Genomic DNA, 144,179 nt, shown 5'->3' with positions numbered 1-144,179 from the left:
TCACATACTCAAGTTCTTTCAAACTACATTATTTTTATTCATTTTACTCTTTATTGTTACCTATCTTTAGGAATTTGTTTTTTAGCATACTCTTTTACATTTATAACATTTGAGTAGCATAGAGACAACAAGTGATACAGGACAAATTTGGTTTTGCTCTGGCCCATTCTTGCTCTTATCCTTTCCAAGAGGAAAACTATACAGTGTGCTTTGATATGCAGGGCAATTGATGGAGAACCCAAGGTTTCACCATTAAAACTCCAAAAAAATTCTCATTCATTGGGTATTTCTAGGCACTGAAAAAAATATCATGAAGATAAATAACTCATCCCTAATGTAGCTAATATTTTTGGAAAGAAAGAGATTCAAAACAAATAAAGAATAAATATAGAAGCTAATATAATACAATAAATGTTGATAAGCGCAAGAAAAAAAAGTAAAGCCATATTATCTGTATTAAATTAATACTTGTATTAAAATTGGTGTGTTCTGGGTAGGCCTTAATGGAAAAATGACACAGTGACCTTTCAGTAAAAACTAAAGATGAAAAGATAAACCATACATTTATCTGAAGAATCATCATTACAAGCAAAGGCGAGAGGCTGTCTGGATTTTGGAGCAATACCAGTCCTGATATGTTAGCAACAACTGGTAAACCAGAGTGATTGCCATAGAGTTAGTCTGTTAAGGTAGTCATGGGATTAGTAGTAGAAGACATAACAGATGAAAGTGTGAACCAGTTCATATGGGGCCTTATAGAACAATGTAAGCACATGAGTAATAATGGAACCAGGATTTTTTCATAGGCTTTGGAATTTTTGTTCATGGCCGCTGGTTGAAAGCATGCATTTACCACATTTCTAAATTAACTTCCCATTGGAAAGAAAGAATGTACACATAAATTATAAAATTGCCAAAATAACACTAGAATAAAACAATTAGGACTTATTTAACTGATAATCTCCCCTTGAGAAGGAAGCCCATTAATAATCTATGCCAAAAACATAAGTGTTTTTTTTTAATCTTATTCTATATGAGGTAGAAGAAAGATGAAAGATTGAATGTGGGAAGTCGGCAAGATTTATAAAAAACGGTAGCTTAGGGGTGTAGCTCAATGTTAGAGTGCTTGCCTGACATGTGTGAGTCTGTGGATTGGATGCCCAGAATCCTTCCTGCCAAAAAAAGGTGATTAAATATTCATTTTATTTAAAGAACTAAAATGTTTATATACTTGTGGAGTAAAAGCTAGAACACTAGCTCAGAGAAGTGTGACATGCCCAGAGTGTTGTATTTCAGGCTATGCACCATTTAAATACCCAAAGGATGAGAGGACAGGAGAGGTTATATAGAGTAGTTATGATAGTGACCGGAGAGGTATGTGGGGTTTACTTAGGATAACTGAAATAAAATTAATAGTTATTTTACCAAAAAACCTAAGTCCTGGCATAATTTATTTAAAATAGGAAAAGTCCTCAATAAAGGTCTATATACCTTACTGTCATAATGAATAAAGATAAATATATGCATATGTAATATAAATCTAGAATATATAAATCTATATATATATATATATCGCACAGTCAGTGAACAGTTTTCTTGGTGCAGGCGGTGGGTGGACTGGGAAAATAAGAAATTATTTGAAATAAAGACTCAATTATAGGTGAAAAGTGGGACTTGGTGGGTGGATCAACCCTGGTGGGGTCTGATCCAACAGGAGTGAGGCTCCACCTTCATATTATATAGGTTTTTAACATCAAAGGGATTCACTGTGAAAAGGCTTCTTGAGGTAAACAAGAGGAAGTTATGAGCAAACTAGCTTAGTTGGGGCTCATTGGTTTCTGCCCATCTCTTCTACCTCATGGCAGTTAGTATTTAAATCCAAGGCTTTTGAAATAGTAAAGTTCATAACAAGCGTGGAATTCTCCCTATCAACAGTAGTCACCTGCAAATGGCCATTCCCTTGGCACCCTCACACCAAAGAAGGATTTCCAGCAGAGATGTTTCACTGTCCAGAATTACATAGTTCAAGGCAATGATTCCTTTGACATACGCTCACGCAAACACACACACACAGGTTTGAAAATTTATCAAACCAAAATGCACTCTTTTCAAATATAAATAGAACACATTTAAATAATGTATATATAAGAAAGTATAAAGAAGAATCCAATTCAATGCATTTTAAATAGATCAATTTTGGGCATAATAAAATAAATGTATAAAATGAGTATTTTTAATTTTCTTGTATCTTATAAAAATTTGTTATCATAAAATATATACTTACTAAATGATAGTGAATGCAAAATCATACATCATGAAATTTTTACAAAATCAGAAATAAAGTACAATGATATTGTTGGTTAGAAAAATATATGGATTTTTATACATATATAAACATTTGTAGATAAAATATTATGTAGAAACCTTTAAAATAAATAACTTAATATTTCAGCAATAGTAAATTGAAATATATGGCCAACCTGAGCACAGTGGCACATGCTTGTAATTCCAGCAGCTCAGGAGGCTAAGGCCAGATGATCACTAATTCAAAACCAGCTTAAGCAACTTAGTGAGACTCTATCTCTAAATAAAATACAAAAAGGGCTGGAGATGATGCTCAGTGGTTAAGCACCCCTGATTTCAATAGGAAGAAAGAAATGTATGGCCAAAATAAAATTAGGGTAATAGAATATTTAACCAATTTGAGTAATTATTTTTAAAATTAAAAACAAAACAGGGATGAAACTTGAACTGAGAGGAGACAAAAGGAATGATAATGTTTTTAGAAATAGTGTTTTGTTTTGAGTTTTCCCACAGGCTTCACATAAGGTATATTATTTTATACCACTGTTGCTGTTTTTTTTTTTTTTGTTTGTTTGTTTGTTTGTTTTGTTTTTGTTTTTTTTTTTTTTTTTACTTCGTATCTTGTTAAAGGGCAGTAATGGGCTATTCATTTTTTTCATTACTAATATTTCCCCAGAGATATGTTTAGTATGAACCTGTTTATCATATTACACTTACCATAATATCTCAATAGGTAAATTGAAAAATAAATAAGCATAAATACTTAGCCTAAAGTAAAATGGAATACCCTGCATTCAATGATGACAGCTTTCCTTTTCTTAAGGATAGGATTATGCTCACCATGTAAGACAAGATAAAGCCAACTATTTTCAACAGGTTTAAAATGTGGGCCATCTTCAAAGTCCAATCTAGTTGTGAGAATTTTTAGTCAAATTAACAATCAATTGTGTGAAATTATGTAAATTGTTCCTGGCTATTTTCCATCTAACATTTCCTAAATGCATGTTTAAAGTCCTCATGTTCATTTAGCACAACATGCTGAGTGTTAGTCTCTGTGATCAGTGCTTGGCATTATTCAGTTGTGTGGAAGACAGAAAAAAAGATCTATCACAGATGACTTGTAAGTGTTTTGCTTGAGCAATTTGGTTGGTTATGCTGGGTTGGTGCCTGCTGGAAAAAGAGTTTAATTTAAATTAAATTTAGGAGGCAAACCAGACTTCCAAATCTTCATGAGGTTAACAGGAATCATCAAATGAAATAATCATTACCTTTTGGTTTTATTTATCTATATATCTATAATTGTGGTTTTCATTAATGAAGGAAATGTAATCTATTTTATCTGGCTATGTTATTAAATTGCAATATTGGGATCTTATTAAGATAAACTCTTTAAATTTCTTATCTAGTGTCTCATTCTCTATTAGGAGAGGATAATTATTGAAAGTAACACAAAGATCTGTTTCCATAACTGAGTCACATGAGTCTTAAAAAAGACACACATAGATTGTATAATATTAAGATGCAAGTTATTTCTCTTAGTAATTCTTATAAAATCTATTCAGAAAAGAATATTTAAAAGTAATTATGTAACCATGCTGTGATATTACATTTATTTCAGCTAAAAATACAAGTAGTGATTATTGTGTTTTTATGATCTTTCCTCCCTTTAATATGTGTTTAAATGTTTGTTAGAAGATGACTATGTAGACTACTAAACATTTCAGCGTGAAAGTTATACATTTTAAATTTTATAATTCATTATGGATTTACCAGAGTATTTTTATCTTCACAAGATTAAAAATATTAGCTTAAATTGTAAAGCACAATCTTCATTTTTATTTGTGAGAGATTCTTAAAGTCCTAAGAGGAAAACAATCATCATTAAAAAAAAAAAAAAAAAAAAAAAAGATATTCAGTGATTTTTTAAAGTTATTTTTAAGTTAAAAATCACCACCAATTTTGTATGTTTAAAGAAGTAATAAATTATGTAACAGTGTGTGAAAAAGAAAATATAAAAACAGATACACTACTTAAAAGTGAAAAAGGTTACTTCAAATGTGAATTATAACATACAGCTTCCAGTAAGTTTGTGATATCTTATATTTTTACTTACACTTTTTATGATAAACCCAACAGTTCCTTTTTAAATGTGTTTTGAACATACAGGTGCAGCCTATATTACCATATTTGATGTAAAATGCAAATTTACTATTTAAATAACTTTATTCCTGTTTGATTGAAATTTTAATTATGACAAGATGATTTCTTTCTTCACATGCATTTATAAACTTAAATAAATAATCTAATTTGAAACTTTTGAGCTTAATTGTACACACACACACACACACACACACACACACACACACACACATATATATATATATATATATATATATATATATATATATATATATATATATATATCTTTGTGACTTAATATAATTTTATTTTTTCCAAATAATTTGTAACAACCCAGAAGGAAAAGTTCTGTTGATATAGAAAAAGGACAGAATAAAATTTAAATAATCTATGAATCTATTTCCCATACATAACCGCTGCTATTTAACTATATATGTATATAATATATATAATATATATATATATATATATATATATATATATATATATATATATATATGCCTGTATACACATGTAGTTGTTTTTTATTATGACAAAGTCAAATCATAAATCATTTGCTTTTTTGCGATGTCATCTTTATTTAATACTGTATGGACGTCACTGTGGCTTAACATATGTCTTCATCATTCTTTAGCTATGTCACAAAGGATTTATTTATAAATCAATTGTCACAAATCATTAGTGCTTATATTCCTATATTTTACTTTTCACTTTCACTCTGATAAAATAACAAGTGAAAATTAGAAATAGCTTAAAATATATGATAGTTTTTGAAGGAAACAAATATGTACTGATGTAACAAAAGTGATTCTTTTAACTATCTCTCATCTACTTAGCAATTTGACTTCATTCAAGCATATATGATGACATGAAAGATGGAATAAAGAACTGCCACAGATGATTTGTAGTTGTTTTGCTTGGGCAATTTAATTGGTTATGCTGGGTGGGTGCCTAATGGAAGAATGAAGAGTTTCACTTAAATTTAGGAGGCAAACCAGATTTCCAAATCTTTATGAGGTTAACAGAAATCATCAAATCAAATAATCATAGCTTTGTGGTTTTATTTATCTATCAATTGTGGTTTACATTAATGAAGAAAATGTAATATATTTTAACTGGTTATATTATTTTCTTTGAGGATCCAATAGCATTGCATTGAGGGTCAAGCAATGAAAATAGCCCAGATGGGTGCACAGAGGCCTGTTAACCATCTCTTTATCCATACTACATGGTTCTCCATCTTGATATATAACAAAACTATATGGTTTGGTTGATCAAGGACTTCAAATGAAGGCTGATGACAACTGAGACCTAGAATTGTTATGGGTCAGAAAGGGGCCAGTGGTAGAGATAACCCTTTAAAAAACGATTTGTGGATTCCCAACAATTTAGAAAATGGAATATTGCAAGGGTTAGAAGACCTGAATTGGTTGACGAAAACCTAAGTTGTCAAGAACGGTCCATGGGATGCATGTGGGTCAATGCACATGGAAGTCTCCTGGATAGAGACATCTGGGGTCTGGGAATGGCCAATGGACATTTACTCTGGTTAACTGCCCAGGGACAATGTCTATTTCCTGCTCTGTTGTGGCCCATACTGTACCTGAGATGGGTGTGACCTGCCAAGATGTTGATCAATCTGCTGACTGCAAAACACCACAAAGCAAGACTCTGCCCTTGAAATCTTATCCCTGCCTATGATGTCCCCAATATAAATAAAGCAAGACCAGGTCCATTTTGCCAGAGTATAGAAACTCAATCTGTATTATAAGCTAGCCTGTCCTGCCCCTGCTTTCTGAAATTGTTTTCTGTGTCCTGTGGTTTTTTGATCATTCTATTTTTCCTAGCTTTTATTTCTTAACCAGCAAAATCCACCGAGGGGAAACCCATTTCTGTTGCCTGTGCAGGACGTGGGCAAAAATAAGTGATTAATATTAGCATGAGTAAACCTTAAAATGTTAGCAATTATGGATTTGCAAGATCTCAGATACATAGGGATAATGAGCATTGTCTCTAGATAATCATTAGTGGAATTGAATTTGGATGGAAGGAATTATGCCACACAAGAACTATTCCATTGTTTTTCAAAATCTCAGTAAACCTTTTCTCAACAAAAATGCCATGCTTGTCTGCAAGCACAATTTGATCTGCAGTTTCCAGACCTGCCTCAACAAACAATCATATGCTCTTGCACTCAAACACTCACATACCATGTCTTAATTTTACATTTAAATTAAATTTATTTTTTAAATGAAACAACAACCCAACAATTATTAACATGATGTTAATATGAAGTTTCAATGCATACATAATAGAGTGTTGTTTCAAAGTAAACATTTATTTCTCCTCAAATATTTTTTTAATTTCATTATGGAGAAAATTTGAAATATTTTCCTTTTTTGATATATTAAATATAATTATCTGTAGTCCTGCTACTATTAAGTATCACACCAGATCAACCTTTTCCTCTCCCTCCCTCATTTTCCCTAGACTTGTGCACCCATCATTCTTTTTTTAATTTATTTTATTAATTTTTTTTGGTTTCACAAAGCATTCTTTTATTTAGTTTTCTCTTGATGCTTTTTATTTTCCTAAATATAGACTTACTGAAAACATTCTTTTCTCTTTTTTTTAATGTTAATGGCTTTTTATTTTTTTTTATTGGTTGTTCAAAACATTACAAAGCTCATGATATATCATCTTTCATACATTTGACTCAATTGGGTTATGAACTCCCATTTTTACCCCAAATACAAATTGCAGAATCACATCGGTTACACACTCGCATTTTTACATAATGGCATATTAGTGACTGTTGTATTCTGCTACCTTTCCTTTCCCCTACTATCCCCCCTCCACTCCCCTCCCATCATCCCTCTCTACTTCATCTGCTGTTGTTCAATTCTCTCCCTTGCCCCCCCCCCTTTCCCCTCACATCCTCTTCTATGTAATTTTGTGTAACATTGAGGGTCTCCTACAACAGTGGGATGCATTAGAATCCTTATTACACATATAGAGCACAATTTTTCATATCTCTGTATATAAAGTATGTTCATGGCAATTTATACCATTATACATGTACTTTTTTTGCATTGCAATTCTTAATACACATATATACCACATTTTTCATATCTCTATTTGTATATAAGGTATGTTGATACCCAATTTAAGTTCATTCATGTATTTTGTATAACGTTGACCATCATATTCTACTACCCTTGCTAATCCCCTTCCCTCCCACCCCTCTTCCCTATTCAGAATTAATCTAATCTTCCCATGCTCTCCCTCCCTAGCCCACTATGAGTCATCCCCCTTTTCTTAACTTCTTTGAGATCACATTTTTGGATAAATGTGTGAGAGCATGTAGTATTTATCTTTCTGTATTTCTCTTATTTTGCTTAACATAATGATTTCCAGGTCAGGTGCAGTGAGGCACACCTATAATCTCTATGGCTCCCAAGGTTGAGGCAGGAGGTTCAGGACTTCAAAGCCAGCCTCAGTAAAGGGAGATGCTAAGCAACTCAGTGAGACCCTGTCTGCAAATAAAATACAAAGTAGGGCTGGGGATATGGCATAGTAGTTGAATGCCCCTTAGTGCAATCTCCAGTACCCCAAATAAAAAATAAAAAACATAATGACTTCCAGTTCCATCCATGGTATCCCAAATTTCAAGATTTCTTTCTTTGTAATGGCTGAATGTGTACCACTTCTTAATTTAAAAAGGCAAAAGATTTAAATGATACTTATTTGGAGGACATTATCCTCCAAAGAGGTATTGTCTCTATGATCATAGAAAAGGCTTTCATAGAAAAAAATGGTGCAAGTACTATTTATAATATTATATCAATAACTACCAATTTTCATATACCTACCATAAAATGTTATTGGCATTAAAATCCACCTATAGGAGCTGTCATGATATTTAAGCAATGCGTTTAAGTTAGACTAACATTCCAGGAGCATTTAAAACAAGCAAGACACAATTTTAAGCACCTTATGTATAAATTACTTTAATACTCATTGCAAATTTAAGCATTAATAATAATTATATGTAGAGTCATAACAATGAAAATAGCAGACCTCACAAAATGCTCACATATAGGCCAGAAACTATTCTATGTAATTAACTAAATTTTATAGAAAAAAAAAAAGAGCCTGAAACATGGCAGAAGTAAATCAATAATCTGGAAGTTCCTAGGTGTTTATGGAAGAACCAGGATTCTCAAGGTGGAAGGCAGGTTCTTGATGCAAATTTAATGAGTACTTGACAGTGCCTTGGAAAAAAAATGCTGCAAAAACTTTGAGTTTTTTATTGTTACTATGATTATTAATATTATTGTATTATTGCTATCATGTTTCAGACTCTTTTTCCACCCTACTGATAATACACTCTTTTACAAAAAAGAAAATCCATTCCATAAATTGTTTATGTCTGGGTTTCACAGCACAAAAATATCAGCTCTGGTATTTGCAACTATTATGCAAGCACCAATATCAGCTTGTGTGATGATCTGCAACCTAAACAAACAAAACAAACAAACAAACAAACAAAACCTTTATAGTAGGAGACCACTTTACAAAATATTGGGTAGTAGGAGCTGGTGATGGATTGGAGTGATGCAGTATTTATTCTTCCTTTCTGTTCTAACTAATGCAAGTATTTGATGCATGTATGTTTTTGATGTACTTCAAAAGTAAGCATTTGGGGAAAAATGTTTCTCCTAATAAAAAGACACTTTCTCACCAGATCAATGTCGTCTACTTTGTCCATATGAACTAAATTTCTAATTTATTTTCTTCATCAAAATCTAATGTTTGTCCTTCTCATTCAGCTCCAATTTCTACTCTAAAGGTTAAGATTTTCAGATTCATTTGGCAGGATGCTACTTATGTTAATGATCTGTCTTTCCACTCCCCTCTTCAATTATTTTTTATCTTCCACAAAAGAGTGAGAATATGTGGTATCTTTCTTTCTGTGCCTGGATTATTTCTCATAGTATGATGTTCCCCCTAGGGTCATCAATATTATCATAAATGGCAATATTTCCATTTTTCATGGCTGAGTGTCATTCCACTGTGTTTATACATCTCATTTCCTCCATCTATTTACATATCAATGGATATCTTAGATAATTTTATGTTTTGGCTATTATAAATAGGGCTTTAATAAATATGAAAGTTTAGATATCTCTTTAATATAAAATTTTATTTTCTTTAAATATATACACAATAGTGATATTGTTTTCCATAGTGAATCTACTAACTTACATTAACACCATTAATATTAGCACTTCTTATTTTTTTGTATTTTTTAAAATAGCCATGTAACTACGGTAAGATAATACCTCATTATGGTGTTGGTTTGCATTTCCCTGAATTTTAATTTTATTGATTTTTTTTTCATAAGCTTGTTGAACATAGATGTCTTATTTTGAGAAAGGTTTATTAAGTTCACATGACTATTTTTAGATTGGTCTATTTATTTTCTTCAGTTATAACCACTATGGTCACTGCCTTAGATAAGGCAATCTGTCAAGCAAGTAGTTAGGTTGGTAGGTGAAGTGTGTAGGTACATATACATATAATAAAAAGTTACCTCATTTAGTGTTATAAACTCATAATAAAATATAGTTACTATAAAAAATCACTAATTGTTTGAAAATTATATTGTTGCCAGATATTAGTAAGAATGATTCCTAATTCTTAAAATATTGAATGTATTTATACATATTTATATGTATAATATTATTTATACACATATCATTTATTATATGTATATAAAATATATTAAATATGTGCATATATATAAAATGATAAAACTCAGTTGAATTAAATCTACTTAAATGTTTAATTTTTTATTAGCTGTTATGTTGCATAATAATAATAAAAGGAAGACCTATTATTAAATAATGATTGATTGAAGACATACCTTGTAAACATATGGCAACACACATTTATGGTAAATCACTTCAAAGCAAAAGTACAGAGAATGCCAAAATGATAAAATTCCAGTTCTATTTACAAAGCTTAGGTAAGAACCTGGAAACTTCCTTCCCATTTTTAGTGAATGGCCATCACTGAGGTCTTCATTAATTTTTACAGATTGAGCCTTTTCATAGATAGTTCCATAAACTTGTTAATATGACAGTTTTCTGATTAAATATATTTGGCTTGCTAAATAATCAGGAAATAAAAGTTGAATATGTGAAACAACTTACCTACCAAATCTGCAACAAGAAGATATTATAGGATTTATATTTATTTCCTATTACTATGCTTCCTCTTACCTTGCATAAAATCTTCCAGGGTCAATATACCAAGTTTCATTAAGATGATCATCCAACTATACAAAATTATAACCCTTTAATCAAAGGCTAGTGATCTATCTCCTCTACAGGCCTTAGTATGAGTATTACTGAGTTATGTGTTATAAAATTAGATGACTCCTTGAATGTGATTTATGCAAATGTATTCAGTGTTGAAGTTTCAGGTGTTTCTATGTTTGGATGTCTTCTCAAATATTCTGATTAACTTAAAATCTAACATTCTGACTCAAAGAGTTGTCAGAGTTTTAATCTCTGGCAAACTACTATCTTTCCTATAACCCATCTGTTATAATAAAAAACATTATCCTTCAAAGACCTTTCTATATCTGTACTTGCACACTTATTATGCAGAACACTTCCCTAAAGCCCTTGATATTATCAATAAGAAGCTCTCAGAACTACTAGATAATGGTTATTTGAAATATTTATCAACCCAATTCTGTCTGTGTTCCTCTAGAGATTATGTCAGAGGGAATACAGTGAATGTTAGTCCGTTACTGGTATTGTACCTGTTCAATCAACTGTGGTCTCTGGGTCTCACTTTTTGTATCATTTGGCCTCAGGATCCCATGACAAAAATAATGACAAAAATATTATTTGTGATAGAATCATTGCTTTCTGATGTGATATAATCAACAGCCCTAGTCTGTACCTTATACTTTTCAAAATACACCATACTGTCATAAAACAACACTTTCTTTACTAAAAATAGTTGCTATTCCCATGGATACCATTTTTTTTTAGAATATTTGTTTTTAGCTGACACAGAAGGAAAGAGTGAAATGAAGATTATTGAGTGTTATCTTGGTATAGACTTCTTAATAACTGAAATATTTATGTTATGCTTCATAATTCTGGGTAAGATTTAAAATTTTTAGAGATGAACATCTATGATTATATTTGATATAAAAAATAAGATTGAAAGTCATTTTCAAACATGATTTTTCCTTCCATATCTGCTTATATATTAATAGAGAGAAGAGACTTATCACAATATTAATGTTTTCACACCTTTGTATCCCTAATTAGTGCCAATCAAATCTGATTTATACAGTGACTAAACTAATGTTTCAATTGACAGGAAGATCTTCATACTGAGGAAAAATAATTTTAATTCAGAAAGTTAAGGTATTCTTCATCATCAAAAATACCCTAAGGATGAAATTATATGCATATAAATTAATATATTATCAGGAGTATATATTTGTTTACTCCTATACACATTCCATCCCTCTTATTTTACTCTACATTGTATAATAAAAAGAGAAATAAAACACTTTAAAGAAATGATAAACGTTTGTGGAGATACCTATGTTTAATGTAACTTATACACTACACAATGAATACATGTATCAAAAATCACATTGTTCCTCATAAATATGTACCTTTATGTTTCATTTTTGTTAGTTTAACATTAACTTAAATTTTAAAAATACTTCAAACAGAAACAAATAATAAAAACACAAAAATACTTAAAATACAAACAGGTTTTCAGAGGGCAGCCCAGATTCCAGTACTTGTGCCTGTGTATCAATGGGTAAACACATATACCTGAAATGCATATGTTAGAGATACATTTAAATGATGAAAAATGCCCAAGGGATTACAAATTAAGGTAATATCCTATGACTAGGAAAGCCTTTGGTTTATTAACAACAAAGTAAAATTATAATTTGGCTTTAAGGAACTCTTAGGCATGTAATAAAACAACTAAAAATAGGTTAATTGTGATAAATGAAAAAAATCAGTCCTTTATATCAATATTACCAATTAAATAGTATGACTGGTAGGATAACTTTCTAAAAGTAGCATTTTTCAATTGGACAATCATACATACAATCTTATATATTACAGTGACTGTAACTATATATAATAACTAATGTTTCAATTGACAGTGAGATCTTCATACTAAGGAAAAATAATTTTAACTCAGAAAATTAAGGTCTTTTTCATCATCACATATACCCTATATTATATATTTTATATTTACTGAGGCAGTCTTAACTTGTGTTTACTGACACTACAATGTCATGTCCTGAAATTTTAGATACTCATTTCCTTTTTTGAAAGTTGTTTTTTAAGAAAAATTTAGAAAGCCTAATTTCAAATTGAAGGAAAAATAAACCATTAGTTTGCTTTCCATCATTATATAAACTGAAATTCTACCTCTCAAAAAATGAATCAGAAGATGATAGCATTGCACAAGCTGTTTAAAAAGAAAACATTCCAAAATTGTATTTTTCGAATTTTATTTTTTTTAGTTTTTAGGCAATTTTTTTCTTGACTTATATTGCTTATAGAGGGACTGGATTTTTTAAATAGCAGAGATATTTTATTTATGGGAACAAACAAATGTAATACACATACACATACATAACTTTGAAAATTTTCTCATTGGAAAAGTTCTAGTCAAAGCTTTCTATTTCTCAAAGAAAATAAAGTCTTCCATGACAATAGAGGAAGGAAAGTCTCAAATATTTTAAAATATATTTCATCAGATAGAAACTTAATGGATGATAATAGCTGGGTTTCTATGTGAAGTAGAATTTTGTGGACTTGACTATGAATGGCCCATCGTAAACTTAGTTTTCTTACCTTCTTTGGCAACTTCAGAATATGTGATTCAGAGAGGGCAAAGGTGGATATCAAAACTCAAGTAGAAAGTTAGTGATATGGAAGACCATAGAATGGAAGAAGGAAGAAAACATGGGTTGAGGATATTTGCCAGAAAAATTATCAATAAAGACAGGAAATTGCTTCTCACCTGTACTGGGATGGTATTAAATATTAAGATAAGGTTGATAGAATAAAAAAAAAATTACTGAGTTCATTGAATTGAAATTTCTTCATTGGAACTTTAATACTTGACACAGACTAAGTTAATGATTTTATGTGACTTCAACCATATAGTTAGTTTCTAATATTTCCCTTCCCACATCCAAAGACAATGGGTCAAAAACCCATTGACCAAGCTAGGTTAACTTTATTGACATATCAACTGGATTTACTACTGACCCAAGAAAGGAGTGTTAGAAAAGCATTTGTAAAAAAAAAATTGGAGTCTGCTGATGATAGAATTTCAAGTAGAAGTTAATAATTTTAATCTGGGCAAGGATTACTCTGAATTTTGTGAAAATGCAAAATATATGAACAATCAAACGTATTCCTGTGTTTGAAAGATACAAATTTATGTAAAATTATAGCATTTTAGTTTAATCTGTGGAAAAAAAAAAACACTACTATAAGTTCATTTGAGCTTTAATAATGTGTTTTTATCCAGAACATCATCTTTTAAATAAAAAAAATCAATTTCTGTTATATCTGACAACATTACAAATGTGCCTTCTCTAATATTTTTCATTATGTATCATTATTGGTTACATTCTATACTACTGTCAAGATACTTAAAGAGGATACTGTTTTATAGTAGAAGTTTTCAAAGTGCTCATGATCAGTGACAGCAATTAGAAATAATTAAAGAATGGAAAAAGCTCTTTTCTACAAGTCTTCATTACTTAACTTTATCATAAATATTATTGGATATTAAATAATAATATTTAAAATAATTAACGTGGTTCAAAACCTATTTTCATAATTCAAAAGTCTAAAATTTAAGCAACAGACATCATTTTTAAGGATTTGTATATAAATGATTCTGTGTTTCAATACTGTAACTATGAAAAAGCACAATTAAACATATATATATATAATATCAAAAGTTTTGAAGTCATTGGATTGTTATGGCAACTCAAGTTCCAAAGCCAATTTTACTTATAGTGAATCATAATTGATACAGATATTCAAATGACCTATATTCTAGTTATCACAAGATACACAGTAATTCATATCTTTAAAAGCTAATCCAATAACTAAAAATCTGACAAAGGATAAAAACCAAAGACTTGATTTTAAAAGTGCAGCTATTCTCAGATTAAGAGTTAGCTAATTCATCATATGACTAATCATGCAGTTCTTCTGTATAATAGACCTTGAAATATTTTTTCTTTGAAACATATTTACAAACATGTTGTCTTTTAAAAAAGTAATCACAAACCTAATGTTAGAGATTTAATGGCTCAGTGAGATATATAAGCAAAAATCTTATTAATTGGGTGGGGGTGGAGAAAGAGGCAGAAAAACAGAAAAGGAGAGGAGAAGAGGGAAGGGGAGGAGAGGAAACAGATGCTTTCCTTTCAAGCAATTTGATGTGATGTAGATGATTAAGCCTCAATTGACCTGGACATGAAAAAAATAAACATATAGGAAATCCTAGAAAGTATTCAGATAAAATTCTATGTTTTTCTGACAGGAAAGAAGTTCATCAATGTAGAAAACATTTTAACTATTTCCTTAAATTCATCACAATTACTCTTTAAAAGCAAGATAGACCTGTACTTCAAAGACCAAACTACCAAAATTAAGCAAACACTTTATAAATTTATTTTAATTTACCTAAATTGTACTTTGAGCAAATCGATAAGACTACAAGACTGATAACATAAAAATGACTATTTTAAAGTATAAGTAAAAGTACTTGACATTTTGATCAATGTTGGGAACTTTTACAAGTACTTACATGTGAGAGAGCAAATTCTATTAAAAATCTCTAAAAACAGTGTTGTTTATGCTTTCCTTAGTGGCATTGGATATACCTGTAGCCAGTGGTTTTCAACTGTAGTTTTCAGTTTCTCTTTTGTAAGATATTGAAAATACAGCCACAGGGATTCTGACAACATGCCCTGAGTTTTTCTTCCTCATGTTGTGTTCTCAGTGCTGGGTACAATACATATTATATGAGAGACTCAATAAATAACCATTGAAGGAATAAATAAATAAATGAAGCAATCAATCAACCAATGAGAAAGAACTTGCAAAGTTATGGTCTGGACACAATATCAATTTATAACCCTTGACTAATTTAACAATCTCATTTCCTACTTAACTGTGACATGCATCCTCTACCCTAGTCACATCATTTTACTTAGAGTTTCCTGGGTGAATTATATATCAGCATTTACATAGCATATTTGACAATCCAAGTAAATCATTTGACATTCCTCTCTTCTAAACAACAAGATTAATATAGATAGTAATTTAATAATTATTGGCATTTCATTATTCTTGATTTGTTCTTTTGAAACAATTAGAATTGTAAATGAAAATTTTACACACAGAGTTTTTTCAAATTCATCCAAATACTTCATGAGTAAACTAAATTTGCACTTAGAAAACAAAAATATTAAAAATACACCTTGGGTTCTTTTTCAGTATTTACTGCATATGTAATTATTATTATTGTTAATTTTTTGAGAAAGAATGACTTCAATAAAATTAGTTATGTGTTTTTTTCCAGGGAAGTACATTACAACCAACTGAAATAACCAACTATAATTGTAAGGACGTTTATCAAATGTTAATACCTCATTAACTCTTAAAGAACATACATAAATATATTTTGTTCATTTTGTAACTGTTGTAAGGTACAAAATCCCATGGCTTATGCAGTCCTTTTGAATTTCTTTCAGTTATGTGTTATTTATTCCATGGATTGCTATTGGAAGAAGTGAATGTGAAAAGAAAGATTTGAAAACTAACCTCACATTCAACAGTTCCAGTTTCTTAAGAGGGCATAAAATAAGACAAGTAGGAATTTATTGGCAAAAATAAAGTGCACTAAACTTCATTGACCTCATGGGAAGCAGTGGTGCTTTTCCAATCTTCTACTTTCAAGATTCTAAGAAATCATGTCCAATTTAATTATGGGAAAGAGATAAAAAAACATTAAGGTTGGAAGTTGCATTGAAGGGAACGATCATTAAAAAAAAATCCAGATTAATGTGAAAATAATTCACCAATTCAATTACCTGTGAAAATGAAGATGGGAGTTTCTAGTGTTATTGATGACAATAATGGAAAGGAGAAAGAACCAAGCATTTAATTGAGTGTATGTGAGGAGACAAAGTTATGCTTAAATGAAAGGAAAGGTCAGATGCCCTGTCTCCCCCAAAGACATAGAGATCTTCTAAAGTATTTCCTGAAAAAGGAAGTCAACCCAGAAGGGTAAACTAACATCTTTCAAGGAAATGGAGCAACTATTAATCTAAGATTGTGCAACTCAATAAAACATGTCCCAATAGTGCAGATAGTAGTACATTTTTCTTGGTATTTGTGAGTTAATAAACTGCAACAAACTTATTTTAACTACATTTTATGCCCATTTATCAAGTTTGTCATTTACTCGGGGAACTATTATATGTGAGATGTACTACTGTGATCATTTTAACCCAAAAGTTAGAAATAATGGCAGTAACAAGTACAAGCAAAAAAAAATCATGAGTATTTCTTCTTAATGAGAAACAAATGTTCATAGTGTCTATGTCCAAAAGTCCATTCTATGAGAATAAAGTAACCAAATTTTAAATTATGACCCATTGATTTCACAAGTAGTGCATGTTAACTGGAAAAAAAAAATCTTTAAATTTAAAATTAACGGTTTTTTTGACTGATCGCAGCTCATTCAGCCATAGAAGTGGTGATTTCAGGCTGCCATTTGCCTGCGGCTTGCAGACAAATTACTCAGGCTCAGTGCTAAATAACCCGCGGAAACTGCTTCTTGGAGCCTGCTCTTATCAGAGCATACAACGAGCACGGAGCAGCCGAGTTCTGGCTCCCGGAACAGCTCTGGCCCAAGGCTAAGGAGCCCGTGGAAACTGCTTCTTGGTCCGGGTCCTACTGAGTACTGTGGAGGTAAATACCAAACGAGCCTTCATGGGCAGTGGCAACAGGACTGAGACGGGCCTGTGAAGGCCGGTCAGGACTCACCCGTTGCTTTGGTCAACCGGCAAAGGGAACGAAATGCTGCCATTCGCATAGGATACCAACATGGCAGAGATCTGATGTCATCAGAAAGCGGCGGAGGAGAGAAACAGTTGGTCTCCTGGTATGGAGGGTGAGTCACAGACACCGGAGTCTCTCTTGCTTTGTCCTCAAGCCAGAGGGGAGGAGCGGGGCCGCCGCCAGCACCAGGAGCAGGCCCAGCGGCTAGCCGGAGTGGTGGTCGCGTGACCCCAATTGGAGAGGGGGTGGAGCGGAGCCGCCACCCGCGCCCCCAAGGTGGGCAGACCTGTGACCAACCTGAAGGTCAGGCCCAGCGGTCCGCGGGTGTGGTAGGAGGGGCAGGGCAGAGCCACCACCAGCGCCTGCAAGGTAAGCAGACCTGCGACAGACTGGCGGGTCAGGCCCAGCGGCCTGCCAGCGTGGTACACACATCACCCCAACTGGAGTAGGGGCAGAGCAGAGTCTTAGTCCGCGCCCGGATCAGGCCCAGCGGCCCACCTGTGTGGTGGTCACGTGACCCCAATTGGAGTGGGGGTGGAGCGGAACCGCCACCTGTGCCCGCAGGGTGGGCAGACCTGTACCAACCAGCAGATCAGGCCCAGCGGTCCGCGGGCGTGGTAGGAGGGGCAGGGCAGAGCCGCCGCCTGCGCCTGCAAGGTAGGCAGACCTAGGACAGACGCACGGATCAGGCCCAGCGGCCTGCTGGCGTGGTACACACGTCACCCCAATTGGAGTAGGGGCAGAGCAGAGCTGCTGCCCGCACCAGGAACAGGCCCAGCGACCTGCCGGTGTGGTAGTCACGACACCCCAATTGGAGTAGGGGCAGAGCAGAGCCGCCACCCGTGCCCAAAAGGTGGGCAGACCTGCGACGGATCAGCGGGACAGGCTCAGTGGCCTGCCGGTGTGACAGACGCGTCACCCCATTTGGAGTAGGAGCAGAGCAGAGCCTTTGTCCGCGCCCGGACCAGGCCCAGCAGTCCGCGGGTGTGGTAGAAAAGTCACACCAATTAGAGGGGGGGCAGAACAGATCCGCCGCCCGCGCCTGCAGGGTAGGCAGACCTGCGACCGACCGGCGGATCACGCCCGGTGGCCTGCCGGCGTGATGCACCCATTACCACAATTGGAGTAAGGGCAGAGCAGAGCCGCCGCCTGTGCCTGCAAGGTAGGCAGACGTGTGACAGACCACCAGAACAGGCCCAGGGGTCCGCGGGCATGGTAGACACCTCACACCAATTGGAGGAGGGGCAGAGCAGAGCCGCTGCCCGTGCCTGCAAGGTAGGCAGACCGCTGCTTGACCCTGCAAGGGAGACTTTTCAATTATACAAGAGCAACATAAATATATAGGGGGAAAAATTTTCAAAAACACAACAGTTTCACCAAGCAGAAAGAAATGCAAGCAGTATGAAAAGACAAGGAAAGAAAGGACCACAAGCAATGCAGGTCAACTCAACTTTAGAAGAGGTAACAGCTGCAGCAGATGGAATGTCAGATAAAGAATTCAGCAAAGGATCAACTATACAGGGAGATAGAGGTTATAAAAAACAAACAAACAGAAATCCTAGAAATGCAGGAAGCAATAAACCAACTTAAAAACTCAATTGAGAATACTACCAGCAGAGTAGAACACTTAGAAGATAGAACATCAGACAATGAAGACAAAGTATTTCAACTTCAAAAGAACATAGACAGCTCAGCAAGACTGTTAAGAAACCATGAGCAGAACATCCAAGAAATATGGGATAACACAAAGAGACCAAACTTAAGAGTCATTGGGATACAGGAAGGTATAGAGCTCCAAACCAAAGGAATGAGCACTCTATTCAATGAAATAATATGAGAAAACTTCCCAGACTTGAAGAATGAGACAGAATCCCAAATCCTAGAAGCCTACAGGACGCCAAATGTGCAAAATCATAAGAGATCCACACCTAGACACATTATAATGAAGATGCCCAACATACAGAATAAGGAGAGAATTTTAAAAGCTACAGGAGAAAGGAAGCAGATTACATTTAGGGGTAAGCCAATCAGGATAACAGCTGATCTTTCAACACAGACTCTGAAAGCTAGAAGATCCTGGAATAACATATTTCAAACACTGAAAGAAAATGGGTTCCAACCAAGAATTGTGTATCCAGCGAAATTAAGCTTCAGGATGGAAGATGAAATTAAAACCTTCCACGATAAACAAAAGTTAAAAGAATTTGCAGCTAGAAAACCATCTCTTCAAAACATCCTCGGCAAAACATTACAGGAAGAGGAAATGGAAAATAACAATGAAAACCAACAGTGGGAGGTAGGACAGTAAAGGAGGGGGGATAATCAAAGAGGAAAACAAACCATGTTTAGTAACAGAAATAAACAAATATGGCTGGAAGAACAACCCATATCTCAATAATAACCCTAAATGTTAATGGCTTAAACTCACCAATTAAGAGACACAGGCTAGTAGAATGGATCACAAAACAAGACCCAACAATATGCTGCCTACAGGAGACGCATTTGATAGGAAAAGACATACATAGGCTGAAGGTGAAAGGTTGGGAAAAATCATATCACTCATATGGACTTCGGAAACAAGCAGGAGTGTCCATACTCATATCAAATAAAATAGATTTCAAGCCAAAGTTAATCAAAAGGGATAAAGAGGGACACTACATACTGCTCAAGGGAACCATACACCAACAAGACATAACAATCATAAATATATATGCCCCAAACAATGGTGCAGCTATGTTCATCAAACAAACTCTTCTCAAGTTCAAGAGTCTAATAGACCACCATACCATAATCATGGGAGACTTCAACACACCTCTCTCGCCACTGGACAGATCTTCCAAACAAAAGTTGAATAAGGAAACTATACAACTGAATAACACAATTAATAACCTAGACTTAATTGACATATATAGAGTATACCACCCAACATCAAGCAATTATACTTTTTTCTCAGCAGCACATGGATCCTTCTCAAAAATAGATCATATATTATGTCACAGGGCAACTCTTAGACAATATAAAGGAGTAGAGATAATACCATGCATCTTATCTGATCATAATGGAATGAAACAGAAAATCAAGGATAAAAGAAGGAAGGAAAAATCATGCATCACTTGGAGAATGAACAATAGGTTACTGAATGATCAATGGGTTATAGAAGACATCAAGGAGGAAATTAAAAAATTCATAGAGATAAATGAAAACACAGACACAACATATCGGAATCCATGGGACACATTGAAAGCAGTTCTAAGAGCAAAATTCATTGCTTGGAGTTCATTCCTTAAAAAAAGAAAAAAAAACAATAAATAAATGATCTCATACTTCATCTCAAAATCCTAGAAAAAGAAGAGCAAAACAACAGCAAAAAAGTAGAAGGCAAGAAATAATTAAAATCAGAGCTGAAATTAATGAAATCGAAACAAAAGAAACAATTGAAAAAATTGACAAAACTAAAAGTTGGTTCTTTGAAAAAATAAATAAAATTGACAGACCCTTAGCTGTGCTAACGAAGAGAAGAAGAGAAAGAACTCAAATTACTAGCATACGGGATGAAAAAGGCAATATCACAACAGACACTTCAGAAATACAGAAGATAATCAGAAATTATTTTGAATCCTTATACTCCAATAAATTAGAAGATAGTGAAGGCATAGATAAATTTCTTAAGTCATATGATCTGCCCAGATTGAGTCAGGAGGATATAGACAACCTAAACAGACCAATATCAATTGAGGAAATAGAAGAAACCATAAAAAGAGTACCAACTAAGAAAAGCCCAGGACCAGATGGGTATACAGCAGAGTTTTACAAAACCTTTAAAGAGGAAATAATACCAATACTTTTCAAGCTACTTCAGGAAATAGAAAAAGAGGGAGAACTTCCAAATTCATTCTACGAGGCCAACATCACCCTGATTCATAAACCACACAAAGACACTTCAAAGAAAGAAAACTACAGACCAATATCTCTAATGAACCTAGATGCAAATATCCTCAATAAAATTCAGGTGAATCGGATACAAACATATATCAAAAAAATTGTGCACCATGATCAAGTAAGATTCATCCCTGGGATGCAAGGCTGGTTCAATATATGGAAATCAATAAATGTTATTCACCACATCAATCAACTTAAAAATAAGAACCATATGATCATCTCAATAGATGCGGAAAAAGCATTCGACAAAGTACAGCATCCCTTTATGTTCCAAACTCTAGAAAAACTAGGGATAACAGGAACATACCTCAATATTGTAAAAGCAATCTATGCTAAGCCTCAGGCTAGCATCATTCTGAATGGAGAAAAATTGAAGGCATTCCCTCTAAAATCTGGAACAAGACAGGGATGCCCTCTCTCACCACTTCTGTTCAACATAGTTCTGGAAACACTGGCCAGAGCAATTAGACAGATGAAAGAAATTAAAGCCATAAAAATAGGAAAAGAAGAACTTAAATTATCACTATTTGCAGTTGGCATGATTCTATACCTAGCAGACCCAAAAGGGTCTACAAAGAAACTATTAGAGCTAATAAATGAATTCAGCAAAGTGGCAGGATATAAAATCAACACTCATAAATCAAAGGCATTCCTGTATATCAGCGAAACATCCTCTGGAATGGAAATGAGGACAACCACTCCATTCACAATATCCTCAAAAAAAAAAATAAAATAAAATAAAATACTTGGGAACCAACCTAACAAAAGAGGTGAAAGACTTATACAATGAAAACTACAGAACCCTAAAGAGAGAAATAGAAGAAGATCTTAGAAGATGGAAAAATATACCCTGTTCATGGATAGGCAGAACTAACATCATCAAAATGGCGATATTACCAAAAGTTCTCTATAGGTTTAATGCAATGCCAATCAAAATCCCAACGGCATTTCTTGTAGAAATAGAGAAAGCAATCATGAAATTCATATGGAAAAATAAAAGACCCAGAATAGCAAAAACAATGCTAAGCAGGAAGTGTGAATCAGGCGGTATAGCGATACCAGACTTCAAACTATACTACAGAGCAATAGTAACAAAAACAGCATGGTACTGGTACCAAAACAGGCGGGTGGACCAATGGTACAGAATAGAGGACACAGAATCCAATCCACAAAACTACAACTATCTTATATTTGATAAAGGGGCTAAAAGCATGCAATGGAGGAAGGATAGCATCTTCAACAAATGGTGCTGGGAAACCTGGAAATCCATATGCAACAAAATGAAACTGGATCCCTTTCTCTTGCCATGCACAAAAGTTAATTCAAAATGGATCAAGGAGCTTGATATCAAATCAGAGACACGCCGTCTGATAGAAGAAAAATTTGGCTACGATCTACATACTGTGGGGTGGTGCTATAAATTCCTCAATAGGACACCCATAGCACAAAAGTTAATAACTAGAATCAACAAATGGGACTTACTCAAACTAAAAAGTTTTTTCTCAGCAAAAGAAACAATAAGAGAGGTAAATAGGGAGCCTACATCCTGGGAACAAATCTTTACTCCTCACACTTCAGATAGAGCCCTAATATCCAGAGTATACAAAGAACTCAAAAAATTAGACAATAAGATAACAAATAACCCAATCAAGAAATGGGCCAAGGACCTGAACAGACACTTCTCAGAGGAGGACATACAATCAATCAACAAGTACATGAAAAAATGCTCACCATCTCTAGCTGTTGGGTGCAGAGCAGGCTGAACTGTGTTGTCTGCAGGGCAGGCTGAACAGATGTTGGCTGCAAGATAGCCCACGCACTCAAACCCCCCTCTATCTGGTCCTTTATCACCTGTTTGCCTCAAGTCTGAACATTCAACCCTGCTTAAGACTGAACACTTAACCCCCCCTTGGGCCAACAAGGCAGCTTGCCGACCCAGAGGCCCCATTAGATTTGGGCTATAAAAACTCCCTCCTGCCAGGCCCCCCTCTCTCTTGCTCTTTCTTTCTTGCTCTCTCTCTCTCTTCTTCTCTCTCTCTCTCTCTCTCTCTCTCTCTCTCTCTCTCTCTCTCTCTCTCTCTCTCCTTCTTTCTTTTCTCTTTGTTGCACTGCTGCAATAAAGATCTCTTGGTCACTCCGAGTGTTGTGGTCACTTTCCTTTCATTGGTGCCGAAACCCGGAAGAGGGTTAAAACCCACTTTTGGGTCCCTCTTCCTTCGGAAGTGCCACTCACCGGATGGCCTGAACGCAGGCCTGAACCCATTTTCTCGACTGCCAGAACTCCATCCACCACCAGCCTTCGATTGGTGAGTTTCCCCTTCCTGGAGTCCTAAACCCAATGGTGGTGTCAGGAGCATTTGACCGTTGATTGTCCGGCAAACCTCTTTGCCCACCTGCGGGGAGGAAAACACCCCACCACAGCCTTTAAGGCTACGGTGGCCCTCAGGGACTCCTTCCTAGGGCAGAATAGACTCCTGGGTTCAAAATTATTCCCTTCCCTTCCCAGCTGTTAGTTACCAGCATAGGCTTTGTAGGTCTCCCTCAAAGGACTGTGTAACCTCCAGGGACACATAACAGAGAACTGAACATCACAGTCCACCCAGACCTTCACCATCTTGGTGGCTCTCCTAAAATCCAAGTCCTCACACCTTCAAGACTCGGCTGCTAGAGATAACCTTACCCTCCCCTTCCTCCCTCTTCCCCTGTCTCTCTCTTTCCCCTCTTTCTGGCCCTGCAAGTCTCCGGCCTCTCCAGGAGGGGTCCCGAAAAGAAAAGCCTTGGCCAAGGTCTCTCCAGCTCCGTCCAGGATGAGAGCTTTGACTGTCAGGATTCGGTGATGACCAATCTCTGCAGCTCGAACCTGCCACTAAGGCACTCCTGATTTTTGGCTCTAGCGGGGACGCCCCTTTTGCCAATAAATCAGTTTCCTCCTTCTCTCTTATACTACGGTTGTGTCCTCTTCCTTCTCCTCTAAACTGTTTGCGTCTCCTTCCCTCCTCCTTATACTACTTTGCGACTTGGGTAATGTGTCCTCTCTGCCGGTCAACTCTCCCCTACAATGCCTCTTGGATAACCTCAAAACCCTCTCCTTGACACCAGACATCAAACCCCCAAAATTGATCAAATATAGCACCCAGGCCTGGCCCACTTATCCCTTAGACAACCAAAGCAGATGGCCCCCCTTTTGGGTCCCTGGATCCCTCCATTCTAAGGGATCTCTACAATTACTGTGAGCATTCGAAAAAATGGGTAAAAAGCTGCTATATCAAAGCTTTCTTCTTGCTTGTGCTCTCTGCATCTCTTGCAGACCTCTGCAAATTCTTCTAGCTTGCAAACCAACACCCACAACCACTGATCCCCAATCTCCTCCTCCTCCGGACTCATCCACTACTTTTGACCCTACTGATGAATTTCCACCCTATCGCCCAGCTCAAATAGGTCCTCACCCTCAACCTTCTGCCCCAGCCCCTCCACTGTCTCCCCCACCTGAACAACCTGACTTCTCCTCTCCACTCACTAGATCAAAAACCTAAACAACTGTCTTTCCTCAAACCATTGCCTCTTTTCTGAGGTAGCAAGTACTGAAGGAATCCCTCTACCCACTCACTCCTCTCTTCTTCTGTCAGCGCCCATACCAGGTGTCACCAGGTCAGCTGAGGAGAGCCCTTGGACCCCTATCAGAGATCTGGTGAAAATGGCCTTTAAAGTTGCTTTGTCATCACTGAAAACAGGTTACTAAGAATTGTCCCTTACAAGCTTTTTGTGATATTCACTCCCATCCTCCCCTCTGCTCTACCTGTTCTACTGCTCAAGTTTTCCTTGCTAGGGAAAATCCTATTCCTTTACATCACTCCTTCCTCATTCTCAGATCCACCTAGCTGCTCTCAGCCCCGCCTTCCCATCTTCCCCTCCTTACCCAGGTCCACAGAAAAGGCTTAACTGACCTTCTCCAGAAATCTTCACCATGGCTGATTTTATGACTTTCAGCAAAAGAATCTCTACAAAAAGTTCAATGTAGATAAACTTCCTATTTTCCTGTTGCCCTGTTTTACTTGGTCACTGGCTGGAAAAATCAGCACTCAAAAAGTTAGACAACCCCTTACTAGTTTTTTCACAAAATATGTAAAACAAGGCCTCTGGCTTTGAGCTGGGGCTTCACAGAGAAGGCTACATGTCTAAGATAAGGAGGTTACCAACTGGGCTCCATGATAACAGCTGGCAGGGGTGGGGAGGGTGGGGGGAAGAGGAGAGAAAGGGAAGAAAAAGCTCTCCCCCTCCCAAGTGTCCTTGAAGGGTTAACTTGCCCAGAACAGAGGGAAAAAAAAAAAAAAAAAAAACTGCTTTTTGTGAACTTCTGCGGACTGTGAACTTCTGAGCCCCTACCCTTACATGTTGGGTACAAAATTCTGAAAGATATGAGGACATGTCTGCAAGCCATGAGGAGCACCACTAGCACAAGAGCTCTCATATCCCATCCTGACCCCCAAACCTGGATTGGAGCTTGTGTGGTTAAAGGCTATAGAACCTTCCCTATGTTCTTTCAGGAGCCTGGTGCACACACGTGTTCACATTTATTCCACAGTATATATGAACACCATGTGGGCCAGGGTAGGAGAGAGCCCTCACCATGGAGCCCGAAGACCCCATATGTCCACACAGTCATGCAGACAGCGCTTAGCCCACAACCAAGCTATCTTAGCATAAATGTTTCTGACCCTCCTGGTCAGCCCATCTCCTGAGTAGCTCCTGACTGCCCTGCAGGGAGACTTGCCCCTGGTCTCCTGGCTTCTGTGAGGGATGATCATTCCTGGAATGCCCATCTCAGGATGGAGAGAGGGGACTATATTCCATTCACTGACATTCAGACATGGATCCTGGGCACTGTTGCATCCTGAGTTTTCTGAGATTTGCATTGTATGTGCAGTGATGTTCTTTTGGAGAGTGGAATGAGACCATGGAAAGCGGGCACCTGGGGCTGCTCTTTGTGGTGTGAGAAGTGCACTGTCCACACTAACAGAGCTATTGTGTATCTTTGCCAGCTGTGCCAATCACACCTGTCTTGTGTGTGTCAATGCCATTGCTCTGCCATGTGTAGAACCAATGCACTGAGCAGAGAAGACATGGTGGCTCTTCTGCTCAGCTATTATGGGTGTGTGCACATGTGTGTGCATGGATGATTACAAATCATACTATAACTAGATTTTGTGCAATAGAAAAATTTATATGAAGATTTTTGAGAGCTTTCTGGAGCTGGGAGGAGGTAGGATGTGGAGCAATCAGCCTTGTTCTTGCCGGGTGCTTCCCATCTGAGCCAATCTCAAACCAAGTGTGGGGAACTCCAGTGCCCTTCGTCTCAAGACTTGCAGTGTGTGACCCTCACTCTGGGGCTGTAGTGCCCATCACAGAAGAAACAAGGCTCCCTGGAGATGCACAGAGTCTGGACTCCACAGCCCAGTTCCTCCAGGAGGTAATGTTTTGGGTAGGGAAAATGTTGCACTCCTTCTTGGACTACATCACTGAGCTGTGCAAAGCAGAGTTCACCTTCCCTCTCACACAGGATGGCAGAAGAACCCATAGTGGTGAGAAGAGCCCAAGTGCATTAGTGAGATACTAATTGTTGGATGAAACAGGACAAGGTGAACTCACCATGGCCCATGGCTCCATCATCTTTCCTCTAGATGTGCTTGGAGGCCCCAGAGCTTGGTCTTCAGTAGAGCAGCTGCTAGAGGCCTATTGAGAAGAGTTTCATGGGCTACAATGCTGATGCACCATGATCTATGAAGCCTTTCTTTCACCTGGGCCTTCTTGCTTTTAGTCTTGAGTCGAAAAATTAAGAAAGGCCTTCCCCAGACTTTATCACTGTTCCCAGGGGCTGCTTGAATGCATTTTGATAAGACCCAAAATATTGAGGTGTATGAAGCACAGGGAATGGGTACTCTTCAAATGTCTCATGTCATTTTCTAAATTTTTTGGCTTTCTTTGCAGTTATTAGAGGTCATGTGACTAGTCCTGACCAGTGAACTATTTTTTTTTTAATTTTTTATTGTTGGTTGTTCAAAACATTACATAGTTCTTGATATATCATATTTCACACTGTCATTCAAGTGGGTTATGAACTTCCATTTTTTACCCCATATACAGATTGCAGAATCACATCAGTTACACATCCATTGATTTACATATTGCCATACTAGTGACTGTTGTATTCTGCTGCCTTTCCTATCCTCTACTATCCCCCCTCCCCTCCCCTCTCCTCCCCTCTTCTCTCTCTACCCCCTCTACTGTCATTCATTTCTCCCCCTTGTATTATTTTCCCCTTTCCCATCACTTCCTCTTGTATGTAATTTTGTATAACCCTGAGGGTCTCCTTCCATTTCCATTCAATTTCCCTTCTATCTCCCTTTCCCTCACACCTCTCATCCTAGTTTAATGTTAATCTTCTTCTCATGCTCTTCGTCCCTACTCTGTTCTTAGTTACTCTCCTTATATCAAAGAAGAAAATTGGCATTTGTTTTTTAAGGATTGGCTAGCTTCACTTAGCATAATCTGCTCTAATGCCATCCATTTCCCTGCAAATTCCATGATTTTGTCATTTTTTAATGCAGAGTAATACTCCATTGTGTATAAATGCCACATTTTTTTTATCCATTCGTCTATTGAAGGGCATCTAGGTTGGTTCCACAGTCTTGCTATTGTGAATTGTGCTGCTATGAACATCGATGTAGCAGTGTCCCTGTAGCATGCTCTTTTTAGGTCTTTAGGGAATAGACCGAGAAGGGGAATAGCTGGGTCAAATGGTGGTTCCATTCCCAGCTTTCCAAGAAATCTCCATACTGCTTTCCAAATTGGCTGCACCAATTTTCAGTCCCACCAGCAATGTACAAGTGTACCATTTTCCCCACATCCTCACCAGCACTTGTTGTTGTTTGACTTCATAATGGCTGCCAATCTTACTGGAGTGAGATGGTATCTTAGGGTGGTTTTGATTTGTATTTCTCTGACTGCTAGTGAAAGGAAAGTGACCACAACACTCGGAGTGACCAAGAGATCTTTATTGCAGCAGTGCAACAAAGAGGAAAGAAAGAAGGAGAGAGAGAGAGAGAGAGAGAGAGAGAGAGAGAGAGAGAGAGGAAGTGCACGCAGGAGAGAGACAGAGAAAGCAAGAGAGATGGCAAGAGAGAGGGAGCAAGAGAGAGAGAGAGCAAGAGAGAGAGAGAGAGCAAGAGAGAGAGAGAGAGCAAGAGAGAGAGAGAGAGCAAGAGAGAAAGAGCAAGAGAGAGGGGGGCCTGGCAGGAGGGAGTTTTTATAGCCCAAATCTAATGGGGCCTCTGGGTCGGCAAGCTGCCTTGTTGGCCCAAGGGGGGATTAAGTGTTCAGTCTTAAGCAGGGTTGAATGTTCAGACTTGAGGCAAACAGGTGATAAAGGACCAGATAGAGGGGGGTTTGAGTGTGTGGGCTATCTTGCAGCCAACATCTGTTCAGCCTGCCCTGCAGACAACACAGTTCAGCCTGCTCTGCACCCAACATTCCTCCCTTTTTGTTTTTCTAAGTGACACGGGGGACAGCGTAAAGTCCTCTGGCTTCTTCCTGCTTAATGGTGGGCGGCGTTAGACCTAGAAGGGGAAGTGGAGGAATGTTCGGGGGACAGGTCTGAGAACACCAGGGCAGCCAGAAATAACACTCAGTGGCTACAGACAACTACTGTTGAAGGGGTAAAGTCCATAAAAGTTCCTTGAAGCCACAAGTCCTCGATGGCATCAAACCAGTCCTAGATGGAAGAGATTCTTGGTACCAGCCACTGGTCCTGTAGCAGGGACTCTAGGAAGTATTGGAGGTGGCTTGGTTGAATCCAGTAATGTTAAGGGTGACAGACCGCTTGCAGCCAGTGGAAGTGCAATCGCCTTGACCCATAAACTGAGAGTTGGTGGTGTCATCCTGGTGTTATGTCACTTGGATGTAGAAGCCAAGCCGTATCTGTGGTTTGAGATAAAAACTTGAGAGAGAATAATGATTAGTAAAAGAAGAAGAGGGTTGGAGAGAAATTTTGAGTTTGATGGGCATGGTGGAAGTCCAGGACTGGACATTTGGAACAAGTGCCTTTTTAAGGTGGGAGACATGGTGGTACCAGGGGGAGTTTAGGTTTGATGCTTCCTTGTATGGATACTGTAGCGCAAACAGAATAAGCAGAGTGGACGTGCTGGAGAGTAGTTATCATTCCTAGGAAGTGAAAGAGGTGTTGTGAAAATTGGAAAAAGGGGTTAGAAAGGGTTTTAGATGGGCACAGAGTCTCTGGAGCCAGAGGAGTTGGTCATGAGTCGTAGGTGTCCATCTTGGGCATCAGGGATGGTAGTCTTAAAGAAGTAGTTGATTGAACAGCTTGTTGATGAATTTGTGTATCTGATCTTGCATGAACCTCTGTAGTCAATTTAATAGACATGGTTCTATTAGGAGAAACATAGAGAGAACTAATAGGGGTCCTGTGAGGGGGAGGAGCCAAGGCCATACTTGAGTGAACATTCCCCATGGAGCTTGTTGGCTTAGTTGCTGCCTCCTCTTTTCTAGCTGTTCTTGTCCTTCATTACTCTCAGGAATGACTGGTTTTGGCTTAACTGGTTTTGGCAGGTGTTTAAGATCAAGTTGGTCAAAATTGACTTTGTTTCTATCTATTGTTAAGAGTCAGCTGAGTTCCCATAGGGGTCGCTCATGGGGGAACCTGAGAGCAGCTTCTTAGTTCTGCTAGTGCCATTTGCGCTAGGATGGGTCCAGGTCTTGCTTGACCATGTGGCTTCCCTTGGAAGCATCAGGGATGTCTCCTGTCTCCAATGACACTCCTATTCACAGCAAATGCACTGATTGGCTTTTAATTCTCCAGTGGTCTCATTAATCTCCCTGATCAGGAGGTTATGTGGCCCAGAGTTGCAAAGCTCTTTAGAGAAGTTCCTTGTTTCCTGGATTCAGACTGACTCAGAGGGCCAGAGCCAAATATTGGTTTTCTTGGCCAATTTAGTTTAACTTTAAGTCTTGATCATAAACATCCAGCAAAGTCAGTTTCACCCTAAATTAAGAGTATTGGGCTTTAGCTGAAGTCTGGCCTACTTTGGAGTCATTCTTACATGTAGTAAGATGGGAAGCACAGCCTTATCTCAGGTAAGGCTAAGATTTATAAATCTTAGGTAAAGTGTTCTAGTATTGAAGCTGATCTCTTTTTTTTAATATTATTTTATAAAGTTTACATATATTGTTGCTTGATGTCACATGAATACTAGGTAATACAGTATATTACATTTAAATTGTACCCAGTGTATAGAACTTTATATTAATCTTATTGATAACGGGTCCAGTTATAAAACATTAAATGATATAAATAAATCTCCAATATGTTATTTTTATAAGCCTAAAATAACCATGCAACCTTTTGGAGAACACTAGCTTGATATACTTTTTTTAAAGCTTCTATCTTAATGACATATACCTGGAAAATACGAAAATATGAACACATTTAATATACAAAGAAGAGTAATAGTACCACAATTATTATTGATGTTTTTATATTAGTCAAGTTTAGCTTTTAGAGAAATAACATATTACAATATTGCAAAATAACAGTTGTTGTTTAACCATAGTTGTATATACAGACCTTCTTTAGCACTTACTTAAACCCTCTTATTTACTTAACAGACTCTCTTATCCAGAAACACATTTTCCTTCTATTAAATCCATACCTAGAACCTTCTAATTTCTCTTTCCTATTTGTTAACTCTTTGTTTTTTTTTTTTACATTTTTAAATAATTCCTGTAAATTTCTGAATTGAGGCAAATTATTTCATTTTAATAAGATATATTTTGTTATTTGCAGTACACAATTAATCACATCTGTTGAACATTTCATGAAAACATGAACAATGTTTAAGTATATACAATTATACCGTTGTAGGAACAGACAAGGCAAGGCACCTAAGATAGCACTGAAGATAGGGAAACAGTTTTATTTGGTTGCAGCCGGATTTAGAGGGCACATCTTCTGCTATAATCAATTAATCCCTGAACCCCGAGTTTAGGTTGTTTCAGAATTTTGTACCCAACATGTAAGGGTAGGGGCTCAGAAGTTCACAGTCCGCAGAAGTTCACAAAAAGCAGTTTTTTTTTTTTTTTTTTTTTTTTTTTCCCTCTGTTCTGGGCAAGTTAACCCTTCAAGGACACTTGGGAGGGGGAGAGCTTTTTCTTCCCTTTCTCTCCTCTTCCCCCCACCCTCCCCACCCCTGCCAGCTGTTATCATGGAGCCCAGTTGGTAACCTCCTTATCTTAGACATGTAGCCTTCTCTGTGAAGCCCCAGCTCAAAGCCAGAGGCCTTGTTTTACATATTTTGTGAAAAAACTAGTAAGGGGTTGTCTAACTTTTTGAGTGCTGATTTTTCCAGCCAGTGACCAAGTAAAACAGGGCAACAGGAAAATAGGAAGTTTATCTACATTGAACTTTTTGTAGAGATTCTTTTGCTGAAAGTCATAAAATCAGCCATGGTGAAGATTTCTGGAGAAGGTCAGTTAAGCCTTTTCTGTGGACCTGGGTAAGGAGGGGAAGATGGGAAGGCGGGGCTGAGAGCAGCTAGGTGGATCTGAGAATGAGGAAGGAGTGATGTAAAGGAATAGGATTTTCCCTAGCAAGGAAAACTTGAGCAGTAGAACAGGTAGAGCAGAGGGGAGGATGGGAGTGAATATCACAAAAAGCTTGTAAGGGACAATTCTTAGTAACCTGTTTTCAGTGATGACAAAGCAACTTTAAAGGCCATTTTCACCAGATCTCTGATAGGGGTCCAAGGGCTCTCCTCAGCTGACCTGGTGACACCTGGTATGGGCGCTGACAGAAGAAGAGAGGAGTGAGTGGGTAGAGGGATTCCTTCAGTACTTGCTACCTCAGAAAAGAGGCAATGGTTTGAGGAAAGACAGTTGTTTAGGTTTTTGATCTAGTGAGTGGAGAGGAGAAGTCAGGTTGTTCAGGTGGGGGAGACAGTGGAGGGGCTGGGGCAGAAGGTTGAGGGTGAGGACCTATTTGAGCTGGGCGATAGGGTGGAAATTCATCAGTAGGGTCAAAAGTAGTGGATGAGTCCGGAGGAGGAGGAGATTGGGGATCAGTGGTTGTGGGTGTTGGTTTGCAAGCTAGAAGAATTTGCAGAGGTCTGCAAGAGATGCAGAGAGCACAAGCAAGAAGAAAGCTTTGATATAGCAGCTTTTTACCCATTTTTTCGAATGCTCACAGTAATTGTAGAGATCCCTTAGAATGGAGGGATCCAGGGACCCAAAAGGGGGGCCATCTGCTTTGGTTGTCTAAGGGATAAGTGGGCCAGGCCTGGGTGCTATATTTGATCAATTTTGGGGGTTTGATGTCTGGTGTCAAGGAGAGGGTTTTGAGGTTATCCAAGAGGCATTGTAGGGGAGAGTTGACCGGCAGAGAGGACACATTACCCAAGTCGCAAAGTAGTATAAGGAGGAGGGAAGGAGACGCAAACAGTTTAGAGGAGAAGGAAGAGGACACAACCGTAGTATAAGAGAGAAGGAGGAAACTGATTTATTGGCAAAAGGGGCGTCCCCGCTAGAGCCAAAAATCAGGAGTGCCTTAGTGGCAGGTTCGAGCTGCAGAGATTGGTCATCACCGAATCCTGACAGTCAAAGCTCTCATCCTGGACGGAGCTGGAGAGACCTTGGCCAAGGCTTTTCTTTTCGGGACCCCTCCTGGAGAGGCCGGAGACTTGCAGGGCCAGAAAGAGGGGAAAGAGAGAGACAGGGGAAGAGGGAGGAAGGGGAGGGTAAGGTTATCTCTAGCAGCCGAGTCTTGAAGGTGTGAGGACTTGGATTTTAGGAGAGCCACCAAGATGGTGAAGGTCTGGGTGGACTGTGATGTTCAGTTCTCTGTTATGTGTCCCTGGAGGTTACACAGTCCTTTGAGGGAGACCTACAAAGCCTATGCTGGTAACTAACAGCTGGGAAGGGAAGGGAATAATTTTGAACCCAGGAGTCTATTCTGCCCTAGGAAGGAGTCCCTGAGGGCCACCGTAGCCTTAAAGGCTGTGGTGGGGTGTTTTCCTCCCCGCAGGTGGGCAAAGAGGTTTGCCGGACAATCAACGGTCAAATGCTCCTGACACCACCATTGGGTTTAGGACTCCAGGAAGGGGAAACTCACCAATCGAAGGCTGGTGGTGGATGGAGTTCTGGCAGTCGAGAAAATGGGTTCAGGCCTGCGTTCAGGCCATCCGGTGAGTGGCACTTCCGAAGGAAGAGGGACCCAAAAGTGGGTTTTAACCCTCTTCCGGGTTTCGGCACCAATGAAAGGAAAGTGACCACAACACTCGGAGTGACCAAGAGATCTTTATTGCAGCAGTGCAACAAAGAGAAAAGAAAGAAGGAGAGAGAGAGAGAGAGAGAGAGAGAGAGAGAGAGAGAGAGAGAGAGAGAGAGAAGAAGAGAGAGAGAGAGCAAGAAAGAAAGAGCAAGAGAGAGGGGGGCCTGGCAGGAGGGAGTTTTTATAGCCCAAATCTAATGGGGCCTCTGGGTCGGCAAGCTGCCTTGTTGGCCCAAGGGGGGGTTAAGTGTTCAGTCTTAAGCAGGGTTGAATGTTCAGACTTGAGGCAAACAGGTGATAAAGGACCAGATAGAGGGGGGTTTGAGTGCGTGGGCTATCTTGCAGCCAACATCTGTTCAGCCTGCCCTGCAGACAACACAGTTCAGCCTGCTCTGCACCCAACAGCTAGAGATGGTGAGCATTTTTTCATGTACTTGTTGATTGATTGTATGTCCTCCTCTGAGAAGTGTCTGTTCAGGTCCTTGGCCCATTTCTTGATTGGGTTATTTGTTATCTTATTGTCTAATTTTTTGAGTTCTTTGTATACTCTGGATATTAGGGCTCTATCTGAAGTGTGAGGAGTAAAGATTTGTTCCCAGGATGTAGGCTCCCTATTTACCTCTCTTATTGTTTCTTTTGCTGAGAAAAAACTTTTTAGTTTGAGTAAGTCCCATTTGTTGATTCTAGTTATTAACTTTTGTGCTATGGGTGTCCTATTGAGGAATTTATAGCACCACCCCACAGTATGTAGATCGTAGCCAAATTTTTCTTCTATCAGACGGCGCGTCTCTGATTTGATATCAAGCTCCTTGATCCATTTTGAATTAACTTTTGTGCATGGCAAGAGAAAGGGATCCAGTTTCATTTTGTTGCATATGGATTTCCAGGTTTCCCAGCACCATTTGTTGAAGATGCTATCCTTCCTCCATTGCATGCTTTTAGCCCCTTTATCAAATATAAGATAGTTGTAGTTTTGTGGATTGGATTCTGTGTCCTCTATTCTGTACCATTGGTCCACCCGCCTGTTTTGGTACCAGTACCATGCTGTTTTTGTTACTATTGCTCTGTAGTATAGTTTGAAGTCTGGTATCGCTATACCGCCTGATTCACACTTCCTGCTTAGCATTGTTTTTGCTATTCTGGGTCTTTTATTTTTCCATATGAATTTCATGATTGCTTTCTCTATTTCTACAAGAAATGCCGTTGGGATTTTGATTGGCATTGCATTAAACCTATAGAGAACTTTTGGTAATATCGCCATTTTGATGATGTTAGTTCTGCCTATCCATGAACAGGGTATATTTTTCCATCTTCTAAGATCTTCTTCTATTTCTCTCTTTAGGGTTCTGTAGTTTTCATTGTATAAGTCTTTCACCTCTTTTGTTAGGTTGGTTCCCAAGTATTTTATTTTATTTTATTTTTTTTTTTGAGGATATTGTGAATGGAGTGGTTGTCCTCATTTCCATTCCAGAGGATGTTTCGCTGATATACAGGAATGCCTTTGATTTATGAGTGTTGATTTTATATCCTGCCACTTTGCTGAATTCATTTATTAGCTCTAATAGTTTCTTTGTAGACCCTTTTGGGTCTGCTAGGTATAGAATCATGCCAACTGCAAATAGTGATAATTTAAGTTCTTCTTTTCCTATTTTTATGGCTTTAATTTCTTTCATCTGTCTAATTGCTCTGGCCAGTGTTTCCAGAACTATGTTGAACAGAAGTGGTGAGAGAGGGCATCCCTGTCTTGTTCCAGATTTTAGAGGGAATGCCTTCAATTTTTCTCCATTCAGAATGATGCTAGCCTGAGGCTTAGCATAGATTGCTTTTACAATATTGAGGTATGTTCCTGTTATCCCTAGTTTTTCTAGAGTTTGGAACATAAAGGGATGCTGTACTTTGTCGAATGCTTTTTCCGCATCTATTGAGATGATCATATGGTTCTTATTTTTAAGTTGATTGATGTGGTGAATAACATTTATTGATTTCCATATATTGAACCAGCCTTGCATCCCAGGGATGAATCTTACTTGATCATGGTGCACAATTTTTTTGATATATGTTTGTATCCGATTCACCTGAATTTTATTGAGGATATTTGCATCTAGGTTCATTAGAGATATTGGTCTGTAGTTTTCTTTCTTTGAAGTGTCTTTGTGTGGTTTATGAATCAGGGTGATGTTGGCCTCGTAGAATGAATTTGGAAGTTCTCCCTCTTTTTCTATTTCCTGAAGTAGCTTGAAAAGTATTGGTATTATTTCCTCTTTAAAGGTTTTGTAAAACTCTGCTGTATACCCATCTGGTCCTGGGCTTTTCTTAGTTGGTACTCTTTTTATGGTTTCTTCTATTTCCTCAATTGATATTGGTCTGTTTAGGTTGTCTATATCCTCCTGACTCAATCTGGGCAGATCATATGACTTAAGAAATTTATCTATGCCTTCACTATCTTCTAATTTATTGGAGTATAAGGATTCAAAATAATTTCTGATTATCTTCTGTATTTCTGAAGTGTCTGTTGTGATATTGCCTTTTTCATCCCGTATGCTAGTAATTTGAGTCCTTTCTCTTCTTCTCTTCGTTAGCACAGCTAAGGGTCTGTCGATTTTATTTATTTTTTCAAAGAACCAACTTTTAGTTTTGTCAATTTTTTCAATTGTTTCTTTTGTTTCGATTTCATTAATTTCAGCTCTGATTTTAATTATTTCTTGCCTTCTACTTTTTTGCTGTTGTTTTGCTCTTCTTTTTCTAGGATTTTGAGATGAAGTATGAGATCATTTATTTATTGTTTTTTTTTCTTTTTTTAAGGAATGAACTCCAAGCAATGAATTTTGCTCTTAGAACTGCTTTCAATGTGTCCCATGGATTCCGATATGTTGTGTCTGTGTTTTCATTTATCTCTATGAATTTTTTAATTTCCTCCTTGATGTCTTCTATAACCCATTGATCATTCAGTAACCTATTGTTCATTCTCCAAGTGATGCATGATTTTTCCTTCCTTCTTTTATCCTTGATTTTCTGTTTCATTCCATTATGATCAGATAAGATGCATGGTATTATCTCTACTCCTTTATATTGTCTAAGAGTTGCCCTGTGACATAATATATGATCTATTTTTGAGAAGGATCCATGTGCTGCTGAGAAAAAAGTATAATTGCTTGATGTTGGGTGGTATACTCTATATATGTCAATTAAGTCTAGGTTATTAATTGTGTTATTCAGTTGTATAGTTTCCTTATTCAACTTTTGTTTGGAAGATCTGTCCAGTGGCGAGAGAGGTGTGTTGAAGTCTCCCATGATTATGGTATGGTGGTCTATTAGACTCTTGAACTTGAGAAGAGTTTGTTTGATGAACATAGCTGCACCATTGTTTGGGGCATATATATTTATGATTGTTATGTCTTGTTGGTGTATGGTTCCCTTGAGCAGTATGTAGTGTCCCTCTTTATCCCTTTTGATTAACTTTGGCTTGAAATCTATTTTATTTGATATGAGTATGGACACTCCTGCTTGTTTCCGAAGTCCATATGAGTGATATGATTTTTCCCAACCTTTCACCTTCAGCCTATGTATGTCTTTTCCTATCAAATGCGTCTCCTGTAGGCAGCATATTGTTGGGTCTTGTTTTGTGATCCATTCTACTAGCCTGTGTCTCTTAATTGGTGAGTTTAAGCCATTAACATTTAGGGTTATTATTGAGATATGGGTTGTTCTTCCAGCCATATTTGTTTATTTCTGTTACTAAACATGGTTTGTTTTCCTCTTTGATTATCCCCCCTCCTTTACTGTCCTACCTCCCACTGTTGGTTTTCATTGTTATTTTCCATTTCCTCTTCCTGTAATGTTTTGCCGAGGATGTTTTGAAGAGATGGTTTTCTAGCTGCAAATTCTTTTAACTTTTGTTTATCGTGGAAGGTTTTAATTTCATCTTCCATCCTGAAGCTTAATTTCGCTGGATACACAATTCTTGGTTGGAACCCATTTTCTTTCAGTGTTTGAAATATGTTATTCCAGGATCTTCTAGCTTTCAGAGTCTGTGTTGAAAGATCAGCTGTTATCCTGATTGGCTTACCCCTAAATGTAATCTGCTTCCTTTCTCCTGTAGCTTTTAAAATTCTCTCCTTATTCTGTATGTTGGGCATCTTCATTATAATGTGTCTAGGTGTGGATCTCTTATGATTTTGCACATTTGGCGTCCTGTAGGCTTCTAGGATTTGGGATTCTGTCTCATTCTTCAAGTCTGGGAAGTTTTCTCATATTATTTCATTGAATAGAGTGCTCATTCCTTTGGTTTGGAGCTCTATACCTTCCTGTATCCCAATGACTCTTAAGTTTGGTCTCTTTGTGTTATCCCATATTTCTTGGATGTTCTGCTCATGGTTTCTTAACAGTCTTGCTGAGCTGTCTATGTTCTTTTGAAGTTGAAATACTTTGTCTTCATTGTCTGATGTTCTATCTTCTAAGTGTTCTACTCTTCTGGTAGTATTCTCAATTGAGTTTTTAAGTTGGTTTATTGCTTCCTGCATTTCTAGGATTTCTGTTTGTTTGTTTTTTATAAGCTCCATCTCCCTGTATTGTTGATCTTTTGCTTCCTGGATTTGTTTGTGTAATTCATTGTCAAAGTGATCTTTCATTGTCTGATTTTGCTGTCTAATGTCTTCCTTTAGACTCCAGATCATCTGAAGCATGTATATCCTGAATTCTTTATCTGACATTCCATCTGCTGCAGCTGTTATCTCTTCTAAAGTTGAGTTGACCTGCATTGCTTGTGGTCCTTTCTTTCCTTGTCTTTTCATACTGCTTGTGTTTCTTTCTGCTTGGTGAAACTGTTGTGTTTTTGAAAAAAATTTTCCCCCTATATATTTATATTGCTCTTGTATAGTTGAAAAGTCTCTCTTGCAGGGTCAGGCGGCGGTCTGCCTACCTTGCAGGCATGGGCGGCGGCTCTGCTCTGCCCCTCCTCCAATTGGTTTGACATGTCTACCACGCCCATGGACCCCTGGGCCTGTTCTGCTGGTCGGTCGCAGTTCTGCCTACCTTGCAGGTGCGGGCAGCGGCTCTGCTCTGCCCTTACTGCAATTGGGGTGACGTGTCTACCACGCTGGCAGGTCGCTGGGCTTGTTCCGGGCGCGGGAGGCTGCTCTGCTCTGCCTCTACTCCAATTGGGGTGATGTGACTACCGTGCCGGCAGGCCGCTGGGCCTGTTCCGGGCACGGGCGAAAGCTCTGCTCTGCCCCTACTCCAATTGGGGTGACTTGTGTACCATGCCGGCAGGCCACTTGGCCTGATCCGCCGGTCGGTTGCAGGTCTGCCTACCTCGCAGGCGCCGGTGGCGGCTCTGCTCTGCCCCTCCTCCAATTGGTGTTACTTGTCTACCACACCCATGGACCGCTGGGCCTGTTTCCAGCGCAGGCGAAGGCTCTGCTCTGCTCCTACTCCAATTGGGGTGATGTGCCTACCACCCCGGCCGGCCGCTGGGCCTGTTCCACCGGTTGGTCGCAGGTCTGCCTACCTTGCGGGCACAGGCGGCGGCTCTGCTCTGCTCCTACTCCAAATGGGGTGACATGTCTGTCGCGGCGGCAGGCCACTGGGCCTGTTTTGCTGGTCGGTCGCAGGTCTGCCTACCTTTTTGGCCCGGGCGGCGGCTCTGCTCTGCCCTTACTCCAATTGGGGTGAAGTGTGTACCACGCCGGCAGGGTGTATATTCATGCTATGTTTCTCACTGAGTACAGAAAATTATAAAAACTGAGAAGGGACTGAAAGGCAGGTTGACCGTGAAGGGCTTTTGTGGTCACAGAGGGCCAGGTGGTCTTTCCATGGTAACATCTTCTTTAGGGGAGAGAAAGTTTTTGGTGTGACTGAGTGAGTTTATAAAAGAGGATAGTGTGCATTCAAAATTCAGTTTAGATTAGGTTTGGCTTTCTCAATGTGTGTTCCAGAATTGTTCTAAGATGAACCTTTCTCAGAAATTCCTGATGAAATACTAGCCACAGACAATCTTTTGTAAATAGCTGATTGGTTATAAAGAAGACTGCATTCAGACCTGAATGTCCATTCTAAAGTTCACAGCTAGGCTCTGCCTTCAGTTGAGACTTGTAGCAGCACAGAACAGAAAGAATATATTCCAAGGAATAGCAGCTGTGCTCAAGGTTAGGAGCATTCTCAGAACTTCCTCACAAACCTGTGGGATGAAGGCAAGCAATGGGTCTTACTTATGAGTCATATAACTATGTACCTATATAATCTATATAGCCATATGACACAGTGCTAAAGAGCTTCCTAGCCTTTGTGATAAAACTTTAATTTTTGTTCTGGTTTTGCCAATTTGTATCTTGGTGATCTGGTGAATATTCCCAATGCTTCTAAGCCTCAGTCTGATGTTTACAAAATGGGGATGATAAATGGACCCTTGCCTTTGAGTTCTGTGGGGGATTAAATGTGAAGATTATGGAGAAGAAAATATGCCCTCTGAGCAGGATCTGAGATGCTCCGTTTGAGGAGCACATCTCTGTGGCAGTGACTCCTTGGATAGTGGTTCCTGAACATGTAACCCCTTTTCCCTGGTCACAGAGCTAGGTAACATTCCTCAGCTTCTATGACAGTTGGATGAGGCTATGTGCCCGAATATTAGCTAATGAGATAAGAGTACAATCAAGGTAGGCCCCATCCAGCCCTGTCCCTCAAAACCCCACCCACACTTTTCTGTCACTTCTCCTGTACTGTGTGCCTCAGCTGAGCCTGGCAGACATGTAGCTGCTTGAAGGCAGTGGGTCAGTGACCGGGAAAGAGACTGCATAAGTGACCTGGAAGAGAGACCTTGTAAGACTAAAGCATCAATTCTAATTCTACAAGAATTATAACTACATCTTATCTTGTTTTAGCCAGGACACCAGTCTCCATGCATTTGGAGCAACATCTCACTTTATAATACAGCACCCATTGCTCTGATGAGGAGGGCAGGTGATGGATCTTTTCACTGCTGAGTGGAGCCTTCCCCACATGTCCAGTTGTGTCTGTTTATGATGAGGCCTGTGTTATGAAAGTTCTCTGGCTCTAACTCAAAATTCAATATCAACACCTCAGGGCAAGTGCAAGCCTCATCCCCAGTAGAAGCTGGAGACTACTGACTACAGTGGTAGATGTTTAGGAGGCAAAGCACCAGCCATATGACTGAACTTTGAACAGAGACAGTGATGTGATCTACCTCAGATACACCTCTTGTAAATCATCATCATCCTCATCATCATCATCACCATCACTGTCATTGTTATGTAACATTCATCTTCCTCATATTCATCATCACCACCATGATCATCATCACCATCATTACCACTACCAGCAGCAGCAGCAGCAGCAGCAGCATCATCATCATCATCATCATCATCATCATGACTAAATCTATACACTTGTGTGTTCACTCAGTAAACAGATTTTGAACAGCTACCAGGAACAAGAACATGGTTCATGCTCTGGGGGAACCTATATTAGGGAAGGGAAATATCAATAAACACATAATCCAGGGAATGTGAGATGAAGGTTTTTGTTGTAAAAGTGATATAAAGAAATAAAGCAGAATAAGGGTATTATGGAGGATTCCATTATTTTAAATAGGGTGGCAGGAGGGGATCTCTGAGCACAGATCTGGAGTCAAGGTAAAGTGCAGCTCTAGCATGATGGACAAGCATTTTGACATCAGTACTGTCAAGGTGTGGGCCATTTCTGTCACCACTGTTGGCAGTGATCATGCTTTTATCTTATACCTAGGGTAGAAGTAGGTTTATTCATTTTTACGCTCACCCCATTGTAGTGATTCCATCAGTGTGTCTGGTTTTACATAATCATCTATCCACACAACTCCACATATGTTAAGTTTATGGTCTAACCCAATGGTATTATGCATGATTGGTTGTCTGTAAGTCTAATGTGTTTTTCATGTGTATTGCAGGTATTTGGTCACACATAAAGAATACAGATAACCTGGATTGCATTTTTTTGTCACCTATACTATGGGTTGTATCCAATCCATAAGTTTTTTTTAACTTTTATTAGTTCTTTTAAAGACATGACCAACAGTGTGTTGTATGTTTGGGTTTATATTTGGGGATCATATTGTAGGCTATATGGTGTTATGAATAATGCATTAGGAAGTGCTGTATAGTCCAAGAATGTCACTATACTCTTTTCTAGAAGCATGGAATGTGGCTTAGGTGAGTCTCAATGTGTAACATTGTGTGCCCAATTCCAAAAAACTTTATAAGTTAAGTGTTCTCCTGTTGTATAGTTTATTTAAAGTTGAGTTTTATTCATGCTGATTCTAGTGTATAGTTTTTTCTTCTTATCCTTGCAAAGATATGATTTATTAGCATAATGCATGAAATTATTGAAATGTGTGAAGGTGTATCTTGTGCTATTTTCTTGAGAAATTATATTTGGTGTCTATTGCTTCAAGCACATCTCCAAAGTTGTTTGTTTTTATGTTCCTAGACATTGTTAAATTTTAATGATTGTAATTAAAGCAAGAGTTTCCTAAGAATGCTTGTGAGGTTCCTCTTGTATAAGGCTGTACACCAGTGGTGCCTGAGGGTAGAAACTGTGCAGTGTACCTGTCAATTAACACTGTTTTGAAGCAGAGGTAATCCCAATGTAGAACTCCCTATTTTGAAGATGGCCAAATTTGTTTCACCATTTTATAAGGCTGAGGAATGGAATCTGTAATAATTATAGAAAATTTATATGTTTGTGTACCTTATGGTAATTGGATCTGACCATGTCTCAGCTTTTGGAAATAAATCATTATCTCTCTAAAAATCTCATGTTACATGTACTAAGTCAAATTTACCATATTATAGGATGTTAAAAATATCTATTACACACCATACTGTGGTGTTTTCATTATAACCCCCTGGAATGAAGTTCCATACATCTTCAGGAAATGAGAACATAAACGCTGAATGATGGTAATGATGAAATTTTGCCTCAGGATAATAGGGTTTGATTATGTAATTGGTTTGTATAGGAGGTTCTTGGAGATTTTCCCCACTGAGGTATGTGTATGTTAAAATACATTGCTTATTAGTGATGTCTATGCATGAGGTTTGTGGAAACATGGGTGAAAAGAAGAGTGATAGAAATTTTAATTTTGTAGCCCTTTTGTATTTTAATTCTGAAGGCCTTTTCCCCCAGTTTCCAGGGTGCCGGGCCAAAGCTCTCCTAGGAGTAAAGCTGGTTATTTCTCAGGGTTTGCTTGGTCCATTCCTTGGCCTGGTGTGGGGGCAGAAGTCTGCCTCCTTGTTGCCCCTCTCCACATGTCTTCACAAAAAATGAGTCATATGACTGCCAACAGGACTTATTAGGGGGCTATACTGTGCTACCTGTGGCAGAAATTGGTGGTGACACAACCCTAGTGGCCCTTGTCCCTGGGCAATGGAGAGCGCACCACCTTCATACTTCAGCAGGAGATGGGGAATGGCAAGGGGCACATGGATGGTTGTGCTCTGTGCCAGACTGGGCTTAGCTAGGTGCCAATGTGTGTTTTAGCTTCCTTGAAGTGAACCAGGCTTCTATGTAATGCTGAAAGTAGTGGAAAGTGGGCACCAGGAGGTGAGCCATAGGACTGAATAGACCCAGAGATCCTGGGAGCTCAAGGCAGAGTTGTTTATAGCAGGGTGGCTCTCCATATTATGGCAGTAGAGGGGCTGTGGTTTATCTGAGAAGGCCAGGGTCATGGCCACTTCCTAAGCCACAGGGTGGGGTGGGATGAGGGAAAGGAAAGTAGATGTTATGGTGCTCAAAAAAATTATGTGTTGTAGGAGGGCTTAACATAATCTTCAATTATGTAAATGTACATGAAAATTTTATCAGGATTTCATCTCACTCAAAAAAGAAGTGGTATTATGCAAACCAACTTATATAATGTTGGTGGTTATATAAATATTTTTAGTCAGAGTGGAGAATATATATATTCCAGATATATATCTATGTATATATCTTTGGGGAAAAAGTCATCATACAAATGAGATACCTTTATAAACATGTTTATTCTGGTACTATTCACAATAAGAAACACAATCAACATAGGTGCCTTTCAAAAGATAAATGTAGAAAAATTGGGGCATATACAAAGGTTGGCCTATATTTTGTCATAAGGAAGAAAGAAACATCTCATTTGCAGGACAATAAATGGAATTGGATATTACTGTGTAACATAAAATTAGTCATGGGAACATTTGTACCATACAAATTTTCTCACTTGTGGAATCTAAAGAAAAAGCAATAAGGAGAAGAAGGATGAGACAAATTATTTGTAAAATATAATGGGATGCGTGTGTGTGTGTGTGTATGTGTGTGTGTGTGTGTGTGTGTGAGAGAGAGAGAGAGAGAGAGAGAGAGAAAGAGAGAGAGAGAGAGGGAGAGAGAGAGAGAGAGAGAGAGAGAGAGAGAGAGAGAGAGAGAATGAAAGTATCAGAAGAAGTGTAATCATTCAAAGCTTGATATATGCATGTGTGCAAATAGAATAGTCAAACCCACTAATCTAGAATTGATGTAATTGAAACATTAATGTAGAAATATAAATAAAATGCAGATTCAGAAACTTTAAGAAAAAAACTTATATGCAAGAACTGAAACTAAAACTGGTACAAAAAAACATACTTGAATATTTTAATAGTAATTATATTGATAATGATTTCTGGGAAATGACATACATTAGTTAGTTGCACATTCTACCATAAAATACCTAAAGAAACCATTTTATAAAGAAAAAGGACTCAGGTACCTCAGTTGTTTGCATTGAATTCCATGGTGCCTTTCTTGCTCAGTTCTAGAGAGGGCTCTGAACTGTGAAACACCCTGGCAGGAAAATGTGTGCAAAAAAATGGTCACACCTCAAACCAGGAAGCAAATAGAGAGCACAGTTAGGTTACACAATCTAATGGGCATGCCCACCGACCTATGGGCCTATACATGAGCCCATCCAAGGGTCTCACCATCATCCATTTGCACCACTGGGAGATCAGACATTTAATAAATAGGCCTTTAAGGGAAATTCAACATTTGGTATTTAACATTATACCAAAATCATGAGCCATAATACAGAAATAGACAAGCAGGACTATGTCATAACTTCAAGGTCCTGTTCAGCAAAGAATACAAGAGTGAAAAGTCAAAAGAGTGAGGGAATAAATTCCCAAACCCGATATATGACAAGGAATTAATAACTAAAATACATGATAGGCAGTTCCAACTCAAGAGAAAGTAATAAATAAAAACCCAATTGAAAATGGTCAAATAATCTTAGTAGATATTTCTCCCCAAAAGCATAGAAATGGAAAAATTGTATAAAAAGATGTTCAGTATTAAGAATCATCATGATAATAAGTATCAAAATGCCAAAGACAGTAAGTAAAATCTGGTAGGAAGGCTATCATTGTAAAACAAGTGTTTCAGGTTTTGGGGAAGATTGGACACTTCTTTACTGGACTTTCAGTTTTGACCAGGAAGGTATTTACATATTTATGTCACATATACTTTTTAAGAGGACAGATCTCATTAAAATAACTTTACAACGATGAAAAATTACAATCAATAATGTAAAGTTAAGGGAATATATCCTCAGGAGATAGATCAGATTGTGATTATTGTACAATTTTAAATATTTACAAAACATGATTTTTTGGGGCTGGGGATGTGGCTCAAGTGGTAGCGCTCTCGCCTGGCATGTGTATGGCCTGGGTTCGATCCTCAGCACTACATACAAACAAAGATTTCGTGTCCGCGGAAAACAAATAAATAAATAAATAAATAAATATTAAAAATTCTCTCTCTCTCTCTCTCTCTCTCTCTCTCTCTCTCTCTCTCTCTCTCTTTAAAAAATACATGATTTTTTAGATTGTGTAAATATTGGGATGTGTAAATTTCAACTCAATAATCTGTTTTAAAATATTTAAAACAACTTACTCAACATTCCTACTTCCAGTGGAAATAAAAACATGTTTGTAAAAGAACATATATATGTACAAATATTCATAATTATTTAAATATTTTAATTTTAATTGACACATGCATTTCTTTTTAAATTTATTTTTTAGTTGTTGATAAATACAATACCTTTATTTATTTCATGTGGTGCTGAGGATTGCACACAGTGCTTTACACATGGAAGGCAAGAACTCCGCCATGGAGCCATCACCCCAGTCTGACACATGTACATTGTTATGGTACAATATAATAATTCAATACATATATTGATAAAAATGGACTAATTAGTATTTTACCTCCTCAAGTACTTATAATTTCTAATTGTTGACAATATTTACTTTTTTCCAGTAAACTTGAAGCATATCATAAATTGTTTTAGATATACAACAGAATACCAGAACTAGTCACTCCCACCTGTGTTTGTGCTCATTTTAAAATTTGCCTAAAACTGAAGTTTCCAAATGTTTAACACATTTTTTATATATATTCATAAAAAGTCAATTTATTAAGACATAAAAAAGTGATGCTTGTAATCTTAGCAGCTTGGGAGGTTGAGGCAGGAGGATCATCATTCAAATCCAGCCCCAGCAATTTAGCAAGGTCCTAAGCAAATTAGAGAGACTCTGTCTTAAATAAATAAATAAATAAATAAATAAATAAATAAATAAATAGTCTAGTAATGTGGCTCAGTATTAAGCGCCCTGGGATTCCATCCCTGGTGCAATGAAAACTAATTATTTAATTAATTAAATAAAATAAGTAAATGGCTTTTCCACAGAAAAATGAAAAAATATCAAAACACTATTCTAAACAAAAAAGTAGACATCAAAGTGTATATCATGAGGGGCTGGGTTTGTGCCTAAGTGATAGAGTTCTCACCAGGCACATGTGAGGCACTGGGTTAAAACCTCAGTGCCACATATAAATAAAATAAATATATTATATCCACCTACATCTAGAAAATAAATATTTCAAAAAATGTATATCATGATTTTTTCTAGTCTGTTTCATAAGTAATTAAATTAATATGTTGATCAAAATCAAAGCAAAGCTGCCTATGGTCAAGGCAGGTGTGAATTATACAAGATTTTTTTTTTCATTAATGAATATGACTCTTATGGTGAGGATGTTGAATCCTGCAGAAGAAGAAGAGTTACTGATTGGGTTAGGTTCAAGGTGGAATGCTGGAATGTTCGCTTGGATTTATGTTGTAGCTAGTGGATCCATGGTTAATTTGCAGAGTCCTGTGGTGAATAGATGCCTTAGAGGAGCTAAAATTTTCTGTGAAGATTGAATTTAGGCTAAAGTATGACAAGCTTAGTAATGTGGGGCTGGAGTTATTTTTTCCCAATAACCTGAGGCCACAACTCAGTTTTTACAAACTTCATAGAAGATGTAGGTAGACCTACCTATCATCACTTTGTTGGTAAGTGTTTTATTTTCACTCAAAACTGCTCCATCAGTTAGAAGTTGACTTGTAGGTAAGATGTGAAAAGCATTGTGAAGAAAAGTAAAAACCTCTGCATAGATAAAGAAAAATGCCAATTCATCGACAAGCTGAATGCTGCTTAAAAGAGTGTGAAGGGGCTGTCATCTTGAAGAATGGCAGGATAGAGGAAGTGCTTTTCAATATCCCCAGTCTTACAAATGCTTATAGAAAAGTGAAGATCATCAAGTCAATGCTCATGGAGGAATAGCCTTTCCTGGTACAAGGACTAAGTGAACAAATATCGAAATATAAAAGATGTGGTGATGAAGATGTTAAACATACTGACATTCATTAGAGGTCAGGAAAGTTTGAGGTTTCTTCAAACTTTCAAAAAATACAAGTGCTATGCACCGATGGTTGTGTGGGCCCTCTCTCATCAAGCAAGAAGGTCCATGGAACAGTTTAGAAGAGACTGTAGTTGTGAATTTGCTAATAGAGACCTCCGGAGGGAGACCGAGCAGAAAGCAGGTCTGATTTTATTGTGCAGTTACCATGTATGTATACTCAGGCACCAGCTAAGCAGATTACAGGCAGCCACCAATACAATTTCTGGCCAACTATCGATGCAGTGACCAATTGAGGTGTGGGCCATGGAGAAATAGCAGAGACTGCAACACATAGATTTATGCTCAGAGCTGTGCCTACAAGTAAGTGGTTTGCCACTCACACACCTAGCATGGGGGAGTTGTTTGCCACACAGATGCCCTTAACATATGCCATGTATGCAGTACTCCAAGTACTTGTCCTCACAGATGGTCTCTAAGACATCACTGTGGCCTTACCTCTACTAAGGTTTCTTTAGGTGCCAGGCTGTGCCCCTACCTCTGGTCTCCTTCAGATGAGATAATTGTGGTCAGGTGATGCAGGAGTGCATCAACCTCATGAACAGGAGATTTGCTACCTTCACATGAGGACACATAATTGATGCTTGAATTCTCCTTTGACTTGTATTCTTTATCATAGAGCATAGAGTTATCACTCGCTGGCAGTAAAATCTCATCTTTCTGGCAGTAAGATAAATATGGTGTATTAAAGTGTTAAACATTTTCATTCAAAATTAAATTTAATTAAACTATGTTCAAGACAGCATTTTGTAATTATTAGTTGTATTAGATGTATAAATTGGTAATTTATGATATATGTTTTTTTCAGTCACAGAACAGCTGGTCCAATGACCTCATGGGCCTTCTTTGCCTCAGGAGGATCCAAGTTCTGTGCAGTTCTGACTTGAGAACATGTTCAGCAGGAGGAAAACTCATGTCTGTTCTTGAAGTCTGTGGGGGCTCTTTGCTACAGCGTCATTAAAAGTTTATCTTAGTAATCTAGCAAAAATATGCTCACATTCTGGACTGTTTCCATGTGTGTTGCTCTTTACTTCCTCACAAAATATTTCAGAAAATCTTCTTTTATAAATATATTTATCCTTTAAGATAAATGGGTAAAAGCCATATGGTGATGTGATAATTTTTACAAATTCAGGGTCATTTTCATGGAGAAATCCCCATATAGATGCATATGGTAAAACACATATAATATGGAACAATATACTAATACCAAGATTGTTATTTCAATGAACTGGAAACAGGCCAGTGCCACCTGAGCCATGTTGGGGTATAATATGAATGGCAAAAATATAAATATTTTGTAAATAATATGGTATAAATTTTAAATGAATGATTTATAATTTATTTTCTCTATATATTACAATTATAAGATGCATGATTTCATCAGTAGTTTTAGTAGCCAAGGACAAAATTGTTTTTCTAGAGTTGTTTTCTCAATGGTCACAACTCCTAAGTTAAAGCAACACTTTTCTATAAGAATATATGATTGAAGAAAAGGGGGGCAATAGATGTTCTTTAAAATGAGGTTTAATATTTCTTAAAGGTCAGTCATTTCTCTCTTAATATACTAGTGGATAATATTAAGACATAACAATATGTGCATTTATTGGTGGTGGATTTGTTTTACTACATGATTACTGCAGGGAGATATTTCTGCTCAAAGGAAACTGCAGAACATCACATCACTTTGCCTCATTCCACTGTCTCAGCACCTGACACCTCTCACAGTTAGTGAATGGTCTCTGAAAGTTTCTCTCACACACTCATAATATTATTTGCAGAATTGACATGTTTAGGCTTAATGGTGTCTCCTATTTGGGGAATGAGCAACTGGTGGTTATTATCATGATGAAAGGGCACAGCAGTTGTGAGTGCCTGAATGATAGGTGGCACAGTGATGGAAGAGGAGTGTATTGGAATGGGGAAGTTGAATGCAATTTTAAGGGAGGAGACTTGAGAGAGCAACAATTTAACTGGAGTTTAAACACTAAGTGTGGTGGAGATCATAAAGATCTGCAGTTGAGGGCAAGCAGGGCTTTAGCTAAAAATGGACTGGGTCTTCGAGGGGTAAGGTTATTGTCACAGAGCTTTCCAACAAGTTGTTAATTTCACACAAAAATACACTGGGCCCAATAATGGAAAGAGCACTCAAGATGCATTCTCAACCATACCAAAAAACTCTTCCATGGTGACATACCTAATTCTATCCTCACATATTGTGACTTTCATTGTGCAGAATCTCCATGATACTGTTTTTATAAACATGGACAAGAATACCTCAGATGGCCCCTGACAGAGCTGAGGGGTTTGATCATAATTTCCTCAATATCACAATGCAGGTTGGAGTGTTCCTGTCCTTGACTCTGGGAAGATAAAGTCAACAATTATTTGACCTGAAGACTGGCACTGCAATTGAGTATTTAATTCTGCAGTCTGTTTAATGCATCTTATGTTCCTCACTATTGGAATACCTTGAGACAATTAAATATTTCATTAAAGCAAAGGCTTCTGCGGTTCTTTCTCAAAGTCATCATCTTAGAAACCACTGACTTCAAGATCCAACATGGGAATCAACCCTGGTGACTCCCTCCCTGGTCATCAAGCTCACCTTCCAAGATGTGAAATGTGTCAGATACAAAGTCTTTCCAATGCTTGCATCTCCCCCAAATTCATGCATTGACACCAAACCCCAGTGAGGTGGCCTTGGAGGTTTGGCTCTTTATGAAGATAATTAGGTTTAGATGAGGTCAGGAGAGTGGGGCCTTCATAACAGGCTTAGTTCCCACACAAGAGACAGCAGGGATCTGGCTTTCTCTCTCCCCCAATGTGAGGACAGCAGAAAGGTGGCCATCTGAAACCCAGGAAGAGCACCCTCACTGGGCATCAAGCAGCCATCACCTTTATCCTGGACCTCCAGGCTCCAGAACTATGAGAAATTAACGTCTGCTCTGTGACCACTCGGTCTCCGGTGTCTCCTCACAGCAACCTGAGCTAGATAAGGTGCGAACCAGCTCAAAGTTGAACATGGCCTGTGACCTGCTGGGGCCTGTGAAAGGAGAGTAGAAGAAACACATCACCCATGGCAAGAAGCATCCAAAGTCGGTGGTTGCTCCGCAGATCTGTCTCCACCCAGCAACACTGTTCAGCTATATGCCCACTGACAGTTCATCCTCAGCCTGGGACCTGGAGTGAAGGCAGGCATAAAAAAATCCCCAGTCCATTATATTCTAAAATTAAAATACTTTACATATATTTTCTTTGCAAATATAAAATATGACAGATGTGGTGAGTTTGCAAGTTAATACTTCCAATTCCCCAGTGAAGGCATGTAGGCAAAGAGCTCAGCAATGGCCTCAGGCTTTGGAGTGCCCTGGCCATAAGTACCAGCCCAGTTAGTTTCCACTGCTTCCCTCTGTGACAGGACTTTTTGGTACCCTCATTTTGCAGAACAAGAAATGAAGATTCAGACAAATTAAGTCAGCACAAAATGTCACAAAATTGATCCATGGCAGAGCTGTAAATCCTACCCACATCTTGTAGAAATCTGTAACCTAACATCTTTATCCTCTTTTGCTCCTACCAGAGAGCTAAAGCCACTCAAGGTCCTGCCTGCACATTCTTGGCAGTGGCCAAATATCTTAGTCCATTCAGGTTGCTTAGAAGAAAATAACAGTTCTGTAGGACATAAAGTCTGACATGGAGGGGATAGAAGATTGGAGTTTAGTGGGAACCCACTTCCTGTTTCCTAGGTGTCTTTCTGTTGTGTCCTCACATGCTGGAAGGAGCAAGGAAAATCTCCAGTGTGTCATTTATAAAGGTACTAAACCCAACCATGTGGACATCACACTTATGTCACAATCACCTCCAAAGACCACATTTCTTGACACCATCACACTGTGGGGAGGGGGGGGAAGATTTCAACATATGACTATGGGGGCTCCACATTCAGATGACAGCCTCACATCAGACCTCAATTTTACCATCTATGAAAGGTGAAAGGATACGTGATACTAAGCCTGGATAACCTCATCATGTGTAATGGTCACCATGGCAACCAGGTTGGACCCCTCCTCCAGACTTCAGCCCTGGGGTTTCTGGAACCATTTGTGGACATGCTGATGGAGGCAGAGTAATTGAAGGACAGTGGCCAGGGGCTGATGATGGCATGGCTACTTCTTTCCTGGCACAGACTCAGGATGTCTCCCTTCCAGGACTAAAGAGCCAGGCAGCATTGCACTGACCCTTTTGGGCCCCATGTGGCAATGTGGTAGAAAGAATAGCCTGCAGAGCCAGAGATGGGCCCTGGTGCTCTCATTTCCACCTATGAAAAGCAGGTGGGAAACTAAATCTGTCTTCTTGTCTGTAAATGGGGTGCCCACAGTATCTACCCCAAATGCTTAAGAATAAGAAACTAAACATGGGTGTTCCAAAGCACCTGGCACCATGTAAGGGCTTATTACCACAATCAGCTTTTCCTGGTGGCCACAGGCCCATTATGAACCTCAGCTCTTCCTCTGGACAAATGGCCAATTCCCTCTTTGGCTTTCCAGTTACACACTCAACATGGGGCAGCTGCCATCATGTCAATTCTAAACCAGCATTAATTAATGGGTACATGGAGACACTGGTCCACTCACCAAAGTCCATGTGAAAGGATGGAAGTGATAACAATTTGTTGGCATCTTGTCCTCTCTCCCTCTTTCCACTAAACGCTCCCCGCACTCTAGTCCTGATGCTTGGCTCCATGCACTTTGTGCTGCCTGTATTTCTCTCCCACCAGACTCTCCAAAGATCACTGCCTCCCACACATCCTCAGTGATCTTACTGACCTTAAATAATTTTTTTTCAGTCCTCATATTTGTCTCTGAAACTAACCCACCAGGATATCATCAAAGTGTGCTTGAATGGGAATGGGGTTTAGAAAGCATCAGCCACACAGTGAAATTCAAGAGTGGCCCTCCAGGGTGGAGCAAACCACAGGCATGGTTTTGATACTGTGCTGCAGCAAAGAACTTGGTTGGTTTTGCTGCCATTTGTGGCTATTTCCACACATGATTCACAGAGCAGGTGGGAGTCTCAGACTACAAGTTCAGAAGTGTGCCGGGCACACCGCTATATTCATCTGCCACAAAACCTTTCCCCGCTCCTCACTCAAACGTGAAATACCTCTCCTTATTGGGCTACCAGAATTGTTTTTGAAGTGGTGAAATATAGCCCTCACACAGAGAAGAGCGATCACGGGCTCCCTCACCCAACACCCAACACCAAGTTCCTGTGCGGCACATCCCCAGCGGCTGAGCACATATTCAGTAATACAAATGTTTTCTACAGCCTTTGTGGTGAGCTTATTGGCTTAAGAAAACTTGGTTTTAATTCTCTTCCAATGCTCCCCTCATAACTGGAAACACTCTGTGTGGCTTACTAGTTAAATGTCACCATAAGGTAATAAGAATGAGGGAGGAGGATAAGTCAAGAATTACTTGAAAATAACAAATTCTTAAAAAATTCATCCTGTTATCTACAATTCCCCTCTCCAAGTTTGCAGCCCAGCTAGGATGCTCAGCTCAGCTGCAGTGGCTGCTACTAGGAATGATGGTAACAATTTGCTCTCAAAGGGAAATCTCAAGGAAGATTCAAATACCTTAATGAACCTTTCTGGACTCTACCAAAGGGCTCTTTGTCCCACCACCCCACAGTCTGCCCTGCTTACCAGATGGCCTGTCGACCAGCCCCTAGCCCATTACTGCTCCTGTGTAGGGGGCCCACCAGGCCCCACCCCGCCCTTCGTGCCCTCCCATTGCGAGCACAGCCTCTGACATGAGCTAAGCAGGCCTCAGCTGAGTGGTGCCCTTGTTGTTCTGGCCACAGACGCCATGCCCAGGCAGCACCAGGTCCTCAGGGGACCCAGCATGACTCCAGAGAGACAGGGGCAGGACGTCTTTACTCCCAGGCCTGAGGCCCCTAGGAGTGGGGCAGGTGGACACCGAAGGACACACATGGATGCACATGGGCTGCCGATGCCTGGAGACTCTGTGGACCCATGTGGACCAGCGGGTGGCCGTTGTGGCCCAAACTGGACCAAGCATGAGTGGTGTGAAAACCGGGAACCTGGAAGCCCACTGCAAGCATCAGGCATTCCTGATGGGGAACAGGCCGATGACCCTGGTGCTCTGCACTCCCAGGGGCCACCAGGTGCACATAGTGTCTGACACTATGCATCTCTGCCAGAGGGCTCTAAGGTCGAGGCCACCTCCTGGGCTGCTGCAGGGGCCTGGCTCCCACTCTTCCCAGAACCCAGCTGCAGAGCCTGAGGGTTCCCAAGTAGAGGCTGGGTGAGAGCATCGCTGGCGAGAGGAGGTGGACACAGGTTAACCCCCATGCAGTGGGAACACTGAGGCAGCCTGGCCTTCCACCAACTAAATTGCTAGGGCTCCCAATGTGAGGATGATTGCCAGGTCCTCCTCTCCATTGGCTCTGAGACTCTCCAAGTGTAAAACAGGAAAACAACTGATTCACAAACAGGAGATCACACTGTGGGACCACACAGCACTGCCCAAGAGTTTCAATGAAAATGGTGCCGAGTTCTAAACTCTTCCTCCTGCTCTTAGGCCTGACTGACTCCTGTGCACTTACTCATCAGGCCTCAAGCTCCCCAGCTCCATCAGAACAGCCCTTAGTGCATTCTCCATCATGTGCTGGAAAATACTGGATGAGGAAAAGATCGTCCAGTATTTTCCAGCACATGATGGAGATCCAAGAATATGGAATTATTATTTTTAAATGTCGGTTTCTCTGCTCCTCATGTGATAGGCAGGCTTGAGTGCAGGGCAGACCTCTACACAACTCACTTCATGCTGAGTGTAGAAAGACCCAGAATGGTATAGCCCGGAGCCTCACAAGCAAATTGAGGGTGCCTTGACCAACCAGAACCATTAATCCACTTTGAGAGAAGGAGGCATATGAAGGTACATAGGATGACAAGGTGACTTGGAGAGAAGAAGACTTAGGGAACACAGAGGTCAGAACATAGCAATTTCACCTCTGCTCTCCTTCATCCCTCTGCCCGTCTGTGAGGTGAGAAGTGGAGCCTTAAACATGATGATCATGGTATCAGGCAAAGTGCAAATTGTGATAAATTGCCTTCTACAATAAATGGACTCATCTAACTTTAACTTTGCTTCATTAAAAACTAATAATTGTAGGCTTTTATGCCTAGTTAATTTTCAGTTCACTAGAACATGCTGTTCTCTGAGCATTTCAGTTGATTAAATTTAACTGAAATGTTCACATAATTGTCTCCTCCATTTTTATACTTATGAAAAAATAAACCTGGTGTCCTTCCAACTCAAACATGTGGTGAAGCAGAATCAACATTTCACTAGGAGACTGAATAACAGAACTTGAAGTCCTCTGGTATCTACCATCAATAACAATCAGCAATGTTTTCATTTCTCTGAACTTCCATATCTACAACTATAACATGAGTTTAGACCCTCCCTATGGCTAAAATCATCATAATAAATGGTTTTACACTGCAAATGAATTAATGTACATGAGAGTCCTTGAAACTAGTTATTTAAATCTGCCACTTATTAGTTGTGTGTGCTTAATGTGACAACAATAATAGTCAATAATTATGGGGTTATGAAGTACCATGTTCCACACAGGTTTTGAACATAGAAACTCATCTAACTTCAAATGAATGACAACAAAGTGCTATGAGATGGATGTTGTCTAATTGTACCGATCAAGAAACTGAGACATGGGTTAAGTGACTTACCTTGACAAGGACATGTAATTTACTTAATGGTGGACATGGAAACCAAGCTGGGTAATCTTATTTCAGCATGTATAAAGCAAGGTCTATAAAATATTGAAGTGTGCTATCATTAAATGATTGCCAATTATAGATGAAACACTTTGGATGTGGTATTTTATCCTATGTGAATTTTTACACAATTAACCCAATTATGAAGCAGACTGTGTTTTGGTCAACGTATGTCCTGTTTTACATACAGCTCTCTCATCAGTGTGCAAGAGAAAGCTCACCCAATGATCAGATCAACATTTTAATTAAAGTGCCCTGTCATAAGCAGTCAACTTAACAGAAAGCATTCAGTACCTGTGGATTGAGGGTCTCTGGCAACAGGATTCCATAGATCCAGATTTCAAAGCAGATGGACCAACACATTTGGAAAGAACCCATGGGATGTACTGAGGGGGGAGACTCAAGTTGAAGAGGGTACCTCAGAAGTTCATCACTTGGTGACCTGTTTTGTTGGTGAGGAACAAACTTTGCTTGGCCTTCTGTGGCAAGTAGGGAATTCACTTGGAAGACACACGAGTGGACCACACACTCTAAAACTTAAAGAGCACCTCAATATCCCACAGCCTGGGTTCAGAAAGTAGTGTTCACAGTGATCATGATGGCTCCTCACTCCCCGGTTCTGTGGGTTCCTAGTCTCTGTGCTCCACTTCCCTCTGGCTCCAGTCCCTGTTCTTACCTTTCTGTGCATGTATGCTGTCTTTGAGCCAGTGATTCTGACCCAATCATGGCCATCCCCAAACCTAACTTTGTGATACTTTTATTTGTGACTATCCAACAGAGGCTGGACGAAAAATCTGAGTCCTCATTCATATTCCAGGAACGAGCTTGGGCCTAGCCCAACTCTAGCCCAAGTGTTCACTTTGATCTGATCACCTCAAAACAAAACCAGAATCACTGCACAGCAGCAATCAGCAAAGCAGGTGGTGAGTGACTGTGCGCAGACCACTAGGCCTCAGAGGCAAATGGCTAAAGCTAGAGTGGCACAGCGGGGCACAGTGGCCCATGCCTATAGCCTGTACTCTCAGCAATTGGGGGCTGAGGCAAGAGTATTGCAAGTTTGAGGCCAGCCTCAGCAATTTTGCAAGACCCTGTCTCAAAATAAAAATTTAAAAAGGACTGGAGGCATGGTGCAGAGGAAACATACTCCAGGGTTCACTTACCAGTATCCTACCACCCCCAAAATAGAGCAGCACAAATATCAAAGCACCTGTCCATCAATGTTTCTACCTGTGGAGGGGTGTCATGAAACTCCTGATGAGCAAGAGTCATGATTGGGGCCAGTGAAGCTCTACACCAATCCATGTTGGTTCAGTCACTTGAATCCCCAGCCAGATACCTGACAGGATAGTTTATCCACAGCCTGGCTGCCAGCCAGTCATCTAGAGATTGTGTCATGCACAGAAGGGAAGGGGCAAGTCATAGCTTTTAGGAATGTGTGCTTATTTTTTTCACATATTCTTCAAGTAAGGGGGCAATAGAAGACTTGCTGGGTTGATAGTTATTATGCTTCCCTTACACTCAGAAATTGAAATGATTTGATGTGTATGGAAATACCCATTTTTGGTGACTTTAAGATGACAAGCATTTATTATTTTTCTGCTATATCTATTCACAATATCTCCTGAACAAAAATGTCAAATCCACATCTAATAATAAAATTAAAGAAATATTAGGGCTAGAGGCAGATCTCAGTGAGAGAATATGGCATTTGCAAGGTCCAATCTCCAGGACCACAAAAAAATTAACATCATTATTTTCTACTTATTCCTCAAAACCCCAAGAGATTTAGACTCCAATACAAAATGTTGACTGAGAATCTACTCTGTGCTAAAAAGAGCTGAGTTCAGTTGCAAGGAAACATGTGCAGCAACAAGCAGTGTCTCCTAGTGCCAGGACCTGGGGGGATGGAAGCATCAGGGGACCAAGGGAATCCCAGGGCAGAGCTTAGTGTGGAGGAGTAGAAGAATCCAACAGTGGACAAAGGAGAGAGCGCAATGGTGATTTGTTTCTCCAAAGACCTCATCTATCCATTCACCAAGTCAGCAGCAGCTTCTGGGCTCCACTCAACATAAACAGAGACCCTGTCATCCCTGGGTGGGAGTGAGAAGCCTGGGGAACTAGGCTTGTTTTATATATATATATATATATATATATATATATATATATATATATATATATATATATATATATATATAGAGAGAGAGAGAGAGAGAGAGAGAGAGAGAGAGAGAGAGATAGATATAGATATAGATAGTGAGGACACCTCCATTCTGGCACCAGCTGAGAAGTCCTTGCTTGCAGGCAGATTCTGGACCCTGCAGTAATTTAAGTTTCTTAACCCAGGCTCTGCGTGTACACTGCAGGTACTTAGACTGATGCCCCTCCCAAACAATGGGTATTACATTTCTCTCCAGAATTTAAATAGAACCTGAGAAGCTTCTCCTGAGTTTGCAAAGAGTAAGTTTCTGTCACTGGTTGAAGAAGGGGCTCAAGAGAGAAGTAAAGAAAATAGTTCCTCCACACCTGAGATTGTGGCCTGTGCCTGAGAGCTGACTAAGCATGGTTCACAAACTCGGGATTAGGACCTCAGTTAAGGAATCTGGTGGCAGTTTCCTTTGAGTGAGAGTGATCATACGGCAGATTGCCTAGCCAAATGTGGATAGCTACCCTGAGCAAGTCCCTTTTGTGAGTCTCAGTGTAAAACTGGACAGGAAAATTAGAGCTGACTTCCTGGTCATTTTATGTGAAATATGTGTGATAATATATGTAAATGCCTAGAGTCGCAGAAAATATGCAGGAAGAGCAGTGAGTGCCGTTATCACTATCACTACCAATGTGTCATCATCTCTCCATGGGATTAAGAAGGGCTGGTGATCAAGTGTATTGGTTTCCTATTGCCACTGTCAAAAATAGCTCCTGACTTGCTGGATTAAAACAAAATAAACTTACTATTTTATAGTTCTAGAGGACTGAGTCTGAAATAGGGCTTGCTGGGAATTACAGACTGAATGTGTGTTTCCTCCCCAAATGCGTAGGTTAAAACCCTGACCCCAGTGTAATGGTTCCAGATGGCAGGGACCTTGGGATGTGATTGGGTCATGAATGAGAAAAATACCATGCAATCAAAGCTTGCCCGCCCCCCTTTCTGCCATGCAGGAACCAGAGGAACTGAAAGCCACCTCACAGACCAACAGCATGACCTCCATCCTGCCCCAAGATGAGAAGCCAGCTTCTTTTGTTAACATGTCCCCTCTCTGTGTTCCTGGGGCTAGCAGCCTGAACCTAGTCATTGGTGAGGCTGTGTTCCTTCCAGAGGCTGTGGGACAAGAGTGTTTCTTGCCTTGGCAGTTCCTAAGGCATAGCTGCTTCGTTGTTTCCTAGCCAGTCCTCTTACTCCCACCTTAAAAGCCAGGATCTCAGCAGTCACCAATTCTCCCTCTCCTTTGTCACATTGCTCTGCCTCTGATGCTCCCATTTGTAGGGACCTTGTGATGACCCTGGGCCATGCAGCTAATGCAGGGTGACCCCACCTCAATAGTCTTGCTTAGTCATATCAGCAAAGCACCTTCCATGGTGTGAGGCAGCATTCCCTGGGTTCCAGAGCCAGAACACCCTCATCTGTCTACCACAGAACAGCAGACATAAAATTAACCAAGACCAGAAAAGAACTGCAAACAATGTTCATTGTGGCTCCTTCACCCTGACTCTTCAGTCAGCCCACATCCTGGTGACTCTCCAAGATGTGCACCAGGAGAGGCTCCAATCTGTCACTACTTGGGGCCTTGTGCTGAGGCACCATGGGAAGACACTTATTGTCTTTCACACCAGTCCAGCTTTCTCTTTTAAATAAATAAATATCCATATGGCACCTGAGGGTGCATTGCACAAAGTTGGTAACAATGGTCTCCCTGTTGGGTTGGTGGAATAAAACAGCAGGTGAGGAGTAACAGGGATCAGCCTCTGGGGGTGGAGTTATTGGCAGAAAATAAAAACATGGGGGCAGAGGTGTTTCTAAAGTTCTGAACAGACCAATAGAGAGTAAGAAAATTGGGTTAGTAATCAAATATGTCTCAACAAAGACAATCTTAGGACCAAAGGGATCCACTGGTAACTATAGATATGTTCATAAGAACTAACATGGTACTTCTCAAATGCTTTCAAAGAATCAAGGAGACAATTCTTGCAGATTTTTTTTTTTTTTTTTTTGAGGCCACCCCTGGGTTGAAAACACAAAAATATCAGGTAATGTGATAAGCCACATAAACAATGAGGGTGAACTTCACACAATCACCTCAAAAAAAAAAAAAAAAAGGCAGGAAATATATTTGATAAAAATGAACACATTTCATGAAAATAAATAAAAAAAAAAAAAAACACTTAGCAAAATATGTATTGCTGGGTGAGGTGGCACATGCCTTTAATCCCAGTGGCTCAGGAGGCTGAGGCAAGAGGATTGCAAGTTCAAAGACAGCCTCAGCAAAAGTGAGATCCTGTCTCTAAATAAAACACAAAATAGGGCTGGGGAGATAGCTCAGTGGTTGAATGCCCCTGAGGTCAATCTCTGGTGCACCCCCCCCCACAAAATAATATGTATAGAAGGAATTTACCTGAACATAATGAGAATTTCAGAGGAAAATTCCAAGCAAACACACTTACTTGTGGAGAACAAACTTTTTTCCCTAAGTTCCAGAACAAGGCAAGAATACCTGTTCTCAACACCCACCCTTACCAGTCAAGGAGATTAGTAAAGGAAAAAAAAAAAAAAGACATCCAAATTAGATAGAAAGAACTAAAGCAGTCTCTCTTGACAAATGACATGTTCTTATGTATAGAAGATCCTAAATGTGCCATTCAAAAAATTTGTTGTGATTAATAAATTCAGTAAAGTTGGATAGCAGACTTTTATTATCATTATCAATGCCAAACAAGGATTTAAATCAATTAAAATCTTTCATTAAGCATAAAGTTACTTTCACATTTGCTACAATTACAGTAAATATGTTTCTTTGTATAAAGGGACAGTCTTTGGAATTTAAAATATCCCCAACTGCAAGATTACATATTTAAAACACTGTTTGTTGTTCATATAATAGTGGATTACTCAAATTACATGTTATATTCTCTTGAATAAGATAAAACAGAAATAATTCACTCGTAAGATTCATAAACCATCTTTATTTATAAAATACTATCCTAAGAATTATAATTTCATTAAGCTTCAATTGGAGCAAAAGTCTAATCACTTAAGTAAAAGCACTTATGTAAACTAAAATTGAGAGCTACATTATTTTTGAAGGCAGATAAAAAGTATAGTCAGGTTTCTTGTTGTGCTTCTTGATGTTCAGTAGCAGACTCTTTTGAAGGTGGAATCAACCCTGAAGGGAACTTACTTCTACTTTCAGAATACAGGGGAGGGAGGAAATCCAGCTCTTGGGGGGAGATAATGAGGAAAACACCATGGTTCCATTGAGAATGGAGTGGGTGGTGGGCCCAGTGGAAAATATTCTTGAGATGCTCCATACATGTTTCCTGGAGGAGGTGGAAGGAAGAAAAAAAGTTCTTCTCATGAACTCACTCCTTTGATCCACTGGAAACAGTGGACCTCTGATTGGAGGGAAAGGTAAGAAAGAAAATCCAGAGCCAGTTGCTTGGTTTTTCAGAATGGAGAGATGAATCAGTTACATTGGAATCACCAAGATTGACTTTGGTATCACTTCTACTGGTTTTAATTTCTGAAGATGAGGCCCGTCCAATTTATCCAAAGGCGTGGAACTTCTGAGTTCTGCTGATCCGGATGGTCTACAACCATAATTAGAATAATGTCCATCTTGCCTTTCTAGAGGAAGATGTATATCAGAATAATATGGTTGGCCTGGTGGAAGGATCATTATCCTATGGCCCTGTTCCCATGGAGGTGCCAGGGTCCCAGCACCAGAAGGTGCTCTCTGCTTTCACTTAATCTATCACAGCTTGATTCTCTTCTTGCACTTCTGGTTGGATGGTCCAGAGGATTCTCTGGGCCCCTTGAGCCTCTTTCTCCTCCCACTGGCACCAAAGGTGAGAGTATGACTGGATCCTTCTTTTCCGCATGAGAAGGTCTTATTTCACATGAAGGTTGACCAATGGTGAGGAACCATTTGGGAAATTCTGTCTGCCAAGGCTGTGTTTGAAATACCAAGCACAGAAGGATCAGTTTAAATTTGAAATCCATTTCTGTTAGAGTCTGTAAACAAGTCAAAATAACACCTGGCATTTTGCCAGGGGAATGTTAGAGTTCGTAAACAAGTCTGGATGGTGCCTGGCAAAATGCCAGAGGGAGTGGTTTGAGAAGTAACAAAAGCAAGCCATTAAGTGTGGAGATTTCTTATTGGTTCAGTGCTGTATCGAGTTTATGCTAATTAGATAAGCTATGTGGAATGTATAAATACTGCTCCTGTCCTGCAATAAACGGCTCCTACTCCTGCTGTATCAATCAACACAAGTCGTTCGTCACCCCCCGGTTATTTTGCCCAGCCAGCCGGGCTGCGGCAGATGGTGGCCCGTACGGGGAGCCCCGGGACACTCGGGGGTAAGTGACGAAAAAAAGCTGCCCGTCCAAAGATAGGACGGGAGCAAATCTGCTCGTCCCTAGGCAGATAGGGCGAGAGGAAAAATGGCCATTTTGAGAAAATGGAGAAGATTGATACAGTATGTTTGTGTCTTGTTTTGTCTCAGTGTATTGTATTGTCTTTGTGATGAAAATATGGAAGGGGTGAGAAGTAAATTACTAAGGGAAGGAGGCACCCCAGTGGAACCAAGAATAGTTAGGGCATGTGTTGATGGAAGCCCAGGAACTCTAGTCAGAAAGAAAAAGAAAGTTCAGAAGAAGAAGGATTATCAGGAAAAAAGTTGCAGCAAAAGGCTATTACTAAATACTTTTCGTTACCGGAGGGTGCGTGAAGCGGAGAGGCGGCTGCCAAGTGTGCAAGCCGGTCACAGCACAGCAAGGATTTTCCAAGAGGCAGCGGCGACTGGCCCTTCCCCGCCTCCTGGCCGGGGAGCTGGCTCTTCCACTGCCGCGAGCCCAAATCTAGACCTGACCTGGAGGCACAGTCTCGCAGGCTCTTGCTCCCTGTGCCCAGTAGCAGTTTGAGTCCGGGACACTCCCCAGGGCCATCTGGGGCTGCCCAGGCACTACAGCCAGCAGAAGACGCTACTGATGTCCCTGATGTTTGGTCATTTTCAATGCCAATAACTAAACTACAATGTTTCTCCCACACCTGGAAGCTAATGAGTAATGAGCACTATTAAGGCTTATTTCAAATGTAAAAAACCTTGAGATAATGTACTAAATTGTTCAGAAGGTTGTTTTCTTAGTAGAATGCTACAGGATTTTCTTTAGCCATCCGGAGTTCCTGCCTTCGTCCCAGTGCCGGTAAAGACCAAGGTGGAAGAATTTCCAGTGTTGCTGAAAACCGGAGGAGACTTTGGCTGAGAAACAGACGAAACTTCGGATCAAGCTAGCTGCCTGCAGAACTTACCTGGACTGTGATTTAAGCTAGCTGCCTGCAGAACTTACCTGGACTGTGATTTAAGCTAACTGCCTGCAGAACTTACCTGGACTGTGATTTACCTGGACTGTGAGTTGATCTGTTGAGACACTGCTTTACCTGGACTGAGACAACAAACTGTAATCTATAACAAATTGTAACTCGGTATCTTTGCTAACAGTGTCATTGCTGGTATAATTTTTCCAAGGGCTTCTTGCATGGAGCCATCAATTGGCTTGGTATTGTGGCATTTTGTATCCTCCCTGTTTGTAGCAGGTTATTTATGGTGTTTCTGTAAAAACCACTATGGTCGTTATTTAAATTAAACAAAAGGGGGAAATGTTAGAGTCTGTAAACAAGTCAAAATAACACCTGGCATTTTGCCAGGGGAATGTTAGAGTTCGTAAACAAGTCTGGATGGTGCCTGGCAAAATGCCAGAGGGAGTGGTTTGAGAAGTAACAAAAGCAAGCCATTAAGTGTGGAGATTTCTTATTGGTTCAGTGCTGTATCGAGTTTATGCTAATTAGATAAGCTATGTGGAATGTATAAATACTGCTCCTGTCCTGCAATAAACGGCTCCTACTCCTGCTGTATCAATCAACACAAGTCGTTCGTCACCCCCCGGTTATTTTGCCCAGCCAGCCGGGCTGCGGCACATTTCAGTTTATTTTTGTATATTGTGAGCATTTTTTTCCTTAAATCATTAAGGTATGTTTCAACACTCCGAGCTGCCAACTCATTATCATGTGCTTTTTTCTCATAGTAAATAATGTGTCCCTGATGAGAACAAATGGTTCTTTCCAATTCTTCAAGATCTTTGGCTCACTTTTTTAGTTCTTCAGTGGTTTAGTTATATGACTGATCTTTTCTTCCACTTTGGAACATTTCCCCTCTTACACTACATGGTAATTTTCCTCTCATTAATTTTCTTTGGAGTTTCATTACATTTTCTTGATATAGTTTCATCACGACTTTGAGTTTATGCTAAAGATTCTGATTCTCACTTTCAAACTGTATTTTCTGCTTGCAAAGATGTTTGTTCTGTATTAAGATCTTTAATATATTTTATAAGGTCTTCCTTTGTTTTACCTTCCTCAGATAATAAAGTAAATTTTTTACTTCTTTCTCTTTATAAGCTTTTAAAAGAGGCATTTAACTAAGCATCATGAACCATTTCTTTCAAAGCTCCTTTTGGCTGATCTAAGTGAGCACAAATGTCTGATTCACTTTCCATCTCCAATTCCAAGTTACCACCATCTGTTAGGACTTCTCCAAGTACAGGAGCCCAATCTTATCTGCAGCAAGTGTTCAGTCAGAGACATAATGTGATTTTCTTTATCTCTTAGAACTTGTTCTGCATGTACTTTAGAGTGTTCAAATGTCATTTTCTGCTTATTAAGGCCATTCAATTTTTCTTTTCATACTTCAACTTCTTGTAAAAGCTATTTCTGACTTTCCTGAAGTTGGGAATTTTCATTCAAAGCCTCTTTTATTGCTACCATAACTCTTTCTTTATTTATTTGACATATAATCAAGTTTTTTTTTTACTTTCAGGTATTTGTGATTTGAGGAATTTTTATTCATCTACTAGGGACTTAATTATTTTTTATATATCCCCCTATCAAATCATCCTGTTGAGAATATTTAGTTTTCTCTTCTTGTAGCTCTTTTTCTAGAAAGATTATTTCATCCTCATGTTTAGATACAGACCTATCCAGGTTTTCATATATTGCCTCCAAGTTTTCTGCTTCTATTGACCCTTTCTCCAAAATGGCATCCTTTAAAGACGACTCTAAGCCTTCATACTTTTTTAAACATGGATAACTTTTTCAAGTAGTTCACATTTTTCTTCAATTCATCCAGAAAGTTTTAGAGCAAGCTTTTCTTCTCTTCTAGTGTAACACCTGCTTCTCACAGATTGATAACTTCTCCACAAAAAAAAAAAAAAGAGAAGAACAAAAAGTCCAATAGTTGTACATATCACCAACTCCCATGGACAGCCATAAGGACTAGAATGTGTTTCCATGTCTTCAGACAATGCAAACAACAATCCTGCTTACTGCTTCCTCAAGTATGGCTGAGGGGCAGCTGTTGCTCCACCATCATAATAAGGCTACTTTAGCTATTTCCTCCACAACCAACCCATGCCTAGCCATGCCCAAACAGGCTGTGAACACTCAGGCCTTGTTCAGGAACAAACCTGCACCAGTCAATGAAGCAGACCATTGTGAACCAGCAGGTAGGGGTGCCTGCATACATGGGCATAGGGAGCCACAGTTATGGCCTCCCAGGGGCCTAGCACACTCATGCTGCCTGTCAGAGAAGTCTTGGCCCCTTCCCTATGCCTTGAATCCTGAACCAGTGCAGGTTCAAGCCTGTCCCAATCAAGCCAGAGAGAAGTCCTCTCCAGGTCACCCACACATTGGTTTGGTTTAGGCGAAGCCAAGGCAGAACTTATTATGTACCATTTTATACAGTCATAATATTAAGCTGTTATACAATCACAATAAGCAAAGTTGGTCATTATAAATATATAGCAAAGAAAAGGATAAGATAAGTGAGAACTTTTCTCAAATAAAACAAAATTAAATTTTTCATGGGATTCCTCACACAGAGACAGGAGACACCAGGGTATTCAATAGGAAGCAGTGTTTATTTGTGTGAATCCAGCCTCAGTGGACTCATATCCAAAGGCTGGACATTTAGTGTAGGGATTGATCCCTTATATATTCTGGTTATTTTCCTTTTATATACTAGCATTTGTCTTCATATAAGGTAATTAATACACATTCCTGTTTGGCATTCTATTTCTATATTACAAAGTAGGAAGAATGTTCAAAGCTGGTTTCTGGAAGGCTCACAATGATACAGATGGCATCATGTTCTCTTTCCTTTGTTCTGAGAAATCTCTACCACAAAATATAGCTCAGTGGTAAAGCACACCTGGCTTCTATTCCCAGTGCCAAACCAAACAAATGTCAGATGCACTTCATTTAGGGCAGAGAATTAGCATTATAATTAGTTAGGGTGAGCAAAATTTACCCTGGGTCACTTAGAAGAGGAGCTGTGTATCTTTGGCTGGTTTACGCTTGTTCTTCCAGGCCTTTTCTAAAGAGATATTTCTGAAACAAAGAAACAATTTCAAGTGCTGTTATTGGTGAGCAGCTCTCTTCCTGCAATTACAGGTGTTCCTAATTTCCTGCATGGCAGTTCACCACATTGCAAATTGTTTCCTGGTGGGGAGAAAAGTCAGAAGGGGGGCAGAGCTTGACTTCTTGGGGGATCCCTTTCCTCTTAGCCTATTCTAATCAACTTCATGGCAGCACCTCCAGTATCTGAGATGCAGAGAGTTTAAGTGGCCTCCAAATCTAGATATTTTGTTAGGTGCAGGGCAGGATCTCTCTCCCTGAGGTAGTAGTTACTCTTTGAGGGAGACTGAAATCTATCTGAGTGCCAGCCACTCACTTATCTCACTTCTTCTACCCACTGGTATCAGAATCAGCTTTCTCTCTCATAGCCCATTGCCCAAGGCCCAGGTGACCCAGGAGGCCTTAAAGGCTAGTTCTGTGGGAGTGGTGGAGTCACTCTGCATTCTGGAAAGGGACACCTTTGTTCTGAGAGGCTGCAGTGATAGGAATAACCTGCATGTTTTGTTCTAGACAATCTTGACAGTGGGTTTGTGATGGATGCAGTCAGGAATTCCTTTAAAGCAGCTGTTATTTGAGGCTAGAGACAGACCCAGAATCCTGTAGTCCTGGACTAGAGAGGAGAAAGCATATTTGGGCACATTGTAGAGAAATTGCTGGTTATGGGTACAAACAGAGTCGGGAAGCTTGAAAATGCCTTTGAAGATCTTCCTGGGACACTTGGTGAGAGGTTCCAAGAGGAGAGACAGGACTCCTGACCCACCAGCTAATGAGCCATCACTGCTCAAATGCCATAGATTCAAAGCCTATATTCAAAGTAAAATATGCTCAATCTACCTACTTCCTTTGGAACCAGAACACATAGCTGGTGTTGTGATCCAAATGAATGTGCCCACAGGAAACTGGACAGTCCCTGAATGCACAAATACAGCCATCTAGGAGTTTTCTGTTATTTCAAGAGCAGGGATTCTCTAGATCTTGCTGAGCCCTCAGACCAACTCTGAGCAATTAATTGGAACTCATCAGATACAATATTGAATCAGAAATGTTTTAATAGGTAGAAATGTGGGTGGGAATTATCTCTTTGCAAGCCAGAAGAAACTAACTAGGGTTAATCTGAACAAGAGGTGATTAGACAGAGATCAAAGCAGGAGTGGGAAGCTCTGTTTTTGCCCAGGATTGGAAGTCCAGACAGCCATCAAGACAGGAAGGGGCCTCACTCAGGACCACTGTCATGACATATAGGGATGAGAACCAGGATCTTCTGCATGAAGCACAACATAAGCTCTTTCCAGTGATTTGTCCCTCCATTAAAAAGGGAAAAGTTAACTAGCCTGGTGTGGCTTTTACAAGCAACAGAATGGACTATGTCTAGTGTGGAAGAGTATTTCTAATTTAGGTAAAGAAGTAGAGTGCTAATAGATAAGAGTAACTGTGCTAGGAACTTCAGGGAGGCAGACAACCAAAAAAAGGCTATATACTATATATATATATATATATATATATATATATATATATATATATATAGAGAGAGAGAGAGAGAGAGAGAGAGAGATGTGTTCTCTACCACTGGTATCAGAATCAGCTTTCTCTCTCATAGCCCATTGCCCAAGGCCCAGGTGACCAAGGAGGCCTTGAAGGCTAGTTCTGAGTTCATTTTGATGTATTCATAAAGGCATATAACATAATTCACTCTATTTCAATCTCCAGAACTTTTTCTTCTTTCCCCTCCTCCTTCTCTAGACCTCCTTCCTCTACTGTATAGGTCTTCCTTCTATTTATACATTGTTTCTAATTATGAACTATAGTTCACAATTAGAATTTATTGTGATATGTCTGCACATGCACATAGCATAATCAGAAAATTTCATTCTGCACTTTCTCCTCTTTCCCTTTCCTCCTTTCTTCCAATACACTCCATTCACTCCATTGTTCTCTCTTTTATTTTTATGAGATCCTTTATATATTAATTCCCTTTCTCTCTTTAGCTTCTGCATATGAGATAAATCATTCAATCCTCCATTTTCTGGGTCTTGCTTATTTCACTTAAGGTGATGTTCTCTAGTTTCATGCATTTACCAGCAAATGACACAATTTCATTCTTCTTTATGGCTGAGTAAAACTCTGTTGTGTATATCTACCACATTTTCTTTATGCATTCATCTGTTGACAAACATCTGGGATAGTTCCATCACTTGGCTATTGTGAATTGCACTGCTATAAACATTGATGCAGCTGTATCACTATAGTATAGTAATTTTAGTTCTTTTAGATTAATACTGAGGAGTGGGATAGCTGGGCCATATGGTCGTTCCATTCCTAGATCATTGAGGAATCTCCATACTGCTTTCCAGAGAGGTTGTTAATTTGACGTTCCAGCCACAATGGATGAGTGCACCTTTATTCCTACATCCTCTCCAGTATTTACTGCTGTATGTATTCTCGATGCCTGGCAATCTAAGCAGAGTGAGGTGAAGTCTCAATGCAATTTTGATTTGCATGTCCCTGATTGAAAAGGATGTTGAATATTTTTTTTTTCATGTATCTGTAATCCATTTGCATTTCTTCTTTTGAGAAATGCCTATTTATCTGCTTTGTATACTTATTCATTGCGTTCCTTTTTTTTTTTTTTTTTTTTTTTTTTTTTGTTCTGGTGTTAAGTTCGAGTTCTTTATATAGTTTGGATATTAATCCTCTGTCAGAGGAGCAGGTGGCAGAGATCTCCCATTCTGTAGGCTTTCTCTTCACACTCTTGTTTGCTTTGATGTGCAGAAGCTTTTTAATTTGATGCTGTCCAGCTTATTTATTCTTGGTTTTGTCTCTTGAGTTTAGGAGTCTTATTAAAGAAGCCATTGCCTGCCTCAAGATGTTGGAGTGTTGAGCTTCTAGAAGTTGTGAAGTTTCTAGTCTAATTTCCTGGTCTTTGATGCACCCTGAATTGACTTTTGGGCAGGGTGAGAGATAGAGAACTAGTTTCATTCTTCTACATATGGATACCCAGTTTTCCCAGCACTGTTTGTTAAAAGGCTATCTTTCATCCACTGTATGTTTTTGACATTTTTGTCAATGATAAGAAGACTCCATATGGGTTTGCTGCTGGGTATTCTCTGCTATTCCATGTGTCTTCATGTCTGTTTTTATGCCCAGTATGCAGTCCTTGTTCCTGTGGCTCTGTAGTAAAATTTGAGATTAGGTAAGGTATTGTGATGCTATCAGCTTGGAAATTATTGTTCAAGAGTGCACATTTCAATGTATGTGGTTCTAGCTTCTATCTTCCTCTCCCTATCCCTCCCCCTCTCACTGAATGCAAATGCTGATGAAGATGCTAAGAACCTGGATCACTCAAACATGGCAAATTTAAATGGTACAGCCATTCTGTAAAAATGTTATGTAGTTCCTTTTAAAACTAAAAATAAACTTACCATACAACATAGCCATTGCATTCTTGGGCATTAATTCCATATAAATGCAAGCTGATTTATCTGCAAAAACTTGTCCATTAATGTTCTTAGCAGCTTTAGTCCTAATGGCCCTAAACTGAAAACTACCCAGACAAACTTTATTGGGTAAATAGTTAACCTGTGTTGTAGCCATAGGGTAGAATATTAGTCAGACATAACAAAATGAAGTCTTGACACATTCAACAGTTGTTTAACTATTTAAAAAAATATCTTGAGTGGAAAAACCGTCTTCAGGGATTCCAGACTGCTTATGATATAGCATTTGTGAGATAACATTGCACAGATGTGGACAGGTAATAAAGATGACAACCATGGCTGGAAGAGGTAATGAAGGAAGGAAGGAAGAGAGGGTGAGGAGATTTAGCCTAGGTACAGTTTCCTGCCTTGACTGTGCTGGTAGCTACTCCAAAGAACACACATGATAAGCATGCAGACACCTGCAAACACACAGAGAAACACATGGGACATGGCAGAACATGCATATAAAATGTACAGTGTCATTTTCCTGATTTTGATGCTCTCTTGAGTTATGCAAAGTCAACTTATCAGGACAAATAGACTGAAGAGTTACCAACCCCCTCCATGCTTCTTTGCAATTTTTTAAAGCATCTATAATGACTTTAAAATATATTTTAAGAAGAAAGTACCCTTGCTCTGCTAAGACACAGCACATGCTTGTAGGAATCCCTTTTTCTAAAACCATCATGCTGCTCAAGTAGAACCTTAAGGTCAAGGTAAGAACATGATGTTTGAAGGGCCATCTCTATATCACTCAGAAACATGAATGTGGCTGTAGATATTTAAGGCACGCTGTGCAGCACGCCTTAATATTAACTCTTCAACTGTCTTTTCCCCCATGTCACTACACACATTTCTGTGTTATTTCTTAAAGTCCTCTCCATTTCCCCCATACTGGTAAACTGACTGCTCTCCTATCCTGTCACTGGACATTCAGCTGTCTCATCTGCATTCCTGTCCATACTACTGTGATAAGCCTCCTTTGGGATATGAAGATTAATGACTTTTCTAATTATTGTTCAGGATAATTTCCTAGAAGCAGAATTTATGGCTCAAAACTTTGCCCGATGCATACTATTTCTAGTGGATATTTACCATTTTCCTCTCCGGAGGCTGTAGGGCTTCCTATCCAGGTCAGCTCTTCCTCTTGGCCCAGAACTTCCCCAACTGAATTTTCCCTCCCCAGGTGCCTCCTGCTTGTAGTTGAATAGCAATTGAAAATCCACAGGCTGAAATCCCCAAATCTGGATGACCTTCAACAAGGAGGACCCCCAATTGGCACTGGCCAGAAGTGGGCCCCATCCCCAGCTGCAGCCTGGAGACCTGGTGTTCCTGCTTAGGTGATGAGGCCCCTGGGATACCCTGAGCCAGACAGGACACAGGAGCAAATTCAGATGATCATCGATCACCACAGCAAAATCCATTTTTTAAGGAAGAAGATGAGAAAATAAATTAAAAGTACTATTTTTGATATCACTGAATTTTCAAAAAAAGAAAACAGAAAAAATGAATAGTAAACACACTTGAAGGCTACTGTGGGCTCAGGACCAGGCAGAGACAAACACGATGGAACCTGGATTTGATCCTGTGCTCCAGCAGTGGCCACTGACATGAAAGAAGGGGTCATGAGCTCCTGCAGATTGGATTTCGATCCATCTGTGTGTCCTCACCTGAAACCCTGGTTGCAACAAAAGATTAACTGCACAAACAATGAGAAAATCAATAAAGTTTACCATATTGGGGGAGCAGGGGTTTAATCTACAGCCAAGGTCATGGCACTAACACCTGCTTTCCTGAGCTTGGGTTGCTGGCCTCAGCCTGAGGAGTTCACAATCTGCCTTCCTCTCCTGTGGCTCAGAGTTGGCTCAGGATTGTAGGTCATACTCAAGGTCCCTTTCCTTCTAAAGTACTTTTAGAGTCAAGACAGAATTCTGCTGCATTGAGAGTCAAGACAGAATTCTGCTGCCTTCATTTAGTTTTAGAAACTAAAAACTAAAAATTAAACTTCATTTAATTTTTAGAAAAAAATAAAATGAAAATGACAACCAAGACACTAAGTCTTACCATGTGCATTCCTAAGAAGCTTTTGCTTTGAGGATGATTTATAAAGGTACTTTTCCCAAAAGTTGATTCTGCAGAATCATCCCAGGCAAAGCAGACGTGTCTTGCCTGCTGGGCCATTGTCTGCTGGGCCATTGTCTGCCTTGAGCTTGCTGCACTCTGTTCCAGGTCTCCTGGCATCAGCTGCCTTATGGCTTCTGTTGCCTGGGAATTTGTTCTGATAGCTCTTCTTGCATATTTATTTCTTATTTTGCATTTTTGATTGCCTTGACCAACATGCTACATTTCAATGCCTGGCTTACTCTACATGTACATCATTCTAATGTTTAATTTATAGGGGATGCTTATTTTCTGGATTGGTTTCTGTCTGAATTAATAGAGTAGTAATCTAGTGGGATAAGAAAAGTTACTTTGCTCTGTGGGGTGAGGGAAGCCTATGATGACTGTCTATGGGCATCTTCTGCCACTCACTCATTAGACTTGAGGGATGTGGTTCCATCTATACATGCCAAGTTGTTTGGATGCATAAGAACTGCCATTGTGGAAATTCCTCACCTGCTGACATCTGCAGTGTATATCAAAGCTTGAGGGCCCTTTTCTCTTCTCCTGCAATGCCTAATGCTCACCTTCCCAGTGATTCAGTTAAGCTTCTCATGCTCCAGACCATAGGCAAATCATCTCTAGCTGCCCTATCTATTCTGGTCAATTGATTTATCTGCACAGGGTGAATTCTGAAACTTTACAGTCTCCATGTGCATGTGAAAAGTGGTCAATCATGCATGCTCTCTACATCAGTGGAAAACCACAGGGGAATCTTCCAGAACTACAGGCAGAGGGAAGCACCCCCAGGGGTGTTTTGGCATAAGCCTTCATATGGATTCAGGGCACCCGGATCCCCTCCTTCCCTGCACTTCCCATGGCCATAGATCAGCAGATGCTGTGCTCTTCTCTGTGGCTACACACTTCCACTGCATAGCTGTCCTGGAGTTGTCCATCTTCTGTCCCCCAGAACCTGTGGGAGCTCACAGGTGATATCAAGTGTAGGACTGTGAGAGGGGAGAGATAGCCCCAGATGGATGCAGTCTCTGCTCTCAGCATCAGTGTTATACAGCAGGAACAGGTCTTTTTTGTTGTTTGGTTAGTAAGACCTACAGTTATGGCTTCTTAACATGTTTTCAGCCAAAGTGGATTCATTTTGCCCTTTGTTCGTTGATTCAATTCATATGTATGACACCTATGTGGGTCCAAACACTGCCCTTGGCCATCAGTTTGCAGAAGTTAATGAGAAAGGCCCCAACAGCCCTCAGGGAACTTAGAAGCAAGAGGAATGTATGAGTGTTTAGTAGGTGCTATAACAAATTAATGGAAGTGCAATGGCTTACAACATGGATTTATTATCTCATATCTCTGGGAGTCAGCATTGAAACAGATAAGGGTGTAGCCAGGCTGGTTCCCTCTGGAGTGAGAATTACCTCCCTTGCTTTGTGCAGGTTTTTGGATGTAGCTATGTCCCTTGGCTGTTAGCCAAATCAGTCAACCTCCTTATCAGTTATTGCAGTGTCCTCTCACCTGATCTCTCTTGACAGGAGTCCCTCTGTGGTTATGTTCTTCCTACCTGAACTCTCTGGGGCCATCTCTCCCCTCTCACAGTCCTACACTTGCTATCACCTGTGAGCTCCCACAGGTTCTGGGGGACAGAAGATGGACAACTCCAGGACAGCTATGCAGTGGAAGTGTGTAGCCACAGAGAAGAGCACAGCATCTGCTGATCTATGGCCATGGGAAGTGCAGGGAAGGAGGGGATCCGGGTGCCCTGAATCCACATGAAATCTTATGCCAAAACACCCCTTACAACATGGGTTTTGGTTTGAGCTGACACTCTAAGCCCATTTACTTCTTAGCCTTCAATTTAATCTCACTTTTCCTATGAATGGTACCTATTCCTCACCACTTTTGTTGAATTTATGATGCATTTTTATCCTGGGTATAAATATGTAAAAGTGCTGATAAACTTCATTAGGGAATTTTTAATGGCTATTATGTGGTTCTTTCTGGCTAGGGACATGATGTCCCACCCATCTTCATTTGATGATATTAATAATATCCCGATACAATAAATCAAAGGAAAACTTCTACAAACAGCAAATATAGAGCTGAAATAAAAATTAAAAAAAAAAAACTGGCCTTTTGGTTTGTATGGAAGAGGCCAAGGGTTTCCCTTAAGGCTTCTCTTGCCTTGTGGGTCATGGGAAAGTGGGGAACATCTCCATGGCACAGTGGGAAAAACCCAGCCTCTGAGCCTGTATATTTGGGGCCTCAAGGTGACTCCTTCCATTCTACCTAGCTCCACATTGATGTACCTGAATGGGCTTCCACCAGAAGCTGAAGTATCATGAAGAAATAATACTATGTCAGTGGCCACATCCAAGGCACAGGTATACACATGGTAACCATCACAGAGGTGACAGCAAGGTTGGGAAAGTTAGGGATGCAGGCCTTGGTCTCCCAGTTTTAATTTGCCCCTTACATGCTGTGAGAAGCTGAGAAAGTTACTTAACCTCTCTATGCTTATTTACTCAGAGCTACTGTGAGAACAAGGGTACTCACTGTGTCAACCTCATGTACTGTTCTCCTGAGACAGCATTTATTCTCTGGAACAGAGTGGGTGCTGCATAAAGGTAAGCAATCATATAACAGGAATGCTAGTCAAGGTCTAAAAGAAGGATTAAAACAGCCAAAGGTATCTCACCCTTGTAGACTCCCACAAGGATCCTGAGGCAATTTGGGGGAGAAGCATCCTCTGAAAGTCACTTGGGCAGGTAGAACAGTGGCTGTAGCTCCTACAGTCCCAAATCCATTCTCTGTGGCTCCCAATCTGATGCTCCCTTCCAGGGCCTGAGCCTCTGCAGCAGAGAACCCTGAACCACAGAAACCCATGAGAGGTGGCAGCAGAGCCCCTGCAGCCCTGGAGAGCCCAGCTGGACCTGGGAAGTGGAAACCAGGTGCCCATCTTCCCCACATGCAGCAAACAGAAGAGCATGGTTAGGAATCAGAGACTGTGCACACTCACTCCCAGGAACATAGCAAGCTGGATTACCTTTGGCCCTTCACAAAAAACACCCTTTTTCTAATTAAAACATTTCAACAAAAAAAGTGTATGTGCATATGCACACACAGACATGTGGAGTGCACATACATATGCATATATGGCTCCTTTGACATTAGGTAAATCACACTTTGCAGGACCCTGGAGATCCACTCAGAAAGAGCATTTGAAGCTGTCATGGCCCACGTGCACATATGGGAAAGGATCACCAACTGGGGGAAAGTGTGCGGAGTTCTGTGAGTGAATCTGGGGTTCCAGCAAGGCAGCAGACACCAAGCCACACACTCAGTGCAGAAGAAGCAGATGAGACTCCTTGGAAGGGGGCTGAGGAACACGGGAAAGTCAGAGGTGTCCATCTCACATTGGGAAGTAACACTCTCGTAATATCAGTGATGACATCTATCCATTAGCCACTGTCTCGCCACAGTGTGCTGGCACCCACTCAGCTACAATGTGGGCTAGAGTTTTTGAATATGTCCACATCTGGGCAAGAGAAATTCCATCTTTGGCTCTGATCTTGCTGAAGAGCTGAGCACGAAGTTTCTAGACTCTGCTGCAATCATACCCCTGCTGCTGGTTTCCTTTCATTTATGTAAGAAAATGCAGGTAAATCTTTGTCCCCAACAGAGCGCAGATCTCCTGGCAGCCTTCACTGTTCAGATGAGGCTGTTGGTACCCACTACAGGTGCAATTTCCCTCCCAAGGCACAGTGGCCACACTGGTGTAGGAGCCCATCAGGGGTGTTGTTCTGTCCAGTGTTTCCCTCTCCAACCAGGACCCCTGTGCCTGGGTACTTATGTCCTCTTTCTCACTTCTGGTTGCTGTCTTCAACAAGTCACATTGTATCACCTTGCTAAGGTTATATGTTCCAAATACTTATGTTTAATGGAAGGCAATTATTTTCCGGATGGTTTTTATTTGAGTCAATAAAGATGTAATACTTGAGATGAGATGTATTCTCTTCTATTCTAGTTACAGAATCAGTCACATTGACAACACTGGGCCCCCTTTGAGCTGCATCCCCAGCTTTCTAGGGAACTGCTATGTAGTTTGTGCAATGACAAAATCAACTTGCCTTTTAACTTTTGAAGCACAACAAAGAAGCCCAGAGCCCTTCTCTTTTCTTCCCACTTGCCTAATAATCATGGTCCTAAAGCTCCATCTCTGCATGGAGCCTCTGCAGAGGGCTGGAGCAGCATCCCTCTGCCCCATTGACTGTCAGACAAGGGTGTCTATGTAGGCTGTGCAGCTCACAGGGGTTTTGAGGCCTGGTCCTACCTCAGTGGTGGCTGTGTGATCCATCAGATGTCTGTCTTGGGGACAGGGGATAGAAGGGAAAGTGATGTAAGCAATCCCAAAGCTCATCAGATGTAGTCTCAGTGTTCAGACTGATTCCCAATACCCATGGTCCTAACAAAGGCCTGAAGCTAAAACACATCTACAGGTTCCTTTATGAGCAATGTTCAAAACAACCACTGTGATCACATCTCCATCTATGTATCCACAGGTCTTATTACTTCAGCAAGCCTTTCTGATGCCTCTGAGATTCCAAATGCTATCTTGGCTGGGAGAGCACAGAAAGGGGCAGAGATGTAGCCATACCCCACAGGACTGCAGTCCATCAGGGACAGTGCACAATCCCTGCTCACAGCTGGGATTGGGCTCAGAGCAGCCAGCAGGGGGCTCCATGCCCATGTCACAAGGCACCTCCTCACACTGGGGGATGGCTTCACTAGAAAGAGGTGTATTCCCTCTCAGGTCTACATTTCAATGCTTTTGTGAAAATATGCTGTGATCATGGAGTTCTCAGTCCCTCTGTTCTGGGAGATTCAATGCTCTTAATCCACATTACTAAAAATGAAAGGGGGCTGTTAGACATCTTTATGGAAGTTTTAATGAACAGCAAGCTAGATGCAGTGGGTCTTTTGTAGGCTGGATGAATGCCACTTGCCAAACACAATGGAGAATATTAATACCCACTGGCAGAGTAATTAAAAGAATATTTCTGAATGTACCAACCAGAAATTTTAAAAAGTAGAGGGGTGGGGAAATGCATGGGAGGCGGGGTATCCAAGAGGCTAATGGTGATATTTTACTCTCTGAGCACCTCCAAATAACAAAGATGTTCAGAGCCTGAGAAGGGAGGCAGTGCTGCAGGTAGTCACAGATGAGCCCAGCTCTGTAGCTGGAGGTCCTGGATTTAAATCTGCCTCCACCATTAAGGATTACTTGGGATCTGCAAGTTGCTCCACCCTCTGTGTCTAAGTGACCTCTGAAAGGGGGATGAGAGCAACACACACAGGGATTCACGGAGGTCTCTATATGTCTGCACGGGTCTCTACATGTCTGCAAGATATGAATTACACATATTTCATTTGTATGGGAGTACATTACACACATGTTACATGGGCAATGCATCTACTTTTTTAGTGTGTGTGTGTGTGTATGTGTGTGTGTGTATGTGGGTGTGTGTGTGCTGAACAAGTATGTCTGGAACATTGTGTCTATTTTCTAAGGTGTATCTATGATCATCATCATTGTCCACCTTTTGGAAGAAGCAAAATTTAGTGACTTCAGGCAGCCATCTTTGGCCAGGTTGAATACTTTGCAAACTAACCCCTGGAGACCATGGGTCCTTCCAGTGGGAGCTCTGACTCTGCCTGGGCCTCGCCCAGTCTTGCATGTCCCTCCCTTCAGACATAGACCTTCACAATGGGCATAGTTAGAGCTTTCCTGGTGGAACATTAAGTCAGAGCCAGTGACTTCAAGGGACCACACAAAAGTTGTTCTGAGATCTGGCAGCTATGTACAGAGGCTGCACCAAAGGTGGTGTCATCCATGACACCAAATTCCCTTTCCAAGCTTGCACCCATCTCTGCCTCACACTAACTGCAAGGGCTTGGGGGCCAGTGGCTTTACCTCTGCCACAGTTCTCTCCCCTGTAAGTGGCATGATAACTGAGCCTCCTACTTAGAAGCCCACAGGGATGGAGTGGTACACTGGGAGAAAGGCACTCAGGCAGTTTCTGGACCAGAACAAGCATGAGGCCCTGTTTTTATAAACCCAGAAAGACCCGGCAGGAACCAAGGAAGGCTGGAAGGGCACCCTAGACTTGATACTCATTCTGCACAATGTTTTGCAAGAGAGTTTGAGCCCTGAAGCTCCTTAGTCCTGTCAACAAATGACAATGGGTTCTTCAAGCCATATCCTGGGGCTCCAGCACTTGGTCCTGCCTCCTTCACAGGTCCAGCTGGCTCTCGCTGCATGCAACCCCAGGAGTCTAGAAAGTCACTGAAAACATCTATCCACCTGAACTTGTCTAGAACCCAGATTGTGTCAACAGAGTTTGTACACAGCAAAAATAAAAAATATATATATAAACACCAACACCTCCTCAGAACTTACCAGATAGAAAAGCATTGGTGGAAAAAAATAGAGATGACTTGAACTTGTCCCTCCAAAATAAAACAAACTGCATTGTCTAAAGTTCTCTCCAATAATCAGAAAATTTCCAAATGCAGAAAAAGGACTTCTGAATTTCCTGTCTTGATACATTAAATTACACACACACACACACACACACACACACACACACACACACACACAGTAGAAACACAGCAGAGATGAAATGTTGCTATGTTATTTTTCAGGAGTTGCATTGATCTCAAGTGAAGATCATACCACCTCCAGTAGATCATTTCCAGGAACATCTGTGAACCAGTCTCCTCACTCGTGGCTGATGTATGTGCCTAGAAGCCCTTGGTTTCACTGTTTCAGGACACTAGCCTATTACATTGGGTGATGGCTATCGTGATTTCAAGTCTCATTCACCGTGGTACTAAAAGCCAACAGTGTTACAGTGAAATCCAGCCCCATCAGAAAACTGTGCTGTAGCAATGGTGGCCACAGATTTGGGAACAAAGAGCCTTGCTATCATCAAATATGAAGACTGGATGCAGTGGCTCACACTTGTAATCCCAGTGGCTCAGGAGGCTGAGACAGGAGGATCTCAAGTTTAAAGCCAGCCTCAGCAACAGTGAGGTGCTAAGCAACTCAGTGAGACCCTGTCTCTAAAAACTACAAATCAGGCCTGGGGATATGGTTCAGTGGCTATGTGTCCCTGAGTTGAACCCCCTATACCAAATAAATAAATACATAAAGAGTTTATATCCTTGCCATAACCAAACACTGAAACAGAACTGCCAGCCTGTCCTTGACCCTCACCTGCTGGACACCCAAGAATGGGAGCCAATTCTGCTGGCATCAGAAGACTGCATGAGCCCTACACCCTGAGGGGTGGGCAACTTGCAGCTCAGGTCCCAGGGATCGGGCATTTGCACCATCCTGTCCACTTCATAAGCTGGAAATCAGGGGAGTCCCAGACATCCAGGCAAGGTTCTGAAGATGCTAGGTCAGGGATCCACAGAAGACCCTATTGCTATTTCAGGGAGTGATCATGATGATGCCAGTGGCTTCCACTTCAGTTTGGGAGGGAGTACGTCCCCTCTGGTCTGCGAGAAATAATGTCAGTCACCACCTGGCTGCGACAGGCTATAGCGCTCCCACTGTGTGGTTGGGCAAAATGAGAGCATAGAGGCTTTGTGCCATTCCCAAGTTAGCACAGTTCAAGAGGGTGACATTCTGCCAGGTCTCTTCACTGCCAGCTGAGGCTTTATCCACCAACCACAGAAATAATGAGGAGTAATTACTGGATAGAACTAACAGCAATAACCAGGCTGACTGATATTGATTATAAATATCCCCACAACAGCCCTGTGGCAGCTGCATGCCAGGCTTACCTGGCTGCTATTGGATCCCACGTGGTATGCATGAGACAGGAGAAACCCTGCAGATTTCTTGCAGGGCACAAGAAGAGACATGTTCAGTCACTTGCACCATAACTAGCCAAAGTAAAATGAGCAAAATTTAACTGATCATTGTGTTAATCTAATGCAAGTTCCATACCCAAGTCAGTACACTAATTAAATGCATTTGTTGAAAAGCACAGAATCAGCCACTGAAGAAGGTATCCTCTTAATTATGGAAGTAAAATGAGTGATGGGCAAAGGCTGAGTCTGAAAAACATAGAATCATGCCATTGTGCAGCCTTGATTGGTCACTCAAATTCCCTGAGCAAGCCTTTGCTCTCCATGGCAAAAAAAAAAAAAAAAAAAAAAAGGCTTCACAGGCGGGGCCATGGGAAGTGAGTGCATGATCTGCAAGTGACTGTCAGATGTTGGTGGGCTGAATTCTGGGACACAGAGAGGCTCAGGTCTATGGGCTTCACCTGGGCACCCTTGATGTGGTGGAAGGAAGGGTCTCAACTTTATGAAAATGCCCAACCTGTCCCAGGCTCTCCAGCATCACTTGGTTCCCAGAAACTGAATGTCAGGACACCTTCCATTTGTTGTGACAACTAGAATTGTTCCTGCACACTTACAAGTGCTCTCTGGGATTCTGGCCCTCTGTAGTTGAGAATTGCTGTAGTCTGTATGGCATTCTGTAATGGACAGTCCTCCTGGGTGGCAGGAGAACATGCAGGTGAGGGCAGACACTGGTGCAGGTGATTCGTGGTGCTCCTGGAATGGAAAATGTCTGTTAGGTGCCAAGTTAGCTCCAGCTTTTCCTCCATCTAATGGTGAGTGGTCCCCATCTGGACAGAGCTTGGAGCACTCCCTAAAATAAAAGCTCATGCTCTCTGTGATGGCCCACTCGCTCCTTCAATTTATAGAAACTAACATTTTTATCCAGTATGGGGAAGGGAGACTAAAATGACCCCAGATGCCACATCTTCTGGAAGGTTCTATCTTATTCTTTGACTAAGTAAAGCACTTGATATTTCAGTAGGGAGTTTGCTGTCTTTGTTCTCTGAATCCACAATGACTGGCACCTTTAGACATTGTGTAGGTTTGAGAGGGAAGCTCCCCAAGCTGCTCCCAGGAGTGGGCAGAAGCCCCTCTGTGAACTCTGCTATGACATTTTTCCAAGTCTTTCCTGTGTCCTAGGTTTTTGGGCCTTGAACATGAAGAAGTTATGTATATAAAATATCAGATTGAGCAGGATTTCTGCAGATATCTGAAATTATTGAGTAAAGACTGCCAAACGAACGTTCTGAGTAAAAGTGGAAAGATGTATGGCCTTCTTGCCGAGGCTGAGATGTGGTACCATGATCTGCAAGGGACAATGAGGAGGCCAGTACTGGAGGGTAGGGGAATGGAGGGGGAGAGGTCAATGCTTCCCAACAGAAATAAATGATAAATTTTGAGGAGATGGATATGAATGCCCTGATCTGACCATTATAAACTGGGCATATGAAATAGGTACAGGAACCCCAAAGTATATACAATTATTGTGGGTCAATTAAAAATGAAAACATGTTTTAGGAAAGATTGTCTCTTATGATAATGACACTCTCCACCCTGAAAAAAATGCTAATAAATACAATTGAATGTTATTCAACCTATGAAAAAAAGAAATCCCTCCATAGGCAACAACATGAATGCACCTAGAGGTCACTATGCTGATAATCCAGTCACTGTCCACTCACATGGGGCATCTCAACTGGTCAGGTTCCTAGATAAGTAATGTGTAACCGATGGTACTAGTGACCTCCACTTCAGTTTGGGAGGGAGTACGTCCCCTCTGACCTGTGAGAAACAGATATCAGTCACCACCCGGCTGGAATAGCCTGCAGTGCTCCCACTGTGTGGCTGGGCAAAATGAGGGTGGAGAGGCTTTGTGCCATTCCCAAGTCAGCAGGGCTGGGGTGGGGTGGACATAAAGTTGCTGTCCAGCAGGTGTAAAGTCTCAGTTACACAAGATGAGCAAGCTGGGGACAAGTTTGACACTATGACTGCAGTTAGCAATATGTGTGGTGATCTTAAGGTTGTGAAAGGAGAGTAGATCAGGGGTGAAGTTGTCTCACCACAATGAAAGAATAAGCTAATGAGCAAAGGTGCTTGTGTGAGACTTACATTTCCAAATGGAATACTTGGAATTTGGGTCTTTGAAGGAATTAAATAACTGCTAGATGAGAGCATTGATTTACTTTAACTTTTACTCTAAACTGAAAGAGCAATAGTGAATAGTAATGAGTAAAAACAGTCTAAAATTTATAACAATTGTCATCTGAGGTCACAAAGTCATTGCATGAAGTATATCACACACAAATCATACCCATACACAATGCTTACTCATGTGACATTGTCATTACACAGGTAAAAATGACAGGTCAGCAATCAATAGGGCCCCTCTAGTAAGAAGCATCGAATAAGGCACACAGACCTCAACTAAGATCCTCATTAATCCATCATCTGTAGGCCATCTTCAAGTCAGATCCCAGGCCTCTTCATCTTTATATATCCACCTGCCACCTGCTTCTGTGCAAGAGATGGGCCTCCAGGTCCCTTGAGCTACCAGCTAACCCAGGGAACCCCTCCCATTCAATAACCTCATTACCTCCATTTAGAAACATCTGAAGCCCCAGGGGATATGACCATGATGTTAATTTAAAAGAGTGCTTATCTTTTAAGTATTTTATTTTTTGGCTTTAAATATGCATTCAGCAGTGCTGATATTCCAGCAAGTCCTGGTACTTCCTGTAGGTAAGTCATGAACTCACATCATTCCACAGCAAACACAGCCAGCTGCAGGGCTCGAACCTGTGCCTCTGTCAAAATTATGCATTTTCTTCTGGCTGCATTTGAACTATTTAAGTAGGTGGCAAGGTATACCTAGAAGAACACCTCTAATGAAATAGTAGCAAGAGATTGTAACATGAAATGCCAGACGGGTTTAACACCAGAATAGATGTAGGGTTGTTCTCTCTCTCTCTCTCTCTCTCTCTCTCTCTCTCTCTCTCTCTCTCTCTTCCTGTCCCTCTCTCTATCTCTTTCTCCCTCCCCCTATTTTCTCCCTCCCTCCATCCCCCCAAACCTACACATAAGGCCCAAGGGCTCATGTTTTCATCTCTAAAAATCTTCCAAAGCTGCCACATTAAAATTAACAAGACCTGCACAGATATGAAGAAGTTCATTTCACTTCTGCCCCCTTCTGAAGCCCTCTCTATTTCCCTCCCATCTGTCAGCCACCCCTCATAGACTTTCACTGTTGAGATCCTTTTGAGCTTCATGGACTGTCCTCACAAAGGCTCAGGCTGGCACTACATCCTATGTGGGAAGGTTGGTCATATGCCCATCTGCCCAGGGCCGTCTTGACCTATCAATTAGCAGTAACAGTTCTGCTTGTAAAAGTGTCCCTGTTGAAAAGTAAGCTACCTGGCTGCTCTAAGTCTTCCCACACCTGGTCACAGGGACAAAAGATGCCTTAGCTTCTATACACTATGGACATGTTAGACCTGGCTCATAGAGGACCTCAGCAGCTCTGCCACCAGGGCAGGCAGCCAGGCCCATCTGAGACCTGCACACTTCCTGAGTGAGTTCATGCCATCATGCAGGGTCTGGTGATGAGCATCTTGGTGGGGACGTATTAGGGTAAGATTTATGCTTTAAAATTCTACCCACCTGCTCTAGGGAGAAGGGATGGGTGGCAGGAGACACACAGGAGTGAGCAGAGAGTAGTGGAAGCTGAGAGATGAGGTGGGTGGGCTTTATCCAAGTTCCCTGGAGTCATAGACCATCTCCACTGCCCTCAGAAGCCATCACAGCAGGCCCTGATATAGGTGGAGCCTCAATGAATCCAAGTGTGCCAGGTGACAAGTGGGGTGTGACATCTTGTCTCCTCAGAAAGGATTCCAGGATACCTTTCCTGTTCTCCAGGCTCTCACTCACAGCCAATGAGCCTACTTTCTCAGGAACAAAGAATGAAACCTGCCAGCTCATCCCCAAACTCATGACTTGCATGGAAACATGTGTGAAAAGACTTTAATAGAGTAGTGAAACACCCTGGTCCCATCCACCATCCGTTGGTTAGAAAGGGAGTCTCCTTGAAACTGAAATCCAAAAATATGTTTTGCTATTATTTTTCTCTTTACATAAGCCAGTAAATGAAGATTCAGAATTCACGGTAATTCTATGAAGAAAATGTATAGAGTAATCTCAAGCTAGGGCGTGGTGGCAATTTATTAAATTAGATGTGGACGTAAGCCCCAAATATTCGGGAAACTCACTATCATAGGTGTTTTGGGTGGCCAGGACAAAGATTGGTAGACTTTGTGTCTTAAAAAAAAAAAGACATTTGTTTATCTCTCACATTCCTGGAGGCTGGATGTCTGAGGTCAGGTGCAGCAAGGTTGGGGTCTGATGAGGGCCCTCTTCTGAGTCCCCACACTGTAGGAAGAACGTAAGAGAGTTCTCTCAGGTCCCTTTCAGAATTGTACCCATCCCACGTCTGTGGATCTGGCACCTCCACAAAGGCCCCACCCCTGGGATGGGGCCTTCAACATGGGAATCCAGGGTTGCAAACATTCAGCCCCGATCTGACCATTATAAACTGGGCATATGGTATAGGTACATGAGCCCCACAGTATATACAATTATTGTGGGTCAATTAAAAATGAAAAAAATGTTGAAGGAAAGATTGTCTCTTATGATAATGACACTTTCCACCCTGAAAAAATGCTAATAAATACAATCGAATGTTATTCAACCTAAGAAAGAAAGAAATCCCTCCATAGGCCACACCATGAATATACCTAGAGGTCACTATGCTGATGAGCCAGTCACAGAGGTGCGATTACTGTCCTCTCACATGGGGCATCTCAAGTGGTCATGTTCCTAGATAAGTAAGGTGTAACCAATGGTGCCAGTGGCCTTGACTTCAGTTTGGGAGGGTGAATATCTCCTCTGGCCTGCCAGAAACAGATGTCAGTCACCACCTGACTGGGACAGCCTGCAGTGCTCCCACTGTGTGGCTGGGAAAATGAGGGTGGAGAGGCTTTGTGCCATTCCCAAGTCAGCAGGGCTGGGGTGGGGTGGACATAAAGTTGCTGTCCAGCAGGTGTAAAGTTTCAGTTACACAAGATGAGCAAGCTGGGGACAAGTTTGACACTATGACTGCAGTTAGCAATATGTGTGGTGATCTTAAGGTTGTGTAAGGAGAGTAGATCAGGGGTGAAGTTGTCTCACCACAATGAAAGAATAAGCTAATGAGCAAAGGTGCTTGTGTGAGACTTACATTTCCAAATGGAATACTTGGAATTTGGGTCTTTGAAGGAATTAAATAACTGCTAGATGAGAGCATTGATTTACTTTAACTTTTACTCTAAACTGAAAGAGCAATAGTGAATAGTAATGAGTAAAAACAGTCTAAAATTTATAACAATTGTCATCTGAGGTCACAAAGTCATTACATGAAGTATATCACACACAAATCATACCCATACACAATGCTTACTCATGTGACATTGTCATTACACAGGTAAAAATGACAGGTCAGCAATCAATAGGGCCCCTCTAGTAAGAAGCATCGAATAAGGCACACAGACCTCAACTAAGATCCTCATTAATCCATCATCTGTAGGCCATCTTCAAGTCAGATCCCAGGCCTCTTCATCTTTATATATCCACCTGCCACCTGCTTCTGTGCAAGAGATGGGCCTCCAGGTCCCTTGAGCTACCAGCTAACCCAGGGAACCCCTCCCATTCAATAACCTCATTACCTCCATTTAGAAACATCTGAAGCCCCAGGGGATATGACCATGATGTTAATTTAAAAGAGTGCTTATCTTTTAAGTATTTTATTTTTTGGCTTTAAATATGCATTCAGCAGTGCTGATATTCCAGCAAGTCCTGGTACTTCCTGTAGGTAAGTCATGAACTCACATCATTCCACAGCAAACACAGCCAGCTGCAGGGCTCGAACCTGTGCCTCTGTCAAAATTATGCATTTTCTTCTGGCTGCATTTGAACTATTTAAGTAGGTGGCAAGGTATACCTAGAAGAACACCTCTAATGAAATAGTAGCAAGAGATTGTAACATGAAATGCCAGACGGGTTTAACACCAGAATAGATGTAGGGTTGTTCTCTCTCTCTCTCTCTCTCTCTCTCTCTCTCTCTCTCTCTCTCTCTCTCTCTCTCTTCCTGTCCCTCTCGCTATCTCTTTCTCCCTCCCCCTATTTTCTCCCTCCCTCCATCCCCCCAAACCTACACATAAGGCCCAAGGGCTCATGTTTTCATCTCTAAAAATCTTCCAAAGCTGCCACATTAAAATTAACAAGACCTGCACAGATATGAAGAAGTTCATTTCACTTCTGCCCCCTTCTGAAGCCCTCTCTATTTCCCTCCCATCTGTCAGCCACCCCTCATAGACTTTCACTGTTGAGATCCTTTTGAGCTTCATGGACTGTCCTCACAAAGGCTCAGGCTGGCACTACATCCTATGTGGGAAGGTTGGTCATATGCCCATCTGCCCAGGGCCGTCTTGACCTATCAATTAGCAGTAACAGTTCTGCTTGTAAAAGTGTCCCTGTTGAAAAGTAAGCTACCTGGCTGCTCTAAGTCTTCCCACACCTGGTCACAGGGACAAAAGATGCCTTAGCTTCTATACACTATGGACATGTTAGACCTGGCTCATAGAGGACCTCAGCAGCTCTGCCACCAGGGCAGGCAGCCAGGCCCATCTGAGACCTGCACACTTCCTGAGTGAGTTCATGCCATCATGCAGGGTCTGGTGATGAGCATCTTGGTGGGGACGTATTAGGGTAAGATTTATGCTTTAAAATTCTACCCACCTGCTCTAGGGAGAAGGGATGGGTGGCAGGAGACACACAGGAGTGAGCAGAGAGTAGTGGAAGCTGAGAGATGAGGTGGGTGGGCTTTATCCAAGTTCCCTGGAGTCATAGACCATCTCCACTGCCCTCAGAAGCCATCACAGCAGGCCCTGATATAGGTGGAGCCTCAATGAATCCAAGTGTGCCAGGTGACAAGTGGGGTGTGACATCTTGTCTCCTCAGAAAGGATTCCAGGATACCTTTCCTGTTCTCCAGGCTCTCACTCACAGCCAATGAGCCTACTTTCTCAGGAACAAAGAATGAAACCTGCCAGCTCATCCCCAAACTCATGACTTGCATGGAAACATGTGTGAAAAGACTTTAATAGAGTAGTGAAACACCCTGGTCCCATCCACCATCCGTTGGTTAGAAAGGGAGTCTCCTTGAAACTGAAATCCAAAAATATGTTTTGCTATTATTTTTCTCTTTACATAAGCCAGTAAATGAAGATTCAGAATTCACGGTAATTCTATGAAGAAAATGTATAGAGTAATCTCAAGCTAGGGCGTGGTGGCAATTTATTAAATTAGATGTGGACGTAAGCCCCAAATATTCGGGAAACTCACTATCATAGGTGTTTTGGGTGGCCAGGACAAAGATTGGTAGACTTTGTGTCTTAAAAAAAAAAAGACATTTGTTTATCTCTCACATTCCTGGAGGCTGGATGTCTGAGGTCAGGTGCAGCAAGGTTGGGGTCTGATGAGGGCCCTCTTCTGAGTCCCCACACTGTAGGAAGAACGTAAGAGAGTTCTCTCAGGTCCCTTTCAGAATTGTACCCATCCCACGTCTGTGGATCTGGCACCTCCACAAAGGCCCCACCCCTGGGATGGGGCCTTCAACATGGGAATCCAGGGTTGCAAACATTCAGCCCCGATCTGACCATTATAAACTGGGCATATGGTATAGGTACATGAGCCCCACAGTATATACAATTATTGTGGGTCAATTAAAAATGAAAAAAATGTTGAAGGAAAGATTGTCTCTTATGATAATGACACTTTCCACCCTGAAAAAATGCTAATAAATACAATCGAATGTTATTCAACCTAAGAAAGAAAGAAATCCCTCCATAGGCCACACCATGAATATACCTAGAGGTCACTATGCTGATGAGCCAGTCACAGAGGTGCGATTACTGTCCTCTCACATGGGGCATCTCAAGTGGTCATGTTCCTAGATAAGTAAGGTGTAACCAATGGTGCCAGTGGCCTTGACTTCAGTTTGGGAGGGTGAATATCTCCTCTGGCCTGCCAGAAACAGATGTCAGTCACCACCTGACTGGGACAGCCTGCAGTGCTCCCACTGTGTGGCTGGGAAAATGAGGGTGGAGAGGCTTTGTGCCATTCCCAAGTCAGCAGGGCTGGGGTGGGGTGGACATAAAGTTGCTGTCCAGCAGGTGTAAAGTTTCAGTTACACAAGATGAGCAAGCTGGGGACAAGTTTGACACTATGACTGCAGTTAGCAATATGTGTGGTGATCTTAAGGTTGTGTAAGGAGAGTAGATCAGGGGTGAAGTTGTCTCACCACAATGAAAGAATAAGCTAATGAGCAAAGGTGCTTGTGTGAGACTTACATTTCCAAATGGAATACTTGGAATTTGGGTCTTTGAAGGAATTAAATAACTGCTAGATGAGAGCATTGATTTACTTTAACTTTTACTCTAAACTGAAAGAGCAATAGTGAATAGTAATGAGTAAAAACAGTCTAAAATTTATAACAATTGTCATCTGAGGTCACAAAGTCATTGCATGAAGTATATCACACACAAATCATACCCATACACAATGCTTACTCATGTGACATTGTCATTACACAGGTAAAAATGACAGGTCAGCAATCAATAGGGCCCCTCTAGTAAGAAGCATCGAATAAGGCACACAGACCTCAACTAAGATCCTCATTAATCCATCATCTGTAGGCCATCTTCAAGTCAGATCCCAGGCCTCTTCATCTTTATATATCCACCTGCCACCTGCTTCTGTGCAAGAGATGGGCCTCCAGGTCCCTTGAGCTACCAGCTAACCCAGGGAACCCCTCCCATTCAATAACCTCATTACCTCCATTTAGAAACATCTGAAGCCCCAGGGGATATGACCATGATGTTAATTTAAAAGAGTGCTTATCTTTTAAGTATTTTATTTTTTGGCTTTAAATATGCATTCAGCAGTGCTGATATTCCAGCAAGTCCTGGTACTTCCTGTAGGTAAGTCATGAACTCACATCATTCCACAGCAAATACAGCCAGCTGCAGGGCTCGAACCTGTGCCTCTGTCAAAATTATGCATTTTCTTCTGGCTGCATTTGAACTATTTAAGTAGGTGGCAAGGTATACCTAGAAGAACACCTCTAATGAAATAGTAGCAAGAGATTGTAACATGAAATGCCAGACGGGTTTAACACCAGAATAGATGTAGGGTTGTTCTCTCTCTCTCTCTCTCTCTCTCTCTCTCTCTCTCTCTCTCTCTCTCTCTTCCTGTCCCTCTCGCTATCTCTTTCTCCCTCCCCCTATTTTCTCCCTCCCTCCATCCCCCCAAACCTACACATAAGGCCCAAGGGCTCATGTTTTCATCTCTAAAAATCTTCCAAAGCTGCCACATTAAAATTAACAAGACCTGCACAGATATGAAGAAGTTCATTTCACTTCTGCCCCCTTCTGAAGCCCTCTCTATTTCCCTCCCATCTGTCAGCCACCCCTCATAGACTTTCACTGTTTGGGCATTGTTGCTCATAGACATTTATATATAAAACAAACACAAAGAAATGCGAGGAATCCTATATGATTCCAGGGAGAGGCAACAAGGAGGAAGAGATGGAAATGTCAGAAGTCCATGGTGCTCCATGTGCTGTCTGCCTGAGGAAAGACAATGACATACTAATCAGACGGAAAACCCCAGCCCTCTCTAGTTACAGCCTGCCCAGGTTTCACTTAGACCATGGATACAGTGGGAGTAATTTGCATCTAAATTAAAATTGAAGTTCAAAGCAATTGGATGAGGTGAGCACTTCTATGGAGAGAAAAAAATGTGACAGACAGGTTAGTAATTACCAGGGAGCTCTACACCATGGGCAGAAGAGCAGAAAAAGAAATGATAATGAAAATAAAACAGGGGAGGGTGCCCTTGGCCTGAAGGAGGAAACTCCAGCTCAAGGCCAGAAGCTGACCTTGGAACACTTGCTATTCTGTGCCACACTTGTGAGCGTGGGTGCTACAGATGCGTGTGTTACTATGTAGTGTGGTTTTTACATTATTATTGTTAAATATGTATGTAAATATTTAATATATATAATAAAATAAAATGTATATATAATAAAATGAACAATATTATTATAGTATAAAGGGAGTTAGGGATGTGCCTCAGTGACTGAGCACTTGCCTATGATGTGCAAGGGCCTGGGTTCAGTCCCACCACCAAGAAGAAACAAAAAATAACTCATTTCCCTAGAAAGGGTCTGAGTTTGACCTCAGCAGCTGCATGGCTCTGGTGTGGGCCCCCTTTGATGCTTGCTTTGGTCTCCTAAATTTCTATGGAGTCATTAACAAATGCCTGTGTCCTCACCATCATTGTGACAGGTCAGGGCATGATGTAAGGCACAGAACTGACTCAGTTTTAGGACTCTGTTTTCTGTGTATTAAATTAAATTTGGCCTGAGGATGCTTCCACACTCAAGTCTGTAAAGAATAAACTTCAACCTAACTTGGTGGACCAAGCAGCTGAAGCATCCCTAGAGCTTTACTCTCCAAACACTGGCATCTCACCCAATTGCAGCAGTAGGAGCTGGTGGGTCCCAGGAACTGCTGGTCAGAGTGAGGGAGAGCGCAACCTAGGGCCAGTTAAACTATCCATGCCTCTCTTCTGTTGTGTGTACATAATGCAGCCTGACCACCCTTGCTCAAATAAACTCTGTTAAATATAGCCTACCTAAAGTTTTTTTTTTTTTTTTTTTTTTTTTTTTTTTTCTAATTGTTATTTCTCTAGATTAAAAGGTGCAAAGTTGTCTGAGTGACTTCAGAACCATTTGGCCATGAGGCAATGCTGACCATCAGATTCATATTCCTTCCAATGGGAAGCCTGGAGTCAGGTACCTGGCTTCTTCAGAGGGCTCAGATTCTGTTCACCTGCAAGCCATGATCACACCTGCAGAATGTGTAGGAGTGAGGACCCACCCAATGGCAGCAATGCTCCTGGGAAGGATGATCAGCCAGGCCTTTCCTTTTCAGCCAGCACACCCTTTCTCTTCTACTTGACTTAAACATAGGGAATCACAGGCATGGAAGGACACCTGGCATGCTACCCCTGTCTGTCTCCTCCTCCTGAGTTCCTGAACTTGGTTTGTCCAATTTCTCCAATCTGAGGACAGCCAAAGACAGTATTTATGGCTTATCTGGAAAGCTGCTTTAGCAAGTATAATGATAACACCCTCACCCTGCCCACCAGGACAGTCTCACATGTGAACACCGAGGAGGTGGCTGTCCAAAATTGATGTCTGTTTCTTTTAGTAGATTTTTGGTTAATGAAAGATGCTTCCCTCCATCTATAAAAGCTGGATTCTTCACCATACATCAGATAGATTTCTAAAAGATACATTGTGTGCATGCCCAGTGTACAATGCCACACGATCTTGAAAAAGCAAGTAGTAGGACCAGATCTGACCATATGCAGGCCTTACACTTACCTCAAGGTTGCTGCTAAGTACCTATGGCTCTCTTGAATTTTCTTGATCCTCAACTCCCTTGGTAAGAGATGGCTGGAATAATTGTCCAGGAGCCCAATATCTGGGAGATAGAAAAGGATCCCAGGTTCCAGATGATCTTGGGAGGAGCTTTTTGCCTGTGACATGCTCTACACATGCTTGGGGAGTTCTGCTGGAGAAAAATCCAGCTGCTGTATCTGCATTCCTGACTGTATCTCCATGTTGAACAGACCCCGTGACCCCTCCTCACCTCTGCCTCAGGTTGCCCTGACCAGGGAAAGACTATGCACACTCTACTGGCCCCTGCTTTATGTCAGAGATGACCATGGCTGCTCCCCATCCACGGGCTCCCCAGAGATGCAGGCTCACCTCCTGGAGGGGGTCTGCTCCCTTTTTATGCCCATGCTCTCAAGGATGGCAGAATCTTTCAGAACCTTCATTCCAACAGTTCTGCCACTTGCAGGTACCAGAGAACCCACACAAACCAGATCCATCCAAACTTAGCTCAATATAATTAGATGCAAAAAAAAAATCTTGCAATTCAGGGGCCCAAGTGAGCCATCGACATCATCTGTGTCTCAGCCTTTGGCAAGCCTAGCTCCTACCATGGTCTCAGGTCTTTATCATCTCTACATTCCCATCTATAAAGTCAAAATATAAAACATTTTCTAATAATTTCTTCAAGAGACCTGAAATCCATGCAGTTTTCACCAATTTGTATCCCCAGCTCTGTGGTCCTAGAGCTTGGTTCTACTGTTTTCCCAAGAGGGTTCAGTGTTATGAGCAACCAAAGCCAGAGGTAAAGGCACAGGCCCACACCAAGCACATGAGCACCCTGCTCAGGGATGCACTCCCAGAAGTGTTCACCATCTTGATCAGGATTTGAGGGGCCTGGGTGTGGGTCGTGTGGTACATGAGTGTAGGTTGGGTGGGAAAACAGTCATCAACAAAACAAAAAACAAACAAACAAACAAATAAAAACCCTTGGTAAAAATCATTGTCTGTGACCAGACTTTTCTCCCACCCTTCCTCCCTAATAAATCCAGGGGAGGCTCTTGTGGAAGGAACAGTTACTTACACAGCCTTTGCAGGCAGAGGAGGGCCTCAGAGCTGCAGGAATGAGAATCTGGGCCAGGAGAGGAGAGCAATGTTCCCCCTGCTGTGGGCATGTGCCCCCTGCTGCAGAGCACCCTCCTGGGCTTGGCACAGGTGAGATCTGAGGACAGGCAGCATGGAAGGACTGGCTTGGCTCCTCTCAACTTCCCAGGGGGAAACTGGGTCAGCTGGACTCCTGGCTGGGCCACCCCTGACTTCAGTGTCCTCATCCATTCCTATCTATGTGCTATATGTCCCCACCATCTACATCTACCTTGACCACAGAAGACCAGGCAGAACTTGTTCATCTGGCCAGGCTACCTCCACCTCCAGTGACAGCCATCCCTGGCTGCCAAGTGCTTCTTTGGTTCCAGACAGAACCCTCTTCTAGGTTAGCTGTGACCTGTGGAGGCCCTAGCAAACAACCAGCATCCAGAGGCCAAGATGCAGGGTCCCTAAGGGCTGACCTCCAATCCCACCTCTTCCAACCTGTCTTGAGAAACTGAGCAGGTCTTCGGTGAACTTTCCTGAAGACAGCACCCAAGGCCCAGGTCACTGCTGTGTCCTGGGAGAGGAAGGCAAGCAATGACTTGGTCAATATACGGTCCACCCAGAAGAGGCCAGGAAGAGCACTGGCCAGAGGTTTTCTACTTGAGTGAAAGAAAATGATCAAACTAATGACAAGCTCAGCCTGATTCCCAAAGCCCATAGGCATCACAAGCCACCTTCCACAGAAGCCAGCTCTTTGAATGTGTTCTATGCTGTAAGTTCAGCAGCAGGAATTAATATCTGGCCAGGCCCACCTCTTTTTGTGAGCCTAGAAGAGGCCATCTCAAAGAAAAACCAGAAAGAGGGGCCTGAGCTTTCATTTGGAACGTGGTATAGGCTCACCTTTAAAGATGAATGTCAAAAACAAGAAAAATCCAAAGCCTTCTGACACCAAGTGCTTAAACAAAAATGCTTAAATTCCTCTCCAGAAGAAGAAAGATCAACTTAGCAAAGCTAATGCATAATATGGATGAAAATGCTGATATCCAGGAAAGGTCTGACAAAATCCTGCTCTCCCTAGAAGCTGAATGGTGGAAGGAAAGGGAGGGGGACATGAATGAACAGCAAAACCATTCTTGGTGTCTCTAACAAAGGCACAGTCCAAGTCCCAAATGATAAAGGTGAGTTCATTCATTTAATCCTCTAATGGAAACATGCAGAAAATAGCATGTGTCACACTGTCCTTCCAGAGGATGGGGGAGTGGTGACAGGGCAATGGGTAGAGAGTAAGTTGTAATGCAGAGACACCCAACCAATGATGTAAGGTATTTTGTAACAACTGAATGCTGCTGCTAAGCTGCCCACTTCTGTAAATACCCCATAAGAAGAAGGACAGGAGATGCACAAGGAAATATCTAAAGAGAAGCACATCATCAAAGCAATGTGTGTTCAAATTAAAATTTCCAAATTGAGCCCACATCTCTGCCATCAGAAAATGAAATTTGAAAACTGCAGCATCTGAAATCCAATAGGAAAATTAAAAAAAAAAAAAAAAGAAACACTTCAAAGAGATTCTAGAGTAAGACTTTACAACTTAGAGAATCAAAAGACATTTTCTAAAGTACATAAAAACATCAGCTAGACCCCTAAGTACTTCTCAGTGACCAAAGGCTGGCCAAAGTCCGGCCAAAGTCCTTGAAGATAAATTTAAATGGTCCACTTATTTCAACACTGTCAGATGACCCCCTATGGAGAAGAAGCTTGAGAAAAGTGGCAGAGAGCAATGTCCCCTGATAGAAAGGGCAGGCACCTAAGGAGAGGAGATGAGAAGGACTGTCACTCATTAGCTAAGTGAGGCTTTGCATCCAAGCTTTGTGCAGGTGCCAGGAAAAGGGATCCCCTGGAGGACCAGGGCCTCATATTCATCAGAAAGGACCTCCTTGCTGGAGAATTCTTGGGGATATCTAATTTTGTATTTTTTTTAATTTTGTTGATGGGAAAGGAAAAGCAAGACATTGTAATGAGAACCCTGGGTGCACTTAACACATAAAGAATCAAACCTCCCATTTTCTCTTTCACAGATTTTGAAAGGAAAAGAAAGAGTAAGAGAGAGATTGAGAGACAAGAAAAGAGAGAGTGAAAAAAGGGAGAGATGGAGGTGGGAGAGGAGAGAGAAAGGGAAAAAGAAGGAAAGGAAGAAGGCAGTGAGGAGGTGGGCAGGCAGGCCAAGCAATGCAAAGAAACTGGCAGGCAGCAAAACTTGAAATTACAACAATTTGAGGGACACTGTCTTGATTATGGCTCAACCCAAAAGCTGGTAGCTGCCTCCTCCTAACATCCAGAGAGTTACCAGAAGCTACATGGTATGGCTGGAGAAGCTGGGCCCAATTGCCATTGTAGAACTTGGTGCTTGCTGACTGAAGAAAGGAAGAAGGGTTGCAAGTGTCTGAAACTCAACTTAATCACTGAAGGAAATTGAATTTATTGGATCCTGACGGTAAAAATTCAAAATTTGGTTTCAGGGGTATCTTGCTCTAGGCATCCAATCTAAGTCCATAGAAGCCCTTGTTTTTGTGTTGGATTTATAAATTTATAAGTGGACTCTCCATATGTCATGGCAAATTTTTTCACCCAGCTTCTCCAGTCATACCATCCAGTATGTGGGTAATATCTGGTCAGACCTCACAGTGCGCACACTCAGAAGAGACACTATTTCCAGTGATTCCATGCAAAATCCTAGGATAGCTTTCAATGACTTGTGTTTGGTCACATACCAATCAGGAAAAGGATATTTGGTTATCAAGGTCAATATGATGGTGTGGATGGACATCAATGTGAACCCAAAACTACAGATAATAAAATTGAGGTTTCCTCAAAGAAAAAGTGAGGAAAAGGGAGAATAAATGCTAAGCAAACAAAAACTCTAGGGGATGACTGTAAAGGTCCTTTAAAAACAGCATCCAGTGTTCTGGCTCATATTTAAACTACAGTCACTGCTTAAATAAACATTGTCATGTTTTGGATATAATGTGTCCCCTAAAAGTTCCCATGTTTATACAAGAAGTAAAATAATTAAATTCTGAGAGTTATAAACTAATCAGTGGATTAAAGTCATTTAAGGGATTAATAATTTGAATGAACTGACTGGGTTGTAACTGTAGACAGGTACCATGAGACCACAGGAATCGAATCACTGGGGACATACTCCTAGAGATTCTATCTCCTCTCTTTCCCTTTCTCTCTTTCCTGGCTGTCATGAACTTATCAGTCTTCCTCTGCCCAACCCTCTGCCATGATGCTCCATCCACCCGGGGTCTGGAGCAATGCAGCCAGCCAACTGTGGACTAAACCTCTACAACAGAAAATGCACTATAAAAAATCTCTCCTCTGAGTTGTTCTGGTCAGGGATTTTGGTCAAAGCAATTAAAACTTAACTAATACAGAAATTGATACAAGATGTGGGGTTGCTGTAGTGACTAACCTCACCATGTGGTTCAGAAGCCTTTGAAGCTGTTTTGTGGGAGGAGTTGGAGAGCCAGGAGCTAAACACTGGGGGAGCCTCAGGCTGTTGTCTGCAGAGCTTGATGGGCAATTCTGGTGGGAGCTTAGAAGACCCAGACAACAGAGTTTTCTCAGGATGCAGGTCCATGTCCCATCCTTATTCACACTTTGTGGGAAACAGTGGCCATGACCATGGACCACCCATGACCATCAGTAAATATCTTCAAAAGGGCCCAGCTACTGCACACTTCCACAGGGGAGACTAACTCAATAAAAAGGAAGCACCTTGGCTCAGGGAAACAAGAGCTGAGCCAAGTGTTTTAGTCAGTTTGTTGATGCTTAGAGTTTCAGAGGTTTTAGTTCAAAGAAGGCTGGCTCCATTCCTTAAGGCTCAAGGTGAGGCTGAACATCAAGGTGGGAGAGGGTGGCAGAAGGAAGAAGTCACATCATGGTGACCATGAAGTAGAGAGACTCCACTTGCCAGATACAAATATATACACAAAGCCGAACCCTAATGCTCACCTTCCCCAGACACACCCCACCACTTCAGTTGCCACTCAGTTAATCCCTATCAGGGAATTAATTCACTGATTGAGTTAAGACTCTCACAACAAAGTTATTTCCCCCTTGAATCATCTTGCATTGTCTCACATGTGAGCTCATGGGGGACACCTCGCATCCAAACCATTACACCAAGGATGCAGGAGGGCAATGTCACTGGTGATGGCCTCTTATGGCTTTGACTTCTCATCAGGGCTACCAGCTTGCCATACAGATCTTGGCATGATGGTAGGAACAAACTTGTCTCCACCACTGAGTGTACCCTGTGCTCACATGTCCCTGGGCCCTGCTGGCCTTTCACGCCTAACCTCCCTCTACCCTTTGTTTGCCATACCCAGTGACAAACTTGTCCCCTCCCACAGTGCATCTCCTTCTTTTCTGCCTTAGGTCTTTTCAGAAATTTTCTCCCTGGCCTGGGAAGCTCCATTTCTGCTCTTTGCATGTCTGGTTTCTCCCTGGCATTCGGGTCTATGTTCAAAACTCATGTTCAGAGCTGTCTTTCCTAAAAACCTGTTTGCAGTGGCACCCCGGCTGTAGTCCCTGAAACCACTCAGTTTTGCTTTCTTCACAGAACACACCAGCAGGGCCTTTCCTGGTTGTTAGCTTGGCTGTCATCTTTGTCTCATTGTTGGAATACAGTCCTGCTACGCAAGGCTGTCTGTCCCACTCGATGCTGCTCTCTGGGACCTAGGCAGGGCAGAAAGACTGGCCCTTTGGGTCAACGGCATGCCCTTGATCTTACCTGAATTCCCACCATGAAACCATGGAAAAAGATGCACAGCATGGATGTGGGGTGCACATGGCACCCTTGGAGAAAATGACAGAGATGGAGTTGAAGCCAAATGTAGTTTTCCACATCACTAGAACCATATGTCTGAGCATTTGATGCTATATTCCATCCAGTTTCAGGAGAGGCATCTTCTATGGCAAACCAACCTCATTGTTTTGATCAATTCTAATAAGGTACATTTTACAGCAGTGCCGGGCATGGCCTCCCTATGCCTGTCTTTTCTCTCTGACTCCTGCACATGGGCCTCCACATCTGCCTTTGGCATTCCTTTTGAGTGTTAATGGGAAAGATTGGGAGAGCCTTGCTGAGCATTCCCCATCACTGTGTGCTCAGTGCAATGGCCTCCTAGGTCCCTGACATGGCAGCACCTTGCCTTCCCCATCCCATGGTGACTCTTCCCCACTTGCAGGTGAGGGGCACAGTCCATCTACTTCCCCACATGCCTATCACACCCCATGAATCCCAGTGGAAGGAAGTGACTTGTCCAAACTCAGACTAAACTGAAAATTAAAGGAAATGGCCAACACTTTGGGCTCTGATTTTCAGGCACTCGTAAAAATAACAGGACACTTTGTTTTCAGAGAAAAGCCACTCACAGTGTTCTTACTGTCTTCTTGGGGGAGGACAGTATGCCCACACTCTTCACTATGGGGTCGTGTTGCCCTGCAGAGTCGACCTGGGATATTTTCTTATACATGTTGTTTCCTACCTCACAGAATTAAGGTGGCAGCAGGTGTGAAGATCACAGCCTTGAGAACCAGCAATGGAGACCAGTGGGCAGTGGACCACAGCAGCACCTAGATGATGGCCATCCTGGCCTGCGTGGGCCACCAGACACCCAGGGCAGGTGAATGCTGAGAGGCCCAAGGCCCAAGGCACTCGAGGGACTGGGTACTGTGTGGGAACCCAGGACTGGATGTGGTGTCTAGACAGATCTAGCTCTTCTAGCCCAGTGGCACAGCTTCTGAAAGGCTGTGGTGCAGGACACATAGGGCAGAGCTTGGTCCTTCTGCTCTTCATGCACAAAGGCCTAATGAGGTGGACAGTGTCCAGAGCTGCTTAGTTCACATTTATCACAGTGCAGGGTTTAATATCTAGTTTCAGATCATCTTTATTATTGTTGCTATTATTGTTTTTAAATAAGGGTTGATGAAGGTAGTGGGAAAAGCAGAACTGACATAAGAGGTGAGAGGAAAGAGAATATTTTATGGCAGACAGAGGGAAGCTCCGGCTTTGGGTCATTGTTCCTTTCCACCTAAATAGTCATTGTTCTGATGTCACACCTGGGGATTGGTGCATTTCTTTGGTCTTAAGCTAGGTCCCTGGTGCTGCTGGCTGGCTGCCTCTCTTCTCCAGCTGGGGCTTGAGCCTCTGGTATGTGGGCTGTGCTCAGCTGTGCCACAGAGAGAGGTCCTCACTGATGATGTTGCATCAGGACACCTGGTGGGTGACAGGATCCCTTGCCTGAAGTCTCGGCCCCTGTACCCTCCCATGTGTGGAGCAAGCATCTTCAGTGGTTATTCAGGTTAATGACTGTGACAGCTGTGCAGCCACCATCACAGCTCAGGCCTCACCCTGGGTGAGGCACCAGCTTCTCATCTGGACACAGGAGCCCCTTGGGCAACTGCTCTGTCACCCTGCATTGTCATAGTCTTTTCTCTTTCCTTTCTTCTCTGTTAGACTCTTTCAGGACCACAGGCATAGGAGCTTTTGTGGGTTTGTGGGTGGTGGGAACAGCCTGTTCTCTGTAGTGGCATGGTGTGGCTGCCTCTTCCTGGTGACCCTGACAGCATCAGCTGGAGTTTCCCTCTGCCTGCTCTTTCAGGGGCAAGAGGGGCTCAGATGAGTACTGGTCAGAAGCCTGTTAGGAACAACTTTCTGGGTGACCTGGACACCTCTCCCTTCAAACTCATTCCACAGCCTCAGGTGACCACAATGTCTCTGGAAATCTATGTTTATTTGCTGAGCACCCCCAAATGCTGGGCACCCCAAATCCAGATCATCCCAAAATCCTGAACATACCCAAATACTGAGCACCCCCAAGTCTTCAGCACACCAAATGTCTGAGTTGTTAATATTAGCTTAGGGGATTCAGCTGCAAATAATAGATCATCTGCCCACAGATGGCTGCTATAAAAGAATTTGGTCACCTCACATCACAAGCAATTCATAGCTGGTTGGTTCTATTATTGGTGACACAGTGGTACCACATGTCTGTTTGGTGTTTCTATCCTTCTACAACATTCCAGCCAGAGAACTGATCACTATCCTTTACCTTATCTCCATCACAATCTGCCTGCAGCTCTTCCAGGTATTAAAAACTCACCCAGAAATATTCAGGGGTTGAAAAGGACCGGGACTTGTCCTAAGTGTCTTCTTCTACAATCAGTCTCCAGGGGAGTCTTCCCTTCAGATCTCATCAGTAAGCTATGGGATGTCTGCCTTTGCCCAAGAAGCAGGTGCTCTTGGGAAGTACCTGTTTGGTAGTATTTTGGGCTTTGTAGTGGGAGATGGTCTCTGCCATCAGGGAATGAAGAGAGGAGACTGGCAAATAGTACTCTTCAGAGTTGGTGTCTGTCAAGGGCTGTGGCTTTAATATGTTTTGCACAGTGTGTGATGCAGCTTTTCATTACTGTGATCAGGATACCTGACCCCTACAGCTCTGAGGAAAGAAGGTTTACTTTGTCTTACCATGTCAGAGGCTTCAGTTCAGGGTTGGTCAAGTAGATTGCTCTGTGCCTGAGGTGAGGCAGAACATCATGGCTGGAGCGTGTGGTGGGGCGAGCTGGTCAGCCCAGGCCTTGGGAGTGGAGAAGGCAGGAGCTGGGGATGAGATAAACCTTCTCAGGCCATATCCCCAGCGATAACCTTTCTCCAACCATTCTCCCACTCCCAATAATCCATTCCCATCTTCAATCCATCTGGTGCATTATTCCACTGATGAGGTCAGCACCTGGGGATGGAGTCATTTCCTATCAGCCGCACCTCTGGACATTTCTGCACTGGGGACTAAGCCTTAGGTGCATGAGACTTTGGGGGACCTTCCAGACCCAAACCATAACACAGAGCACTGCTGTGTATATTCCTGGTGGAAAAGTTCCTCTCAGGTGCTTGGTTTATTAGGTGGTTTTGTCCATTTGGTCCTGTAACAATAAAGGTCTTCAGGCAGGTTGAGTTCATGGTAGATTGGCACAAGGAGGATTGTACTAGGGCTCCAACCTTGTCCTCAGATCCTGTCCCCATCTTCCCATGGTTGTATTCCTCTCTGGTGCTCTCCATCCTGGAGAAGGATGGTAGACACTGACTACATCTGCATCCATCTGCTGATGTGGTCACTCTGATAGAAGGTTTTCTTCCCAGACAGGCCCAGCACAGGTCCTGGTCATCCCTGGTGCTGGGGATATAACTATGATCATGTGATCCCCTAAGCAACTGCCATAGCCATCCCTGAAGTCAGGGGTTCCCATCAACCTCAGCTGAAGGCCTGGGAAGGAAGTTGGGAGGAGATCTGGGGGTCATCGACTCTGATGGGGACTTCAGTGACAGTGAGCCAGACAGTCACCACAGTGTCAGTGGTCCTGATACCCCCAGAGCATGCCGTGGGTGCCATCTGTCCCTACATCCTAGGACACTGGGTAGGTGATGGTGTCCAGGTTCCACGCAGAGGGAATTTTGTTAAAATACTTGGTCAAACAGTAATGTTTCAAATGCAGAGAACTACACAAGTTCTTGGAGGTGGTTGTCACTGTTGTTTTCTGAGAGCAGAGTCTGCAGTTCTTAGAAGTGACTGAGAAAGAGTTGTGTAATTGACAGCTCCTGGCCCCACCCTCCTCCCCAGGGCTGAAGAAAGGCAGGGATTGTGGGTGTGGTGTGATAATTTATGCTTATCTAGTATCCCTCTAGAATCCATTCCAAAAATGTAAATAAATAAATGCTTTTTTAATGCCTTCCATTGCGTTGTGATATCAAATGAGGTGTGAAACACAGGCCTGTTGAGGGAACTTTCTGCTAACAGGAATGTGTGAATATATCTCAGCACATCGTCTGGCAGGAAGCTGTGATGCCTGGGTTGTGACAACCTTGAGTGGAAGTGAGTTTTTAATAGAATATAATGCACAAACTGCCTGAAATTCTGTGATAAGAATTACACGTGTTGTGTGGGGAGCCCTGATGCACACAGCTAGGAGGGCAGTGCAGGTCTTAATTTAAAGTATTGTAATGAATACTCATTCTGAGGGAATGTGAGTAATAAAGATGAAACCAGAAGATAATGGGTTTTGTTGCCAAAAGAAGAAAGATAAGAAAAAGAAGCAAATTAGAAAGGTTCAGAACAGATAAGCTGACACCATGGGAACAAGACAGAGGACATGGCTCTCTGCATGGAAGCCACGTGCCTTTGGCCAGTGGGGGCAAGTGTTTCCCTGCCTTGTCTGGCTCTTGGACCTAGGCCCCAGGAGGTGAGCCACCAGGACCCATAGTTCAAAGCCCTCCTCTTCTGAGCACTGCAGTTGGGGCAGAGGGAGGCTCTGTTGTCCACAGGAAACAGAGAGGAAGCAAAGCCCAGGCTTTCTGCAGAGGAGAGGCCCTCCCCATGCTGTTGTCCTGGTCCAACGTGTGTTGGGAAATGTGACCATGTTTGGAAACCTGGAATCCATCCCCAGCTCCCTTCTGGGATTTTTCTTTGCTGCTGTAGTCCAGACAACATGGTGACAGTTCACTGGCTTCCATTACTGGAACAAACACTTGAGACATCAACTTGCAGAGAGAAGGGGTTTGTTGGCATATAGTTTTAGAGGATTCAGACTGTGGTCAGGTTTGGGGGCTTGTGGTGAGTTAGCACCCTGTGGCAGGGAGTGTGGGGTAGAGAAAATGTCCACTCACTCTTGCCCTGAACAAAGGAGAAAGAGGAGGGAGCTGGCTTCATGCAGCCTCCCTCAAGGCCCATGATCTAGATACTTCTGCAAATTCCCCAAAGGTTTCCCAACCCATCAACACCAGACTAGGAACCCCATCAACACCTGGCCTCTGGGGACCACCCAGATAAAAATGGAAGCAATCACTAAAGAAAGAGGGAAGGGCCACCCTTTCAATCAATTTGACAAACTCAGTTGCTTTTTGATAATATTTAACCATTGGCCATGGAACCAAAACATAGTGCTAATTGACAGCCAGCACATCATGGGTCATGGGGCATGAATCAGGCTGTGGCTTCTAGTGGGCTTACACTTCACACCTGAGCTGAGAAGAAGGAGGCAGCTGACGGCCGGTCCTCACCAGGCCACGCAGCACCTCTGCAACTAGCCAGTGAAGCTGCCCCTCCTAGCCGCCATTTGGTGTTAGCTTCCCCTCCCTTCTGTTAAAGGGTTAACTGAAGAATGAAAGAACACAGGGAAGGTTTAGTCTGTCTCTCAGGAACATCTTGTGTGACTTGGTCATCTATACCTTATTTTATGTAAAGATTTTGTTAAAATCACACACACACAAACACATATATAGACCGACATATAAAATCATATATATATATATATATATATATATATATATATATATATATATATATATATATATATATATATATATATATATATCAGGAGCCAGGAATAATTTTTAAAGTCTTTCAGGAGAACAACATTTCAAAAATTAGAAACCTGAGTCCTTGAAGTGTACACCTGTCATTATTCCCACTTGACAACTGTTTGAGTGGAGGCCAAATTCAGAAACTCTCATGGTCCCAAAGCCAGTTGGTGATCAAAGCCATTGACTCCAAAGCCTGTGCTTGTACCACTGCCCGAGGTTCTGAAGATGCTTGTCAAGCGGTCCCTCCATGTGTCCCCATCCTGCAGTTCTCTGTCCTACTAGATGGAATGCTCAGTAGCAGTAGCACCTACAGTGCCAGCAGCCATCTAACACATGGACCTAGGCAATGGAGGCCCCTTCAAAAACAGGCCAACATTCTCATCTCCAGAACTTGTTAGCCTGATCTTTGATCAATGGGCCTTTGCAGAGGTTGTTGATGTGGGCTATAAGGTGGCCTTCACTGAGGAACTGGCACCTCCCTCCTTGGCTGGATAGGGGAGGGAACTGGCACCATGTCTGGGAAGGAATCCATTGCAGCTTCTCATTCAGTGAGGAGCAGCCTTCTGTCCACAGAGGATCCTGAAAGCTCATCCTGAGATGTGGCCACAGACAGGCCGCTGTGGGCCATGTTCTGTGAACACTGCCATATGTGGGTCGAAGGTGGCAATCGTTTCCTTGGTTGACAAAGGGGAATGGGCCATTTACTGTGTTCTTGACATTATGCTGAGTTATGTGCTTCAAACTGAACTTTAATATGTTTTTGTTTTCTAGGGCAAATGGCTCAGTCTACGAAATCCTACAAATGGACTTTGGCATCAACAATAGCAGTGGTCTGGCTAGGACCTAGCAAATCAGCTGACAAGTGGCGTACCCAATCAAGGACCTCATGAGCGAGCTGGTCATTTCTGAGATCTTTATCAGCCAGTTGACCTTTGTGGGCATCATCCTTCTTGCAATAGTGAAAAATTATGGCTTTAGGAGAAGAGGTACAGAGAAGTTTTCTTTGAATACTCTGATTACTCAAATGTCACGAAGCAGAATGTCATCTCTTCTCTCCCATGCACTTGGTACATGTTGTTTAAACAAGAAAAATATTCTTGAATTGCATTTCATTTACCTGTTTTCCATAGTGGCTCCTGGAAACTTTGTAGGTCTACTGTGTAGATCCCTTTTCATTTTTGGAGACTGTGGAATGGCTTACTGGGGAGCCCTCGTTCTTTATTGTCTCCATCTTTGCGCATGTCAGGACCAAGTGTTGTGCTGAGGGAAGATAGTTTTATTGAAATATATGGTAGGGTGTGTGCTGGAATAGAGTTCTGTGTGCCCAGTTACCAGCCTCTCATCAATTGGCTTTGCTGTGAGAGTCCCCAGGTGGCCTGGGATTGGCAAACTTTGAAGTGCAGGTGGACCAAAAGAATCTTGTTGGAAACTGCCCAGATAAACTTAGGATCTCAGAGCCCACTAAACTGCCTGTGGTTTTGCTTCATGGGTCAGAAGGTGGCTGGGTTTCTTTCCCTGTATTTGGCTGAAACTCTGTCCACAACTAAGGCCCAGGGACCACACTTGAGGATGGATTCATGGATGATATTCCAGTTCATAAAAAGGAGGGTGCTGTGAGTCTATGGGAGGGTCATGCACTACATGCTCTTCTATCCTGGAAATGATCAGGTACATTCTGCACTGAGTTGAGCTTCCTGCTGGGACCTCACACACAGGTGTTCTAGGGAAATCTGTCGCTGCTTTGAATTATTTGTCAATCAAGTTGGATACCAGAGTTGAGCCAATTGCAAATGAAAACCCTATTCATTAATTAATCTACCATTACTCCCCCATCTTGAGATCCTAGCATATGCCCTATAGCTGGAACACATGTTCCCTGCCTCTGCCTGGGTTGTTCCTTTCCTGTGCCTTGGCTGTTAGAGAGGCATTTTCCCTGACCACACTGGTTTGTGTGCAGCCCTCAAACCCCTCCCTGCTCTTCTGTTTCTGTCCATGTCTTTCTATTTCATGATCCTCACAGATGTCACTGCCGGCCATTGCTGCATTCACCTACTGATTCTCTCCCCAGAAGATGAGATCCTGGCCAGTTTCATCCACCCCTGTCTCTGTTGCACCCATAGCAAGGCCTGGCACAGTTGATGGTTGTTGAATGAATGAATGAATGGACCCTGTACTTGAATCCAAGTTCCAGGGCATTTAGGTTTTGAAACTTATGTGATCCTGTCAGCAGTGATCCACATTTTGGTGTGGTGGAGGCATGACATTGTAGGAAAGCAGCTGCTAAAGAACAGAGGAGGCTGGTGTGTGTTTCAGGGAGAGATGATGCATCCTTGCAGTTCTTCTCCCTGGGAGCTCTCCTGAAGATTCTCCAGCTCAACCTAGCATGGGCCACAGCTGATGAATATCTTCACTCAAGTCTTTGCCCCTTGTCCCATGCTTCATCTCCAGCCCTCAATTCCCTATTGGTGCCAAAGCCTCCTGACACTTATGAGGGTGGAATTCAGCAGAGAGCTTCATGCTCTCTTCTTGGGAAGGCACCAGTTTCTAGAGTTGCTGGGAAGCAAGATGTGTTTACCTGTCAGAGCCTGGAAACAGAGCAGGAGTGGAGAACAGGGCTGGGCAAGTGCAGAGCACAGGCTGAATCCAGCCTGGTGCCTGGTTTGTATATAAAGTTGTATTGAAATCCAGCCATTATCATTGTCAGAGTCTATGGGTGCTTGGATGGTGATGCTGGTGGATTTGAGTATTTGCAACAGAGAGTATCTTTGGCTGAACTTTAATTTTAGCACCTTGTAATAATGTGTGAGGAGGTGGGTGAGGAGAGGGCTGCTATCCTGTTGCTGTTAGGGAACATTGTTCTTGACTCTCAGCATTTCTCATCAGGAAATGAGACTTTGCCAAAAGCACTCCAGCCCTCTTTGACCAGTGATGATATTGTCTTTCATTGGGCCACATGACTCAGGTGCTGGGCTAATTGAGATTCACTCACAGGGTCAGGTCCATTGTGGAGACAGAGCAGAATTGGGGGGAAGAGCTGCCAACAACCTCATGGCTGTGAATGAAGGGCTGGGTGACAGTATGTGGCCTGTGGTCAAGATGCAGGTCAGATGGACAGTCTTTTACAAGCATTGCCACTGTCCTCAGGGGGCTATCAGTTTCTTTGTGACTAGATCAGAGGCCAGTGGACAGAGATGGGTGCTGTCCCCATGGGTGGCTGCCTGCAGCTTGGGTGAGGTACACTCTCTGTCACTGACCTCATCATCCTGTTTTCTCCCTGCTGGTGCAGGCTGAGCATCTTGAGGCCACACAAGGCCATGATCCTGCTGTGTGCTCTGCATCTAGTGTCCATGAGCACCCCCACCTGGCTGATCTTCACTCAGGGGCACTCATGGTGTAGCCATCTGCAGTTGGAAAGTGCTGTGGAGGGAGGGCAGTGGTGTCAGGTGTGATCACACTCATTACCCCAGTGTTTTAGTGGCGTTTCCTGAGGATTAAGTGAGACATTACAGGCAGTCTTTGTACACTGGTCTGCATAGTGCATGCAGTTAATAATATTTAGTTTTTATTTATTTTTTTATCCAATATCATCATCACACTCACACCCACTCACAGGTAAAAGGAGCCATTTCAAACTGTCACAGACAATGTGTGTTCAGTGAGGTCAATTTACACATGGCCAGAAATAACCACTCTTGTTGGTGGAGCCACAAGCTTGTGCAGCTGGTGTTCACACTTGCAGTAGAGTGGGTGCCACATGGGTGTCACGCTGGTGTCCAGATGAGCATTTTTCCAGCACGTGGCTGTAGTGGATAATAAATATTACTGTGCACAGATGTGAGGTCGTGTTCCTCAGGGCTGTGTCAATAGCAGTAATATTTATGACCCACCCACAAAATGGCCATCGTGCAGCTCATCCATCAAGGGCTTCTACCCTGGGAGCATTCAGTTTTGTGGGCAATGAGGCCTGAGTGACAACTTTAGGAGTGATTATGTGAGGGACTCCAGGTTCTGTTTGACACCACCTTTAAGGTGGTGAATCATCAGGAGAGCCTGTCTGGAGACAATGGTTTTCCTAAAAACCAAAAGCCCTATTTGACTGTTGGCAGGTGAATGAGGCTGTTGATCACAGCATGGATCCATGGCAGTAGGAGCTGTCCATGGGCACCGTGGCTTCCAGAAGCCTTCCACAAGCCTTCTATTTCTGTTTGGAATGACAGAAAGTTCTTGCCAACAAATGGCCTTGCAAGTCTCTGTGCTGGCCCTAGGGGGAGAGCCATTCCCCACAGCTGGGGACCAGGGAGATGTCTGTGCTCACACTAAGCCAAGCTGATCTGTTCCTGTCTGACTCACTCTCTGCTGAAACTGTGCCTTCAGCAGGTCTTCCTGGGTTGTCCCATCTGCAAAAGAGTCACATGGACTTTGCAGTGTTGTGTTACCAGTTATTGTGAAGGCGAGGCACAGGAACACACCTACACAAATGCCACATAATGCATGTATGGGAAATGCTAATGCTATGTTTTCTTTTTATTTTTGCTTAAAGAGGAAATACACAAGAACAGTGGTGGCATTCAGAATGCTTCCTAATGGGCGGCACAGGCTTGGAACTGCTAGAATAGGTGCGACTTGTAAATAATCCCAATGGCTCTGCCCTTTCCTGGGCCCACCAGCTGCATGCCAGCTTCAAAGCACACAGCAAGTGCCCTCATGCCCCATACTTGACTGGCTCACTGCACAGCCCAGAGAACTCATTTCTAAATTCCAGTGGTCAAGATGGCATTTTTTAAAATCTGCTTTATTTTTTTTTTCTTTTCCTAGAAGGGAATCATAGGTGACTGTCCCTAATATACCCACTAGGTGGTGCTGACATTCCAGGTTGTGGCCACAGATGGGCCCTTCTCCCCTCACCCAGAGGGCTCCAGAGCATCTGAGGCCAACTGGCTTTGCCTAGTCTCCCCTGAGAGTGAGCAGAGAAGCTCCCTTCTGTCACCCACCTGGTCCAGCAGGCTGGAAAGGTACTGCCTCCCTTCTCCACACTACTGCAGGCCCCACAGCTAGATGGATGCCTAGTGGACTTTTCCCCTCAAAAGTCTTTAATATTTTTATTTCTAAGGATTGGTGCTCATTATAAAAATTTTAAGCTACATATGGAGAAAATAAAATCCCAGAACCCCCAGTATGACCCCCAGTATGACTCCCAATCCAAATGGTTCATCTAAGTCAATGCTATGCAGACACAGCTGGCTGGACAGAGATTTGGGGGTGAACATCACACACTGTAGCTGTGAGCTCCTTCTCTGCATGCTAGGATTCCAAGAGATGTCAAGTCCCCCATTCCCTTCTACTTAAGAGGAGCCAAGAAATTTAATGTGAGATCCTTGCACTTCAAAAAATCATCAACCATCACAAGGTACTGATTGTTGATAAAACAAAAACCATCTATATTTTGCCTAGAAGGATCTCAGTTCACCTCCAAAAGAAACACATAGGACAATAGTGAAGAATAAGAGAACGTTATCTCAAGCAAATGGAAACAAAAATTAAACAGAAGTAGCTATTCTTATATCACAAAAATTACACTTTAATACCAAGTGATTCTCCTGCCTTAGCCACCTGAAGTGCTGGGATTAGAGGTGTGCACCTCCACACCCAGGTGACTTTAGTTTTTAAAGCAGTTGGAATTCAGTCAAATTATGCAAAAATTATTTTAACTGTTCAATCATATCCAGTTACCCCAATAACCAAAATGTTCATTTCTTCTGATTTTAATATTATTGTTTTGATATATAAAGCTTTTAAATCAGATTTTTCTTATTTCAACTGATTTATAGGTTAGTGTAATGATCCCTAAATATCCACTGTTATTTACTTATAACATATTTTTTAAATAAATGCATACTTCTTTAAAGCATAGTATTAAGATATATAAATATTAATAAAATGATAATAATAATAATAATAATAATAATAATAATAATAATAATAAGCAAAGAAAAAAGTAAACATAAACGAGTAAATAGTAATTGTCAGGAGGGTAGATATTGTCACAGGTAAGAAACCTAAGCCTCTTCAGACCTTTTAATTATTTGATTCTGCACATGCAGTATCAATTAGATTTACATATTCATTTAATTTTCAACTCTCAAAGAGTTGTGGTACAAATCTATGTAGTACAAGATAACAAAAATAGAAGACAGTTATAGAGGAAGAAAGGTCAGACAGCACAAGTAGTCAACAATAACCAAAATGGCACTAGTAAATATTCACCTGTCAAGAGCCACCTTGATGGGGTAAATTCTCCAGTAAAAAGACATAAAGTTCTGTAATAGATAGAACAAAAAAATCTATATTTTGCCTGGAAGAATCTCATTTCACCTCTAAAAAACACATAGGATAAAAGTAAAGAATAAGAGAAAGATATCTCAAGAAAATGGAAATAAAAATTAAAAGTAGCTTTTCTTATATCACAAAAATAGACATTAATACCAAAAGTAAAAATAGACAAAAGTCATTATATAATGACAAATGGTTTTAATTAAGCAAGAAACTATCATAAGTATAAATATAAAATCACATAATACTACAACACATAGACATAAGACAGACACTACTTCATCTAAAGGGAGAGAGAGACTTCAATGCATATTAATAGAGGACTTCTAATAACAGAGTTTGAAAAATGGATGGATTTTTCATCCAAAAACATCAAAAAAGGGACACAATATTGTAAGTGTTTTGACCATAGAAATATAAGGACAGCATTCCTCTGGTGAGCAAACTCCCAGGAGGTAACAGACACACTGTTTCCTATGTTTGTAATATTCTGCAGTTTCTTCCAGAAACTAGCAAAATAACTAATACATGTGCAATACCTAGCTGTTGTGGCAATGCCTTGCATGAGGAAGCTCTTTGCTAGAATCTTATCAGCCTTGACCTTTACTTTATGCACTTAGCTCCTTGGGGGGACTCTCTTTTTAGAAAACCACAGTGTTTTGCCAAGCTCTGCTGCACTTGAAGCTTACCAAATAATAGTAACATTAAACAATGTACTTACTTGAGAGCCACACAAATTTCCTAACATTGCACATTGCAGCCTTAGTAGGTAACTATCAAAGAAGCTGCATAATGTTGCTAAATCTGTAGCCTAATGGCACAATGAACATTAATGTACTACTGATGCCAGTGACCTAATATAACCTACTACTATAAGTAAAGCTGGCAGCTTGGATAAGGAGACTTTCTGCCATTCTGTCATTCTGCCTCTGCTCCTTGCTTCTGTCTCTTCTTCTTTCTTTACACAGGATTTAAAGTACACTGCAGAGCAGATTGACTTAACAGTACTTTCTAACAAAAACCAAAAGAAGACAAATTCTTCGAACATACCAACAACATTCTCCAGAATAGACAATAGATTAAGTCATAAAACAAACCTTAACAAATTTTAGAAGCTAAAAATCATTTCAAATAACTTTTTTTTTTCTGAACACAATGTAATAAAACTGGAAACCTACAACAGGAGGAAATTCAGAAACATCTTGTGTGTCTGCAAATGTAACAAAAAGCTCTCAAATAGCTAAGTGTCGATGAATAAATAGAATGGAAATTTTAAAAAATTCTTTAGAAAAATGGTGATAGAAACCCAAAACAAAAAGCCCTATAGCATAGAGCAGAGGCAATTTTAAGAAGATTAGATCAGTACATACCTACATCAAAAAAGAAAACAACCAAGACTTCCACTTCACAGAGGTAGAAAATCAAGAACAAGCCAGACCCAAACCTAGTAGAAGAAAAAATACTAAACATCAGAGAAGAGGTAAATAAAATAAAGACTGAAATATTATTTAAAAAATATCAACGACAGAAAGAATTTATTTATTTTTTATCTATCTATCTATCTATCTATCTATCTATCTATCTATCTATCCATCCATCCCTAGGATTGAACTCAGAAGCAACCACTCACTAAGAGATGTCTCCACCCCTAGTTTGTTTTTTTATGGAAAGACAGGGTCCCATAGAGTGGCTCAGTTTCTCACTTTTGCCAAGGCTGGCTTTGAACTTGCCTTCCTCTTGCCTCATTTTGTGGATCTAAACTGTTCATGTCAACAGTTAAGAGCACAGCTTTGCCATTGAACTTACTTAAGCAGTGGGGATATCATGATGCTCTATAATATGAGGATTCCCAGACGTGACACCTACAGACATCTTTGCATTGGCTTTGTCCACAGAAAGCATGAGACTCACCTTTCAGGACTCTGCTTGGTGCATGGTTTGGCTTCTTCTCTTTTTGGGGGGAGGGTGTCTGCTGGAGACTGAGCCCAGAGCATCATGCATGCTACGCAAGTGCTTCCCCATGGAGCTGTGCCCCCAGCCCTCCTTGGCCTTCCTTGGTGATTGGAGAAACAGTCTGTGGGACTCCATTTTTATTGACTTACTGGGAAACTTTGTGTCCTCTGATTCTGTCTCTTCTTCAGATCCAGGTGAAGGAGAAGGTGCTGTGGATGGCCATCCCCCTCTTCATCTTTTTAGTCTGCTGTCAGGTCAATCCAGTCTCCTGTGCTTGTGTTGAGGTGGGGGGGGAGAGGGGGGGACACACGTGCCACTCCTTTGGTTTCTGCTTGTTTCCAGATCCTCTATTTGGTATTATGGCCTCAGATTCTTCGGACTTTTTCTACTGGATGTGAGGGATTCTGGCCCCCAACAGAGGGAGGCTCAGACTGACTCTGCCTCTTCTCTGCTGGACCAGCACCTTTTAGTTGAATGACAGCCTTTCTGTGGAGCTCAGAGAATGGGCAGCTCCGTGGCCTGGAAAGTCTTCATGTGCCACGTCGAACAGCCTGATCAATGGTGCATTCAGCCTGGGCAACACCATCTTCTTTGGAGTTGGGTTTGAATGCAATACAAAACCTGGAAGAGCAAGATAAGTCTCTGCTTGAGAATTTCTGAAAACTTGCAAAAACTAGAGTGTTTGAAATCCCTGAAACGAGATGGCAAGTCCACCTAGTACATTCTCTAGAACTTTCTATTGGTTTCTCAGCAGCAACTTTTTCATATCTACAGGTGACATATATGGATCAAAACCACAAGTGACAGTGGAGGGTCAACTCTAACCAGTCACCTGTGGGTCTGGAAACAATTTTCTTGTGTATGTTGATGGTGCATTTGATGGACATGGTTTAAAAATGGGGTTCCAATGAGGTTCCTGTCACTCAGAATCAGAGCTCATCTGAACATGATGGAAAGGGAAGGTTGATTCCCAACTAGATCCAATTGTGCCAGCCCCATCTGCAGACTCAGGAAATGATTGGAATGTTATCCAATTTTATGAACTGATGAAGGACGGGCCTCTCTGACCTCTGTCCAGCCAGAATGGATCTGTCCATGGGGATGGGAATGCAGCAGGCTGTTGAGGGGTATGTGACTTTCTGAGCAGAATGACATAGGGTCAGGTGTGCTTGACAGAGGGACTCAGTTGTGTTCTAATTTTTGGTTTGGGGTGGTTATTCTATAATTGCTGCCATCAAAATGAAGCCCATCCAATGTGCAGAAGGGGTCACATGCAATTCTCTAGTTTCATTTTATTAAATGATGTCTTGCTTTCCTTAGCTCACAGGGGCTTTGTGGGTGCGCTTTCCTTAGGCACACTCATGGAGCTGAGTATCTCTGCAATTGTCACCTTGGGCCTCATCACACAGCTCTTGGCTGGCACCAAGATGATTAAAGTGGGTGTCACCCCAAAAGACCAAGTCCTCTTCAACGGGGCCCAGAAATGAAAGAAAGATATGGGTACAGTTCTGGTGTCTAGTTGAGAATTTGAATTGGCTCTAAAATTGCGGGCATTAAAACAGCCCAGTTTGGCCTGTGTGCTTGGCCTTCTGACCCTGTAGGTGCTCCATGGCCTGTTAGTGAGAGAGCATTTCTGGGACATGCTGGGTGTGGGGGAAGGCCAGGCAGGGCAGGAGAGGGCAGAAATGCCCCAGATGATGGACTTGAAGGATTAGGGCATGGAGGTCACCACTTCACCAGCCATGATTTCCGTACCTCGTGAAGGAGGTGACATCTACTGCAGAGCTGTCATAAGAATTCAATCAAAGCCAGGTGCTGTGGAGTATGCCTGTAATTGCAGCAGCTCAAGAGGCTGAGGCAGGAGTATCTCCAGTTGGAGGCCAGCCTCAGCAACTTAGTGAGGCCCTAAGCAACTTAGTGAGACCCTGTCTCTAAATAAAATAAAAAATGGCTGGGGATGGGGCTCAGGGGTGAAGCACTTCTGCTCAGTCTTCAGTACTAAAAAAAAGAATTAAATTGAATAATCACTCTCACAGTGCTTAGCACATGGTAGTTATTTAGCAAGTGCTATTTTTCTTCTGCATTTAATAGGATTTATTGAGCAAAAAGGTGATCCTCTCAGTCCAGCTCTGCTGTTGATTAGTTTTTTGATGTGAAAGAAATTTAGATAATAGTTCTGGAGTCTCAGTTTCTATGTGCTCTTAAACTAGGTTAAGAGTATTGGCCGTATCAAATGATAGGCAGCCCCAATAATGGGGACCAGCCTCAGAGTCAGCCAAGCCTAGCCTCTGTTAACTGGAATGTATTATTTTGAAAACAATATTTACAATTTTTTTATTCTGCCATCTTCCATACAGCATGCCTTAGAGATCTTAAGTTAGAAGGTTAAATAATTGAGTGAGAAATCCATCTAACTTAAATTTGTGAGTTTCAGTCACAAATCAAGATTGTAGAATATATTTATGTATTAATGCATTAATAATTAATGAATTAAGTAATGCATTTTTAAATATTAAGTAATGCATTTATTATTCAATGCCTTAAATTAATGCACTATTCTTCTAAAGCACTAATAAGTGGTATTATTTTTTAAAATTTTTATTTTGAGCATTTTAAAATACACTTGGCTTAGTGCAGTGATGCACACCTCGAATCCCAGCAGCTCGGGAAGCTGAGGCAGGAGGACTGTGAGTTCAAACCCAGCCTCAGCAACAGTGAGGCCCTAAGCAGCTCTATGAGACCGTCTCTAAATAAAACACAAAATAGGGCTGGGGATGGGACTCAGTGGTTGAGTGCCCCTGAGTTCAATCCCCAGTACCAAAAGCAAAACAAACAAACAAAAAAATTGCATTGTTTTTCTAAAGCCAAAATTGGGTGTTTTTTTTTTTTTTTTTTCTATTTCTCTCTTTGTTTTTAATATAATTTTTTTGCAAACCTGGAAATAGAACTCAGTGCCTCTACCACTGAGCTACAGCCCCAGAAGTTTTCTCCTTACCCTTGACAATTTTTTAAAATGTTTTCCCATCTTAAGAATTCAAGATCATTAAAAAAAAAAATTAGGATTACTGGGCTGAGGTTTAGTAGAGCACTTGCCTATGGTCACCAGGCCCTGGGTTCAATCCCTAAAGCCACAAAAAAGACCAAATGTGCTTTCACTAGAAAGCCTTTGAGTTCTTGTGCACTTTGACGTGTGACAGTTGGACATTCCTCACCAAGTCCCTGGGGGCAGTGTTAGTATTTGTCATTTGTGTTCCTGCCACATTCTGCTCAGGGTTTTCTTTGATCCTTGTGCTCGACATGATCGTCTCCATTGGCCAGTCCATCGGGGATGTGATGACAGGCATGGACAGGGACCCCTCAGAGATGGGTGCTGGGATCTGCTTTCTGATCAACACTCAGTTGAACCCCCACTCACACCCCATTTTCTCAGTGACCCTGCTGTCCCTCTTCCTCCTCAGCAGTACTCAGCCAGAGCTGGGGCAAGGCCAGTCTCAGGTCTGGGCTCAGGGCTAAACACTGGCCTGAGCAGGGTGAGGCCTCGTGTTGGAGGCTGGGTACCGCCCAAAAAGAAATCAATCAAATAAAAACACTGTGCCCATCTACACTGAGAAATATTGAAATCAATAAAGGCATGCTGTCCACCTGCAATCCCCAAAACCAATTTAGAAACAAAAACAAAAAATGTAGGGGCTGGGGCTGGGGCTCAGTGGTAGAGGCTCACCTGGCATGCTCAAGGCCTTGGGCTCCATCCTCAATACCCCATAAAAATAAAATAAAATGTTGTGTTCACCTCCAACTAAAAAATAGATTTTTTTAAAAATTAGAGAATCGAAAGACCCTGGCTTTGGCTTTTGAATTCCCATGAAGCAGATTGAGAAGGGTCTCTTATTTGGCCTTCATAGCAGAGAGCACAGTCATTGAAGATGGAAGGTACCAGGGCCATGGGACGAGTAATGCAGAGTCCACTTTTATTAATTTATTTATTTTAATTCTGCAGTTCTTTGTAGCAGGCTTGATCGTTCTCCTTTTGAATGAGCTTCTTTAGAAAGGGAACGGCCTGGGCTCTGGCTTCTCCCTCTCCATCTCAAGCAACATCTGTGAAACCATCCTGGGGAAGGCCTTCAACCCCACCACCATCAACACTGAACAAGGTAAGGGCCCTGCCTCCCATGGGGCACCTCTGCAGGAAGTTTTCATGCATGCAGAGTATTCCTCTAGGGGAAAATGTCTGTTTCAGAAACATATCTTCTGAATTTTTAGTGTGCAAAGTTTTAAAAATATAGCTGAGTGCAGAGGCTCAAGCCTGTCATCCCAGCAGCTCAGGAGGCTGAGGCAGGAGGATCACAAGTTGGAGGCCAGTCTCAACAACTTAGTGAGGCCCTAAGCAACTCAGTGTGTCCCTGTCTCTAAATAAAATATAAAAAGTGCTGGGTACAGGGCTCAGAGGTTAAGTGGTCCTGGGTTAAATCCCTAGTACCGAATAATAATAATAATAACAACAACAACAACACATTCAAAATGATATCTAAACTTTCACATCTTATAATAATATTTCAAGGACAGTTAACATGTCACAGAGTAATCCTGCCTCATATTTCTTAGCAGGAACCTGCACTGCAAGGACACAGAAGTGTTGATTTTAGCCAATTGTCTTCTGGTGGACATTTGAGTTCTTTCTCAGTCACAGTTAGCATCAAAGTGAATATCCTCAGGCAATCATCTGCACATATTTTAGCAGTTGTTCTTAGAGAATAAGATACTAAAAATGAAATTGCTACACCAAACCACTTATTCAGGCAAGGAGCAGTTAGTTCAATGATTACAAGTTCAAGGACAGCCTTGGAAAATAAATGAGACCCTGTCTCAAAAAGGGCTGGGGTAGAATTACTGTTCCTGGGTTCAATCCTCAGTATACCCAATTTGGGGCAGAAGGCACTGGGGATTGAACTCAGGGACAGTTAACCCCTGAGCCCTGTCCCCAACCTTCTTTTGTATTTTATTCAGAGACAAGGTCTCACTGAGTTTCTTAGAGCCCCAATTTGGCTGAGGTTAGCCTCCAATTTGCAATCCTCCTGCCTTAGCCTCCAGAGCTACTGGGATTACAGGTATGCACCATGACACTTGGCTTAAAAATCTTAATGAAATAAAAATTGCCAAACATGTGAGACTTCTTAGGAGAGGGAAATTGACTTTTTTTTTCTTTTCTTTTTCTTTTGGCCTCTGAACCCTGAATCTGTTATTTGCTGGGAAGTCTCTCATGGAAAATGTTTGTGTGCATTTTTGTGTTTTCTTGGAATTGACTGTGGAGCTGGGTCTTGGCCTCCAGTGCCACATCATCAAATTGAGGAAACTGCAGATGGGACCCTGCAGGGTGCCTGAGGTATCCCATGGGAAAGACTGGACCTCGGGAAGGAGGGTCAGGGACACTTACAGAAGAGTAGGCAAAATGACACCAGACTCTTCCTAGAATTTCAGAAAATCTAAGGTGAATTGAGGATCTGGGGGTGCAAAGCAGCTGGGCCCCAGCCATGGATGTGGGGGTGAAAGCTGGGTAGGAGTTGGGGTGTCTGCCAAGACCTCCTGGCTTTGGGGTGGCTGCCTTCAAAAGGAGCGGGAGCAGTGGTTGTCACAGGGGCTAGTCAGCGAAGGCTTGGGCCATGGCATCCAGACAGAGGATCACTTTGCTCTGGAGCAGGATGGTGAGTGAGGGGACAGTTTTGGAAGGAATGATTTGCTGTCCCTGAGAGACAGGCTGAGAAAATGGCTGGGTAGGTGGCACAGCCATCCAGCCTGAGCCAGCCAGTGTGCCATCAGACTGAGGGCCTTAGGACTTAGCGAGAGATGAAGGCCACAGAAAACCGAGACGTGGAGGTGGCTGCCCTTGGCCACCTCTGGGACCTGGATGGGGCAGAGGGGCTACTTGGGGAGCTTTGAGTGGTGCTGTAAGGAGCCAAAATGGTGGAGCCACGGGGACACCCCCAGGACGGGCAAGAGGAGGGTCGAGCAGGCACAGGTAGCTTGCAACTGGAAGGGTCTCCTGTTACCAGGAGTGCCACCACGGCTCAGCTTGTGACCTGGAAAGTGGGGTGTGGAAGGGCCCCTAGGGTGGAGAGTGCAGTTGCTCTTTCTTCCCTGAGGTGGGGGACAGTCTAGGCTGGGAGGGAGTTGGACAGTACAGACGTCACACGGCTCTCGCCCCCGGGTGACACTAGTGCATGAAACAACCCAGTTCCCAGAGATCAGAGGGTAGTTATTTGCAAGAAATGACCATGTTAAACATTCAGAAAGCTCCTAAGGCCCTCACCCTGCCATTGATGTCACCCACCTTTCATTCCAGACATTTGTCAGTCAGGTGCTGTTAAGCACTAGGCGCTTATGTGGGTGCTAAGAATACAAAGGGATATAACGTAAGATGTGTGAGCGTCAGTGTCATCCCAGTTCCCCGGGTCAAAATAGAGCAGAGAAGGAAGATGGGATGACTGGGGAAGAGTGTTACAGGTCCATCTAGAGAACCTGGCAGGTGCAAAGGCCCTGGGGCAGAGATGAGCTGGTGTGTTTGAGGGTCCATGTGTGGCTCAGCGGAGCAAGTTTGGGGAATTCAGAGAGGTTATTGGTGGCAAGAGGAACCAGGACAAGTCCCTACTCTCTCCCCATGGGATTGCTGAACTTCCTCCTTTACAAAATGCACAAGATTTCATGTCTCCAGATTCTTGACCACAGGGACATCAGCTGTTGTCCCACACAACCAGAGGCGGCAGGGAGGGGGGCTGTCAGAAGACCACTATGGGGATGCCAGGGGGCCAGGGAAAGCTAGGACAGCATTTCTTTCACAGATATCCTGTCCATGTTGTCAGACAGATGGCCCATCTGAGTGGCTATCCAGAAGGTGACACGAGTCCTTCTGTGCCAACTCTGGGGTGACAGGAAAATGCAGTCCCAGGGAGAGACTGGAATGTCTGAGTCCCCAGCTGTTAGCCACTCTGCCCACAGATGCCACGTCTAGGGAAGCACCGACCTGGGCAGCAGGGGCCATAGTGACAGTGTTTCCCACTGTGTTCTTTTTCTAAAGTCAGTCTCACACCATTTCTGAAGTGCTCAGACCTTGGTGCCCTGTGCTGCAGTGTCCCTGGCTGGTCTGTTGCCTGTTCCTCAGGCCAGGACACTTTCTGCCTGTTGCTGAGGCTGAGGCAGGATGATATCAACTTGGAGGCCAGCCTCAGCAACAGAAAAGCCTCAGCAACTCAGTGAGATGCTGTCTGTGAATGAAATACAAATAGGCTAGGGGTGGGGTTCAGTGGCTGAGAGCCCCTGGGTTCCATCCCTGGTGCCAAAAAAAAATCTAGATCATGACCCTGTGAGTGTTGGTGCCGTGAGTCTCCTGGCTGAGTCTCCTGGCTGATTCTGTTCTCCTGCCTCTGCTTTGGCCAGGAGGAGGCCCAAGACCCAGCGGAGTCCAGCCCTTTATTCTTCCCTTCATGTTTGTGTCCTCCTCTGCCAACAGGCATGACATTGGAGGGCACCATCTTGCATTGTTCCATCTCTGGGCCATGCGCACAAAGTCTGAGCCCTTAGAGAGGTTTTCTCCCACCAGAATCTCCTCGACCTCATGAACCTCATCGCCTCCATCTTGTCTTTGCTGTAATAATCCATTTCCAGGTGTGTCCAGCGTGAGCACAGGAAGTCTGCATTTCTTTTTTTTTTTCTTTTTTTGGTACCAGGAATGAAACCCAGGGGCACATAACCCCTGAGCCCCGTCCCCAGCCCTTTTTATATTTTATTTAGAGACAGAGTCTCGCTGAGTTTCTGAGGCTGGCCTCCAATTTGCAGTCCTCCTGCCTCAGCCTCCAGAGCTGCTGGTGATGACAGGCCTGCGCCACTGTCTCTGGCTTCAGTATAATTGTGTTTTTTTTTTTTTTCTGTTTAAAAAAGAATGGCTGTAGAGTGGACTTTAGTATATTTTGAAACCAGTTTTTCTGTTTTTTTTTTTTTTTTTTTTTTTTTTTCTGTGTGTGCTCCAAGCACAGTGGGAGTGAGGGAAGGGACAGATGCTCTCCAGCACTGTCAGAAAGTTAGTATTGAATATTTTATATAAAAGAAAAGGCAGAAATATTTAAAATAGTTTTGATTATTAGATGCGTGTAAAAATTAAAAGGTAGTGTCCAGGCCTGATGTGGTGGTACATACCTGTAATCTCAAAAATCATAGAGGCTGAGGCAGAAGGATCACAACTTCAAGGCCAGCCTTGGTAACTAAGTGAGACCAGGTCTCAAAATAAAATATTGAAGAATTGTGAATATATATGAGTGATAAAGCACCCCTGGTTTCAATCCCCAGTTCCATATCAAACAGTAGTTTCCGAGATTTAGACCCAAATCAGCATCCTCCACTCTATCTGCAAATATGTGAAGTTCTAAAAGGCAATAAATTTAGCCATACATACTACTAGTTGTCTGATATTGACCATAATCTTGAAATATATACATAGAAGACCTTTCACAATGTATTAGGTGTTCCCATTATTTTTTCCAATTGCAATGAGAGAGGGAGGAAAACCAATTTAGCTTATGGGCCACTTCTTTCTTTTCAGGACTAATGAATCAAATATTAAAAGGCTTTAGTGTTTAATTGATTATCATTTATGTAATCATAATGATATGGATTCTGTGATTTCTTGCTTAATCTACATTGGATACTTTATTATTTCTGAGTATCAGCATCTGTACAGACCACCACACCCCACTCTATTTTTTAATAGTTACAAGTACCTGTGTTCATGCTTCATCAGTTAGGTATTCCCTTTTAAAAATAATTATGTGTTGCATTCTTTCTGTACAGAAAATTCCTGAAGGTTAAAAACCAGTAAGCATTTTCACAAATTTGACTTTAAAATAGTTTTCATCGCAAAACACACACCAGAAGTAAGAATGATTTCTTTCTCTAATTAGCCTTTTTAACATCCAATATCAGGACATGAATGCTGCTCATGGAGGGATGTTCTTACCATCAAGAACAATCAATACTACTTTCTTCTATCCCATCAAATGTTACAAAAGTGCACATTTTACTGTGTTTCATAGGCAGAATTTGACTTTCCATTATTTGTGTTTAGTGGGGTTTTGCTTTCTTTTTATCACTTTGTTTTTCCTGTGTTTTCTAATATTCATTTTTTTGTGGTGTGAAAAATAGATCACTAGAATTTTATAACTTTTGCTACATTCAATCACTTGACTACTTACTAACTAATATTTCTATTAAAGCATCATTTTAAAGGTAGGATTGAGGTATGCTATCAAACTATTTTCAAGGTCTATTGCAGAATCAGCATAACTTTCTTGAGCTCTGTAGTTAGAGCCACTATTTCTGTCCACAAACTCTGCTCCTTTTGTTTTATTTTTCTTCTATATTGAGTAATTCTCTTTGAAATGAGGCACAGAAAATTGCTTTTTTAGAATTTTATCATTAATGAAAATCTATTATTATTTATCATTGATGGACAGTCTGCTTCAGTTTAGAATACCAGGTTGAATACTATTTTTCCTTTAAATCTTGGGGTTATTCTGTATGTATCATCTATAATCCATCATTAATGATAAATACTTGGGTTCTATTCTTGCTTTATTGAAGCTGACCATAGTTTTTCTTTAAAGGATATTCTATTTGGTTTAAGCATAGCTACTTGAGAAATTCTGTAGATATATTTAGCATGTTTAAATATTATTTTCTTGATTATAGCATTCAATCAAAATGGAATATTTCCAGACCTGATTTTCTTTCTAGTATATACATGTAAGAAACTGGATAAAATATGGAAAATAATATGTACATTTTTCAGACACCCAAAATAGGCATAGCATGTGAGTGAAACCATAAGCAATAAGTGTAGACTGGTGAGGTGAACTATAACTTTATTTTAAAAATTGTTCTTAATAAGTGTAGTTTGATAAACTGCTGTTAAAAAAATTATTGGTAAAGGGGAAGTAAGAATAATCAAAGTATACCACTTTAAGAGAAACTTGAGGTCTGGCAGCTGAGAGTAGACTGTGGGGGAAACTTCATGTTATCATAGGGAAGAACTCCCCACTTTCCCTTCACCCTCTCACCTACTTAATCTCACCAGAAACCACCAAGATGCCCCGAATAAAAGGTTTCAAGTTCAGTAGTCACACTCTCTCCAAATACAAAAGGCAGTTACAATTCAACTGAACACAGAAGCTTGTGTGCAAGTTACAAGGATTTGAGACATTTTATAAAACGTTAGGTTAAAGATGATTCTGTTTTCTTTCTTTCTTTCTTTTTTTGGTATGTGTGTGTTTTATTTTGTTCTGAGGGTGTGGCTATTCCTTGGTTACCTGAACTCAACAAAGAAACTGTTATTTTGATGAAGTATCAGTGGCTGATCCACATTAAAAACAGAAAAATATTTAAAAAATTTAAAAAGCCTAATTACAAAAAAAATGTGCTGCTTTCTCCCTCCACATTTTTCTTTTTAAAGTTTTTTTAAGTTTTTATTTTATTTTTTATTTTTAGTTCTGAAAAGTAGACAGTAAAACAGCTTCTGGGAGAATTTACAACCAACTGCATGAAGGTCTGGGAAGCTGAGAGGCTGGAGCAGGGCTGGGAGGAGCAGACAGGAAGGAGTCGTTCTCTTAGTCACTGGGGGCCAACTATAACTAAAAAGAGACAAAAATCAATAACTGTTTGTAAACCAGGAAATGACACAGATTATCAAGTTAGTATGAGTTATGAAAAAATCATATAATCAAGAAAATGGAGAAATTGTGAATAGGATTAGGAAAAAGAGGTGTAAATTTTATGTTTAGAAGTTTATTTGTGATACATAAAAAATAAAGATGAATTTTATCTTTTGATTTTAAATGGAAGGCAGAGAGATATGCAAGTCATACAGTACTTCAAAAACCTTTCTTCAGTTACAAAAGCATAATAAATTTATAGCTTCTACTTATTTTACTCTCTATCTTCCTTAGAATTTCACCTAGGGTCACACTTGTAGAGTGTGACCAATAACTAAGCAAATGACTAATCACAAAGATAGTCACAAAGTTACACTTTTCTCAGAAAAACCCAATAAATTTCAGAGCAAAGAATTGATACAACACCTAATCACTTCCTTCTTTGGGAAAAGGTCCCTTTGTGAATCAGATAGAAGGGTAAATTGGCCATCTTTTAACAAAATGTTACTAGAAATAAATATGAGTTAACTTCATTTAGAAGTAAATGGAAATAAAATAACACCATTGTACAGTATCTTTCAGGTTTAGCCTTGAAAAATAAAAAGTGAAAAAAGGTCTTTCTAAAGAGCAGAATACTTGGCAGCACACTTCATCCTTAATTACACGTGGAAAAAAGTTACCTCAGGTAAGAAGGTACATAAACTTATAGGAAGAAATCAAGACTTGTCAAGAGTCTAGAAGAAACTTTTGAAGACTATAAAATTCTGGGGGTACAGTAATCAGGATGGATCTCTGAGAGAGATAATGCAGTGTAAATATCATGAGATTTCATGCTATCAAATACCAAAGCAAATACATCATGGACATTGTACAAGACAACCAAGTTGACAACTTGACTTGGCTAGTTGTTTGTATCCAGCCTCTGATGATGCACAGGATGAATGAGGACTGAGTACCATAGTGGTTTCCAGTCACTACATTTTATCTATCAAATACTTCTTCCAAATATCCAGCCAGCTAGGAGGAGAGGTCTATATCTAGGTTCTTGTGACAGCATCATTCTTTTCATCATTCTCTCATCATAAATTAACAAGTGGACCTCTTTTAATGAAGAAATAATTTTAACCAGAAAAACCCAAACATTTTTTTTTTACATTTTGCTTTTAGAGACAATAAATCCTAAGCAAGCATCACTAATAAAGTGCCAATGGACCATGCCTAAAAGTGAATCAGACCACAGTTAACAAAAACAAAGATATTATATGGGTCTATGATCATGTTATTTACTGTATTTTCACCTACAGAAAAAATAAAAAGGTACTGGCCTGGTAGAATTCTGGAACAGGTGATGATGTTGCTTACACTTCTTAAATTTCATATCATTATATCAGGTTGTGCTACCAAGAGATAGACTACATAGATCCAGGAGCTAGAGTGTCAAAGTTGAAGAGTCTTCACTCTCTATCACTCCCATTACCACACTTGGCAATTATATTTTCTTACACCATGCCTCTGCATCCTCCAGTTTTAGAAATCCTAATTATTTAAGAGGACGCTTTTCCAACAGGATTCCAACTAAAATTTAAACTGCACCTGAGGACTCTAAATTCTATATACTAAAAAAAAAAAAAAAAAAAAAAAAAAAAAAAAAAAAAAAAAAACAGAAAGCAAGAGGAGAAATTACAATCCTAGCTAGGTCAATTGATTCCATGTTGCAATGGAGATAAAAATCAGATGATTCAATTTGAAAACAGATGATCCAATTCTCTACTTTTTAGTTCTCACTTTCCATACAGGAATTGTAAAAAGACCAGTGAAGTAGTTGTGTCTTGAGAAAATTATGGTGAGGAGGCTCAAATGATTTGGGGATATGTATGAGTTTCACTCAATCAGCTAAGTTGTAGAGACCAAAAGAAGTCCATTTAGGGGATCTAAAAAGAACAGCAGAAAAAACACAAGATGACCATTAATTTGACATTCAGTCTACACAGCTGTCAAAACTGTAATTAATTGCACTGTTTTCCTTTTTTATAAGTTTTTTTTTTTTTTTTTTTTTCAGGAACAGACTCTCACCAGTACCATAAAGTAAGTACAGAACTTTGACTGAAAAGGACATTTTTGTGGTGTCACTATAGGGAACTGTGCTTTATGGCACCATAAGGACACAAGGATTCATTTCCCAGACAATTGCTGAAAGTGGTCTTTTCAAAATATTTTCATCAGTAGAAGAGAGTTTTTCTGGCTCTAGTCATTCAAGGCTTCCTACACTCAAGACTGTTTGAGACTCATGTAAATCACACTCCATGTCTCAAGTAGGACCAAATATGAGAGTGCAAGACAACTCCAAAATTTCACTTGGAGTAAGCAGAAGCCTCCTTTGAGATAAGACTGCAAATCCAGATTCTGTGCACCCAAACATGCTTCCCTCCCTTTATTTCCATTGTGCTGATCTGAAGCACCCTACCTTATAGACTTCCAAGATGCCTAGTCATGGTCTTAATCTACCTTCTGGGGAGCCCTAATTAGAACTCAAATGCATCCTTCATCTGCTTCCAGACTTTCTGTTTTCCAGAAGTTCTTTGAAGTCTTTTGTCACTGGAGATCATCTCCTCTTTTCATTGTGGATGTTTATCTCATTTTATGCTTCTCTTTTACTGTTACTTTAATTCATCGTGGGTAAAATAGAATTGTATATTTGAAGATCCAGATCTCTAAGTAAAATAGTTAGCTTAGTTTATGGGTTTGTAATACACAGTCAAAAATGTTCAATACATTTTAATATGAATTTAGATCCATGATTAAAATTGGAGGAAATAAAATAGACTTTATAAGGATGTAATTCTGCACTACAAAATTATCATTGTTTTTCACAAAGGATAAGGATTTTGGAAAATGACATGGCACCAAGAAAAAGAATCACTATTTTTTAATATATAGTTGTGCTTGAAAGAGAATAATAATGTCACCATAAATTAATGATATAATATAAAACAAAAAGCTTTATGACCAAGTTCTGTTTATTTTTGACAGAATATATTTGAAGCAAAAATTCCAAATCCATGAATCTCCTCAAAATACTATATAGAGTGATTAGCATTTCTACACAAATCATGCAATTTTTGTGATAGTATGTAAATTTTCTAGACATAGATGTAGAAGTTAATACACTAATATTCTTTCTCAAGGCACATTTATTTTGAAGCATAGTTCCATAAATCTGCAAATATAATTAAATTTTATTTATTATACACAAATCAGTACATCAAAAATGACCAAATACCTGGAAATAATTCCTTTGGCATATTTCTATTTCCTAGACAATAAGGTCAGCTTTAATATAGTATATCTTCTACCTTTTCAGTGCACATAATTTTTAAATTTTAAGTAAACTTCTCCCTTAGGCTCAAAATTCACCATATAACTATGGTACTAATACTATTAGTGATGGATATTAGAAGAAAAATTCTTAGTACTGTTAAGAGAGTTGTTTGAAATGAAACACTAGATCAACACATGATCCTTCAAACAAATTATAATAATGCATGCACAGCAATAAATTTGAAATACAGAAGGTATAGACATTTATTAGCTACAGGACTTTGAAACCACATGCTTTGGACCTAAAAGACAATTATTTTGCTTTATTTTTTATTTATTTTTTAAAGAGTGAGAGAGAGAGAGAGAGAGAGAGAGAGAGAGAGAGAGAGAGAGAGAATTTTTCAATATTTATTTTCTAGTTTTCGGCGGACACAACATCTTCGTTTGTATGTGGTGGTGAGGATTGAACCCGGGTTGCACGCATGCCAGGCGAGGACGCTACTGCTTGAGCCACATCCCCAGCCCAATTATTTTGCTTTGTAATTGCAGCACTTTTCATAGCTGTGTGGGGAGTTTTAGGTTCATGTTTTTGTTTCGTGATTTCACATGCTTCATTTATTCAGATGTATTAATGTAATATATGCTTATATGAGTAATTTGAAATTATATGCCTCTTTCTAATTATAGAATTTTTAAGAAATTCTTGTTAATCACAATTTCTAAATTGGAGAGCAATTACCATGCAAGCTAGAAAATGCACAGTGGCTTAAAGAACTCTTCATCCAAGAGTTTAGCCTTAAAGTTTTCACATAGTTAATGGTCAATAAATTTATATGGTTCATAAAGTTAAGATCTGTTTAATCTTAAAGTAAAGAAATAGGAAGCCAGAGAGTACTTCTTCACAGATGCCGAGCTGTCATTACTGGAAAACCCAAGGATTCCTGAAGGGCAGTCTGTCTCTCTGATTGATGTAGTTATGTAAAATTTAAGTCCTGCTTTTCTTACCCACAACTTTGGCTTTCCTGTGTCATCTTGTTCTTTGTGTTTCAGTGACCAGAGAAGGAGATAGGTTCACAATTACTTGTTCATGCTAAAGAAGCAAACAAACAAGCAAAAAAAACAACTAAAAAATAACTGAGTTTGTGAAAACATCAGAAATTTAAATACAGTGATCAGGGTAGGATGAGATTTCACTGACCTAAATGTTCCTTTAAGAAAAATTAGAGTCAGACAGTTCCATTGTAATAGAAATTGGAAACGACATATGTTAGAGTCTGTAAACAAGTCAGGATGGTGCCTAGCATTTTGCCAGAGGGAGTGGTTAATGTTAAGGTCTGTAAACAAGTCTACAAGTCTAGATGGCGCCTGGCAAAATGCCAGAGGGAGTGGTTTGTGAAGTAACACCAGTGAGCCATTAAGTGTGGAGATTCCTGATTGGTTGACTGCTGTATCTAGTTTATGCTAATTAGATAAGCTGTGTGGAAAGTATAAATACCGCTCCTGTCCTACAATAAAGGGCTCCCACTCCTGCTGTATCAATCTACACAAGTTGCTCGTCACCCCCTGGTTATTTTGCCCAGCCAGCCGGGCTCCGGCAGACATATGTGTGTATATAGACACATATATATACACACATAAAACTAATACATAAAGAACTAATCAACACAAATATTCCTCCTCTAAATTTGGAAATTATATTCCTGTGTATTTTTAATCCAGGATTGGGAAATTACTAGCATATTCATTTGATTTTCAAAAAAATTCAGTATGCTTCCAAACCCTTTTATTATGATCCTCTCATTTGTCATTTCCTAACTGAGAGAGTACAGGGTCAGGAAATTTTTAATTTTTTGAGTTAAATTGGATTCAAAGACTTTATGAGAAATATAAGTAGTTTATGGCATTGTGATATTGCCCTCTATGAAATGAAGATTTGAACATAGAATCTCATTTCCTTCTAAAAGTTTAAAAACTTATAATTACTCAAATTATAGAATTCACATCAGTAGTAGTTCTATTTTATTTATTAATATTACAGAAGCAAGTTTATAAATAAAAAATGCTAAATTACAGATGGCAATATGGCTCAGTGGTGGAGCACTTGCCTAGCATGTGTGAGGTCCTGGTTTCGATCCTCAGCTCCACATGTAAATGAAATAAATGTTTATAAAATATCAAGTTAAAACTCATGTCTTCTTTTATAATATGTATACAAATAAGTAATGTTTAAAATCTCTAGATGACATTCTATATGTAAGTTGTATCAGTAGAACTCATTAAACTTAGAACAAATGAGAAATTAAAATTAATCTTCATTTCCTATTTAAAAAATGACTCATTTTAGGAGAATATGAATTAAAGAAGCAAACATTGTTAGAAGAAAATATCCTCAATGTATCATATGGAACAGAGTTTTCTGGGCTGTGTTGAACTGTTGGAGCTGAAATCTCTCTTCTGCAGCTACAAGAAACTCAGCAGTATGCTAAAATTCCCCTCTTCCACAGCCTTTTCATGACCCAACTGCACACTACTTCTGAATCTAAGAATGTGGACTCACTTATCCAGATGGATGAGGCAAAGGATGATGAGGTGCAGGTAATAGCCTAAAGAGTTGCATGTTTTAAGGAAAGACATCTTTAAGTTCTTTCTCTGCAGGCCTATAATTTTAATGTCTATAGAAAGATGACAAACATCCCCCTGGAAAACACAGAACTGTGGCTTTCCCAGTGTAACATGTGAGCTGTCTCTTAATTTTACTTTTTTCTATGGTGGATAACACCAATCCTGGGAGAGCTGGTCTCCAAACATTTTTATGGTCATATTTGGAAGGCATCTCAATTGTAATCATGTACCAATGACAGTTGCTATTATTCTGATTATATGATAAAATTAGTTCAGTCCAATTAAACAATTTACAATGCCTCAACTTTGGGGTGAGGGATTTCTGGCACCTCCCATTGTTCCACTATGGCTCTGAGGGTCCTCTCTCTATCATGTGTGATAGGGTCCTCTTCCCTGGCTTGTTCCCACATGAAGCACCTGGTTTCTGGGTAGTGTTTTTTTTCTGTATGCCACCATTTTCAAACTGGCACTTTTGTGATTCAGGCTCTGTAAAATATTAAAATTAATCTAAAATTTTAAAAGAAGAAGAAAAAGAAGAAGAAGATGATGATGAGCTGAAGGCCACAGGCTGAGGAGATCACAGGAAGATTAAACATGGAGCTGAGTCAGAGCCCATGCTGGAAGGCCACACTAAGGAACCAGTGATGAGCCCTCATACTCACTAATGGAGGTAGAGGGGATACCTACCCTTTCTCTGAGAGAAACCATGTAATATTAGCTTGGACTTGTCTGTACTATATATAAAGTTATATAAAGTGTAAAAAAATAAAATGGAGACTTATGATGGAGAATCAAAAGAAAGTGCAATCATTTTAAGCAGGTCACTGATATTCCAGGTGTTGGAATCAGAAGATACTGCTTTATCACAACCATTGTCAATATGTAAAGGGTTAATAAAAGTATCATAAAAATTTTTAAAAAGGGTATTTCAGAGAGATTTGGAAACTTGAGCTAAATGGTAATAAAATAAAACTATAACCTATACAGGTAATATCATGGTTGATTTTGGGGTAGTTTGAAAGATGCATTAAAAAAATATAAGAAATGCCAAAGCATAAGACCTCCAAAGCCATGTACAAGAGAATTATAAAATAGGAGAAGGGCATAAATAGTTGAACATATGTGTGATAAGGCAAAGCTCATTTGGGGAGGAGGAAGCCCTGGGCTTCATGTGCCCTGGAAAAGTTTATCCTCTAGACCAGTCCCCATCCTGGCCCAGCCACACATCTGCCTTTGCTAAAGTTGGTTGTGCCCTATTTCTTTGCATGTCGCCCATTGATCACCAAGGTACCATCTGGAATTGTCCCCTATATGTACGCTTATTCTCTGGGAGTATTGTGGGGTGAGTTGTGGCAGAGGGGTTGGCTTGTGCCCCCCCAGCTTTGTGGAGTCTTCTTTTGTTTGGAGTCACAGAGAGCTCTTTGGAGAGCTACAGAAATACAGACACACACACCCTGGTTTTCCTGTCGACTTGACACACAATATTGAGCAGGTGAATCCAATCTCTTTGTCTGTGCTTCCCTGATTTTTAATAGAAAATTGATTCCATTCCTAATTGTGAGCATTAGAGTCAATTACCCTGATACCTGGACTTTAGCTCCAATCAGTGAAACAAAAATCTCTTGGGAGTACTCTAAAGCATTGGATTTATTAGGCTTGCAGGGAGGTTCCTAGATGTTATGACTAGTATAAAATAAATGTTAATGGACCAAGGTCTTGAGTACATATCATACATTTTTATTCTGGATTTTATATATTTTTAAGACTTGAATAGATTGTTTTTTTCCTTTGGTACTTGGGATTGAACTCAGGGGCTCATAACCACTGAGTCACATCCCCTGTCCTATTTTGTATTTTTATTTACAGACAGTGTCTCACTTAGTTGCTTAGCACCTCAGTTTTGCTGAGGTTGGCTTTGAACTCACAATCCTTCTGCCTCAGCCTCCTAATCCGCTGGGATTGCAGACATGTGCCACCTCACTAAGCTTGAATAGATCTTTAACTTCTCCCAACTTTTATTTATTTATCTTCAAGATGGGGATGATGCCACTTGCTTCTCAAGACTGTGGTGAGAATTAAATGAAGTCATAAATAGTTGGCGCTTGTTGCCTAGTGAGTGCTCCATAAGCCAGGGGGATGACAGGCCTTTGTATTTTTGCAAAGACAAAAAGTGAGCACCCAACTTTTTGTCTGTTGGCAAAGCCTTGAACAACTTAGCAAAAACCTGTTTCAAAAAAAATACATAAAAGGACTGGTGAAGGAAATGTTGCTCAATGGTGAAGCATGCTGAATTTCAGTCACTGGTGCCAAAAATGTCATTTATATTAGGACATTATAATTAATTTATTAGTATATTCATTTGTGACATATACATGTATGGGCATAACATCATTGATCAGTCTAATTTCTCAGTGCCTGAATCATCTCTCTTATCCTCTCTTCCATCAATCTAAACTCAACTATTCTCTCTCCAATTTTTTTGAGATCCACTTCTTTTTTCACTCCATTTTTCTTTTTGCCTTTCACATATGAGAGAACACACTTGACAATTGACTTTCTGAGTCTGATTTATTTCATTTAATTTGATGTGCTCCAGGTTCATTCATTTCCCACAAATGATATAATTCCATTCTTGTTTATGGCTGAGTAGAATGAGTAAACTTGTGAAAAGATGTGTAGATGCTATTTTCTGGGTATGTTACCTGCCAGCACACAGAACCTTGAGTTTCCAAGCTCAGCCTGCCATTGTGTGAGCCAGGGAATGAAGATGAAGGAAGAATAAGGTCTCATGTGAACCATTTGAAGTCTTCCAACCTGTGGCTATTACTGCTTGTACATGCACCAAACAGCCTGGTAACTTCCAGAGTGTCCTTTATTGTCTGCATTGATGACTAACCTGTTTTGGGGGTCTGTTTTCAGTACAGTTTTTGTTCTCAAGAGAGTCAATGTGAAGGTAAAATCTCCTGATCCTCCAGGTGTCAGATATAGGATTTGGTTCCTTCCCACAATTCTTTCCCTTTTGTCCATTCATGAAACTGTCTTTACCAGCTTTACATTAGTCCTCTATTCATGTGGCACCTTTGTATTCATCCTGGACCTGAGCTCTGGTTTGGGCAGGGAATCTAGAGTCAGAGCCAACCTGGGCCCACTGGCTAGGTGAACTTAATTATTATTATTATTATTTTTTTTTCTTTTTCTTTTTTTTTTTACTTTTCAAGGATTCATGTTTCCGTGTTGTGAAATGAGATTGACAGCTAGAAGTGGTAACATTTAATGACATCAGGAGCCATTGATGACCATGTACTGCACTATTGTTTTTGAGATTTTTATCCCTGCCCTCTTCACTGGCAATAAGAACTCCATGAGCAGAATCCATGCTTAAACTCATGTTGCAGGACAAGGATGCTCAGCTGTGTCAAGTTAACTTGATTAAGGTCACACTGCTAGCAAATGGCAGCTTCATTGTAGCTGTGGGAACAGAGGGGAAGAAATGCACAAATGAGCATGGTAAAGTGTTGGCACATAATGATCCGGTCATAGAGCGGTAAAAGGAGGTACAGGTGCAATGGAAGGCCTGGCTCTAACCAGGGTATAGGCAAGGGCTGAGGAGGTGAGAGCAGAGTCCAGAGTACAGGGTAGAAGCAGGCTTCACTCCTACCATAAGGAGATAGCTCAGAGAGTAACACCACAGGAGGCCTGGGCCTGCCTTGCAGGGATGGGGCCAAGTGGGTGGTTCCCAAATTTGACATGTAGAAATGCAGAATATGAGGATTGGGCTTGGCAGAAAGCCCCAAGCTCCTTTCTGTTGTATGTGCATGTACATAGGCACATACATAGAGAGATGCCCAGAGAGTTGATAACCTGTGTAAAATTCAAGAAGTGTTCATAATGGAGGAACAATTGAAAAGACAGTATTATCACTTGAAATATATTTTAGTATGATTGGACTGCTCTAAGGGAGTTCTAGAAACTACATACTTTACAAGCAAAAACAAATTTTATTTGTGGAATTCTGAAAGCTCAGATTTCTAAGATCAACTTTCCAACAGATTTATTGACTATGGAGATCCTGCTTTTTCATAGAAAGCTGTAATATGATGGTTTGTGTCCCCTTGAGTATCTTGGTTGAACTCCTCTCCATTAAGGTGATGATATTAGAAGGTGAGTTTTTGGAGAGGTGTTGAGTTTCTGAGGCTGAAGACTTCATCAGTGGAATTAATGCTCTAATGAACAGGTGCTACATGCTAGCTGGCTTCTTCCACCACATTATGACACAGCCAGAAGCTTCTACCCATTAGAAATGTCCTCACCAAGCATTGAGTAGCCTTGTGCCTTGATCTTATACAATGTGAAAAATGAGTGTCTGTGGCTTTTAAACCACCCAGTCTACCATAAATTATTATAGCAGCTTGATGAGAGTAAGGAAGTGCACCATGTGTGTTTTCACAGGATAAATTGAGAAGTTTCTTTGCAGCTCTATTTTAATAAAGGACAATAATCCCATTCCATAGCTCTACCCACATGACTGAATAACCTTCAAGACCCAACCTTTTTCTGCCGAGGCTTATGATAAACTACCACAATATTAAAATACATATTCACACAGTGTCTAGGACTGGTCATTTTGCCCCAAGTGTGTATAGCCAAGCTTCTGAAATCTGGACCTGGAAGTAACTGTCAAGTCCTCTCTGTGTTCTTGGCATTAAACTTTCAAAGAATTCTTCAGTGTATATTAATAGTCATATCTGTGTATTCACCAGGATGCTCACTCAAAATAAGAAGTGGCCCCTGCCATTGTAAACTCCAGTCTAATGGAGAAAGCATAAAATCCATGTTGTCCCTTGCTGCACTGACACAAAACATTGCATATGAATCCTGTGATCCTTTATTGCCAATTACTGATCAGTAAATATTTCATCACAACAAGCCTGTGGTAAAAAATTTAGGTAAAATATTGTTCACATTGGAGAAAAAGATCCTGGAAATCATGCAAGCTTAAGAAATTAATTAGGGGCTGGGGATCTGGCTCGAGTGGCATCACACTCACCTGGCAAGCACAGGACGTTGGGTTCTATACTCAGCACCACATAAAAATAAAATAAAGATGTTGTGTCCACTGAAAACTATATATATGTATATATGTATATATATATATATATATATATATATATATATATATATATATATATATATATATATATATATATATATATTTTCTCTCTCTCTCTCTCTCTCTCTCTCTCTCTCTCTTAAAAAAAAAAAAAAAAGAAATTAGTCACCGAATAATATGGTTCATCTTTGGGTTGTCAGACTATTACCTGTTGGGCTTCATTTTTGTTCTTTGATTTAATTCTATGTTTGGAACATGGTTGTTGTTTATGTGGCTCAAATATAAACCCATGTTAAAGACTCACCTGTATTCCATCCCCACTAATCTTTTCCCATTGCCCTTCATGAACATCTGTTTTAATTGTTTCTAGTATATATTCTTACTGTTTCTTGTTCTGGTAGGAGTCAATAACAATAATAAGTTATTAGGTAAATTTCTTTCTTACCCAAAAGGGAGTGCTCCTGTATATCCTGTCTACCCCTTATTTTTTACTCAATGAAACAACCTGGAAAACACTGCACATATGCAAAAATCTTACCCTTTCCATGGTGTAGGTAGACCAAAGTTGGAACTAAACAAATGATGAACATTTGGGCTATTTCTGAACTTTATGTATTAACAATATTTCCGTATTGAATAGCTCTGGGAAGATATTTTATATTCTTGCAAATGTGCATTCAATGTTCAGTCCTGCAAGAAATATTGCTTTATCAATGGCTACTTTTTTATAATTTCAAATAATAAAGCCCAATTCTTTGGAAGGTTAGAACATTTTTTTCTTTCTCCCAGCAAGTATACAAGTTCATGCTTTCTGTAGATGCCCCAGTAGACAGAGGCCACATTTTGGATATTCTGTGCACTATTACAGAATGCTGATAATGCCTTCTTTTTCTGAGGGAACGATTTTCTCTTTCTGTTATATTTTTTTTTCTTCTTTTTTTTATATATGATTGATACCATGTCATGGTTACAGAAGAAAACACTAGTGTCCTACCCTTAATAAATCTATGGCTTGGTGAGAGTCCAATGCTGAAACCAATAATTTCTTCCAAGTACAATGATCACCAAGGACACAATGCATTTTGGTAGTTTGTGTCTCCCAAAAAATTGATCTCTGTAATCTAAGTCCTTATACCTAAGGGCTGAAAGTTTTAAATATTGTTTATTTACTTTAATGTTCACGTTTTAATAGTGATAACATCATTTTTTTAGTTAGAGGTTTATCTATTTATTGAATTTTAGAGAGACCTGAGGACATGAACCATATAAAAAAGAATTCCTGGAACATCCCAAATATTTTAAATAAATGCCTTAGAAAATAATGCATCAGTATAATTATTCAGAATACAGTAATAAATATAAGATCATATCAGGTCACATTGATGATGGCAGTAGAAGAAAATGAGAAACAAGTATTCAAGAACATGCAGAATACCCACAAAGAACAAGGAACCACAGGCTCTGATGTGAGAATATATGGTTGAACTTTGCCAAGCAGGAGCTTCTGGGGCTGAGGGTGATGTCATAGAGAACACTCAGCAGGCAGATGGTAAAAATGGATAAGCCCCCCCGAAACCTGTGAAAGTAGATTATTAATTTATATTTGATGTCATCTCCAAAATTCTGAGACAAAAACATCTGTAACTGTAAACCCCATAATTATCAGCATCCCTAGATATATTAGGGCCAAGATACCAATGGTAAAGTTCTTGGGTTAGATCTTGTGCTAGAAAAGGCATGTGAAGTTGCAGAAGGAAATTATGGTGTTAGCTGAGATCTCAAGATGAACTTCAGAGGAAAATGTTTCTTATACTAATAAAATAATACAGTTTGTTGATATTTATTTTCATATTCCATATTAATAGTACATATCTTAGGAGAAAATTGAGCAGAAGACTTTATTTCAAATAGTGTCATCTTTATCAATCTCAGCCTATCCTATTACCAGGGATATATGTGGATTCACCCAACACACATTTTTCCCACTTCAGTTATCAATTCCCTCTAATATTCTCCAGGTGCCATTCCAATATTATTACCAAATCATGTCTGGATTATGTAATAGTAGCTGTGCTCCCACTGTACATAGCCTTTCTTATAGATTCAGACTTACCATATATTCTAAAAATATTTCTTGATATTATCTTCTCTTGAGGTTTTCTGAGGTAGTGTGTTACGTTGATTTCATCTTTCTCTTCTTGAATAAGCAGTAGGGATATATTGAAAACTCTACAATTTTCAATGAATTGAAATGGAATGATTGCACAAAAGTAAAGAATTGCAACCTTCTCAAAAAATGAATCTCAATGTAGTAGGTGTGCACATAGATGTATTTTTTAGATCTATCTTTGACCATTTATTAACAGACATAATGCCTTTAATATGTCATCTAAGATGACACTGAGAAGCATGTCCTCTAAGATGATTTTTTAATTTGTATTTATGATCTTTTATCGAGTTGAAGTGTTACCTTGGTGCTAAATCTGATCATCTTGTATTACATAAAATGAATCTTATTACATATATTCTAGAGCTATTGTGTGTGAAAGAAGAACAAGGATCAAATATGGATGTGTTTCTGAAATTAAAAGTACTCAGTAGAAATGCTGGCAATTATCTTTTAATTATGTAGTTCATCATCTATGTGATTTAATAGATTTAAAACTTTTCTTTTCATAATGGCTACATATGTTGTTGATTCAAATTATTTTCATGATGTTAAAATATTCTAGCAATATTTGTAGAAAGCTCTTTGACAGTATTTTAGGCCTGTCTTTGAATCCCAGTGTAGCTATCCACCTTGCATATATGTTATTATCATGACCAGAAAAACTATCTTAAGTGACCAAAGTCCAGCTATTGAATATCATTAGGAATATATTATTATTGTTTTCTCCTTAGTCATCTGGAATAAAAGTGGTAATTAAAATCAAAATTCAGATAGACTCAAAGTCATTCCATTGTAAGGTTTTTAATTAAAGGACAAGAATTTGACCCAAGCCTAAAAGATAAACTTCCATAAGAGTCCCAATATTCATTTGCTTGAAGTAAGCAATGCATTTCTCCAGTAAAGAAACCATGTATAAAATTGATACAAAAAATTTGATGTTAATCTGATGGAATATTTTTTATACAAGGCATGTTGTATTTTAAGTCAAGTGCCTGAAATAGTATGTATGTATTTTAGCTTGTTTCCAGCCACATATTAAAAAATACCAGTCATCAGGGCTAAGATTGTAGTTCAGTGGTAGAGTGCTTGCCTAGCACATGTGAGGAACTGTGTTCAATCCTAAACACCACATAAAAATAAAATAATAAAATAAAGTGTGAAAAAAATTTGGAAAAAAAAATAACAGTCATGAGAAATCCATGTGAATAAGGCTAAATTGTTCCATGACTCTTTAGACCTTGCAGATCTAAAAGACATGACAGTAAGGGAAACCAAAACAATGAAACATTCATGAACATAGGATACCATTTAAAATCTGAGGTAATGTAGATATTTGGTTAAAACATCAAAGAATTTATTTCTATTTATTTTAATTTTTACCTGGAATCTACTCTTTGTACTTGGATATGAGACCCATTATTATAATTAAACATGTGTAGATAGTGTGTAATTATCAGATCAGGGTAATTTTCATCTCATTAAAATTGTTATTCTATGTTTGAAACCTTCTAAGTTCTGGCTGTTTTGATTTATTTAAGTAGTTATTATACAATGTAATCACCTTATTGTGCTCTGAAACCTAAGAGTTACTTTGTGGTCTTAAATTGTTTTTTGCACTCCTTACACACAATCAGTCTCTTTCTCATTCTTATCATAAATCTGGGAAGCGTTTCTGTTCTCACGTTCTGTGTGATCAACTTTTCAGCTTCAACACATAAATGCTACATGCAGTGTTTGTGGGAAAATAAATGCCACTACTAGGAAAAATAAAATATTATCCTCAATTAATAATTAGGGAAATTGGCATAATTCTCTGCATACACTCATTCAGTGTTTTGAACTAGTCTACAATAATAAATATGGAAAAAGAATAAAATATATAAATCAAATGTCCATATGTGTTTAACATTTTATGGATCATATTTGGTCACTGGGAATAAGTGTTGTGACATCTATTTTTATAAAAATGACATATTCTAATTCTTATAACTTTATTCATAATAAGTGAATATATTATAAGTATGTTTTTTATATTGTAAGCTTAAATAGATTCATATTACCATGGAATGAATAACTTTAAAAATTGTATTAGAGTTGGCTCAGTGGTGCAGGCCTGTCATCCCAGTGGATGTGGAGGCTGAGGCAAGAGTATTGGTAGTTCAATGCCAGCCTCATTAACTTGGTGATGTCCTGAGAAACAATTTACCCTGCCTCAAAAAAAAAAAAAAAAAAAAAAAAAAACAATAAAGAAAGAAAAGAACTTTGTAATGTTTTGAACAACTAATAATAAATAAATTTAAAAAATAAATAAATAAAATAAACAATTTACAAGAAAAAAAAAAAAAGAAAGAAAAGGGGAGCCAGACACAGTGGCACACACCTGTAATCTGAGTGGCTCAGGAGACTGAGGTGGAAGGATCATGAGTTCTTAGTCAGCCTCAATAATTGTGATGAAATAAGCAAATTAGTGAGACTCTGTCTCTAAATAAAATACAAAATGGGTTTGGTGATGTTGCTCAATGGTGGAGTATCCAAGAGTTTAATCCCAAAATGGCCAAATCAAATAAATAAATAAAAGGTGCTGGGGATGATGCTGGGCCTGTAGTTCAGTGGTAGCACAATTTTATGGGATGTGTGAGGCACTGTGTTTGATTCTCAGAACCACATATAAATAAACAAAATAAAGATCTATCAACAAAGAAAAAAATATTTTAAAAAATGGGGATGTATCTCAGTGGGAAACCACCCAAATGCACTCACTCTCTACCCCTTCTTCACCTGAGATGCCCATCACAACACATGAAAGAACAATATCTCAGCCTGCCACCTGTCCAGCAGTTCTCCTTTAACAGCCCATCAGAACCCATTCCTCACTTAATGCCCATCTTTTCATGCCACCCTGTGAGTATGCACTGCGCCTGCACTAAGCCACCCCAGCACAACTGGTTGCTAAGGTCCAGGTGCAGGTATCCCTCATTCATTCCACTGGGACCTTATATTTTTTTAAAAAAAATGGGTTGCTAATAATTCAAAATGACAAGTTTATGGCTGAAATTACAGCTCAGTAGTAAACAAGTTTCACATGTGCCTGGCTCTGTGTTCCAACTCCAGCACCTAAAAAACACAGGCAGGCCTGATGTCACATGCCTATAATCCCAGTAACTATAGAGGCTGAGGCAGGATGCTCACAAGTCTAAGGACAGCTTCAGCAATGTAGTGAGGCCCTAAAAATCTGTCTCTAAAATATAAACATGATTGGGGATGGTTTTTCATTGCTTAAGCAATCATAGATTCAGTCCCCACAACCAAATATAAAAACAAACCCAAACTAAACGTGAAAAACAACTGTATTCCCCAATATTTTTTGCAGGTAGGGGTCTCTATGATTCTGTGCTGGCCAATGAGATATCATTTGAAGCCACTGGTCCTCTAGCTCTTTGTTTTTTCCTTCTTCTTTTTCCCCTGATTGCTGTATTAAATGGATGGCATAATAAAAAACAGGAAGGGCCCTGGGGCATGATGGAATAGCTGGATAGCCATAGCAGCCCAGACTACCAACCACTGGGCTTTTTGATTTTCAAGTAAAAGGAAATATTTTTCAATATTTTATGGGTTTATTTTTCTAGTATTGGAAAGACAGATGCATTGATTTTCCTGCTTGTTCTACTTTCTGTTCATTGTCCTCAGGTTCAGGAACAATGTAGGCCAAGAGAACCATCTATCTTTGTCACCAATTGTTTTTCAGGTCTCTGGGGATGGGAGGAAAGTACAACACAAAACCTCTATAGTACCTAATCTGAGCCATTGGGGAAGAGTTAGGCCTGAGTCATCTCCAGGGTCCCTCATCTGCCCCAGAATGTTCACAGAGAGTGAGTATCTTTACTTTTCATGCCAACACTCAAGTCTAAAATCTCAGGGCTCCCATGGCTTTCCTGAAAACTATTCCACAACAGGCTGACACTGGTCCCAATCTCAATTCCTGCACTGATGGGACATTGGGAAAGTAATTTTAAGCAAGCTTTACTGTTCCCAATTTTCAAGTGTGTCTTCTCCAAAAAAGACTTTAAACTAAATGAGCACTGAAGAAAGAAGCCAGGTTCCAAGGACTGAAGATGAACCCTGCCTCCAGAGAAACCTAGGATTGGAAAAAAAATCCAATTAAAGTGAGGTGACAGGTAAAGTATAGACCTTGACATAAAGCAATAGCCTGACAGCAAAATGTCAGGTGTGGGCATGGACGTATGTATGAGAGACTGATTTTTCACAGCCTCCACAACAGGTAAAAATGAATGCTAAATTTGTAACACAAAACATAAGAAAAAGGAACCACATTTTTTCTTACTTTCCTCTTTTTATTTCTTTTCTTTTTCTTTGTTTTCTTTCTTTCTTTCTTTCTTTTTTTTTTTTTTTTGTACAAGGGTTTGAAACTAGGGGAACATAACCACTGAGCCTCATCCTCAGATTTTTTAATGTTATTTTTTTAACTTTTGAGACACATTGTTAATCACAATATTGAGGTATTCTTATATCAAACAACCCATACTACAAAGGTTCCAGAGCCAGAGAGAAAAACCTGCAATCCAGAATGTTAAATATGTCAGTGGAAGATGAGCCACATGGGCAGAATGTAGAGGATCAAATGGGTGGAGTGGGCATGGCTCTGCAGAACAGTGCAGGTAAGAGGCCAGATGCTGGGTGGAGCCTATGAAAAAAAGTGGAGAGGATGGGGGCTTAGTTGTTTGGCAGAGCTGGTGAGGCAGAGTCAGGCTGAGTGAGTGGAGCCCAACCCATAAGAACAGTGGATGGGGAGAAGACAGGGGAAGCACGTTGGAAGCAGCATCCAACCAGGACCCCTTAGGTGAGCACAGCCTAGGAACCAGGAGGTGCAGTGATGTAGGAGCAGAGGGCATGATGGGTGCATCCACAGGAGGCAAAGGGAGTCAGGAGAGGCATCCAGTAATTCTGTCAGGAGTCACTGTTGACCCAGTGGGGAAGAAGGATATTTGGGCTCTGAGATAGGAATGTGACCTCAGGGTCTGCTCCACAGGGGCCTCAGTTTACCCCCTTATACACTGAAGCAATGGAGGGAGGCTGAAGATGCCACAGCACAGCCTTTTTTTGGTTCCTCCCTCTCATGGGATGCAGTGCACTTTCCATATTTTCAGATTGGTTGGGTTCCATGGGGTTTCTGGAAGGAATCCTTGGCATATCGCCTGAGACACTTTGTTTTTGAGGAACAACATTATTTCCAGCATGTTCATAGAGACTTCTCTTGGTGTTTGCTGTTTACATACTGAGACCTGGAAGTCCAGAGAGGGTAAGCCTGTGATGCAGCCATCACTTGCTGGAGCCTGATGTGGATTGCCCAGTCCCCTTCACTCAATCACTCACTCACAGGCAGGGGTTTCCTAGCACCTGGGCAATGTAAAAAGCTTTGATAGGGGAAGAGACCTTGACCTTTTCCAGGGGCAACTTTGGGAAACTCCCTATGTCTGAAAAGTAGGACATGAAGTCATGCTGCCTCTCAGGCTAGTTTAAGGCCAAGCCCCAGCTTCATGATTCTCTAAAAGGCAGTTTGGCATGGATGGGGCATGGGATCTATTTTGACAGTATTATCATTTAGTATTTTTTTCTTTTAAACATTTATTTTTTAGTTGTAAGTTGACACAATACATTTATTTTATTTTTATGTGATGGTGAGGCTTGAACCCAAGGCCTCATGCATAATAAGCAAATACTCAACCTCTAGGCTAAACTACAGCCTTCATTTAGTTTTATATATGCAAACATAACCCCTTGAACACATTCTCAGGTCTATCAAAGCAAAAAAAACATTTTTCAATCACTGTGCTCTACTGCCCCCTGGGGCATCCCTGGACAATAGCAATGATCTCTTTCCAAATAGAAATTTGGTATATAGAAAATTGGAAATTTCTCCAAAGCCAGAAATAACAGTATGACCTGCCCAATGAAACTCTTACGCAGCCTCAATAATTTTCAATAATTTTTCAATTCTTTCTATTCCTCTATCCCCAACAGAAATCCTGCATCATTTAAAAATAAACCTCAGGCACTCTGTCACTTAATCTTTAAGTATTTTACTAGGCATCTTTCAAAAACAATTCCATTATCAAGCTGAAACTCTTCATAATTCCTGAATACCATCCAAGATCCAATTCATGTATAAAGTTACCTAATTGTCTCAAAGAGATTTTTTTTATCACTTAGAAACCAAGAAAGTTTATCTTTATCTCTTATGATTTTCTAGGCAACCTCAGCAGATGGGTGGTCCAGGAGGTTGGTGTGAGGGTTCTATAGAACAAATGGGAAGAAGAAAAACAACAGGGCAAAAGACAAAACTAACTTTCTCTCTCTCTCTCTCTCTCTCTCTCTCTCTCTCTCTCTCTCTCTCTCCCTCTCTGTTTGTGTGTGTGTGTGTTTAAATTCCAACATTAAAGTTTTTTTTTTTATTGTTCAGGGTATAAAATATACATACACTAATTATAGTGATATAAGGAAAAAAAAAAAGTCCTATATTCTATGTCTTTTTAATTATAGAACAATTTTATCTCACCAGAATATTAACAATGGACAAATAGGCCTGGCTTGAAAGAAGGGAGAAAACCAGGAGAGGAGACCTGATGAAGATTTTGCCTTGAGGTAGACTAGGCCAGGTGTGGAAGGTGGCTGGAAGTGACATCATGAGGACTGGCAGAGTGAAGCAGAACAACAAAAAAATGTACCAAAGGAAACCTTAGCTCAGTTGGCTAAGGTTTTGGTTCAAAGTCAAGTGTCATGAATATATTCAGGAAGTCCAACACTCCTCCTTAAAGAAAACTCAATATTCATACTTGCGGAAACATCACCTTCTGGTTTTCTTTTCATGCCCCAAATGTTTCTAAAAAATCTTTTCTCAATGCTGTTGTCCTCACAGCTGGTTTCCAAGCTCACTTCTTTCTGCCCATCACCTTTTATACTTTTCATTTTCCTCCCTAAATAATGCTATGACTCAGTTTTTATATTTTGGTAAAATATACAAAACTTTATATATTTGATTATTTTGTTAAAATTCTGACCACTGACCACTTTTAAGTGTCCTTCTTGTGGCATTAAGTTTTTTTTTTTTTTTTTTTTTTTTTTTGGTTTTTAAAATAATTTTTATTTTTTAAAAGTAAATTGTACATTACAGGAAAAACACACACACACACACACAAGCAAAGAACAAAGTCATCCAGTCACAAGAAGCTTAGTTGGACGTGTCCCTCTAGGTTGTATGCATATATACACAATATCCCATTTTGTGTGATTGAGATTGTGGTGTGTGCTTTTCCACACATCATGAATATTCACCAATTCAAAATCCCGAAGCTACATGAGTATTTTTTGATAACCAAGAATACACTACACCAACTCAATCTGTTATCCTTTCTTGGGGACAAAAATTTCACTGAAGACAGAAATGGCAACAGGCCTCTAGATAGACATATTGGCAGAGTTACAACTAAAACAATTCATTCCCTTAATGCTCAATTTAAAATGAAACAGCAACAGAATACACCAAGCTTGTTTCATTAACAGATTTCTACTACTAAAATATTAGCAATAATGCATGTTCCCAGTGAATTAAAATATTCCTATAGTACAGCCAGAAGATGCACACACACCAGTGGCTTACATCAAAATGTAAATCTTTGAGCACTTGCTTCCATCTTTCTGTGTTTCCCTGTGCCCCTCTGCTGCCAGCCTAATGAACAAGTCCTGATACACAATGCCCACAGATAAAACAATTCCATGTCCAAGATGCATCTTTTCTATCAATTATAACAAAAAGATATTTACAAGTTGGCTAATTCACTAGCACTACTTTTTATGATTCACTGTCACCTCAAGCATCTAGAAAGCTTAGATATTGTGAAATGAAGTATGAACTTTGTGCACAAAAACACAATTTACCAAAAATGTACATATAGATATATGGTTATAATCTAAACCTGTCTTCCAAATATGGAGACTTTAGCAAAGAGCACTTCCCCTCCCCCTTCCTCTTCTCCCTCTTCACCACTCCAGTGACTAAATTCAGGACTATCCCTAGCTCCAAGAACTGGATTAACAAGGGTCACTCTCAGAAGACAGTTCTTTCTAAAAACTAACAAAAGGACATTTATATAGGGATTATTTTGCTATTGTTAACAAACTTTGGGCTTTAGGACTTATCCTTTAATACCCAGCAATATTAACTAAAATGCACATATAACAATGGCTAGACAATCTGAACTAATCTAAAGGGCACCCATTGCTTCTCTATGCATACTTTCTCCTTCCCCTACCCCCGACCCAGTGAACCTTCAACCTACCCTCCAAGACATCAAGTTCAACAATTCCATTCCCCTAAATGGCAACCATTCCTAAGTAGCAACAAAACATACTTAAAGGGCATTACTTTAGCTCTCTACTTTTCCCATGTGTTGTGCACTTTTCAACATCTAGAAACACTAGATGTTCCCAACAAGGACTTAAGTTTCCAACTCTACATACAGTAGCACTGAATAAACTGCAACACTTACTTAACAAAGACTATACTTTCAAGCAAAACTCCCCCCCCAACCCCTTTTTTTAAAGGCTAGAATTTGAAAGTGTCTTCCAAACAGTAACATTCTGGCCTAGAACCCTTCCCCTTCTAGTCTTATCAACCAATGGGTCAGTATATGCATCTGTAATGCTTAGAGATGACTTTTAACAAATTTCACTTTCTAACTGGTTTTAATTATAGTCTTTCCTATGAATATAACAACATGTACTCGGTGTGTTTACTAACTCTACTTTTGTCATACACTGGCAACCTCTTTAGCATCTAGATAGACTAGATGTAAATTAGGACTCATTTGTCCTTTATATACACTATTTACACAGAATAGTAAAACAAAACCCACAAATATAAGGGACAATGGTCAATTCTGCTTCACAGAAAATACACTGGTATAAAGCCCTTTATATTTTCTTTTCCTTCTTCCTCCCTGAACCAGCACAGATATAATATGTACTGTTCAGAGAAGTGTTTTGATCATTCCATTTCCAAAAGACAGTTATCTCCTCATGAATTTTAAAAAAAGATATATAACAAAATGTTTTATTTACTACCTCTACTTTTAACATACTTTGTGCACTTCTAAACATCTAGAAAGACTAGATGTTTCAAATAAGGACTTAAGTTTGTCCACTA

At 40.6% G+C, this 144,179-nt stretch overlaps 1 pseudogene; it reads left to right on the top strand.

The window, feature by feature from the left end:
* Nucleotides 1–53,688: 53,688 nt before the first annotated feature.
* LOC114080603 (protein transport protein Sec61 subunit alpha-like 2) lies at nt 53,689–131,227 on the top strand (annotated as a pseudogene).
* Nucleotides 131,228–144,179: the final 12,952 nt, after the last annotated feature.

Source organism: Marmota flaviventris, chromosome 11, assembly GCF_047511675.1.
Source record: "Marmota flaviventris isolate mMarFla1 chromosome 11, mMarFla1.hap1, whole genome shotgun sequence".
In the NCBI taxonomy this organism is placed as follows: domain Eukaryota; kingdom Metazoa; phylum Chordata; class Mammalia; order Rodentia; family Sciuridae; genus Marmota; species Marmota flaviventris.
This window is presented reverse-complemented; position numbering and strand designations above follow the sequence as displayed.